The sequence below is a fragment of the Symphodus melops genome, assembly GCF_947650265.1.
Source record: "Symphodus melops genome assembly, chromosome: 2".
In the NCBI taxonomy this organism is placed as follows: domain Eukaryota; kingdom Metazoa; phylum Chordata; class Actinopteri; order Labriformes; family Labridae; genus Symphodus; species Symphodus melops.
Window position 1 is genome coordinate 14696506 of NC_136692.1, and position 107093 is coordinate 14803598.

The window sequence follows — 107093 nt, forward strand, 5'->3', positions numbered from 1 at the left end:
CTACATGTCGCAGACATCTGCTTGTAGCCTGAGCATGCTGTCACCATGGAGATGAGGATGCTGATTGCTCTCCATGCCATGTACACCTGTATATCGGTGGACATGTCCACACACATCTTTCGTGTTAGGGCCTAATTCCTTCCAGACCAGGGTCAGCAGCAGGCCAGATACATAGACTATTAAATTACAATGTTTAAAATGTTGTGTTATTGCACAATCTATCACATCTGATGTAGTTTTTTCTTGATTTGAATGAACATTCAACAGTGGCAAGGGAACAGTGTTTGTTTACCTATTAATCAATATGATCCAATCGGAGTTGACAGCAACTGTAACAAAAATTGTGTTCATACACTTTGAGCTGAAGAACCTGTAAAATCATTTTATTGAACTGAATTCAAACTGTGCAAAAAAGTGTGTGTCTTTGGTCATGCCTGATATTGCATACTGTTTCATTTCAACTGAACAGGATGCTATTTTAGCATTTAACCCAAAATGTAAATGTAATAAAAAAGGATACATATGTATATTAATTCTGAGGTGTCAATTAAATAAAAGATCTAAAAGTGATTCTGTTTTTAAGCAACACAACAAAGTAATTCAAACTAAAGTATAATGTTGATGAATAACTTTTTTTAGAAATATTGTTTATTTAACAGGGTTGATCCTTAGTTGATCCTTAAACTGTTTTGCTAGTGATTTAAGTGGCCCATCTATTTTAATAAAGATAATACAGAAACACATCTCTGTATGAATGCAGAGCTCAAAATATTCCACCTATTTGTACAAGATCACAGTCTAAGATGAAAAGTCAAGTTCATGTTCAATATGAGGTTCAACATGAGACACAAAAGGTATTCTCCTGGGTACAGTCTTGAAAGTGACCGTACCTATTTACTCTCCCAGCCAATCACAGCAAAGGAGGTAAGGAGTAGATTTACTAATTTTTGGGCTGTTGTTTAAATATCAGCTAAAATAGCATGACAGTTATGAACACTGACTGCTTTCAGGAGCAGGTTACACTTAAGCTTTGCAGCAGCAGATGTAGCAAACATTTGCTAACCTACTTACTACTAGCTCATATAAGTTACAGTAGCCTACCTGTGGTGATGTTGTTTGCTCTAGGATGGATTCATTTGTACCCAGAGCATGTGCAAAGACATTCATAGTCACTATATTATAAACAAAATACACAATATCTATCAACTTTACCCAGAACTGCAAATGGGTTGACCCAACAAAACATGGATGGAACCAGTGTTTGTGAGGCCAACAGCTGCCACTGAACCAACTTTGATGAGATGTTTTACCGACTTTTTTAATCACTCAAAGTAAGTAGCAGGGTACTATTTCTCTTACCATCCTTTTTGGAATGTCCAAAGTACTAGAAATAGATTATCCAGCCATCTGGTGCTATTAATGCAACCTGGGGTTCACAAAGTTGTAATAAAATAACAATTCAAGGCCAAAAGGTTATTCTTTAAAAAGATGCTGTGTTGCTAAAACAGATTATGGGAAGCTGTTTTGTCAAACAGGAAGGAGAGAAATGAGGTAAAGGAAATGCTGTGCAGCATCCCAAGACAACAATGGAGGAAACGCATGAGTGATATACTGAGGAGGGCATGAACATTTTTTAACCAGTGTGTAATTAAACCTGCAGACGCTGAGCAGGACAGTCAAGTCAACAACTTCATGACATAACACACAGATCCAGAACATTGTCGAGAGTTGCGTGTGAGCAGAAGAGTGTGTCAGCAAGTGTGCACAAGTGTGCGTGTTTGTCAGAACCATGTGGGGTCTTGAGCAATGTGTTCAAGTCTGGATTGTGGCTGTAAGTGTTTTCGTGTGCATAAATCCCATGTGGAGCTTTTTACTGTCATCTGGCTTCGATTTTTTAGGAGGGAGCCTTGATGTCCCAATGATTGCCCTCATCGCTTATTTCCACCCCCGACCGCTTTCAATGCCATTAACGGGAAGAAGCAGCAGCTCTTACTCAATGTAAGTGCAGGGGAAGTCATGCATGTGCAGTTTAAGCGGCTGGCATCTGGTACTGTGCATTTGTAGATCCCCTTCATCCTCCCTTTAATAAAATGAACACTTTTTCTGACATCACAATTCTCAAGAAAAGCATCTCTGAGTGGAAGCAGCTCTCCCTAAAGTCCCGCCTGTTAGAGTACAAGACACTGGTTTTTGTTTGCTGCAGCAGAAACAAAGTGCCGCAACGTAACACATAAATTGCCAGAAAATAAGATTCATTTGACAACTGCTGATGTATTTTTTAGAGAGTCATAAGAAATGCTGCTATTTTTTATTTTCTTTTTTTTTTCTTCTTCTTAACAGAAAATCATCATTAAAATCAGGAGTTCCTCTTTACTTAAACGTTTCGGTCAGCTCAGAGTTGTGGGTCTAAAAACCTCAACTTTTCAGTTTTTCAGTTTAAATGTTTGAAATTTGGCTGACAAGCTAAGCAGGACAACTTGTTTGGAACACCTTACTTGTCTAACACAACTATTCTGCCCTAAAAGTGTTCATCAGAAAAGATGGTTAAGTTCCTGTTTTTGGAGCAGCGTTGATTGAACTGATCATTCTAAAACATACAGTTTGTGTTTTACTAAAGCTTTACACTGATTGCTGTAAAAGGAAGTGACAAAATTATTATAGTCTCTTGTTTTTAAAGGTGCTATTTAAATAAAGTTATTATTAGTTTTTACTTGCTTTCCACCTCTGATTATGATAAAATAAGATATAAATAAGAATAATAATATAATATAATATAAAATAATATTTTATATAATATAATATAAAATAAGAGAATCCATTATTCATCTCCCAAGCAGAGAAATATATTCACGGTGAATATATATGTGGTGATATATTCACAGGTTGGAAAGTCAAAAAACACATCTCATGTTTCTGTAATAATTGATTTTAGTTGTTTTTTAAACCAGTTATTTTACTTTTGAGTATATGTGGGGGAATAATGTATTTCACTTTATTTTAAATAGTATTTGCTACTCAGTAGAAAAAGACGCCATTCATGCATTCATAGGGAGTTCAAATCTACTTCTGGAAACTGACCAGCTGATTGGCTTACCTGCACAACATGAAGGACAGGAGCATGTTTGCAGGGGAAGAAGAATACATGACCAGCTTACACTCAGATCATAAGACGGAGAGATGCATGGATTGGACAGAAACGTGTACCCAGCTAAAAGCCCGGTAATGTTGAGGAGGAACATGGCAAAAATAAAAGAAGAAACATTTGAGGAGCAAAAATCCACCTTTAGGAATGAGTTAAAAAGCTAATATTTCAGTAGAGCTACATTTTCACTGATAGAATAAATCATGTATATAGCTCTGTTAAAATGCTCAAATCATAACTAAAATAATGATTCCACATTACAACCATACTGTGGTATTGAACTTCTCAACCCAACCTCAGGATTAAAAGTAAGTCAGTGCTTTAATTACATTTTAAATAAATAACTCTTTACTTTAACTGAAATCGCTACTGCTACTACTAATCTACAAATCATTTAGTTTCATCTGTTTTTTTCCTCATACAGCTGGTTCTTAAATGTGGAAGAGTAAAATATAGAGTCAATAACAAAACTTAAACTAAATATATTTCTGTGTCTCATGACACATGAGTTAATATTATGTACAATATTGCTAAAAAAAAAAAAAGCAGGTCGAGAAGGTATAGAGTTGAGTTTCTGAGAGGATCACAAGGCCTCTCCATGAACACTCAGAGCCCACTCTGTAGAAACTGTTGCTACATGGAGTAGTAACTCATGTTTCTCATTCCTTCAGAGCTATTCATTAACCACTCCTCTTCTGCTTTATTACTTTCATAGGCTGTGTTTTCATTTTTCACTTCATTAATTGAGCCACACGTTCGAGCAGATTCCATTTCTTACTCTAACTTCCAGGAAGCTGCTTACAGCCTTTGCCATGAATGCTCAAGTCTTTTCTACTCCCAGACTATACAAGTTGGGATGTGTATTTGTGCCACCCTTATCCAGATAAGGGAGAAGCCTTATCAGCAATATGACTTATCTCCATGGAGGCGTTTTCTCATCCTCACCTGATAAATTCAGAGCAATGCTCGGCAGTTTTCCAACGTTTAGTTTCACTGACCTCCCCTCTCAGTGGGGCATTTGGAAATGTTTTAGGTTTCTGTACCGCCCAGGCTTTGATTCTAAAAGTGAAATTCTGCAAGAAAGAAACAGAAAGGAACTCATTTGAAAGTCAAAGAGCTGAAAAGCTTCTTGGATAAGATAAAGAACACATGGACATGACAGATCCTCTCCACAGAAGCAGCAGTTTTATCAGTGAACTACGCACATGATCAGAGCGCTCAAGGCCACAGGAGACACAGTTTAGGATACAGTTTAAACACCAGCGTACCAACAAAGCAATGTGCTGAAACTGTCTCTGTCTGTGCAAAATCAGATTTGCTGAATTTGCATCTGCTGCTGGTTTGAACGGCTCATAACCACATCCTCCGAACATTGGTCCACATGTTTGCATGTTTGACAATACAGGCTGTGTGCAAAAAGTCCCTCCTAAATCTAAAATGCAGTATTGTTTTTCACCACTAAACTGCCGCCAACTGATTAAGTTGAATCTGCAATACTATAACAATTCTACTCAGGCATGAATCCAAAAGGTGAAATGTGCACGTGTAATAACCTGTTTGTACTGTATTGTTTCACATTTACTGAGTTAGATTCAGGCTTTTGTGAAGTGTTTATTCCGGATGATCATATCAACAGGACGATACAATTGTGATCATTTGTTGCAGCCCTAACAGCGCCTTGTTTCTGACTTATCGCCTTCTCTTTCATGTTGTCTCTTTAAAGGGATACCACTTCATGATTTCAAGTGTTGGTGCAATAAAACCTGAATGAGATATTGATGCTTGTTTGTTTAATCACTCTGAAGTTTCCAATTATAAGCTATTAACTACAAAGAACAAAACCACTGTCACTGTAAATAAGTTTAAATAGTAAGGTTTAAGGTAAACATGTACATAATGAATGATCTGCTGCATTAGCTGCCTCTGCTCCTTAGAGAAAGGTTATGCATCCGTTTAAGTGAAGCTTGAGATCAGGGCTCTCTTGCAGATAAACCATGTTCTTTAAGGACCTGTCTTATGTGCATAGGGTCACCATTATGTGTCCCTGAAAAGAGCCACAACAGCTCAAGACAAAACAACAAAAGTGTCAACATATTTCTCATGTATGCTGAGCAGATTATCAGTGTGTTGGGGCCCATTTTACCTGACCTCTTCTTTCTGTATAGCGCTCCCTGCTGGCTGAAAAAAAAAAGCTCAACATTTGAACAACAGAAATGAAAAACAAGTACAGCTCTTGAAAAAAAAGAGAGAATACTAAAACAATAAAATCTCTGGTTCTATTATCAGGGATTAAAGCAACCCGCCACCCGCCCCCAGACAGAAAATTCTCAACATATAAGACAAGTAACACTGGGGCTTGATACATTAGCCTCTGTGATAATAAATGGTGTTTTCTTTCTGAGAAATAAAAGGGTCATGTTTGTCTTTTTTGAAAGAGATCTACAGTTCCAGATATGACCTCACGTGCGGCTTCTTTTAACATGTGAATGCTTGAAGAGTTGACCAACAGTAAAGTGAATTGTGCATCTATGGAAATGAACCGTCAGCTGGTAGTGGGGTCAGCAAACTCGAGAGGTGAATAATAAGACAAGATACAAAAGAAAATGTTTGTTGGAGGTCCATCAGAATTCTTTCCAAAGAAAAAAACAAAGTTGTGGGCATCTCTCTCTCTCTCTATATATATATATATATATTTTAAATTGTACTTTATGGGATGTCAGGAGCTCTGTAGGATTCAGACAACAGTTGTGTTACTGTCCCAGACTCTCCTTTGACTTCCGTTTGTCTGTTTGACCGACTAAAAATACATTCCTTGTAAACGGACTTAAAATCTGCCGTAGCATCAGGAAACTTAAATCCTGTACTATCTAAAAGTTGGTGTTTGAGTTCAAAGAACATGAAAATGAAAAAACTAAAATCATATTCATTAAAAACAAACCGTACTGACGGATTAACTGGGGGAGGTGTCAGAAATAATTGTTAAATCACTGATTTTAATAACAGCATTCATGTGTCTGGGTGTGCATTTCACCTCGTCTTCTCATAGCATAAAGACTCACACAGCGTGGCTTTGTTTGACAGCTTGTCATGTGATAACTAGACAGTGCTTCTTTAAGTGAAATGAGAGGTTTAGATATCAAACAGAAGCTGGAATAGCTCTATCTTTCATGCATATAGAGACACATCTTTGAGGAAAATCTGAAGTGGTTTCTTCTTTTTTCCCCCCCAGAGTTGTATGTGTGCAGTTCTATTGATCGAGAAGACAAAAACAACCAGAAACAATTTTTCAGAATGTTTTTTTTTTTTCACATTATTTTTTAATACTTTTCTTAAAAAAAAGGTACTCCATAATCTGAACAAGATGAATCTATTGACCTCAATGCCTCACTCACCAACATACCAACAGGTTGTTCTTGGGTAAAATAGCAAAGGGGGGAGGGGGAACCTCAAAACAATCAAATATGAAAAAGGGAAAAGAAATACATGAGACATTAAAAAAAAAAAAAAAAAAAAGTGATTAAAGAATTGAAAACACTCACAGATATCAGGGCAAACCTAATAAAATCAGGAGAATGTCCTGCTTCCACAAAAACACAATGGCACACGACATCCCAAATGAGTTAGCATGGACGATGACAGACTTTCAAAATAAAAAGGTAAAAGACTGGAAGATGACAAACAAGAAGCCATGACAGAGTGAAGCCGTTAGGAGGATGAGACGCTGAGAAAGACTAAAAACACGTACATGATGAAAGGACATTTCGAAAAAAGATGCAAGTCATGAAGAGTTAAGTGCAGATATTGAACACATCGTGATGGGGTTTAAGTAGAGTAGTAGACATACAGTAATGTTGGAACCGCTTCTTTGAACTATCACAGAGCAAACTGCTGCATAACTTTAGATTTAAAAGGGGGTAAAGGAATAATTAAATAGCGATAAAAACGTAGCCTTTAATATAAAGTGAAAAGAAAATGCATCTTAAACGTAAAAAATGAACTTTCAGCACTCAATAGATTGGTTTTGGCATAGAGTCGAGAAAATAATAAACAGAAACAAAAAGGTATGAGAGAGAATAAAACAGATGAAACAATCCTCTTGATAGAATTATAAAAAAGTTTTTTCTTCTTCTTTACAGTAAATTCTACAAAATCAAAGTCAGAGCTCCGAGATTGAACACAGAGACGAGCTTTGCTCCCCCGTAACCCCAATTTCTCTCATGTTCTTTTGCGTTGACGTTAAGTCGTATATAATATATATTCATGTATCTATTCATATATATAATATGTATAATTTGTTGGGTACGATTGTTAGTTTACAGGCCAGAGCGCTAAGGCAAAGGTCGAACTCTGAGACGCTCAAAACGACCGTTCCCTTCCTAAACTCCATCGAATAGTTGAGTATCAGCGACGCCTCCATCTCTCCAGTTATTGACTGAAGAGAGAGAATGAGGAGAAGTGAAGGGAGGAAGGATGTATCGGAAAATGACTGTGGCCGGGTGTGTTGCGTTCCCACTGAGTCCTGAGGAAACAACCCACTCTCAGGTGCCCCACGGACTAGAGCCCACGAGCATCGGTTAAAATCCAAAGTAAAAAAAAATCCAAATAAAAAGAGGTTAGGAGAAAAGAAAAGAGTAAAACAAAGTGATGTCTGTTCGTAAATTTGTTCGCCAGTTCCTTCTCCGCCTCCTTCTCTCCACTCACAAACTAAAGAATAAGGTTTCATTGATTTCCTTAAATTAAACAATTATTTCTCTATGTAAAAGTTCTGTCCCCTCTGTTTCATTCTGCTTTTCTCGTATTTTTCCTCAAGGGAGCTGACTATCTGATGATTTCACTGTCCAACAACCATGAACACCAAGCCAGACACCAAAACGTATCCGACATTGGAGAAAGACGGTTGCTTATGTTGATGTCACTTCCCCCACCTCTCATTCACATGACACAAGCCAGCTGTTTCAACTACTGAGAGAAAGGGACAGTTACTATCAAGTCTGTGTTTACGTTTGTGTGTGTGTGTGTATGTGTGTGTGTATGTGTGTGTGTGTGTGTGTGTGTGTGTGTGTGTGTGTGTGTGAGCAGTGACTGTCTTTCAGAGCTTTGTGGTTTTTACGTATGTTTGTAAATGTGTGTGTCCAAAGGTCCTTCTCTCACTCCCACCATCTGCGTTTCCCTGATCAGAACAGGTTTTCTTCAAAGATGGCCATCAGGTCACTCTGAAAGTTTATATCAATGGTGTCCGCCATCTGCAGAGAGGAAGACAAAAAAAAAAAAAATAGAATGAAACACAGTTAGTGAGACTGTCTTATTCTGGCACTTCACTAGAGTACATCTGCATGGTTTCACTTAACAAAAACTAATCTAATCTTTATGCAACCCTTCAGTTCATCCTCTGTCTTAAACGAGTCCTTTCACATCTTCTCTCTGTTTGAGGACCCATTTCTTCAAATCGCCTTTTAAAGACACACCAACTAGACTACATCATTTCTCATCCTGAATGAGTTAGGCAAACGTTCAAAACCATTGCAACCATTGATCTAACCACCAGGAGGCGCAGTGATTATGGAAGCTAAAGCGATCACTGCATCTGAAAACTGCTGTGCGTCCTGTATTCATCACTCCAGCTCACCTCACTCGCGCGCTCTCTCTCTCTCTCTCTCTCTCTCTGTGAGGAAAAAGTCCACTCTGTCAACACCCTCATGAAAGTAATCCTAGATTTGTGTTTTGCCTCGGCATTTTCTACAGAATCGTTCCGCGTCCTCGTCGCTCCTCATTCTCCCTTCATCCCAGCGCTCCTCCCTGCGCTGTGTGATTTCTGCCGATGTAAATAGGTTTTACATCTTTTCTCGGTTTGCACAACCACACATCCATTACATAAATGACCCTTTAAAAGCGTTTAGATGAGCTCATCAAAGTGTTATTCCTGTCTATTTTACCTTTAATATGAAAGTGATAACTTACAGAGCAACCAATCCAAACTAAATCTATGTTTCTGTTTCAGGCCTGATAAGAGACTCCGGTTAGTCACGGCCCCTTTCCTACCAACGATGACGCGTGCCAATCAACACAAACATCACTTGCAATAAAAAAAAAAACTTGCATACCGCCTCTCTCCTGCGCCTCTCCTGCTCGCGCCGACGTGCCATCTCCCTCTGGTCGAGAGCAGACTGTGCAGCCGAGGAGGGCGGAGTCGGAGCTTGTTGCGGAGGGGGCGGGGCCTGTGGAGAGTGAGTGGGTGGGGTAGAAGCTGGAGGTGTGGGAGCAAGCGGTGGCTGCTGCTCCTGGCGACGGCGGGTATCTTCTTGCACCCGACGAGCATGCTCCATGGTGTCGTCATCGTCACGGCTACTAAATTTAAGAAAAGACAAAAGAAAAAGAAAAAAACAACCTTAAATAACCCGGATGGAGTTGGCTTGTTAAATCTTCCATCCCAACTAATGGGCATGACGGCTATCGATCCTGAAAAGTAATAACATATGACATTTGTCTCTCTCCCCCTACCGTAGCTTTTCTTGCTCTCTCCTGGCCTGCTCCGCCTGTGCTTTCAGCTGTCTCTCTCTCTCCTCCTTCTCCTTGGCGGCTCGTCTGAACTGTTCAAAACTGTCACTGGAGGAGCGCACGGAGGAGGCCGGCGTGGACTGAGACCTCTGAGCCAGACTCGCCCAGGAGCCCATGTTCTTTAACTTCACGTCCTGGGAGAGAACAGGGGGGGAAAGAAAATAAAGGATCCGATCTGATTGAAGCATGCGGTCTGAGTGATGTGGCTGAAAACAAACGGGCATACCTGCGTCTTCTTGGCAGCAACAGGAGTTTTGGGCTCTTGCTTGATTTTGATGTCTTGCTGGGAGCACGGCGTTACTGGAGAGTCTGTGAGGCGGGAACCAGCTCGAGAATTATCCAACGACTTTGAGTCTAATCCTGAGGAGAGGGGAATGGGATGGACAACACATGGCACTTTAAAATAAAGCCTCTGTAAAGTACCTGTCACGAGTGCAGGAAACCTTCATTGTTTTCTACGTAAACATTTCTCACTCACTGTGTTTGTTGTCAGGCTTGTGTGCGTCTTGCCGCATGACAGGGCTGAAGGGCGAGGGGGGTAGAACAGGCGAATGGGAAGGTTTCTCTTCTTTGACCCCAACAGGGTTGGCCCTCTGCTCCTACAGAGAAACGCACACAACACTTGCATAAAGGGAGTCATGAACCAGACTTAAAGAGCATATTGCAGGTTAAAAAAAATTTTTAATTAATATTTTATATAGTCTGTTAATGGCTGTAAAATAAGTAGGTTATTTTTTTAATATGTTCTACAACACATAAGTGCTCTAATTTAGAGGAGAAAGTGGCTGTTTTAGCATAGCCGTTTAGAACGTGCTTTTTTTTCAACAACGCGTCATATGACGTAACATGAGGGAGTCCCGTTCTCTGACTCTGCTTTGATCGGCTTTATGCGTCCGTGTATGAATGAATGAATGAAGCCTTTATTGCCCCTGGGGGAACTTGTCTTGCACCGAGAGCATCAAACACTTTACAAACAAACATTTAGAAGGCAGCACAAAAGAATTAAAGCACAAAAAAACAGGCTAAAACATGATTAAAGAGGAGTAATGATACGTGGTAGTGAGTGAGAACAGACAGGATGCCTCCCTGCAATAGTTTGTAACTTGAGCGGCGCACATTCAGGTGCACAGTGTAAGTGGCTTGATTATTCATAGTGTGTTTTGGTGAATTATTCTCACAACCTCAGAAACGATCGAACAGACACGTTGAATATTTCGGTATCAGACACAAAAACGTTTCCTTATTAATGATTTAAATCTCTGGCTGTTTAACATAAAATATTATATACGCAGACAGAAAGCGTTTAATGATTTGATCTGCTGGAATCCTCTGTATATTCTCTAGTGTGAGCGTAATAGACACCGGACAGTCTGTTTTAATATATGTAGTCATACGATTTATTATAAATCCAACTCTGTTACAAGAGAGCTTGTGCGCAGTGGGGAAAGACGGAACGCGCAGTTTGGAAACGAAATGAAACACAACCTTTACTTCTGTCGGTCCTTTATCCCATTAAAACTTTAAACTTTTTGTAGTAGCCTAATATATGTGCACGCATTAAACTGTGGAGTGTGTGTGTGTGTGTGTGTGTGTGTTTGTGTGTGCGCAGTGGGAAAAGACGGAACGCGCGGTTTGGAAACAAACAGAAACACAAGCTTTACGTCGGTCCTCTATCCAATTAAAACTTTAAACTTTTTGTAGTAGCCTAATATATGTGCACGTATTAAACTGTGGAGTGTGTGCGCTGTTGTGCATGTTTGTGTGGATTACGTGCGCCGTGATCCTGCACCATACACTGTATTTTCTATAACAACGTGAGCACTGGGCTGCATGAGGAATAAACAATTAAGACATGGTGCTGCATTTGCACAGGCCGTGTAATCGGGTTTTATGTCTGTCTGTCTGTCTGTCTGTCGCTCTCTCTCGCGCGCGCACAGCGCGGCACCGTAATACGTTGTACAGATTTGCCGTTTTTACAAGCAGCTCCCATACAATGTAAAGGTGAATGATCGTCACTTGCACCTTCTACAAATAGTTTTTTAATTGATTGAATGTGATTACAAACTTTACATATGCTGATGTGAACACAGCACTCGCCCATATATGGCGAGCTGACACCTGTCACTCAGCAGGACGCCTGCTCCGGGTCTCTCCTCACACCACAGCTTCACTTCTCTCCTGAGGCCGTTATTCCTCTAATCCTGCCTGTTTCTGCTCTCTATCACATTTAACAGGTTCAGAATAATAAGCCAGTGGACCATTATATGTAAAGGAATACATGTCTTCTTCCTCTTTATTGACGGGAGTGACACTCGGATCCATGATTTTCTATGTTAAACAGACGGGGATTCAGCGGGACTCCCTTATGTTACGTCACAGCCGAATGCGGAAGTAAAAAGCAAAGACGTGCGAAAACGTACTAAAACGTCTCCAGGAGACCCTGTGGGTTATTAATTTCAGAATTTCTTTAAAAACAGTATTGTTAACGTATTTTCCTATGATTAGTTAAGTTTTGTCTTTAACCTGCAATATGCTCTTTAAAGGGAGTCATGAACCAGACTTAAAGGGCGCCTTATGTACAGAGGCGTCAGTCCTCCAAATGTATTCCTAGATTTAAACCTGACCACCTGGGGCTCCTTTTCCGCACACCATCACCCACTCTCTCTCTCCCTCCCATTCCCAACTCTATCCACTGACCTGTCTACTCCAGAAAAGGCACAACAAGCCCCACAATAAACATTTATAAATGAACAACAACCAAGACCTGGAAGAGAAACCCCCAGGTGACGACAGTGTCTGTGCAGTCAGGACACAGAAGAGCTGCATGACTCACATGTTTCTTTGTTTGTGAGGGTGACTGCTGTCCCATCGAGTGGAACTGAGGCATCTGTGGAGAGTGCATCATCAGAGGAGAAGGGCTTTCCCGCAGGCAACCTTAAACACAGGAGACAAACGAGACAATGAACAATGACATTTTTAACTACAAAAAAAAAAATCTACATTAAATTAACTACTTCAAGTGGAAATAGAACTTAAAGGTGTAAATTTGGTCAAGAAATTTTAAAGATGGAGAAGTGAAACTATCCTATGTTATATTTTTTTGAACTAAATACACTACCGTAAATTCCGGACTATAAGCCGCTACTTTTTTCTCACACTTCGAGCACTGCGGCTTCTACTCCGGTGCGGCTAATGCATGGATTTTTTATGGGGGACAATGAGCTTCTGCCGCAAAAACATTTGACTTCGTCACGTCGGATCTTAATATCAGTCATTTTGCGCTTCATGCACGCACCCTCATGATGGAAAACACACGGAGAAATACATATGATGCAGCTTTCAAGTTAAAGGCGATCGACCTGGCTGTCAAAGAAGCTAACAGAGCTGCTGCACGTTAAGATGACACTGACAGCGACAACAGAGACTGAGGAAGTGAGTAATGAAGTCATTCTGAGGCAGTGAATGGATGGACTTTTTCTTGTGAAATATATTACGGTCATCTTTTTCATCAGCCGTGTTACAGACACCGTCGGCTAGGCTTCGTATTGTAACGGTTCATGTTGTAAAGTCAGTAGTTGATAATGTGTTCATAATTCCGATTATGTGGAGAGTCAGTGAATGCACCACCGAGAACGTTTTTGAGTGGCTGTATGAGAGAACGCTGGAGGAGAGAGTTGGATTGTTACGGCAAGTTATGTGTTGCTCTCTGCTGTAAACGGCGTGGTCACGGCCGACAGTGATCGGGTTATTAAAAATTATTATTTGAACGCTCTCGTCGTCCTTTAACGTCCGTACGGACGCTACAGTATTTGCGGATGTTACCGGTAGCCTACGTCTGTGTAAATAGCTCTTGTTATAGCGTGGACACCTGCGGCTTATAATCAAGTGCGGCTTATATATGTACAAATACATTTATTTACTTATTTTTAGCCGGTGCGGCTTATATCCAGGTGCGCTCAATAGTACGGAATTTACGGTAAGTTTATTCAAAGGAATAAGCGGGTCCCTGAACACTGTTTGGAGCTAAAAAGCTATCAGGAGAGTTACAGTTTCACTCTTGGATCGTGGAGCTCCCACCATAACTTCTCGTGTTGCATTTTATCTTTAAACATTTTTCCGGGGACCACATTTATCTCCGAGGACAGTTTGTGTAAAGAGATAGGAATATTTACCACAGCATCTATACACTTCTCCAACTTTGACATTTCTCCACTAAAACTTCGCAGGGCACCATTAATGTGCAGCAGCTTTTACAGATGATCACATTTTTCTATTTCCAGAACAGCGCATTGTGCGAACAGATGTTCTGGAGGCGTCACAAGGGGAACAATGCTTCTGTCAGATTACTGTTTAACATGGGAAGTGTCTGGCTTATTAGAAATGTAGCTGCAGGTAGATTGTTTTACGAGGAAAAATGGCCACAACTCATGACAGCTATGATTGCAAGGCCACAGCAGCACTGAAACGGCCTTATTGAGTGTTTTTGTTCGGGTGTTGAAAAGGCAAGATGTGTAACAAAGGTATTTGTTGTGTCTTCACTAAAACATGATTTTCTTTTCTCCATAAAATTCTCTGTCCCTAGCTTTACTGAAGGCCTGATTAGTAAGTGTGTGAAACATAAAGGAGACTTTAGATCTTTTTACTTTCGGTTGATATACTTTAAACGTTGGTTTGGTTTAAAAAAACGTTGTGACTCTTTGTTACATCATCGAGTGCGTCTCCATCCCTAACAGCAGTGTGACTCTTTTTTCCTCAGAAAAAGGGGCTGATGGGGGATTCGACCCACATTTTTCAAAATCACATCTTAATGATTCAGAGATCTTACCGGCTACAAAAGGCTCCGCTTTGCTGCGTGGCGAAAGATGTTGTTGAATTTGCTGCATCTGATGCACCTTCTGCTGCAGGGCGACCCCCTTCTGCTGCTGTGCCGTCGACGTGTTCATATGTGGGAACGGCTGTCGCATGTGTGCGTGGCTCGAGCTGTGTCTCTGCGTCAGGCCGGGGTTTGATGTGGTCACAGACTGTGCGTTTAATGACTGCATGAGCTGAGCGGCTCCCTGCACGGGCGAATGAGTGAGCGTGTGTAGCGTCTGCGCCGAGGGTCGAGCCTGGAGCGACTGCAGGAAGTTGTGAACCTGACTTAAGGGCGTGATTTCAGCACTGGGAGGCGTCGGCTCGTCGTCGTCCTCCAGCAGGGCTTGGGGCGGTTGTGCCGAGAGGGTGCCCAAGATGCCGTGCGATGGCGGTGACGGGACGCGGGGCCGGGGAACCGGCTGGGGAAGGGAAAGAGGAAGCGAGGGCTGAAGCTGAGGTGAGGACGAAGGAGGCAGGGAGGGGAGCGTGGATGGGGCGGGCTGGGGGATTTTAGCAGGGAGCGGGGCGGCTCGGTGGCTCGGTCTTGAGGGCTGTGGGGGAAGAGCATTGTGGATCGCTGCAAAGAATACAAGAAGAGAAGGATGAGAAATTAACTAATGAGACAAAATCATTTCAATATTTAGTCCTCGGATATTTTACAGATAAAAACAACACATCCATTAAAAAGAAGGATGAGTCAATAGATCCAAAACATTGACTGAGCTGCATCGAGTATCCAGATTTCTGGTGCTGATAGAGTTCACCTCCAATAAGCCTGTTTTCCTTGATAGTGCAGCTGCATAATGAACACATCAGGTAATCCAGAGTTAAAAACCTGACAGTTTAACAACTCTACAAAGCATTCAAATAAATCCATCATCCATCTTTTTTTAACTTGTTAATTTATTTATTTTTTGGAAAAACAGAAACAGCTGCTGTCTCAAGGGAACGTCTTACAGCCTGTAACCTTTTTAAGTGTTTATTTCTGCTGTTTCTATTCGTTGTGAAACCGATTACACAGTGACATTTTTTTTCTATTTTGTGCTTGCAGGGCTTTGGATGAACTGCTTCATGTTTATTTCGGCCATAATATTGCCACCCTAGCAGACGGGCTCACTGTTGCTGATACATCCACTACTTGTGAGATACAACGTCTTTATCTGTCACCGTTTTTAAGATCAGATTGGGAGATCTGTGGGGAACGCTATCCTATTAAATACAGTTGCATTGATTTCATTTCCAGTTCTAAATGGAAACTAAAGAGGAGTTATGTTGTTGCAGTGTACACACCTGGTGAAGGTATGATGGGATGTTGGTTGAGGAAAGGGTGGGTCTCAGTGGGTGCCTGGCCGGTGGGTGTGTTTGCGTTGAGGGGGCGGGAGGGGACTGAGGCACAGGCAGGAGTAATGTTTGGATTTGGCTCTGAGTTGGACTGCGTCAAGTGAGGATTCATGAAGTGAGCGAGAGGATCAAATCCAGAGGCCAGCAGCTGGGAGTCCAGAGACGGGACCGAGACAGGGACCGGGGGAGGAGGGACAAACGGCGGTTTGGCCTGGACAACCTGAGGCTGAATGGGAGGCTGTGGAACAACTGGAGCCGCTCCGCTGCCGAGCACCTGGTGAAGCGGTCTCTTTGCATCTCTGTTAATTGAGTTCTTCTTCTGCTGCTTGGGAACCAGCCCTGCTAGACAAAGACATGTTTTAGCTCAACACTGTTGTACTGTATATGTTGCTGTCAATCAGGAAAGAAAAGCCAAACAGATGTGGGTAGAAAAAAAAAAAACATAAAAAAATCACAGCTTAAATTCTAAAAACAAACTCAGTTGACAGCTGTTGTTAAAATAAGTACGCTGGTTACCATTCTCAGAGTCTTCGCTATCAGAGGAGTCGCTGCTGCCAGAAGATGATGTCTCGGTCTTCACTTTTGTCACGTTTGACATTTCAGAAGGCTTTTCTGCTCAACAAACACAACAATCAGAAAATGAACACTGAGGAAAAGAAAGTTTTACAGAGAAAGTTAGTGAAGCGCTTGGAAAACATCCGATGATCTGTCAGAGTTGACTAGCTCAGGGGAGCCAAACTTTGAAATAATATATCTGATAGCTAGTTAATAGAGCTTTAATTCATGTATGAAGCGACATGACATAAAATCAGAGATTGACAGAATATTGAAAATATGATTCTCGCTGTGCCCCCGTGTTTAAGATCTGAATGCTAAACCACTCTAAGCTAAGCTAACTGGACGCTATAGCCTTAAGTTGAACAGAAAGATATGCAAGTAATCAGGGCAACTGATGACTGACTGTTGTGCTGTAATGTTACAGGAACTGTAACAAATACAAATGCAGAGGATCTTCTGAATTCATGCAAAAATACATGATTTTTTTCTCTCATTTCCTGCAGGTCGTGTTCTTTCTTCACTCAGAATTTAAAAGGAGAATGGCAACATTCTGTCTTGCTGCAGAGTACCACATATTATCACGATATAAATTGTACACAAATGAAGTTTGAAGAAAAGATTTTTAGGAGCTTTTTCAAACCTCGACCGACCCAATCTTTACTTTTGGCGATTTGTATAATTTCTGCTCTGTTCTTGTTGTCTTTGGGTTGAGAGTGGACAGAGTCGAAGGTAGACAGGAGAACCTACCTGACAGCTTCCTCTTCTTCTTGAGGCAGCTGGAGACGTACTTCTCCAGCTCTCTCAGCGTGGAGGGCTTCAGGGTCTCAAAGTCGATCTCTATCTCGTCTGGGTTGGAGTTCTTCAGTGATGGCTCTCGTGTCTGGATGATGTGCACGACGCGGCCCAGCTTGTCACCGGGCAGCTTGTTGATATCCAGGCTCAGCTGGCGTTTCTCCTCGTACGACATCGGCTTGCCTCTGTCGGCGGATCCCGCCCCAAATACATCTGCGGAGGGAAGAATGACAGCAGGTTAATACTGGGCCACTGTTTAGGCCACACACACACACACACACACACAGAGGTTTAGCATCTCTGTAAGACACGTACCCACGTCATCCTCTGCTTCAAGAGCGGCCGAAGGGACCAGAGGGGTCGGCCCGGGTGGAAGGGGCACAGCTGGGCGGCTATTTTTAACTCCTTCTTTCTTACTAAGAATAACAAATGATAAGATTAACTCCTGATAACGTGGATACAGAAACATGACTGCTATTTCTACTTCTGGAACACCCACCCAGGCTTCTTCTTTTCCTTCTTCACAACTATTGGCTCCTTGCTGCTCTTGTTTTTCTTTGAAGTCTGAAGCGTCACAGGAGGAGGGCTCTCCACAGGCTCCTCTGCTCCAATCTTCTTCTTGTGCTTTTCTTTCTTCTTCTCCTTCTTCTCCCTCTCTTTCTTCTTGGGCTTGATGACTGCAGGTTGGGAAAGTGCTGCCAGCTGCTCGTGAACAGCTTTGAGCTGCAGGACACAAACGTACACACGTCAGCTTTGGGATATTACGGGACAAAGAAGATATCAGCATGCAAATTTGCTTTCTTGGCGCTTCAGCGTTCACCCACTGTCGGTAAAGCTGCTCTGCATGGCCCACCCACCTGTCGCGTCTCATTAGCCTCCCTCCCCCTTCATTTTCCATCCTCTAACCTGTTCCTGTAACTCCGCCAATCGCTGTTGCCTTTCATGCTCTGAGTCTCCTCCCGAGGACTCCGATTCGGAGGAACTGGAGCTTTCGTTCACAAAGACGGCAGAAGGAGGCGGGACTTGTCGAGTGGAGGGGGCAGGGTGGAGGGCCGTTGACGGGGTGGGAACAGGGACAGGCTCCTCGGGCTCATCAGGCATTTTGGCAAAACGCATCTCAAACACGTCCTGTTGGAAAAGAAGCAGAGCAGGACAAGAGTGAACTCCTCAACTATTTGACAACTCTTATGTCAATTTTCACCGTGCCCTCGACACGAGGTCAGACCGAGGGGCTGATTACAATATCGATATTGGGGAGAAGAAAAAAAAAAAGAAAGAAAAATCAGATACCGATTTTTTTCTTCCACCTACAGTATGTGCCAATGCATCAGTCGGGCTCTTCTGGTCACCATAGTGAATGTATTCAGCCCTGGTCATACAGTCGATACCATGTGTGTGATTACCTGTAATTTGCGTGCCATGCCAACCACATCATGGTCAGGGGGATTGTACTTGTAACAGTTGGAGAACATCAACCGGACGTCTGCAGCAAACTCTTGAGCGTCTCTGTACTGTCTGCTGTCCAACTTTTTCTGAAGGAGACAGAAGAAAAACACTGCTGTGGTTAAAACTTTCCCGTACTCTCAGCAATCAAACACTTTTTTTTATCCTCCGATGGAGTCGAACACAAAGTCGTGTGTAGAAAGGATAACGCTTTTTAAACTCAAATATTAAAGAGCTCTAGATATGAAATACCTCTGTCCCCTCAAGTGAAGCTTTTTGTTCACATGGAAACAAAAGTTGGACACTTACAACTCGGTATTTTTTGCCTATTCTGAATTAGTCATGTGTGGTGTTATCAAATGTTTAATATTCTGAGTCTGTACAACCAACTGACGAGTTATACAAGTTAATAAACCAGTATAAATGCATGAGAGCACTGAAACGGTTCAAATGCTGACTTGCTTTTCATCAATCTCCACTTAAAGAGATGCGCTTCACTGTTCCATAAAGAAAATGTAGAAACATAAACCAAATACTTTTTTGACACTTCAGAAGTTATTTAAACAATGCAAATTTTATTTGGGGATTTTTTTTAATACATATGACCATTTGTATGAGCAGAATGGAAAGGTGCTTTAAATTTCTGACTGATAAATACACATTTTAAAGTTCTTTAAGTTCTCGTCTGTGTAGAGATGATGTTTGATGAAAGAAACCCCAACAACTTATAACTCGTTCTCATGAAACCTAATAAAATCACCTTGACGGTGCTGAGGTCCATTGGGTGTTTGATGATGTCATGGTAGTCGTGGAGACCTAAAGCTTTAACATCTACAGGCTTGTAAAAGGGCCAGGCATATCCTACGTGCTTCTTGGATAGCATCTCTTTGACGAGGCGTGCGCAGGAACGTAGCTGGTCCTGCCGCTTCTGCGTCACCGTCTCTAAACCTCCTCCCAGGTGATGCTGGGAGTCTGGCTGCGACGTTTCTTTTTTGGGCTGCTTGGATGGGCGATTGCTTTCTCGACGTGGCCGAGTCTCAGCAGAGACAGGAGATGATTCACTGAGCTGGTCGTTGGCTGTGGGTGTGGTGGTGTCAGCTTTCCTCTTCTGGCTCTTCCTTTGCTGCTTCAGAGGGATCAGAGGTTAGGGATAAATCAGCATGTGATTCATAAAAATGGCTGCTGACTTCGACTTACCTTAACGAGTGCAGGGGAGCTCTGAAGCAACGGGGCCGCCTGATGGAGACCAGGGTGTGTCGAGGCCGAAGGGAGAACGGACGTTATGCCCTGTGCGAGGGCGTCGGGAGTCGAGAGGGGAAAAGAGGGTCCCAGGTGCGGTGCATGGGCGGAGGGTGTTGGAGGCACACGCGGGGGCTGAGGCTGGATCAGAGGCTGTGTCAGAGGTTGGACAAGGGGAAGGCTCAGGGGGGGAGGGGCTTGGGCAGGGGGCATGACGCGGGTCTGTGGGGTGGTAGGAGGGGAAGAGAAGCCTCGTGTGTGGGGGGTGGTGGACGGGGATGATGAGTCTTGTCCAGAATCAGACTTGGATATCAGAGCTGTCAGGAGGAAAACAAAACAAAACTACATTCACACCAGTTGAACCACAGATGTTTGCTTCTCCCAACAAGGCAAATTGAAGTTAACATTCACGTTGTGTCCAAGAACATTAACAAGAAACAGCATGAGCAGGCTACATTACACACTTGAGGACGAGCGAGTCATCAGTTGAAACACTCATTCAGCTTACAGATGTTGTAATGGAGAAGCAAATCCATCACTGCAAAAAAATCCTATGTTTTCCCCAAATGGACTGAAAGAGATGCGCTGCAACACAACCACTTAATGACGCGGTTATTTGCTACAACATGGAGAGGGGAGGACTACAAATCACTGTCATAATAAACACTCACACCCGCTCTGACGCGAGGAGGAGGATGCTCTGCTCTGAGTCTCATCGAGACATACAGAAGGGTTTAAAAAAGAAACAAACAAAAAAAGACTGTTTAATGCTACTGTTATTAACCCAGCACTGCAGCTGGTAGGTTAAGCAATCTGTATAGCCCTGTGTGTGCGCTACAACCAAATGTGTGCGTTTTAAACCGGGGGTGACAGTATAGCAGAACCTTATACCGGTGCCGCCCAGCTCTCGGACAGAACGTAATCGATGGTCGCATACGGAGGGACGTTGCCTGCAGATTTTTTTGGCTGCCGTTGGACCTTCATCATTTATTTAGTTTTGGATCTAGATTTAGTTTTGAGACCAGCAGAGATGCAAACGTAAACCAGTCTGTATATTTAACTCATGCCGACTCCTCCTCACATTCTTAAGTACACCAAGAACCAACGCAAACCCAACCTCATCCATGTTGTCACTACTGAAAGGACCAAAGTGTAAAACGTTGATATTTTGAAGTTTGTATGACATCACCAACACCTACATGTCTCCCGTCTGCCCCCTCGGCGCCCCTTGGTGACCACAGCGATCTCCTTCTCCTCCTGCGGCATCTCTGTGATCTTATGGAGAAAGACCTTTTCCAACGTCTTGGCCATCAGGACAATGTCGTCCCCAGGCTAAAATCACAACACAAGAACATGTTTAGATTTCATGGGTTTTTTTGTTGTTTTTTTTTTAACAGATGAGGCCCGTGATGACAGGCGAGGAGCAGCTGACCTTGTTGTAGATGTAGCAGTTAGTGAACATTGTGTTGAAGTCTTGGATGCACTCCTGGGCGTTCCAGTAGTAGTTGTTCTCGAGACGTTTTTTTATCGTGCCCATGTCCATTGGGATCTTGATGATCTTATAGTAGTCCTTAAAAAAAAAAAAACAAAGATAAAATAGGGAGGAACTGTTGTGTTTTTTATGTTGAGGCTCTTTTTAAACTCTTCACTGTTGTAAGTTACATTTTTATGACTTGATGAGAATACCAAGTGTAACATTGATCATATAATGTGAGTTTGGAGGGCTTATCTGTGGCTTATGTCACGCCTCCTTCATGCTCTATAAAACCTGCAGCAACGACAGCAGAGTCGCTAACATTTTAACCAGCTACCTGTCCAACGTAGAGCTGCGCGATCAATCTAATAAATCCTTGTCACAATAAAATAATTTGCAATGACCACAGTCACAAGAGTGACATGTGTTGCTGTGAATAAGGTACAAGAAAGCCTTTCTCACCGATTACAAGATCGGATCGTGGCCATGCTTTTACACCATTTGGAAGCTAGCTATCTGCTAGCTTTACCTTCACTGGTGGGGAGTGAAAGAAGCTTCTCTGAAACAGCAGTAAGGTGTACCAGCTTGTAGGGCTGGGAATTTTTGGGTGTGCCATGTTGTGATTCAATTTAGACGCTTGGGGTAAATTTTTGATTCAGAATCGATTTTCAATTCAAAACGATTCTGGATTCAAAGTCTATTTTTGAATTAGTGCATACTTCAGGATCTATGCTAGTTATCTGTCTGACTGGCTGAATTTCTCGACGCTCTACCTGAGCATTGACTGATTTAAAGAGCAGGGAGTGACTGATTAGCCACCCCAAAAAAATAAAATCGAACCTTTTTTGGGGAAAAAAGATAAATTGATTTTTTTGGAAGTTATGAATTCATTTGAAAAAAAGAGAAAAATCCAATTTTTTGAACCACCTGTACTAGATTGCCAGCATTAAACAGATATGGACACGTGGCATATCATTTTGGGATGGGGCGATATTTGTTAACAGGGCTAAAATGAGGCCGTACTTCTGTTCAGCTGATACACGTCTCTCTAGTTTAACAATCCAGGTATTCCATGTCTCTAAACATGTGGATACTTGTGGAGAAGTGTCGCTTCTTTTGATGCGATCTGTGTGTGTTATGGATGAGAAAATATTAAAATTAAACACACTGACTCACAGGTAAACCGAGTTTGATGGCATCTACAGGACTCTGGAAGGGCCATGCGAAGTTGTGTTTCCATAATGTCTTCAGCACCTCTTTGAGCAGGAACTGAAAATAATAATAATACATACAAAACTCAATCAATTTAAAGTCTTAAGAGGCAACACAGTGAACGGTGAGTGAAACAGATGTGCTCGTACCTGGAGCTGGTTGGTCTGTCGTTTGGGTCTGGAGGGGTTCCATATTTCCGGGGGTGGGGGGTTGAAAGAGAGAGGGGGTGGGGCAGAGGGAGGGTTCTGGCTGCTGCCTGCCTCCAGTCCGTCTCCCATAGCAAAGGTGGGTTGCAGTGGCTGAGCCGACAGGTTAGGCAGATTGAACCTGGCAGGGGCAGGTGGGACCGGGGGAACCCCCCTCAGGCCATTACACTCCTTAATCGACTCTCTGGAAGGAAAGTTAAAAAAATGCTTTTAGCGCTTCTGTTGTGAAACTAACGTTCTCTAAAAACAAATCTCAGCCAGTCTCAGTGTCACACCTCAACTCTGAAACCGGCTGACCCTGGGGTCAGTTGAAATCATTTTCATCAAAAGCCTCTGCTTCAGAGACATCTATACATCAACACTGTCTCATCTTCTGCATCGTTGTCCCTCTGACAGCATCACGTTGCACTGAAGGTAAAAACTGGGTTTTGCACATCGGATGGCAACAAACACAGCAAACCTTCTCAACAACCCCAGAAGATGAAGTCCCTGATCCAGCCTCAGCATCCGCAGAGGACGCCAGTCAGCATGCTGCAAACTGCAAGGAGATCAACCACAGCGCGAGTCAGCTGACGCCTGAACTCTAACGTCAATGTTTTCACTGTTGTCGTCAGTAGCCCTTTACAGACAGCGGTTCTGCTAAAGCACCGCAACTAGACGGAGCGTGCATGCTCACACACCCCTCAGCTGATCTTACCTCTGAAGACACTACAGGGGAGGGGGGGGGGGGGAGAGAATCACTTCTTCACCCCTGTTCTGCCTCTCTGACATTCAGAGTGAAGAATCGTCACAGGGATGTAAATATCACGTCTTGAAACGGCAGTCGGATTACTGTTGATATCATTATGGCCTCTTTAAGCTTTGCTACCTCCTCCATGAGCTAAAATGACTGGATTCAATCTTTAGTCACACAAGCGCCAGTCGGTTATATAATACAACAGGACTGCTACTGTGTCAGTGCAGGTTAGACTGATTTGTTTGTTTATACTTTTTTAAAGTTGGCTGTCAGGGGATACGACTGTCTTTGCCAGTCATATCACCCGTCAATTTCTTTGATCTTATTTTAAAATGAAAAATAAAACAGGTGAAGAAAGAAGAGTTCTTATTTTGTCGTTCATTTAAATAAGAAATCTCAACCGGACAATCATTTGTGCAAAAACCCACTTGTGACATACAGAACATTAAGTGGATTTTTTTTAAATGAATGAAACTCTGAAATATTTAGTTTGATGCTTCATCGAAATCATTTATATATATATATATATATATATATACACACTGCTTGTTGTTGCAAATATCTAATCAGCCAATCACATGGCAGCAACTCAATGTTGTTTGGCATGTAGACACCGTCAAGATGCCTGGTTAGTGTAGTGAGTATTTCAGCGAGTGCTAATCTATCAGGATACTTCGCACTAAACCATCTCAAGGGTTTACAGAGAGCGTCAGTTCTGTGGGTGAAAATGTCTTGTTGATGCCAGAGGTCAGAGGTCGGAGGTCAGAGGTCGGAGGAGAATGGCCAGACTGGTTCGAGCTGGTAGAAAGGCGACACTAATGTGAATAACCCCTCGCTACAACCCAGCTCCCCTCTGTACTGATGGAGCATCATTTAAACGCCACAGCCGCCCTGAGTGTTGTAGCAAGGCAGCGCTTGCACAGGGCTCAACGGCGAGTACTCGAGTATTCCTTCCCATCGCTAAAACAATGACGACCCACTCGAGCAGCAACCTCCGGTTTGTCAGGAGGCTAAATGCCCACCTTAACCCACCTCCAGCTCTTAGCCTGTCGTTAGGTTAACCGCAAGTTTTATAATCAGCATTTCCAATATGGCAACTGGCAATAACAGCCCTTTGAAAACCAACAAGTGATGTCACTCAGACTTTGTCCATGTTTACAGTGTATAAATCCAGCCTCGTGTGCTTTTGTGATAGAAACGTTAATTTTGATTAATAAAGTGGTTAGAGAGAGAGAGAGAGAGAGAGAGAGAGAGAGAGAGAGAGAGAGAGAGAGAGAGAGAGAGAGAGAGAGAGAGAATCTTCATCAACAGTCTAAACAACAGTTCATCCTCGTGTGAGGAAACCAACCAAGAAAGTTCAGAACAAAATCAACTGCAACAAGCTGCACTACATGATCGAAACAATGGCGCTCGAATGTTTGCGTCTTACTCGAGACGTTTCACTACAATCAATGCGCTCCTCTCACTACTTTCACGATGGGTAGATAGCGAGACTGTTTTTATTTTTATTTTCATACAATCTCTGTGATTTGCCAATAACCCGTCAGCTGTTTGCCAGGTTGTCAAAATAAAATTACATCTTTAAGACGACCATGTAGATCCATTTTTTTTTTTTTACTTTGAATCAGTTTATTTTTTTTATTTTTTTTAAATTAACCAATCGATGCATCGACTCAGATCAATGGATTTTCATATTCAGTCCTGCTTCCTTCAGTTGAGAAATATCAACAAAATCAAAGTCAAACACTCTAAGACACTCCAGGTACACACCTTTATCGTGTCTCGCCTACATCACTGTCCCTCCTTCTTCACGGCCATCATTCACACATCCACAGAGCATCTGCTCCAAAACACAGCTACATCACTAACAAATACTACCTCTCCTCATTGGCTGACAATTCAGTATAGAATACAGCTGAAAATGTTCAGAATCACATACGTGGTCAGGAACTGACAGGCGTACATCCATTCAGACCAGCTGACATTTCAAATCAAGAGGTGACTGTGAGGAGCTCCAGAACAACCGCTCTGTTTAAAACAGCTTCTTCAAACTCAGTTATATAGGTCAGTGTCTTCCTACTTATTGTCCTTGCACCGTGTTTGAATGTCTTCGGAGGTGTGCGATGTGTAGGAATCAACTTTTTCCTCTTCAAAGACAATCGTTGCTGTTCACATCACAACCTGCAGAGACAGATTTACAAAATCGTACAAAATTGTACAAAAAGAACAACGCGAATAACTGTAAATCATCCAACCTGCTGTTTCTGAATCTAGTCCCAGCACAACCTGAGCTCATCAACAGATCCAAACAGAAAACCAAGGAGTTGTTAGTCTGAGTCAGTAAGTACTCTTCCCTGGCTAAAGGATTCTTCGTCATCAATACGTGATTCTGAAAGAGTGTCCGAGCTCCGAGGCGAACTGGTTCGACTGGACTCTGAACTTGTAAAACCAGCAGAGACTTTATTTCTGCACTCTCCTTTATGTGAAGCGCTTTACAAATCAAACGTTAGTTTCAATATGAATACAATGACCAGTAATAGGAATGAAGTATTTACGATTCTGAAGACTCACATGTTTGATGCTCAGCAGCTGTGCTCTGTTCCTATTGGGTGATCATTTCTCAGTGGGTGAGGTTGGCGATTCCGAGACGCTGTGCGCGAGGACACAACAACACACTGGTTGGAGGCCAAGTGTGAGACCTGAGAGAGAGAGAGAGAGAGAGAGAGAGAGAGAGAGAGAGAGAGAGAGAGTGAGAGTGAGAGTGAGAGTGAGAGTGAGAGTGAGAGAGAGGTGGTCCTGGTTACAAAAAGAGTTGTTCAGCATTTTATTACGAGGCGTCGTCAGCTTTTAAGGAGAAATGACAACTTTTATTTGTATACTTCAAATTCAAGCCCATTCCAATTCTCAAAAACATGACAGTAAAAATACAGCATTGAAGACTCTCTACAGTCCCTGAATAGTCCCAAAACTACTCGAAGGTAAGTGTAAGGCCATGCGGTGTCACAGTGATCAGGTCAATGCTTGAAGCCTTCTTCTGACTGAGCAGCGACAAATACAAATGTTGTATGCTTTCATAAGATGTTAATTGGACGCCGTGATTTCACATGCAAGTCTTCCTCCAACCTGTTCATCAAGGTTGCATCTCTTTTGTTCCTTCTTCCTGTAAAACATCAAAAAGATGTTGTGGTTGTTTTTTTTTTGCTTTCTTTGGGGAATAACCGTTGTCCAACTGGAAATACGATGATAGACCAAGACTTACACAACACACTAATTACACGATCCTTCGGCTAAAAGGAGCCACGTGACAGTTTTGATGCCTTCACAAAAGGTTTCTGAGCTGCTCCTTCTGACTAGTTGTCACTACCCTCCTGTAGCACAATTATCCATTTCCATATGTCATTAAGAAACTCTTCTGAATGCATCTTATGATTCTGCTGAAAAATGGATTTTCCAGGATTGTGTTCTTCCAAGCACAGGACAAAACGGAACAAATGAACATATCATGTTTGTTTTCTTTTTCTTTATCTGACAGAGGCTATTGGGTGGAGGTGTTGTTACCTGAGGAAGTTACAACTGTTTCCCTTTTATTTGACTCTTTTGAAGGTATTTCTCTAAAACATGGATGACACAGGGATAGTCGACTTGTAATATTTCACTTGACACATGAGAGTAGAGCATGCTGCTATTAGAGTGCTAAAATACTACGGCTGGTGTTGCATCGATTCATTTTACATAACACTATGGTTTTAATTCTGTTCATCAGAATCTCCTCTGTTTGGTGGATTATTAGTTCTTTATATAGATAAAGGAGAGAGAGAGAGAGAGAGAGAGAGAGAGAGAGAGAGAGAGAGAGAGAGAGAGAGAGAGAGAGAGAGAGATGCACTTTGCCGTCTGTTAGTGAACGTGTTTCAACAGAAACAGTCTGTTCTCACTTTCAAGTCAATATAGAGACAATATAAATCAGAAAGGGACTTTCATCACTGCCGCCTGTCTGTCCATTTCTTTCGATGATTTATTTGTATAAATAAGAAAGACAGTGACTCCAGTGACAGTGACTCCCCTCAGCAGTGTCAGTCACTACGGAGGAGATCGATGAAGAGGTCATAAATCAGTGGGAAGTTGTCTTGACTTTCAGCTGGGAGCAAGCCGAGTTCCTGTCCTTCTCTTGTTGACACCTCTGTCCTGCTGCTGGCCAGAGGAACATGACATGTTTGCAAGCGTGTTAGCTTACATACTTTTTATTTTTATAAATGGGGCTCAAATGCCCAACTGAGGCCCCTTCTAATGCAGGGGAGTTATGCAGTTTGTAATACACACAAAAGATCATTTATATACCCCGTCTATCCCAACTAAACTAAACCTGACGAGTAGCACACTGGACACTTGCATTATATTTTAAAAGTGGACCGATGCCTTAAATTAGCTGCAACAAGCTTTGCCCCTACGCTTTGTGTATATATTATCTACCTATGAGTATTTTAGAGTGTGCAACCTTTCTAGACATTTTTAGAAATGTCAAGTGAAACAATCAGGCAAAAACTTAAAATCAACAACACTGCCTTTCTTAAATTTGTGAGCGATGACTGTCCCCTGATAAAAGCTGAATGGTCTTCTTCAGATCCTCATTACAAACTGTTAAAAAGGTTTTCTCTCTTTAGTGAAAAAATAAATCAAAACAAACACTGCAACACACTATAAAAGTTTAAAGTTTACTGACATTAAATATGACAGAATTATTATAACACCATAATCCAATATTGTGATTAGTGTGTTTAAATCTGAACTCCCAAACTACTTCGCATTACAATAATTCATACAATCTGATCGCATCATTATGGAAATGCTTCAGATTTTCTAATCATAATAAATATCACAAACAGCTAAATAAAACTTAAATAGCTAATATACAGGATTTTTAAGTGCGTCTAACAAAAGGTGCAAAGCAATGTCGAAGCAACTTCAAATAAAAGACATGGTCTGGATAGGGTAGTGGATAAATCTAGGCCAACCCTTATAAAAAAACTTCTATATTTACCAGTCATTTTTTATATAATTTTATATCCTGTAGATAACTTACAACTGGTGACGTTAACCGAGAGGAGCAAACAAGCGAATGACGCTGATCGTCATAGAAACGTCACGTGCTTTAATATCCATCGCTACATGTAATGACACACTTCATAAACACTATTAACATATAACTGTGTGCAACACCTCTGCCTCGCTAACCTTTCGTGTCAGTGCAGCGCCATGTTTCTGTGAGCAGCTGACAGCTCCACACGTAAAGCGCCTTTCAGAATACAACTAGGACAGGATTCATATTCTCGACCTGACGTACGTCGCGCATCTAATGAAGTCCTGCGCCACCGTGCGTAGCCTACGCTGCCGAGAAGACGTAACTTATGTCACGAATACGGCCTACGGGGCTACAAACAAACAGCCTAGCAGCTAACAGGCTAGCGTGATAGCGACCTGCAGCTAGCGTGCACACTGACAGCACGGGGGGTCCTCTGCCGCCAAAACAACCTTCAGACACGCTTGGTAAGAATAAAGAAACGACATAGAATATGCACACTAAAACCTAACCTCGCCTATTTAAAAGACAAAACATCTTCTATCGCGTGTGTCTGAACCGGTGCAAGGCCTGGGAAGACAGCTCATGCGCCGCTCAGAGAAGCACACACTGACAGCGCGTGAAAAACGCTCCCGATGTCCGTTGTTAACCTTTTACCCGGTCCTTGGAGTTATAGGCATACGTGTATCATACTAATGTTATCAATACAAGCTCATAAAATGGTATTTTTTACCTTATTCAGTCGGTTGTCAGCGCTCGCAGACCTTCCTCGCCCCAAATCTAGAACAAACAGTCCCGTTTGACGTCGAACACGTCAGACGCAAGGGGGCGGGTTCTATAGTATGTCATTCAAAATTCACCCATAGCTCCACCCTCCTTCTAGCGCGTAACATCACCCAATACGTTGTAATTTGTATCGAATACAGGTTTGTATTTTTTAGGTTATTTTATCGAATTGATTGATTTTAGATGGCAAAAGTAATCGAGTAGAAACGTCTGTGCAAAGTGTTAGTTGTGTGCAAATGGTGTTCATAAAATTAGCTCCCAGAGGCTGTAGTTCCATTTTTTTTTCTTTAACATCTTTTTATTCAATTAAATTAAAAACTTTATTTGTCCGCGGGGGCAATTGAATTATTAAATCATGTGACGTAAAATCCCGATGACATTACTGCATGGAAGTCATAGCATACAAGTATTTTTTAAATCTTAATAAAGAAAATCGAGTATTAGCGAATAGACCTTTAAAAAACAGTGCTGTCAAGAGTAATATTTGCAGTTTTCTTAAAAGTGTATACAATGTTTAGCCAACATTGTCTTGAAAAACATAAGTTTATAAAAAAAAAAAGTTATGTTTTCTTTAAATGGTGCAAAACTGATAAATAAAGCCAAAGTAGTTTTACAGTTAAAGTATTTTTGTTTTTCTGAATTTTTGTGACCAAATGTTATAAAGCTATAAATCATAAACTTACTAAAGCAGTTGAGATGTCGTCAGTTGACACCACCTTGTGGCCAGTTGTTGCTAAAAAGAAGCTGTTTTAAACGCATCTAATAGCAAAGTCAACACTGAGGCCATCAAAACAAACTTAAGTGAGCCAGTGTCATTTGCTTCTAAACCAAGATTTCAATTGACACTTATTGTATCAGACTGGTCATTAGTTATGCACCTATAAGAATGGCACATGAACTTTAATCAAAATGGAATATTTTCACACTTTATGCTATGGTTTGATAATTAACCTACCAACCTCAACCTTTTAGACCAAACATCCTGTGAATTAAACAAAATGACCTAAAAAACAGAAACAGTGAAACAGGAATTTATTCAACAAGTTTATTTCCTACTCAGACTGGAATAAGGTTGTTACATGTTAGATATGAATTATGAATACTCTGTACTCACTCCATAGTCACAGTGCACACAATCATCTCATATGTAGTACAGAAAGCACACCGCCGTTCTAGATGGGAACAAAATGTTGGAAATTCATCCGTTTACGATCATCAATACTGGTCATTGACAGAATGCTATGGCATATAAAAAAATAATTAATTCCACGTTTTAATACTCATATCTCAAGCAATAATCTAAATGAAGAAAACTTAAAAAAACTTTAAAAAAAAAAAAAAAAAAAAGGCACAAGAAAAAGTCTAAAAAAGAAAATTTGGGGGAATTACACCTTTTCGCTGCTTTTACAAGACTTGAGTGCAAAAATGAAAACTTGGAGAAATCCATTAGCCAGCTCTTTCAAGTCTGGTTTCTGCCAACAATCCCAAAGAAGCAGCTAGACATACACAAGACATTTAAATAGTGTCATCCTAACTTGAAAGTAAGAGAATAAGACAGTTCCTCCAAACGAAGACCTATTTGTTGAACCAAAAAAGTACAAATATACAAGCTCAGAGTTAATAGTGGAAAACGGGAGGAACAGGTTTTTTTTTTTTTTTTTTAATATGCTCCTGTCAATGAAATGGGTTTGAATGGCTCAGTGAGTGCTCTGGGCTGCAAAAGTCAGTCATCATTCTTGTCTTCTTCCTCCTCAGCTTCTGCTGCCTCAACTCCTTCCTCCTCTTCCTCCCCAGGTAATCCCTCTTCACCAATCTCATCATGAACCACAAAACCCTCCTCCTCCTCTTCTCCAACCTCAAAACCGTCCTCCTCTTCCTGGTTCCCTTGCTGCTGCTCCTCCTCTTCTCCTTCTTTAATGACTGGCTCCTCCTCCATTTTGTCCTCCTTCACTGCTGCTTCTGTACCTTCGACCACCTCCTGGCTCATCTCTCCATCAGCCGTCGGCTCCCCTTTAACTGCTGTCTGGTCATCTGTTGTTCCGCCGGTTAAGTCCATCTCAGACACGTCCATTGCCATCGAGTCCTCTGGGTCCAGCTCATCTTGGTTACCGGTGAATGGGTTTTCACCCTGACAAAAAAAAAAGTGTATATTTTCTTTCATGTTGGCTCCTGCATTAATGACAACTTCAAGTTTCTACACATGCATTTCTCAGCCCGTATTGTGCAGGGTGTCAACAATGTGCCCGATAGGATTGTTTCTTCTAATTGGCAAAAGATGTAATCAAAATGTATCACTTCCTTAATTGTATATACTACATGTACACATAGCTACAAGTCCAGTGATAATAATAGCAGCAGATAAATAAAGCCGAACTTCACTACTTTTTAAAATCTGAGTGGCCAATGAGGTAAATGTAGCTCGATTTATGCCTTAAACGTGTGTGCATGCATTTCTGTTGATGACAATACATACCTTAAGGTAGCTCTCCAGCTTCTTGCCAATGAGTTTGTGGTTGAGGATGCTGCGAGCAACTGACAGACTGGCCCTCTTTGACTGCTCCATCATACCCTTGGATCGCAGAGAAACAAGTTCAAACGTTTTTTCTCATGAAACAGACTCAGACGGGAATTTGTACTTAGCTAAGAACAACGCTTAAAAGCACTCTTAAGCCGCCTGAATAATATCAGGAGGACTGCTCCGGATATTCTCCTGACCTAGGGTTCACATATACTCCTCATAGTAGGAGAAGATCTCTGTCAGAATGGAGGTGGGCGTGCAGTTCAACACTATCAAACTATCAACCTAACAGCGGAGCACAACATACTGGAGAGCAGAAAACTAATGCAGCTGTTCCAGGTATGTGCTGTGTGCACATGGCTCTGCAGTCCTATGCCCTTATATGGACATAAAAAAAGTTTTTTTTTTAATGCTAATAAGGACTTCTTTTTTTTTTCCCCAACCAAGGAAGACCGGTTCATTTAGTTTTGCACTGAATAACAATTTGGGTGCATACCTTTCTGTTGTAGTTATGGTCGGGAGATTTGATGTGTTTCTGTATCAGGTGGGGCTGCATGGGAATGAAGAGGTCACATGCTGCACAGTGGGCAGCTTCCACTTTCCTCATGAAGTGCTCCATACCAAGATCTAAAACACAGGAGTGAGAGATTATTTTAATGACTTCTCTCCCTTCCACCATTTGTGCACAAATGTGTTGCGCCTGCTGCTTACCTCTCGTGAGGTCTTGCTCTTTGTAAACCTGGCAGATGGCAGCGCAGTGGTTTTCCAGCTGGCTCACCCTCTGCTCCGTCTTCTTGAACTTGTTAAGCAAATACTCCTGTGAAAAGCAAAACCCCATTTGAGATGTAACCCTTCATGTAACACGTGAATCCAGGGTAAGCATACAAAGTGTGGTGAGAATCTAACCTGTAGGAAGTCTGTAGTGGGCTTGGACAGTTGGCCGGAGAGGAACTTGAAGCTGTCTTTGTGGAAACGACTCTCCAGATGAGTTTCCATTTCCTCCTTGTAGAATGAGCGGAATTTGCACACAGAGCATGCAAACATCACCCTGGAAAATAAACAGAGCACAGTGTGATGAAAAGTAGATGAAACCGTCAAATCTGAACTCCTCAGAGTACCAAGAACGACTGCTGGAGGCGGGTTTGAGTTTGTGCCCTCACCTCTCGAGGAAGCCCCTCCTCTTCCTCATTTTAGGGTACTTGTCTTGACCTGGGGTTGAGGTCTGTTTGCCCTGTGGACTTTTCTTTTCTTCCTGTTTGGATGAAACTAAGAACAAGCACACATGTTAGGCAAGTCTCCATGTCCATAAGAGGGTGAGCGGTTCAAGACAACAACCTGATGCAGACTGACGGAACAAGTCAGGACAGAAGAAAAACAGGAGGAGCTGTGGTCAGGCTCACCTTTGTCTCCCTCTGCAGCAGGTTCCTGTGAAGGACATTTTCTTATTAATCAAGTGCAGAAGCCTTGACTGATTGTATTTAAATTAGAAATAAAACGGGTTTAAAAAATGTTTGCTGATGGGCTGAAATAATACCGGTGCAATAAACAAAGAGGAACGTGGCAAAGGATGAAAAAGGATGCTAATCTCCAAACGGTTCACATGTCAACAATCTGTAACTTTTCAAAAAAAAAAAAACCTTTACCGTAAACAAAATCTGTAATGGATCACTAATGTTTTTTCTGACTCGCACAGACACGAGCAGCCAGCTAAAATATATGCACACAACAGTGAAATTAACTTTGTGCTTGTGTTGCAGCTTCAACGTTGCCTCAGCTCATACGAGAAAAAACAAAATTGTAGATCACAGCAAAGTGGTTATTCACAGAAAGATCTGTTTTTGTAATGTTGATGTCCTTCGTTGGAAGCTAACAATCACTGCTGTTGGAGTGATGCCGCGATTCATATTACAGATTGTTGTAAAAAAAAAAATCTGACGATCGTATTGTTATGATTGGAACTGAAGGACTGTGCAGAGTGCAGACAATTTATGGAGATGAATTTTGATTTGGCAAAAGCAGTTAAGGTCACAGCAAGTTGAAGAGTACACAAGTTAGTGACTAATCATAGATGCAGGATACATGTACATATTTTGGCCTATATGCAAATAAGTATCTGACCAAACATAGATGAGTGAGCCCTCACAATAAAAGCTGACTATTTTAAACAGATATTGTGTTGATCAATCATCCCAGTAGTTCTTTAAAGGAGAAAAGAGAAAAATAAAGAAGCCGACATCTTTGATTTAGAATTCTCAAAGTAACATTTAAGACTTGATAGACCCATAATTGCAGACACTGATGTAGAGTTCCTGTCTATCACACGTCATCTACTCACCACAGCTGCTGTCTTGGGTTCACTGGCATCACCATTTTTCTCCAATGGTTCTATGGAAACAAACATTGACATCAGGCCATGTTGATCCAAGAACTGTCATTTGTGATGCGTTTATTCAGCTACCTTATAGTGACATTTTACCTTGGGTAGCTTCTGACTCGGCACCTTCTGTCTTATTCATCTTTGATTCGGGCTCATCGCCTGCTGTGGGCGTCTGCTTTCTCTTCTTCTGCACATCACGCTGTGGTTTCACCTGCTGCAGTCAAGAAAATCAATTTGCAAGAAGAAAAAAAAAAAAAAAGAACACCCAGAGCTGATTCTAAACACAACGATGACCTCTAGAATTGTTATGTGTTCCTTTCCTGGGCACTCCCTTATCAATAGTCTTAGCCTTATCTTAAGACTACCCAGGAATGGGGCAAGAGAAAAAAAAAAAAAAAGAAGCAAAAAAAAAGAAAAAGAAAACATAAATCCTCATAATGAAATCATTCTGCACCCCCACAGGTAAACCAAACAAAGAACGGGGCATAAAGACTTCTCACTTGCCTTTACTGTAGAAAAAAGGGGAAGCTTCGTGATTTGTGTCTGGCAAGTTAAACGGGCTGGGCGGATTTAGAGGGGCAAGTGATGTGTCAAATGGGTGTCATGGATAATTTGCTTTACATGGCACATAGCAGGCTGTAGCACTTTAGGCTGACTTGCCATTTGGTTGACGATAGAAATGGAGTGAATCAGAAGGGCAAGCCCTTTGCCCAGTGTCTGAGGAGGTCTTATTTGGCTGGAGGTACTTACTTTGTTGAGGGGTCTCTTGCGGCCTCGTTGACGGCCAGCCCGTGGGCCCCCTCCGAAATGCCTCCCAGGAAAGTCGTGAGGGCCTTGAATGGAACCCTGGAAGCCCCCACTCTCAGGGTACATGCGGTTGGACAGGAGGGATGGGAGCTTGCCTCTACCACCTCCGGGAGAGTGGCCGCGGTGGGACTGTCCACCGCTACCACTTCCCCGCCCGCCTCCGCCTAATGGAGTGGGGTCAGACCTGCGGTTTCCAAACCCTCCTCCAGTTCCTCGACCACCGGCACTTCCACCCCTTCTGGGGGAACGTCGGCCCGCTCCAGCCCATCCTCCACCTCCAGAACCTCCTCCCTGGACACTGCTGAAGGACTCCCTCATATTCTGTCGCATTTTAGCGACGCCATAGGAAGAGGAGGGGCTGTCAAAGCCTCCTCCTCCCCCTAGCCCAATTCCCCCTCCGAAGCCTGAGCCTCCTCGCTGTCCCAACAGCATGCTGTCCCCACGGTCATCGCCGTAACCATAGCTACCGCCACCAGATCTGTAGAGATCTCGGAAGGAGGTGGGGGCGGAGGCGCGCGAGTCGAATGACTCGTACTGGTCATACCTGCGGGAGGGAGGGAGAGGGTTGACAGAGAAGAGCAGAGAGCAGGGGAGGCAGGGAGGGCAGTCAGGTTTGGATTTCTCCACCTGCTTTTCCTTCTCCTCCAAGGTCTCGCTTCTGCGGATTTTTGTTCATTTGTCACTCCCAGCTTTATTTCAGAAACCACAATAGATCAAAAATTGATGATCCAAAACAATTCAACACTCCGCTTGTGGTGATTAATATGTATTTAGGATTTTCAACTGAACTTTAAGTTAACAGGAACTCATCAAACCACAATCCTGTCGGAGGTCAAACAGTATCCTGCAGATTTGAGGTGAATATGGTTTCTTAACTGCAAAACTTCAATCGACATAAGTATTGTACCAGGAATGTCTTGAGACAGAAACAAGAAGTGATGCTTCCTGGGAAATATCTGGATTATAGTAGCAACTCTTGAAGAAAAAAAAAAAGGGGGGGGGGCCTAGACATAAACTGGGCCTTTTGGGTCGGAACAACATGCTAAAAACGTTTATCATGCTGAAAAGCAACGTCAACGGAGAGAGAGGAATATTCAAACGGTGCTGTGTAGAGATGAACGGGACTCAGGAGCATTCATGTCAATGTGAAACTAACAGATGTGTGTCGATGGTCGCATCTACATCAAGAGGTCCGAGGTTTTCAATGATTGAAACAACAGTCTCATTCCAGCAATCAGAAAAAACCACAACATGGCATCAAATACGAAGCTGATGCAACACACATACTTCTCATCCATCACAGGGAGCAAGGAGTAAAATACCCAACAGACAAACTACCGTCACCATTTTAACAACACTTAAGTTTCTACCACCAGGCCACTTCAGCTAGGGCAAGACCTGTGCCTTTTAAATGACTAATAGCCTTAGAGGGCCTAAGCATTGAAGCATTGGATTATATTTCAGAACATTTTAAATCAAGGCGTCCATTGGGACACTTTTCAGACCAAACTTCGAATAAGCAACATTTAAAAGGCAACCTCAAGGTGAAGGCGGGGCGATAACCCATTCTGAAAAGGTGGGACTGCCATCAAACTCGACACGGTCGTACCCGTGTTTGTATACTGGTGAACATTAAGTCCAAGTTTGAACCTTGTCCCTGTAGTTCCTAATTAGCATAAAAATAAGGAGCCTTTAATGCCCATAAAAACACATGACAAGGCCCTGTGCACACAGAAGTCACAGAGGATTGCAAAGTTAAGAGATGTTGGGAACGCTCAAATCAAGATTTAGAAACATTTGTGCATTGTGTTGGAAAACTGTTAGACAAGTGCTGACGTTTAGACTTTACACTGTATAGTCAAGATTACAGCTGATGACTTTAAACCCCTGCGTTTACATTTGTCATTCAAAAACATCCATGTGCAAAACATGCTTAAGACTTTGTGAATGTCAGAAATGTTTCGTAAACATGAGAATCTAGGGGTAACTTGATGCGTTTAAGTGGGGTTTAAGAACGGCCTTACTTATAGACCACTTTGTCTGGTTGTTTTAAAAGGAGGCGATCTCTGCTTAGAGTTTAGTGATTTTTTTACTGGCCGGTCATCTCTTGGTTATCTCTTCGACATCTTACGTTAGAGAGACACTCCTATAAAACTAGTTTTTACCTGTTTTAATGATCTCGTCTTTCAAAATAAAGATTACAGCCTTGATCATGTGTTATGGACAGCTTGGATTCACCATCTGGTTTGTAGAGGCTTTCTTCACTATTTAGATACTCCTCAAGGTGGCAGCATTATCATGAAGCATACCATAACTATTATATATATAGGTTACATGCAAGCGAAAAAAAGACCAAGACGAAATGTATTGCACACATCTCTGTTCTGATTTATGACCTGCTTTGTTATTTTGCATGAATGCCACCACTAAAGTCCTACGACTGGCATGCATTGTGTGCTCTGTTAATCTGATGACGCATGAAAGAGAAAGGGGTTATTACCTGTCACCACGAGCCCCTTTCAAACCCCCCTCCAGCTGAGTGAGCATATCAAGACGCTGATTGATCTTTGCAATCACAGCGTCTGCATGTGTGCCGGTGGAAGAGAGCAGGGAAGATCCAGAGAGACCTCTCTTCATACCGCCGCCACTGCTGCCACCACCTCCTCCTCCATAGCCCCCGAGCCCTGACATGGAGTCCTTATAACCTCCCCCATACAGATCAAAGCCACTTGAACCTGTAAAACGTAAAGATTTTATAATGTTTGTTACACTCAAATAATGATCGACTAACAGAGCACCAAATAGTCTTATAATCAGCTCCGCCTCCTTCCTTTTCTTTTACTTCTAAAGAGTGTTACTATTTAATACATCAATATTTAAGATGGTTGTTTTTTAACAAGTAGAAGTAATGTGACATGAAGTCGTACTATCAGAGATGATAGTCACTAAGAGTGACTGCTATTTATGATTTAGTCAATATCACATACAAACTGGTGAGTAGCCTTTACATAGAGCATTCCAGTAAGTTTTATTAGTAAGAATAGAAAATACATCTATTTATATTCTCACCTCTGCTGCCTGAACCTCCTCCTCCTCCACCACCTCCTCCCCAGCTGGAGTAACCTGTTAAAGGACAGAATACACAGCAGTGAATATACATTAAATACAGTAAGTATCTTCATTCATTTCACGAGGCTATGATCAACATCATTGGGCTTTAATGCTTAACATAAAGAAAAAAGGAGTCAAACGCATTCATATCTAATTATGCCTCAGAAGATATGGACTCCTCGAAAGTAGCCCGATGGGGTTCATAAACATTTACCAAATAATTAATCAATTAGCTCCCTCGCTGAACATTTGAAGACCGTCGGATTTCCATGTCAGCTTCACAGTTTATAAAACCATATCTTTTCCGAGGCGGCCATTTTATTAACAGGCCTTTAAAGGTCTAGTTGTTCTCCCGCTGACTCCATTTTAACTGAATTTGAAAGCCACCTTAAGCAACACAATTAACATGTCTTTATCTAACAATGGACCACACAACACTAGGTGTTAGCATATTAGCAAATAAACACTGATGGCTAAGTGGCTAATCTAGCAAGCTCTTTTTTCCCCGTACACGTTACCCGGTAACAAGCCCGTTTTGCCTGTATTGATTTGTTTCGACGTGCTATGAATGCATTTGTTAGTCTCGTTTGAAAATATAGATATTATAAAAGGTTAACTCTTGTTTTGTTCAAGCTGCAGCTGCCTGTTAGCTACTTAGCTAAGGACTAGCACACCAGGACTCTGCTAGCGTGTAGCCATCTAGTGACAGTAAATCTGCACAATAGGATAAGTTACATCTTTTAAGTACAATGCAATCTTTAATTACCAGAACCATAGCCTCTGCTGTCCATTGTAATTTTGAAATGCTGAAAAAAAAATCCGTTCACGAGCAGAGAAAGGTCCAACGGTGGCTACGCCTCGGCGCAGAGTATCTCTTGTTAAAAACTGGTGGGGTTGTCCGTCATGTAAAAAAGGTCACGTGACCATCAAGAGCTACGTAAATCAAGCGTAAGGGACGTAAATTCCGGGTCGCCTGCATATTTTGACCATAGATATCTGCTGCTGGTCAACACTAAGAAATCTTTAAAAGCCTTTTGTATGCTTTAAATTAAGCCCCCACACAGTTGATCACTTGAAAAGGTAATTTATTAGGCCTTTCAGTTTGTTGTTGAGATTGTAGAACAAATTTCCTCCCTTAAATTTATCCTGTAAAATGTTTGTCTGATGTGTGATTTTCCCTTCATCAGCTAATTAACTTGAATAGGCTGTATTTTCTGACATTCACAAATATAATAGCAATTATCAACTCATTATTGAATGCCTTTTCTAAAAAAAAAAAAAAGTTATTATTGCTACATTACACAAAAACACTTGTTTAAAAGCGTATCGGGTTCAGATAGGGCCTGAATCATTGCTAAGTTGGTGTTGATGTTGGTGCATTACTTGAGTTTCACCTGTTTAAGTAAAATGAATAATAAAAAAAACTAACCATTAACACGCAACTGTTTTCCGACAGTCAAAGAAAAAACTTTCCAGTCTATCGTCAAGCCTTGCACCACTAGAGGGAGTCAATGCACACAGTTAGCCTGCAGCAGAAACGTGAGGTTCCTGTCCATCAGATCAGAGACTTTTAAATGCATGGACTGCAAACTGTAAAACCATGAGTTAGTCCAAGTGTAAAATGTCCACATCGATTTTAACAGGGTTTGGTTGTATCAAAAGAAACAGTCTCTGTTTAGAACAAAAGGGGCTCAATGCACTCCCCCTAATCTGCTATCTTATCTTTGTGGGGGAGTTTGAGCACCCGAATGATCCTAGGAGCTATGTTGACGGGGTCTTTATGCTCCCAGTATGGCAGCCCAAGGCAAATAGGCGCTAGGTGATGGGTCACACCAAAAACAGTTCAAAGTACCCCTAAGAAAAGAGGAAAAACTCGGACCGTGAGGTTGCCCAGTATGGCGTAGGGCCGGGGCCCCACCCTGGAACCAGGCCTGGGGTTGGGGCTTGTAAGAGAGCACCTGGTGGCCGGGCCTTTGCCTGTGGGGGCTCGGCAGGGCTCAGCCCGAAAGGGCTACGCGGGCCCATCCTCCTGTGGGCCCACCACCCACAGAGGAAACCGCAGGGATCCGGTTCAGTCCGGGCGGCAGGCGATGGCGGGGCATCAGCAACCTGATCCCCGGACACAGCTTCTGGCTGTTGGGTTGGGACATGGAATGTCACCTCACTGGGGGGAGAAGGAGTCTGAGCTTATTTGGGAGGTCGGGAGGTACACCAGCCAGATAAATCGGGCCCACCTCCTTGGGCTCTGGAGGCCAGCTCCTCAAGAGGGGCTCTTCACTTCTCTGGAGTTGTCTGCGGTGAGAGGCGGCGGGCAGGCGTGGGCTTGCTCATAGCCCCACAGCTCAGCCACCATGTACCATGTGTTGGAGTTTACCCCGGTGAACGACAGGGTCGTGTCCTTGCCTTCGGGTAGGGGACAGGTCTCTGACTGTTGTCTCGGCCTACGGACTGAAGAGCAGTGCAGAGTACCCAGCCTTCTTGGGGTCCCTGGGAGGAGGGGTGCTGAATAGTGCTTCAACAGGGACTTCATCGTTCTCAAAAACACAAACAAAAACCAAAAAAATCTCACCATTTAAATAGTGAACAATGTCCTAGGTACTGCATTGGTGGGTGCAAATCTCCATCGTCCCTTCCCAATTCTCTATTGTACATTTGATACGAAGCAGGATGATAGGCTACTTTCTTAAGAAAACACTAATGGCATACAGCAATGGTATTAGTTTGTCTTTAATTGTCGCAATGCTTGACAACACAGAAAACTCGCATGCCCATTATTAAGCAAATTGAAGAAGACACACGCCCACACGTAAGTGCGCGCACGCACGCACACACACACACACACACACACACACACACACACACACACACACACACACACACACACAGACAGCACTAACTATCGTGAGAGTCAACAGCTGGCGGAGAAAGCAGGAACTCTGGCAGTTCTCGCTATCCACTCCCACTAAAGTCTCCCCACGCAACCCTCCCTCCTCTCTCTCTCTCTCTCTCGAGCCTCTTCCCTCCTAACAATCTCTTGAAGTTCAGTAGACCAGCGTCGCAACTAGGCGACGCGCCTCCAAGAGAGCGATTACATCTTTGAGGCGGATTTGACATCGCAGATTAAATTGTCACAATTTGAATGACAGCTTCTTGTACCTGTCGTCAGCTAACGTCTCTTTAATTTGAAGAGAAAACTTATTATCACCGGACAAGGTTTTAGGTTCTGAAAAGTGACCACTCCTCTTGAACGATCCCCCTGTGGGAGGATTTGCCACCTAAACTGAGATTTCTTTCTTTATTTGAAACCAGACGAAGACAACCGATAACTTAATCGAATATGGTACGGGACACGCAAGTCAGACTCGCTTGATTTTTGTGTTTGAATTGGAGGCTCGGGAGCACCAACAGAAAGACTACAGGGAGAAGAGGAGACTGTCCATCAGTGTCTACAGGCTGTTGAGGTAAATCTTTCTTGTTGGCCTGTTTTTTTAATCGTAGAAAAAGTGTTACTCTGCCCTTGTGTTTCTCCTGGCACTGGTTTGAAGCCAGTGTGGTGAGTTTTAAGCTGTTGAAGCTGACTGAAATTATCAGTGCCTGCTTATGAGCTTCTATTGGCTATTATTCAGGTTCTTTAATGTCTGTAAATGTTACCACAGGGTAAGAATAGACAACTTGCAAAAACAGCTGTTTTTTAAAATATTTTTTTTACATTTTTAAAGCTAATTGTAGCCTATAGACTAAGTGACATATTGATCTTTTAAAGACAGCAAGGTGGGATTATTGACAGTAAACAACACTGGCACACGTACAAATCAGCAAAGAGACATGCTTTACCACTTCGTCCACAATAGGTGCCAAAACGACACGAAATTAAGTGTCTGATTTTATAGTCATCAATTTGTTGCAGAAATAAAAATGCTAAATCACTGAACAAATGTTATTGAGATAAAACTTGTTTTGTTTTAAACTCAACATATACAATCTCGTATAATGTGAAAATCATAGACGTTAAAACAATTAATAAAGCAATTTTTAAATATTTAACATAGCTGAATGTAAAAAAATGAATCAATTTATTAAGGCAACTCTGAACATTTGCTTGTGTGAATGAGGCTATATCAAGTTGGCACAAGTCAACTGGAGAGTTACTTTCCATTATTGGTGTTGTTTTGAATCTGATGACACAACCCTTAATTCCTCTTTTATCGGGACTTCCATCTATCTGAACTCCATATGGAGCTCAACAAGGCTCTAGCCTGGGTCCATTGTTACTCTCTAACAGTTAACAATATTGTGATTGGTATTGAAAAAAAGTTTGGAAAAAACCTAATGTAATCCACCCCGAAAAGAAATAAAGGTAGAACCTCGGATGTGTTCATTATTTGAAACATTATTACATTATCAATCTTTCAGGACCAACACATTCCTTCACTCGTTATGCAGAAACAGACTTGTCTGACTCCTCTGAGGTTGGAGAGCAATTCTTGGAGTGCCATTAGGTCTGCCAATGCGAGACTGAATTTTTGGTGGGATCTGGCAAAAGGAATGAGCTCAACTGGGGAGATTCTGGCAGCGATTTATGCATTCACTCTTCAATAGTTTTGACTACTTTTTTCCATAAAGGAGAAACAAAGGAGCAGTTCCACACTAAATGAGGAAAAGCACCTGCTTATTATGGATGCCCTGTAAAATATTAATCATGTATGAGTTACCTGTTTTTTTCCCTAGATTGAATTAAAATCTCTTTCTCAGTATTTGCAAGGAGAAATATGAAAACATATACAACTAATCTTTTTTTTTAAATAGTCTCTGATATTCTTTAAAGAAACTAAGTGGCTGTGTTTAATGGCAGAAGTTTTGTTATTGTAGTTGATGTTAAAAAACAACACACTCGAGACTGGTGAAGAGCATGCCTTGATTTTACACCAAGTATAGGCTAGTTTTTATTCCGCCTACCAAGACTCAAGTTAAGTCATATTGCCCCCGAAACGTCATCACTGACCATGACTCCTTATCCTTCCGATCAGATCATCACACCTCCTTGTTAGAAACAATTCCAAATATTAAAGAATTTCATGCTTTAATTTCAACAAATAATCTGCAAGGATCCAAAAGGATGGGCATGTTAACGGAAGAAAGCTGGTGAGTGTGTCAGCTCCACTCAAACCCTTTTCTTTTAGCTTTGTGAGATTCATCACGGTGGTCAGGGTAGAGGGGTTTTTAAAGATGTGAGGCTTTTGTGTGGAGACTGCAATGTTGCAGGTTGCAGCCTAGTTGCATCATGCTGTTCTCCAAAGATTGGACCCGGAGCTGAACAAACTCCTTTCCTGTTGTTGTTGGGTGCGTCTGACTCCAGCCCAATTCAACCCACACTGTCTGCAGCAGGGTAGTTGTTCATATGTATGGCATATATGTGTCTGTGTGTGTGTGTGTGTGAGAGAGAGAGGGGGGGGGGGGGGGGGGGGGAGACAGAGAAAGCCAAGTACTGAATAGGCAAGTAAGTGTAAGTGCAAGTAGGTATCAGTACAGTACATCAGTGGTAGAGGCAAGCAAAGAAATTCAGAGTCAGGAAAGTGAAAACATGTCATACTTAGGGAAGAGAACAATGCAATAGGAATTTAGAACGGTGGTGGTTGGTATGAGGTTTAATGGCGCCAAACAATGCCAATATCCCAAGATTAAGTTAAGCCTGAAGCATCTTCTTGTCATCTCTCTGAGTGGCAGAAAGAAATGTAGGAAAAAGATAAATGAAGATGAAAAGAAATTCAAACAATGAAGGATGAAAATAATGACTAGATTAAAAATACATTTTAAAGACGTTAAATCATGCCAGGAAGAATGGAGATTGGATAATGAAAATAAGAAAGAAAGAAGTTGGCTAAAAAAGCAAACCTTGTGACGATAGGTAAGGGAAGCTATTGTGGAACAATGAGTGGAGAGAGACGTGCAGTGTTTCTCCTCTTCCTCCTCCATCGTTCCCCTTCAGCCCCCTGTGTGGCTGCTGCCCTCAGCCCTCTGTTGTCTCCATACTCTGCCTGCTGTTTACACATGATGGGTTGAGCGGGTTCAGCTCAGCTATAAAAGCACCACTCCCCCGTTTTCTCCCCTGCAGCCGAGGCAGGAGTCAGGAGGCCTCGAAGGAGAGTAGAGGGTGGGAAGTGGTGGTGGAGAAGCAGGCCTCTGCTGATTCTCCTATTTTTCGACTATATAACTCTTTTTGACTTTATTTTCTCCTCTCCTTTCCGCTCCTTTCGCTTGGCTCGTTGGCGTGTTGTGGTCTCGTGTTTGGGCCCGGCCCTGGACCAGACATTCATTTTTCTCTTCTTAGTTTCTAACCACTAACTAAGCACTGGCTCCCTGCACACACCCCCCCTCCTCCTCCATCTTAGGAATGTCTTATTCACCTCCTCTCTCTGTCTTCGGTCTTTTATTCTTGCATGCTAAAAGCTTGCATGCATCTTCTCCAACATCTGCAAACAAACACAAAAGTGCACACATGCCTGCTGACACAATCCAATAAATATTCAGACATACAGGCATACGCTTTCCAACACATAAAAAGGCCCCCCGTCAGTATGTACAGACCACCTGTGAGGGTACACACACATCCATAAACCTCCCTTTCTTCTCCCTTTCTTTTCCATTATCCTCCTGAGAGCCCAGTGCCGGGGCCTTCACTTCCAAACCAAACATAGACCAAATTCCGCAAACCCCACCTACCCACGTCCCCCCTCCATCGCTCCCTCTCTCCCCCTTCTAATTCTCCTCTCCCACTGACCTCCGTCCCTCCCACAAGCTGCCTCTTGCTCTTTTTCATTTGCGCTAGTGTTTGAGGAAGGAGGTATACCAAATGCTGGCCTCCACTAAAAAGTTTTTTATTCTCAACATGAGCATAGATGAAGAGGGAAAAGTGGAAAAAGAAGAAAAGATGTCTTGGCAAAGAAGGGAATAATGAGTGAAAAGAGGGATCAAGATTTGGGCAAAGAGTCAGAATGGAATTATTTTGTGCCTTGTGGCTCATAGAAGTCACTTTTAATGAAAACAGTGTTAGCCAAGTTACAAAGGTGTAGCCTATGACAGTTAGAATGGTGCAGACTTGAAAGCCCATTAAATAAACAGAATATAGCCTGCCTCAATATTTAAAGATATAACTGTAAAAGGAAGAAGGATCTTTCTGATCAGTCAAAACTAAAAACTGATTTAGTAGTCTACAACTCATTGGATGCTCTTCACCCAGTATTAAACATTCAATGCACATGTCAATGTCTTGCTCTGGATTTACCATTCTTAAAAACAAATTGCAATTACTACATTAACCTATGTTCAGGTAAGCAAATTAATGGCTTTATATCGGGATAGCAATTTGTAATCTGTTATGTTATGCTATCAATTCAATTGAACTTTATTGTAAGGGACCTTGTGCAATGAAAACATAAAATGTAGCCATTTGGTGCATTGCACCAGAGTTAGCCTTAGGATAATTTATAATATTTTTCAGCAGTCGCTTGGCAGGTAACATAACAACATAAAAACATGAGTAAATAAAAATGAGTAAGATGAGAAATGATGAAGAGTAAATGACTGACGAAATGAGTGAGTGCATTGTCACTCGCGTTACAGTCAGACACGTTGACACCCTAATCTATATTCTTGTACTTTTCTCATTTTTTACACAAAGTATGTTTAAAATTTTTTTTGATTCCACATAGCTCATGCATGTCTGCTGAAATACAGGACTGCTAGCTGGCATACTGCTGTATACTGTAGCTGCAAAGCTATCTTTTCACAATCATAAGGAAACCAAGTAAATGATTGATTGCTTTGGGAATTTAGAAAGAAACTGCATTAATTTATATTGTAGCACCTTGTTTGCATTTTTAAATGTGAGCCTCTAAAGATCTGATCCTTGTGGAAATCAGAAACTGGGGTTACTTTTCATATTGCACCTAGCTCCTTCTTATAGAAGTCTTGAACTCATAATGTCAGTTTCTTTAAGTCTTTCTACTTTACTCTCGGCGTACATTTTTCTACCTCATTACTTTGTTATTTCATGGAGCCTTTTCTCTTTCTCTCCTACGTTTCCCCATCGAGAATGAAAGGAACAGCCTACAGTACAGCTGGGGTTGGTTATTATTTACTGGCTTGGCACACACACACACACACACACACACACACACACACACACACACACACACACACACACACAGTGGAAACAAATTGGGTGAATCTGCTCTGCACTTAGGAATGTGAGGCGCATGTGTTTGTGTGTTTTAGGTCTGGATGACAGAGCTTAGCTGGGGGAATGAGAGAGGGACGAAGGAAAAGATTGAAAAAAAATAAAAGAAAAAAAGGGAAAATTAGGAAAATAACAGGGAAATAAAAAAGGAATGATTGTTTAAATTCAGACTTTTCTTGGCCTTTTATGTCTCATCTGACAGGATAAAAACATGTCTCTTGCTCAGTCTCCATTTCCAATGTTTCTTATCTATGTCTGTCTGCCTGTCTTCATGTCTTCAGTACAACAGAGAATATTTTATCTTTTTTTATCACATCTGGACCTATTCTATGTCCACTTCACCCTCCTCAGTCTTTCTCTTTTCTCTGCTCCTCAGAGGGCAGTGGTGGATAGGATCAGGGAGCTTATAGAGGGCTCTGTTGCTCGGCTGATGATGAGAACTTTCCCTTTTCTGATTTGATCTTGTATTGATGTAAGTATAGTCTTTTTTAATGAACAGTGTTATTCTTCTTTGCTTCCCTTTAAACAGTCAAATCTCTTGCTAGAAATCATAGCCATCTTAGCCACATGATAAAAAATTGCATTCTAATTTAAAAATGCTAACTTTTTTAATGGCAACTGAGCACTACCTCCTTGTCTGAATATGTGAGACTACATGGTAAACTATGAGAAAAGAACCCTTCTTCTCCCTTTGAATTCAAATCTAATGTATTGTTTTCCCTAATCAGTCTAGGGTCTTGTTTGTGAGTTTTCAATACAACCGGATGTTGAAGTTGTAGATTTTAGATGAAGTGTACCTAAAAAAGACAAGCAAATGAATTTCTAAACTTCATGTTAAAAACAGCAGTGGACAAACTACTGGATTACACCATCAAATCTGTCCTTGAGGTCAAATTTAGAATCTACTTTTTATTTAATGGTATATTGCAATTTAATGCAATTTAATTTAAAAAGTTCAGAACGTCTTGAAAAGGAAGTGAAGAATTAGATCATAAATCTGTAGGTTTTTCAAGACAAGCAAACGGGTTTTTTTACATCACATGCAGGACTTTCATGTTAATCTGAAAATATTGATAAATGCAGCTTTAGATTTGTTTGCTTTTGTTTATAAGTGAAGTGATGCTCATCATAGTTTATGACTGACAAAACTAGGACAACCTGCAGACTGTGTTAATCTCCATGAAGGAAGCATCCACTTCAGGTATCCAGGGAGGAACATAATCCATACAAACCTGCACTGTCTCAGCTTGAGGTTTGTGTGTCATGACTATACATGGTTAAGTTGACTGTTGAGCTTCAAGGGGATAAAGTGGGATGAGTTTGCTTTATCCTTTATTATAGCCCCACTGCATCTCTGATCTCACTCCCATCTGAATCAAGCAGCCGCCACAGTCTGACATCTCTCCATTAATGCATCCCCATGTCCCCAGGTCCTGCGTGTGCATGTGTGAGATTCAGACCTGTGTGTGAGAAGCATGTCTCTATGTCACAGACTGTGAACCACATTTTACCCCTGTGGCATTAATTAAGTGTTTGTATATATATATGTGTGTGTGTGTGTGTGTGTGTGTGTATATATATATATATATAGCTTCTGTCTCAAATTTAACTATTTTTCAGCTTCATATACTCAGTCAATAATAAGAGCAGTTTATATAATGACAGGTAATTCATTAATTTCTATCACTGTGTCGTAGGTACTGTGGTTTGACTGTTCGACATTTCTCTGTTTCACAACTCCAACATTATGTATGAACTTGTTATATATTCTAGCAGCCTGTTCTCAGGTATCCAGTGTATTTCAGCTAACCCAGGTCATGATCTCTTTATAAAACTTAGGCTGAACTAAGGATGTTTGTCACTGGTCATTTTCTGACTACAATAGTTTTGCAATCAGGTGTTATGCTGTTGGTCTGAGAGGCGTAAATTATGAAATTATTGCCAGCAATCTTAACTTGATCGCTGAGCTATGCACATGCCAAGCTGACTGAGATCAGCGTCATATTTTGTTAGGCCACTGACCAAGCCTGGGTATTTAAAGAGGTCGGAGTGGGAAAGTTTTGACTTCAAAGGAAACAATACTTTCAATCTATGGCAAAAGAGACCTTAACTTGCCATCAATATAAAATGCCCAACATACAGTACATCAACAAATAGGTTAGTTCCCCCCCCCCGGAACTAACTCCCCGCACACGTAGTTTGATCGTTCTTACTGTTCTGATCCTTCTGTCTTTTTTTTTTTAACAAATGTACAGTCTGAACCCTGTCATGAGAGTTTTCTCCCTCCTCTTCCTCACTCAAGAGCCACCACCACTCCCCTCCTAAATGGTAAAGACGCCAGTGTCAGTGTGAAATACACTGCGTGCTCAACTAGTGGCTATTGCAGACTTGTACTGAAGAGTTGCATCACGACTGAGACAGAGAGAGAGAGAGAGAGAGAGAGATAGAGAGAGAAACAGGCAGTGGGAGTGTAATACTAACAGAAACAATACTAATACCAAAACTGGGAGAAGTGTTAGAGAGGGAAAAAGGTTGGAGCTCGTAACTGTATACATCCCTGAATTTCAGTCCTCCCTTTTTTCATCTCTTGAATTTTTTTGTTCTTTAAAATGTTTTCCATTGCCTGCTCACTCTCTCGTGTGTTGTATTTTTTCTCGTCCTGTGAGAAATTCACTCTCTCCTCTCTGCTCGATGTTGGCAGTGAGGTCACTGCGAGTTGACATGATAAAACTGTGGTTCAACGCTCACAAGCTGTGAACACTGACAGTAAACCTCCCTTCCCTGCTGTGAAAGCAGAAACCACCTAACTGCAGAGGCGGTGGTTTTGTTTTTTTTGATTTTGAAACATGATATTGTCATTATACTGTTTGGATGATCTGCGAAGGTTTGGGCCTAAACAAAAACATTTTTTGTAATCTAAAAGGTTCTCAGAGGTCGATGAGAAAAGAGGAAATTGAGTTTGCCTTCCTTATATGAAAATCGTTTGCCTCCAAGAACGACAGAATGTTTTCTTAACCACAGCATGAGATAAGAGGAATCCCCTGCTGTTCGTGCCATGCTTTCCAACCTACTCCACGTCCTTAGAGGACTCCTCTCTGGTCAACTCAAACCACTTTCTGTGTTTTGTCCTTATAAATATTCCTTGTTTTTTGCAATAAAGAGGTATCAATATCAACCATTCAGCCTTCAAATTCGGTCTGTCTCTTTCTGTCTCTGTATGCCTCCAAGTCACGAAAACAAACCCTCCTGTCATCCTCACTGTTGCAGCAGCATTGCGTAATACCTTATAAGGACATGGGATGGAAAGATTAAAAGATGTAAACCCTAAAAACCACCTTCATTCGTTCCTCCCTCCCACTGAAATAAATGATTCTTCCATAAGCCCATTAATAACTAACTTTAAAAACAGAGTTCATCTAGCTCATGCTTTGACACACTTGAGATTTTTTTCTCATTCATCACATTTCTCACTTTAGACAAGAGAGCGAAGGAAGAGAATAATGAGGACTTTATTCAAAGTCTTGTGTGTAATAACATACGTACAGGAGGAACCAATTTACCCTGAAGTCAAGACTAATTTGTAAAGTTCAGTGTTTCTGCTACAACTAAATGAATAAAAAATGAACAAATGGAGTCCAAAAAATACTGGGGAATAAAAAATTTGAGAGAAGAAAAAGGAGTGGGAGGTGCAGAGGGCAGAAAGGAGGGGAGGAGAACAGGAGAGGTATGCTCAGTTGGAGGACTGGGAGAGGAAAACCACAGGAAGGAGTGAGAAGGAGGGAAGTATGGGGGTGGTGGTGGTGGGGGGGGGGGGGGGACGTTTAACAGGGAGGTATGGATAGGCCAGTTCAGGGCTCTGCGGAAGCAAAGGTTTCTTGGGAGAGTGGGAAAGTCTTGTGTTTGTTAATATATGTAATACCCTGGGGGATCGAACCTGTCAATTAAACAGAAAACTGTGTGAAAATTCTTTAGTGTATCATTCTATCAGAATATTTTAAGATTTAGCCAGTGTCACATAGGAGCTTTAGTTCAAATTATGGTATAAAGCAGTGATGGCTAAGATTTGGGTTGTCTCTGTGACAGAAGTAAAGTGTCTTGTTTTGCATTGGTGGTTCAAGTAGACAACAATCTACTTTAAATAATCTGAATGAATGTTTTCTTTCTTTCAAACAAATACAGCTCACAATCTATCTTAACTCCAACTGCAGCCTCACAGTTCAGTTTGCCAGCTGGACTCTTAACAAATGCAACGCATGGACAAAATAGTCTTGGCCATTTTTTTAAAAAATTTTTTTACATCTAATTCCCGAAAAAGCTTTTGCTCCCAGAGGCTATAGATCCAGCCAATGGGTTCTGAGACTGAGGTTAAAGGTTATGGCCCTGTGTCAACGAAACAAAAACTTCTGTGCCTCTTCCAACTAACTCTTACATTTTTTACATTTTTATGAATACACACTAAATGTCTCGTTCTGTACCAACATGTTTGCAAAGGTGAAAATGCTTGTGTGATTGTGTTATTGTATCTTTGCATGAGAACATTTCATGATTAAATTCTGTGCATAAAGAAGCTCTAGTGCACTGACTTTAAATCAATTGCTGCTTCCTTTAAAACACAACTCAGTTGTGACCTGAGGTTTATTGTTGTATGTTTGCATGTTCTGATATGTGAGAACATTTACCGTTTATTTCTGTACTTAAATAAGAGAGCCTGCTTTTGTTATTGAGGTAAATACAATAAAGGCTAGGGCAAGAGTCGGGGTTAGGATAAGGGTAAGGGTCTAGCTTTTGCACTATTGAAACATGGTCGACGCAAGAAAAGGAAAAATAAACATAAGTGCGTGTGTGCGCTTACGAATTCCGACACGTCTTTACTATGAACACTATGTGGCTGTTTTTGCATGCAATTGCGCCAAAGTGCATGGTTTTGTGTGCAAATGGTGAATAGTCAAAGTTTGTGTTTTGCTAGGCAGTAGGGGATCCATAAGAGGGCCTGGGCCTGGGCCTGCTGCCCAATTGCAGGTCATTGAGGGAAAAGAGGGGGAGGAGCTGCCGGAGGTGGGGGCTCACGTGTTATTATGAGATATGAGCATGCTTGCTGGTGTGACTTCAGTCTACTTGCGTGCCTGGATACATATGGTCCTGTGTGTGTGTGCCGACACAATACCTTCAAATACAAGTGTGTGTAGATAGAATTGAGCGGGGTTGCTGTGGAATGAGAAACCAGTGTGGTGAGGTAGCTGGCAGGCCTACAGAAGGACCTAAACACTGACTTCATTGTGGTTTAGCCTCTGCCTCATATTATGTCGGGGGATCCTGTTGGTGATTGTGGAAGAATTTGTGGTGACAGCAAGTTTAGAAGTTAAAGAGGTGTACATGTAGCTGGAAAGTCGCCAGTTTGAATCGCAGACTGTATTTGGAGATCCAGCCAGTGAAAGTAAATTAAGAATGCACTTACTGCCAGCTATCATTAAAGAGCCATATAGGAGAGACACACAGGGAAGGTTTTGCTGTTATGTCACAAATCTACATGCTACCCACGTCTGGTACCATTTAGGAGTTACAGTGGAGGGATATTCTGGCTTTATATAAAAGAACTGGCTAGAAAAACATACGGGAAAAAAATCTGGTACTGGTGTAAGGTTTCAAGTCAAATGTGAAAAGGCTGCAAGGCGGATGTGCTCCCTAGTGAAGTTATAAGAGTTTTTTGTGAATGTTTGTATTATTATTATTTTTTTTTTTGCAAAGAGTTGAATGACGTTATACAACCAGTAAGACTGAAGTTTATAGCATTAAAACTAGAACTGGAAGGATTTTTTTTTTTTAATCTCAGAAACACACCTTGGGCTTGAAAATTAAGGAAGTAAGAGCATTACAGCGTTACACAGCAAATACATATCATGGTTTAACATAGGTTTCAGGACTGATGCAGAGCTGGCTAAACACTGAAGCTTTCGTGTCTGCACTACATGGAAACCTGCATGAACATCGGGAGGAGTGGGCAGGGGGAGGTAGCTCTCTTCAGTGCTTCCAAATTGGACTACTGTACCCATTTTAAACATTAGTGTCATGGTTAAATATTGCTCCAAAGGTTTGAGTGACTTTTACTTTGTTTTAGATTACCTCAACATGTACAGATTAGGGGAGAGGATGTGCCACCCTTCTCAACAGATGTAGAGGTTGTGTAACAGTGAGTGTGAAGCAGTTGTACAAAAAGAGTACATGCTTCAAGCATATTTGGTCCACTTCACAGAGAAGTTTATCCCTTTTGGTTCTCTCCAGTGAGATTGTTTTTCTTTGAAGCAGATATCTGGGTCTTGAGTCATCCATTCAAACAAGAACACACAAGTTTATTCACAGAAAAGTGTGTGTATTCATCTCGTGACTCAAACGTGTCATACAATGGGTGGAAAACAACTGCAAAATCGTGTACAGGCTGTTAATGAAAACCATCCACAGAAATGTAGAGGATCCCAATAACAAGACCACATGATAATGCTTTTCAGACACTTTTTTCTCCTGATAGACTGAGCAACAAGTAAAATTCACAAAAAAAAAATTAATCTCTTACAGACAATTGAACGGTTTTAGAAAACATTAGGAACAGGACCGCAGCATCTACATTTGATGTGAATATACATTTCAATTGATACAGTTTAAATTGTAAACGTGTTTTTTTACTTGTTCAACAAAATTTGAAGCTCATATTAAGCAGCCACACTACGTTATTGCTTCTATGAGCTTCGTATCTCCAGAGACTTCCTGTTGTTCATTTAGTCTATAAACCACACTGTTTAAATAATAATTTAATGGGATCTGTCTGTTGTGACTCATTTTGCTGGAATTTCTTTTTAACATAACTCAGAAGTCAAAGCTTGTTTGCTCGCCTTAGAACAGCAAACAAGTAAAAAGCTGTCAGAAAAATGTGTAAAAATGTGTCCATATGAAAGTGTTTATTTCTCACAGAATCACACTTCAGCTGTAACTTTGCATTGGACTGATACCTGTGGCAAACTGTTTCAAAGTAATTTTACCCACCTGTGGGCTGGGTGACATGTTGGGTGACATTGGGTGACAAAAGGAAATGAAGTTGCCCTCAAACTTATCAAGGGCTTTGTGTCATTGTGTTAGTTTAATTCACCATAACATGTTCTAATTATCCTGTTTGAAATGTCATCAAGATGACTAGTACAGTATGTGAAAATAGTACATATAGCAGAATAAAGTCCCTATGTTTTACTCGTAATTTATAGAGACCTAAAATAGAGCACAAAGGTAGTAAAGAGACCATGTGCATGAATTGGTATTTATGACAACTTGTCTGCATGGTGTTTCTCTCTCCTCAGGTGGCACAGAGCAACCACGAGCCATGCTGTCGCTAGACGAGCCGCTGGATTTAAAGCTTCCCTCACGACGCTCAGAGGGTCCATTGAGACTAGGAAAGAGGGCTTATCCTTCTTCTATTTGCGCCCCTCTTGGCACCCATCGGCCACACCTGATATGTACAACCTTTCCATCTCCTCCCTCCTCCCCAGGTAACTAGGAAAAACTAAACACCGTTTTCTTCTCAACAGTCATAAGGGTCTTCGAGTCTGTCATTCTTGCTCTCTGGCATGTTGCTATGTTTAAGACTATCACAGTGCTAATTGAAAAGTGGATTATGGGAATTCTGTGTTCTCACTTTCCCAGTAACTTAATTTTATAAATCCAATGAATGGCAGCTCTCTTCTTTCCTTCAATAGACATACATTGTCCCAGCATTTGTCAGTATGGTTCTTAACAGGAAGAGCATGACACTTACGTGAAGTCATCATATACCTACAACCTGGCCTCTGTTACAGACTATGTATTTTCATTCCTTACAGCTTCAGTGCTCTATAGAGTGCATTATGTCTAATGTGTGTTTAAATATTCCCCATTATGTCAGTTGCAACCTCAGGATTCCAATTTGCATAGGGCCGTGTTATTTGGGCTGTTTACCCTTCTTACACCATATACCACACTTTATAAGATGTTGCTCAATATAACAGCCATTTAAATTCTGTCTAAGGGAACCCCTTACTTTTCATGATCTGGATGGATTCTTTTTTTATTTACAGCTATAGTAGGACGGTAAAGAGATCGTCAATGGATTAGCTACATTGATGATAGAGAAATAAAGAGAAAAAAAACCCCCCAGAAACTGTTCGGACAAGCTCTGTTTGTGCATTTAATACAATAACTGTATTTTGGACGAAACAGTTCTGAGGACTTCTTGAAGAGCAACAATCCAGTAGGAAGTTGCCTGAGAACTTTTAACCATGGGGACCTTCTTAAATTCTTAACAATTGATTTCCTGGTTCAACAAGTAGCAAAAAGGAGGTGGTAATTGGAAAAAGAATGGCACCTTAAATATATTCAGCAGTTCAGGGAGGTGCAAAGAGCTCTGATACATGTCACATCATCCTATTTTAATCTTGCAGATTCTCTGTCTTCTTCTCAAGAACGACCCGGGTCCTGCTTTAGTCCTCCGGCCATGGACCTCAGCATGTCACCTTCCTCCCGCCATGCCTCCTCTCTGTCCCCATCTCCATCCTCCCCCTGTTCCCTCTCCCCTTCCTCACCCCTGGAGTCCCTTAACAGCAGCACCAGCTCTCAACAGCATCTCTTCTCATGGGTGAGTCCAGTTCGTCCTACAATAAAGCAGCACAGTAACTGTTGTTTTTCACTTAAGACAAAGCTGTAACTTTTTCTTTGATAAAAGTGACATTTGACAGTGATAATAAATGAAAGCATTTTATTTATTTGATAAAGTTTATTGTTGGGTCATTGTTGCCTTTTATTGACAGGGCATAGAGAGAAAGGATATTCTGGGAGGATTATGGATTAACATTGAAAGGGCCAAAGGTTGGAGTCAAACTCGGGCCCCTGTTTAAAATAAAATTGCTATACTAAACGTTGTAATTTGAATATGCTATTGTAAACAATAAACAAAAACATAGTCAAACCTTTAAATTGGATCGTAAGAATAAAACCTTCCGGTTTGACTCAGTTACTCTTTAGTGATGAGACACTTTTCTTCCTCCTAGTAGTTTATCTTCTTATTAGACACAGTTGTTTTTGAATTATCCAGCTAGCTGCTGATTGTGCTTCACTCCTCTTTAACTGGATTGAATTCAATTTTGATCTTCGGGAGTGAAGTCAATTTGTCAGTTCAAGGTGTACAGACAGCACACACGTATACAGGGACTCCATCTAAACAGTAAAACACACAAGCTCTTAACCAAATCTAAACAAATCATATCATTTTAAGTTGATAACCCAACTATTAGTTTGTGGCATAGTGCACAGTGTATCTCACTTGGCTATGTGTGATGCAAATCTGAAAGATATACTTACACTAACTAGACATTAGATTTCTTTCTTACATCATGTGACTCTTCTCTCCTTCTTCTTCCCCGCTTGTCAGGAACCACCTCGTCATCAAGGTATGGAGGGTGGAGCTTCGCCACAGGGTTTTCCCTTTTATCTTCCGATCGGAAGCTCACCAGGAGCATACACTTTCCCCTCGTCCATCTTCATGGGTCAAAACAGAGAGACGCACGTTTCACCAGAGCCATCATTGGACAGCCAGCTGGCCTGCAGATGGAGGAAGGTGAACATAATAAATATAAAAACAAGTACACAATAAAGGACTAATAATTGTTTCCATTATAAGCATTATTTTACAATGATATGACACAGAATACAACAATTTGTCTCAGCTGAACATCCAGTCAACATAAACACAAACACATTATATGGATGTCTATTGTAAAAAAAAAAAATCAGCGGTATTAAAAGCCTGCAAGTCATGCGCCGACCACTAGATGATGCTGACAAGTAATTGTAAAAAAGACCAGTAGGGAAAAAGAGACATAAAATCACTTTTTAAAATTGAAATAATCACTTGCATCACTTGCTGGAGTGTTGGACATGGCCTTGATTTAAATTGCTTTAAGATAGTTTAACATGAATTTGAAAAGTATCATTAAAAATTGAAAAATATTAAGAAAGCAGAGAAGTTCAAACTAAAGAAAAATTTCTGCAAAAGTAAAACTCTTTACATCTTGAAGTAGCTTTAACATCTATCATGTGTGAACAGACAAACCGTGTATGCAGTGTACAATAGTCCTGTTTAACCAGTCAGTGTCTCTCTCCTCCAGTGCCACCTGCTGTTCGACTCGCTGCAGGACTTGGTCGATCACATCAACGACTTCCATGTAAAACCTGAAAAGGATTCTGGGTACTGCTGCCAGTGGGAGGGCTGTGCTCGTAACGGGAGGGGCTTTAATGCCAGGTAAAAGTTCACTTATTTATCTGTGAATGTAAACATAAATCACACACCTCTGTTAAACAACCCTATATATAACTTGCTTGGAATGCCCTGGTTAGTAATTAGCTTGTTTCCTTGAAACTTAATACATCACATTATTTAAGGTTGTCTGATACCAACAAAACAACCAATTTAAATGAAAAAAAACCCCTGCTCCATCAACAGCATAGATGAATGGATTATTTCATTCTTATGGACTCTTTATGAACGAGTATGACCTTTAGTCTGCTGTCAAGCTCTTTAAGTACAAAAGCCTCAGCTACAAATCTGTAAAGAGAAAGACCAATTTAAAGACAGGAGGCTTGCTGTTTTTTACGTGACACTTTTCCATAATAACGTAATAGAAATAGAAATAGTCCTTTGTTGATCTCCAGAGGTGAAATTCAGGTGGAACATGCATATGACTACAAATACATATGATAGATAGGAATACACAAATAATACATTCAAAACTGTACAGTATATTCAGACATGTCGTAACAGCAAATTAGATGCAGTAACATGGTATGATTAGTAGCAGAAGAGTAATGTGTGAATAACGGTGTATTCTGTATGACATTAAGTAATAAATATAAAAAAGAGTTTTAATTTATTGTAGTGTGTATGATATGATAATGATAAGAATTGATAAGAGTCCTGGGTGTGGCAGAGGGACAGCTACTGTGGGGAATTTTAGTGTTCACATTGAAGACAGTCTGTAGGTCACACTGCTGTTGTACAGTATGGGAGTATCTGAAGCGCTCAATTTTGCAGCTGATGGGATGAGATGTTGCCTATCTGCCACCACAGCTCGTCATGGAGAGTTTAAGAGGCTGGCTGTGATTTTGGCCTTCATCCTCCTCTCAGACATTGTTTCCAAAATGTCCAGTTCCCAAACCACCACAGAGTGTGCCCTCTTTAACAGCTTGTTGAGCCTGCTTGCCTCACCAATGTTAATGGCAGCCCACCAGCACACCACAGCAAAGAAGAGTGTGCTGGCCATCACAGACTAGTAGAAGGTCTTCAGGAGTCTTTTGCCTCCTCAGGAAAAAAAAAAGTTCAGTTCTAAGTGTTGCAACTATACCTGACCTCCACTAGCCATAGATATGTTGGACTACAACACTTGCAAACAGAAGATCAGAACTCTTTGCATGGTCTAGTTCAATGATTTTATTTTTGACTTTAAGTACCTACAAATGCAGATTTTAAATACAATACTTTTTCTCCAACATAGTTCTTTTTAATTCATGTGACCGATGATAGGCTGCTTGCAAATAATGTGAAAATGACTTAACATTTTAAACAACAGCTTGTAGATAAGTGAATATTTTTAAAATGTTTTTCAGGTATAAGATGCTGATTCACATCCGTACTCACACCAATGAGAAGCCGCACCACTGTCCCACCTGCAACAAGAGCTTCTCACGTCTGGAGAACCTGAAAATACACACTCGATCACACACAGGTGAGTTCACAGTGGAAGCTGTTCTAGGGCTTCTCGTGTTACATAGTTACGTAATTTCTTGCCAAATATCTAAAAGATTTTATTCTATCTTCCTTACAAACACTAACAGGAACAACCATTTTAGCGTAACATGTAAAACATGACACCAGCTACACATCAGCAGCATAAAGATTATTAGCTTGTTAGCATGCTAATGTGTGTATCTTAAGCTCCATTCACCTTTTGCCAAACCCAAGATCAGTGAATGTTCCATAACCAGGAGCGTCTGCTTCAAACCAACAGAAGAATCTGTTCTGCTCTGGACTATTCTGAGGGATCGGTGCTGTTTTCTCGATCAGTTAAATAAGTTAGAGGAAGGGACAGAAGATTAATATTGTGATGTCATTCATGTCATTGCCCATTTCGGTATGTTTTGGCTTCACTTTTGAAGACTGGCATGAGGTGGAGATGCCTTAATTAATCTTTATAGGCAGTCATTTGGTAAAATTAGAATACTTATCTTTGACAACTATGCACGTTATTTTGAGAGCAATACACCACAGAGAGGATTGCGCTGTCGTAAGATGCACAGTTTATCATACCCACACTTAAATGAAAATAAAACCAACACAATTGTGAAAAAGTGCAGGGGTCTCTCTCTCCCCTTATGGCTGCATGTGTTAATGTAAAAAAAAATGCTGCATTAGATCCCAGTAACATAATGTTTTTTAATGCCCATCCCTACAACAAAGGAGACGTTACACAATTAGCGAGAACTAGAATTTCTTCTTTATGGTTTTAAAGTTCGTTGTGATACATTATGCAACTACCGGTTTGTTGTGACTTTATAGTAAAACAGGAAGAATTGTGAAAGTATGCCTGGTAAGCTTGGATTTGTGTTCACTTGGTGATTTCCTCTTTGTTATCAAAAAGTCACTTTAAAATAAAATGTATTTGGATTATTTCCTTGAAAAGGAAATACACACAGAGACAAGCTTAGAGGCAGCAAGATCAACAGACTCAATACCAAAACCTCTTCTGTCTTGACCTTGGCACTGGAGTTATGATTTCGAGGCAGTCTCAACTCATTAAAGATTCAGATAAAGAACAACATGGGAAAGCTGAAGATGTGCAGATGAGAAAAGAGTAGCAACCAGCACAGGGAATGCATGTCTGTAACACAGCATATGATTAAATTATGCTTTCTAAGGCTCAACACCTTCAGTGAGACCAATTCAAACCAGTCTTTCATTGTTTTTGTAATTATACTGTAATCTTCTTGTTTCTTTCAAGGAGAAAAACCCTACATCTGCCCTTATGAAGGCTGCAGCAAACGTTACTCCAACTCCAGCGATCGCTTCAAACACACCCGCACACATTACGTGGACAAGCCCTACTACTGCAAGATGGCAGGCTGTCTGAAACGCTACACTGATCCCAGCTCACTACGCAAGCACATCAAGGCCCATGGGCACTTCGTTGCCCAGGAACAAGGTGCTTCAAGCAGACTGGGGACCAGGCCAGGCCTCCCGGGGCACCAGAGGCAAGCTGAACATCCACCTGTAGGCGGTGCACACATCTTCATCCCTAGTGCTGCAGCTGCTCTTCTTGGAGGCCTCGGAGGGTCTTTGCCTCTCTATGCTTCCTGCCATGCCAGAGATCTTGGTCACCAGGGGGCACCGCTTTTCACCATGGGGGGAGGAGGGGGCTTTTCTGGCTCTCCTCTGTTACACTTTGGACTTTCAGCAGCATCCATGCTGGGACTAGGAGCTTTGGGAGGCTTGGGACGGATGGAAGGGACGGACATGGAAGGTGAAGAGGAAGAGGAGGAAGCAGAGGAGGGGGAGGTGCTGAACCTATCTGCAGGGGTAGGGTCCAGACGACGTGACCCTTTGTCATGGATGGTGGTTCCAACAAGGGCCCTCATACTCAAACCAGCTGTTAGCTAGGATGAGCACTCAAAAAGTGTGTTGGAGTGTGTGTGTGTGTGTGTGTGTGTTTGTGTATGCGTATGCGTACGTGAGTGTGTATGGAACACATACAAAAAGGTTGCTCTTACCTGCAGAGCCATAAAAGCACTTCCTTCATTCCAGCTCGCAAACCAGTGATGACAGACTGACAATCGAAGAAGTCTAAAGTCTAAAGTCTAAAGAGAAGTCTCTGGTCTAAACAAGACTATTACCTGCACTTTACAGCTGTCTTAAACTTAAAAGGGTTGATTCACTTACATCATGTTACAAAGAAAAAAGGTACCCGTAGCAGTTTCCAGCCATGCAGATTTTTAGAAGAAGATTTAAAAAGATTTTTTTTTTAGTTCCGATTTTCTTACGTCATAAAAAGCTAAGCTAAGCTACAGTAGAAGGCCTGGTTAGTCAAGGGATCGTTATGCCAATATGTACAAAGATTAAAGGTCCCTGAGAGGATGTATCCAACTGACTTCAGTGATCCTTGCTCAGGTTTACATTCTATTTTACTTTAACCTAAGCTTTTCTTTGTGTGGGTTAATTGGGATAAAATGTTAGCATGCTAACATGCTACACTAAAATTAATTATATTGCTAACAACTTTCAACAACAAAATTTTCTTCGGGATGAATAAAGTATCTATCGATCTCTATCTGTCTACCATGTTATGTTTACAACTGCTTTAGGCTTGTCATTGTGAGCATTTATATTTCAGAGATCCTTTCTTTTTTTGATATCTGCATGGTTTGAATCTGGAGGCGTGACCGATTCATTGATATTTCTCCTTTTCATCTTGACCAAACATTAACCGTAGACAACCACTTGTAATAGATGTACAGTAGGAACATAAAAAAGCAGGTGCACTTATCATGTTGTGTTTTATATGTTTGACAATCCTCACTGACTGATTCCATGGACCCATTTGTTACTTAATAACAAATAGAGAGAAAAGCAGAATTATGGGGAGCAATGAGAAATACAGTTCAAACACAACAACGTAAACTCCACAGGAGTGTGTTGCTAGTTATGAAAAAGACTGCAACAAATATTAAAGCCTCTTTATGAGCTACAAAATCATTTAAGACAATGATTATGGCCTAGAGATGAACTTTTTGTATTTGGTGATTTCTAATGAAATGTAGAGAAGCGCTGCTGAAGGGTAGGTGTCAGACTAAAGCATGCTGTAGAAATCAGCTTTTTGTGTACATTTTCCACTACACAGATTCTCCATAAGTAACGCTTTGACTAGCTCAAGGACGAAGGATGAGATTTTTTATTAATCATTACTTAAACATTTACACGTTCAAACCTGAAAACAGATAGATATATTACTTGGTCTTGGATAAGTGTTATAGAACAAAAGGAGTTGGCGTGATGTTTTATGTTTGAGAAGAGTGCTATATTTTTGTAACAGATTTTTTCATCTGATCGGACTATTGAATTTAATACCACTGAGAATCAAACTCATATAGTCTTGTTATTAAAAGCAGGTATTTGAGTTTAATCTATACTGCACATGCTCCAGAGATGACCTCTTGTTGCCTAAATCCCAAGCTGAAGAGACAAAGATAATTAAGCCCCTCGAGAAAAACTCAATCTTATGAGACCTTATCATGGAAACACAACTCAGACAAAGCTAAAGCAGCCCTGCTCAGATGTTTTACCATTTAAATTTTTTTTTTAAACCAAACCAAACCAAGTGGAAACATCTTGTTAGCTTTCGTCTGCAATGTGAGGGGCAAAGCGAATATACAGGGAAAGGAATGGATCTTGGAGAAAACTGAAAAATAAGAAAGTACTGTATATGACGATGACTATTGATTTTTCAAATGTAGTCCTATTGGTGCTCCATGGCCAAAGTTTGTGATTTGTGAAGAGGTGCTGACTATTCACTGTGTAAGGCCATGTAAAATCCAATGTCATATTGACACCAGTCACTGATGGAAAACTAAAGGAATTCCAGTCACACTAGAAGTTGTTTTGGGGACATCTCCATTGCTTTTTACAAAAAAAAAAAAATACAATAATTTCTGTTATGATTTTTTCCCCCCATGCAGTTCTTTATATTTGTAAACCTATCCTTGTCCTTACAGTAAGTGTTTGTGCAAGGCAGTTCTTTGGACTTGAATGGCGGTTATCTTTGAGTCCTGTGTCCAGATCGTAAAACTACATTACTATGATTCATTCACCTAAAGACATGTGTTAAGAGTTTATGGTGTGGTTACTCACAGATTGTGGCTACTGGTCATAAAGTAATTTCAATGAGACCATCACTTGTATTAGGTCAGAAACAGTTTGGCTCAGATTAGTTTTGGCTTGTGACGTAAGACTTCAAACTAAGTAAGACTTAACCCACTCAGGTTTAAGGTTTGAACTATTTGCTTTCAGTATATCTTAAGTACATATTTGCTCTATTAATCATTCCAAGACAATGATCTAACCATGATCAGCCTTATTCTTTTGGACAAGACCAAATGAGGACTGCGTTCACAGAGGGAGGTAGACAAAAGTGTGTATTAGGCAGTACTGGGTACACATTTGCTTTTAAAGGATGTGACAAAATGGTACTCAACAAGAAGCCAATTAAAAGATATGAGTATTACTTTTTTTGCATACATTTTTGACAATGGCCATATGAGGTCAGTTTCTTTGTTGAATTATCGTGTATTGTTTGCATTTTGATTGATCTTAATCAGTATTTCAATGGTGTCAAGTGCCTTGTGTTTCAAACAAAATATATCAAATAAAATATGAACACATATAAACATAAATGTTGAGTGTAAAATGTGATTTTGTTGAGTTAGGAAACAAAACATTTAGAACTTGACAACAGTTGGGATCTGTACATCAGGGCCACTGCAATATTTTATATGGACGTTCATACCGGTGTTGGGGACGAGGACAATGAGTGTCAATAAACTGACAGATGAAGTTTCTGTTTGGTTTTGTCCTGTTAAAGTTTATTGTGTGTCCATGTGTAGTCAAACCGTCTTCACAAGTTTGGTGGTGGTGGGGGGAGGGGTGGGTGATAAAGATCTTACCTTGACTTCATTGCAAAGACAGAGCAATGATAAAAGACAATGTCCGTCCATGTATATGAATCCTTATATTTTCAAGACAATCCAATGAACTGTCGTGTGAACTGTTTTTTTGTTTTTTTACTTAAACAACTTTTTTTCACTTTAGCTGTTGCTGTAAGTCAGCTGATTTTAAGGTGGGGAGTTTTTAGTTTTGGCTTCATTCATTTTAATTACTTAGATTGAATCGTGAGGCATTATGAGAATCACCTTTGTTTGTTACATTTAGAAAGTTAAATGAAAGGATTTAAACCGTCACACAGATAGCCTATAGGTTAATTAATCTATTGTCCAGCAAGAAAGCTAATAGTTGTACATTTCTTTCATCGACTGTTGGGAACAAAAGGATGTGTGTTCAAACGGCCTCATCAGGTAGAATTATTTGTGTTGCTAAGCAAAAAAAACCTCCATTCCAGAAACTCAGAAGTTTGACTTTAGAAAATTCCTGTTAGACCACATTCTTTGCTCTTACATTTATGGTACAGGTCAGGGAGGCTGGCACAACCATGCAGCAGCTGTTTTACAATGGAGGAACTACAGTATTTTTTCCCCATATGTGCTTCAACTCAAAACATAATTAATATAGCATAATGATAAACAGCAAACTACATTTCTGACACATGAAACGTACACTTGAATGCAATACTAGACACATTTAAAGATCCCTAAAGGAGCTGTTTACCACAGGACTTTAAATAACATTAGGAGGGAACTATTTAGCTGTCTGCCTTGAGTAGTGTCTTCTAAATCAATCCGTGGGTGTTTCCAAAGAAATGCCTGACTTGTGGTCAGATGAAGTCAGCAAAAATGTTTTACTTTGAGCTCATAAAATATATGAACCCTTTTAATTGTTACAAACCCATAGCACAATCTAAACTATTCTTATATAGGGTAAACTAAAGCACTTCTTTGTTAAAACACAAAATAATGCTTATTTAACTTTATCCTCATAAATATGTCACCTGCCATCCCCATCCTTACCCTTTTGTTTCAAAACACCACCCTTGTTCCCTATATAAGTTAAAAGATGCATAGCGGAAATACCTGATATCTTGTTTTATAACAGTATTTTAAAGTTTCAATGTCCCTTCATTATTGTATAACCCATATTTTTGCTAGTTATTCATTTAAGTTAAAACCGATTTAATAAGTTTAAAAAGGATAATAGTCGCACAAAGGTCCCCGCTGGGTTTTGAACCAGAAACCTTCTTGCTGTGAGACGACAGCACTGATACATATGCCTGGTAAAATTGTGTCCAATAAAATTTAAAACAGAAAGCAAGCAATCCTTTAGTGTTCTATTATGAAGGCATAATGCAGTGGAGCAAACAGAGCATATACTAAACATTGCTCCAAAAAGAATAACTTACATATTTTCACTTTAGTGTCAACAACTGTGGTGAAAGCATCCTGCTTCTTGGCCATGGCAGGATCAGCACACATGTAGGCTAGTGTTACTATTTAAATAAAACATCAGCTTAACAGTGACAGTTTGGTTCACTGCCTTCTTGACAAATAGAGCTGTCAGGCTACATTTGCAAAGAAAAGTAATTGATTAAGCAAAACGGTATTATGTGGTTAGATAAACAGCAAAGACTACAAAGAGTACACTGATTGATATACTAATTTATCATCTGATAGGACAAAGGGAAGAATGTCTGCAGCTGGCTCCTGTCATCCATTTACAATCATAACGATTGAACTAATTTTTAAAGTTGGTATAACATGTTTATAAAACAACGAGTGAAAATAAGAACATGTAAAACACGTTTTGCAGAAAAAAAAACGTGTGGCCTTTCCTGTTTCAACATAAAGAAAAATGTGTCTCCTCCCTTTTGCTTAATTACTGTGCTTAGAGCCCCTTCCTCCTCTCTTAATCACAGGCAGAACACATTCAAATAAAATTCCTAAAGACACCACAAGACACCATGGAATAAATGTTAATTTGTGGTTAGGGACAAATAATTTTTTTGTTTATTTCTTAGCATTGCGTTCAGCCTGTATTTACGCTTGTGTGTGTGTGTGTGTGTGTGTGTGTGTGTGTGTGTGTGTGTGTGTGTGTGTGTAAAGGCGACAGAATGTGTGAACGTCTGCGACACGACCTCCTCCTCCTCCTCCCTCTCCTTCTTTCTTTCTCTCTCTCTCTCTTATTCAATGTACACATATCGTTATAGCTCATTTTCAAGGAGGGGGCAGGGCAGATTAACGTGTACACGGATGTCATTGTAAGTCAATAGGTCTGTACCATACTTTCTTTTCATGCTGAATCAATGGCTAAATCAAACTAAGTTGAGGAAGTCCAGGAAGAACGTGTGACGGCTATCATGGAGGATCTAGAGACTGGCTCAGGTAGAAATGGGCAGAAAAGGTAAGAACTTCCAATCCCTAAATTACAACAAATATGTTAATTATTGTGCAGAGCATCATTGTTTAAGTGTTTGTCTTACAAAAAGATCACTCGCCATCACTTCCCACTGTATCTAATTAATTTATTTATGTATTTATTTATTTAAGTTGCTTTTATTGAATAAACGCTTCTTATTGTTATCAGTAGGGATGTTGGCAGTAAAAAAGGTTCACTTAAGATGATGAAATGAAATAACACACGATATATGGCGTATAGGCTATAGTCTAAAATGTAAGCTTATTGTTTGTGAAGCCTAGCCGAATGGTATAATGCATTTTAAATAAAAAAAAAACCCAAATCAACAGAGACTTATGGGAGCATATTTTCAGCAAAAATGTCCCTGGACAACTTTACTTTCCAGTTGCACCCCGTCCACATTATCAGCCTCATGTGCGTTTATGCCGACAGAAGTGAACGCAGGTTCACGCTCACCTGCTGCCATTTGGAGAGGTGATAACAGTTATAAGGCAATATGTGGGTTATTCTCTATAGTGGTCATAAGACCTGGCCTCAAACAGGTAAACCATTATCTGACTGTCCGACTCATCAGCTCCAAGTCAGCACATTAAGAAAACAATAAGCGACAGTAACTGGATCCTTTTTTTATTTGACGTTTATTTATTTAAGCCTCATGTTTATTCCATGATAAATCTTCTCAAACATCCAAGGCTCCTGGTTCTTCAGTGTCAGAGAGATGTATATTTTACTCGGCAAATTTTACTTTCCTCAAAGGTCTAATGGGAGTCACAACATAAAGGTGCAGGAAGTGACAATCAGTTTAACTTAGAACAAATATTTAAAAAAAGAAGTAGCTTATTGTCTGTGAATTTTGTGCTTCTGTTAAAACTGCAGTGCCGGAACTCTTTAGTCTATACGTCATATTTATTAATCTATTTTTTTGTTGTTACAAGGGCCGTCTATAATCAAAGCCCTTTCAGACAACCGCCCGTGCCTTTCTATCCATCGGCTGTAGCAAAGCCTACATCAAACGCACCCATTTCTCACGTGCCGCTCAATTTCAGCAATTAAGTAGCCCTACACAACCTCACCTTTTTACTCTGTTTGCGTCTGACAGTCAGCGGTAAACACACGCGGCCCACACTTCTTTCAAAAGTTCAAACTTTAATCCCATAAATGTCACTAGTGCAGTTTCACGAAATCCCCACGGAGCGTGCCGCCCCTGCCCGAGTCATCACTCTCACCTGGCGGACCTTCTTAGTGTCCGCTGTCTGCTTCAGGCGAGCACAGAAGGCAATGGTAGGCGTCCTCCTGTCCATACTGTCCTCGTCACCTCGGAGATCACGGAGAGTCGTTGGGGTTTTCCCCACTGAGGAAGGAATCACTGCTGCACACCAGTAAGATTTCAGTCCACAGGTTGTTTAATAGTTTTTGTTGTGCATGCGTTTGTTGGAGCAGGTGCCCAGTCTTCATTTGTTTGACTGTCAGAGAATGACCTGCTACTACTTAGTCCACACCATGGTCTCATGTTGATCCCCTCCGATAGATTTAGACTATAGGCTTATTTTTTTGTGCATTTTGATTAAAACAACGCAAATCAAACTACAGTAAGTCGGCCTTTTCAAAGCCAATAAATTAACGTCAGCTCTGTAGGCATCAATGTCAGGATGATCACAAGTCTTGTCTTTTCAGTGCGAAAATCTCAAAAGTGCATGTAAACATGCCGCTGTGATGCTCTAGATCATTCTTATACTTTAAAGATTTTATCAGCGTTCTTCTCCTGAAATGTTTACATTCAGGCGCAATTATTTTAACTAAACACAGCGGCCGGTCTAATGGCTTGCTCAAATCGTTATTTCCCTATTAAACATTACATTACATAAAGATACATTTTGGAAATCCATAAAGAAACGATGGAGCCTTCTCCTGACGGTGATGTATTTTATATACTTTGACTGCAGAGAGATCAATCTCAAAACCGTACCTGATAAATGCAAAAGTCCATGGAATTTGCTTTTCTACATTTTGTGTTCTGACTAAATGCCCTTTTTAATAGATAAAATCATCTTGTTCCTTTTGAGGTCATTGACTACATTTTTATATTGGAATAATAGTACAAAAAAATATTGGCCATCATAACAATATATTATGCAGCATTTTATTTTGTATGTCTTTTGTGGTGGCAGTCTTTTTCACCTCTAATGCTGTTTTTGAATTTGTTTAGGCCTATTGCCGTTGTTTAATTGATATAATAGCCCTACTGCTTTCCATATGTCAAGTGCACCGTAGTGATAACTATAAATATCATTGAATCTTTTGCTCTATTGAGTGCTGGTTCACTGTGAGTTATTGCAAAAGGATACTTATACAGTTTGCCAAAAAGTTGAAGCCAACACCTACATCAATGTCTCTATTGCAACACTATTGTTGGGAATTTTCAGGAGCGAATACCTGACCAACTGCTATGTTGGGTTTTATGAAGTAAAATTTGATTGTCAAAATAAATTAATAATTAAGTTTATTTAATTATTAATCTAAATCAATAATTGTTATTAAACTGCGTTTAATAAACCTCGGGGCACCACCCTGTAAACAGGGAACAACCAAAATATTACCAATATCAGTCTCAAATTATTTAATTAAATACCAATATCATTAATAATTAATAATCTGTATTTAATTGAAGGTGTGAAATCCGAACACAAAGCCCTTTCACCCAGCCTAAGTCACAAAGCAACTTCACAGTGATCACAAACAACGACTTTGTAAAATATAATAGAATTTATTTAACAAAGCAACATCAAGTTAATCAATGAAACTCAATCAAACAAACAACCATCATAAGCCAAACTACAAGTAACAAACAAAACAAACAAGCGTGGCACATGTGTGTGTGTGTGTGTGTGTGTGTGTGTGTGAGAGAGAGAGAGAGAAAAGGGGGGGGGACAGACAGACAGAGACAGACGAAATGGTAGCGACCACACGTGGTCACGTGATGGCGGACACAGAACGTGATCTACGTTTCTGCAGCGTCTGGAAAGCCACAGGTCTCTATGTGTGTGCGTCTACCGAAAGGTGTGTGTGTAAAGGCGAGAGAGCGAGAGAAAACAACGCACCTCAACAGCTCAATCTCAGACTGGAGCTCACCACAACTCAGAGCATAGCTTACTTCGCTAACAGAAACCAGCGGCCGGGTTTGTATCAGACGGCGTTCACACTAGTCTTTCTGATAGTGAGTCTATTACTCGGTTATGACGCGGGAGTTAACAGATAAACACACGGGACACAGCGGCACAAATAAGGAGAACAAAAGAGATTTTACTCAGGTAAAATCTAAGACACAGTGGTCAAACAAAGAGAACAAAGGAGATTTTACTCTGGTAAAATCTAAGACACAGTGGTCAAACAACAAGCAAATATTATCACCGTTTCACAATAATAACTCAGTTATTAAACACACTCTCTATATCTAACTGCCCAGACCTAGCTAAGCCTCACTTGGAACCGCTTTGTCCACGGTTGATGAGAAGAAAAGAGGTCCTGGAGCAGCCTTTCTGCAGTTGTTTGGTGATGGCGGCGCGTCCCAGAGGGTGAGCAGGGCCGTCGTGTCCTCCGTCGAGCGAGGTGATCTCCGTGGGTGTCCTTTCTTTAAAGGACGGAACGAGACGTAATCCTTACAGTCTCTCTCAATACCGTTTTAATACGGGAGAAAATAAAACGCTCTTCTTCTGAGATGCGTTCAAGTGGAGGATCTAAGCTCGGAATTTCGGACGTCGGTGTGCTTCAAGGCCTTTGGATTAGCTGCACGCCCAAACCTTTAAACAAAGGGCAGCGTGTTGAAACAGGAACAGAGTTGGGTATCCTCGGACGTCGGCAGACAACGTTTGAAAGAGGCAGAACAATGAGACATGGCCGGCTTTATACCTCCCAGACTTCACACCTCTGTGTTAGGTGTGGCAAAGCATTCTGGGAGTACCTGCAAGGCATGCTGGGATAAAGAGTCTTTTGTTGTAGTTCTCCAAACATACACAGCCTGAACTTTGCCATCCTGGCTGGACCCAACATCCCCCCTGGCCTGAAGAGCGGGATGCAGGTCATGGTCTTCAGGGCACTATGGGCCACCAGTCCACGTGCTTTGGAGATACTTGTACAAAAGTTAATTTGGCAAACAGTCCATAAATTCAAGAGGCATTTGGTCTGGGCAGACATTGAGGCAAAGTCTGGGCAGACTGTCTAACTATGTCTAACGCTAAACATCAAAACATAATCAGACATTAGCGAAGCATTGCTGCTCAAGGTGCATTCTTGGACAAAACACATGAAACAAACAAACAAGAGGAAGAGAGAAAGAGAAGAGTTTCATGTGTAGATGTGTGGGCTAACTCCTTGACTGGGCAGGAGAAAGCCTGTGTGTGTTTGTGGCATGTCAGTGCGTAATGTACATGTACATGTAGAGTCTCACTATGGGTGTGAGGCCACAAAACAAAACAAAACAACAACAACAAAAGCGTGAGTAGAGTTACTGGATTTTGAAATGGGAGCTACTCACGCCTCCCCAATGTGGAGTCAGAACCTGGTTCTTTGTAAGGGCTGGAGGCCTGCCACTGTCTTACCCCATCTATCACCCCCCTCGGAATTGTGCTAGTCATTTCACTGCCGAGACCTGCTTCCTTATGAAGCTCTTGGGAACTCTGGTTATACCTACCCTTCTGACTTAGGCTTCGGTCATCCCGAGAGTTCCTCTTGGGAACTCTGGTTATACCTACCCTTCTGTCTTAGGCTTCGGTCATCCCGAGAGTTCTGTTCAGGTCTGTCAGTGATTGACTCCTCAGGCTGGAACCTACCCTACGGCTGGCTCAACCCTTCACCCCCCTGGCTCTGTCGTCTTCTCTGCCGGTGACGTGGTCTCTTGGACTGCTTCATAGCACGAGGCAATTCGTTGCCTTCAAGTGCTACGTCACCTTTGTGACGCTCAGGGTGTATGTGTGGGAACCTGCAGGTAGTAGGAGAGGGCCTGCTGTAATCTCTGCCTGAGGGGGCTGAGATGTCACCCCCCTTCCCATGGGGTGATTCAAACCTGTGAAGGTGTGAAAAGGTGTGACAGCTGTCAATATACCGGAGCGTTTTCTCAAAGGGAGGGGCTCTACAGTCAAAGTCTTTCTGTTCAGGATTAACAGGGGGAACAAGACTTTGTTCAGTCATTAGACTATCCTGGCTGCTCGGTTTTCTACTGAGCTTTTTCAGCAGGGGCGTTTGATCTTCTAAGGGGCTTGGTGCACGATCAGAGTCATATCCTGACGACGTGGCTTGCTCTATGCTTACCTGTGCTCCCTTAATTAATTCAAAGGCGTCTAACACCTTCTGCTTGGCAGTTCGTAGGTGCTGACGAAGAGATTTGTTCTCTTCCTGCAGGGATTGGACCTCTGGCTGGAGTGTCTCCATTGAAGCACTGACACTCTGTCTGGTCCATAGACCATGAGTTACAGCCTGGTGGGAGTTGCCCGAGTCGTCTGAAGACTCATAAGTCCTCTGGTCGTCCAACATGTCTGTCTCCTTCCTCCAGGGATCTGGTTCAGTATCCCATCCCTTGTGTAGGGCTTCCTCAGCTGGCGTGGGGGCTGCGGTGCGTACCTGCTCCTCCTGAATTCCGGGTACCATGACACTTTCTTTCATTCGTCTGGCTAACCTGCAGCTTTCTTGCAGTATTTTATTCTCCTCCTGCAGGGCCTTGCATTCGACTTGCAAGGTCTTAAGTCGGTCCTGCATCCTTTTGAAGCCGTCCTTTAGGATCTGGTTATCTTCTTGCACCTGGGCGAGCTGTGCCTGGTGTCTCTTTTGCTGCAAATATGATTTGCGCTGAAAAGGGAGGAGAAGTTGGCCGAGAACATTCGAAGATGTGTACTGTGGTTTCCCTGTTCGATGAGTCATATACTCAACCGACTCATTTAATTTATCTTCGCCTGTGCTGAGGGTGGAGGAGTTCAGACTGTTGACCTTTAAAGGGACGTGGTTTAAACCTGCAACTCCAACCTGAGGGGGTGGATTGTGTGATCCACAGGGGGCCTTGGTCCCTGACTGCTGAATGTCTTTCGCAGACATTCTGTCTTTGTTGGGGGTGATCTTGGCTCGGGGGTTGGCCTGGTCACCTACCTTTCTCAAGGTGTCCTTACAAATGCTAATGAAATAGCTGATCAGGTTGGCAATCCCCTCTAAGGAGAGCTGCGTCAGACCAGCAACAGTTTCTTTTGGTGATGTGTGGTGGTCTGATCCAAAAGGAGTCTTAGCTCCTGGCTCACAAGAAGTTTTGGTACCCATGTTAATGTTAATGTTGATGTGGTAAAACAGAATACCTTAGTGGATTACTGTTTGTGAAGCTGCAAGATAAAAAGTCAGCAGGAGGCAATTCTGACCTACGGTTCTAAACCGGATCAGTGCAGTCTGTCCTGGCAGCTAGGTGCGAACATTCACACCTCAAGTCCTTTTGAGGATTGGGGGAAGACACACCTCTCAGGCAGCTGGCTCTGTAACAATTTTAAAGTTACACTCCTGACTGAGCAAATGGCTAACTTGTTGTCTCCAACAACAATAAGCACACAAAAAATTATTAAACTACTCACTCGTCAACACGCAGCAGCACAACTAACACACAACTTGATGTTTGCTTTGCTTTAAAAACAACAAAAAGTAATCTCCCAAAGAAAAGAGAATTTCCTTAGAAGAATCACTTCAGGATTAAAAAGTTTGGATCACTGTGAACAAACAATGTAACAAAGCTGGTTTATTAAGGGCCTCACACGGGATGCATCATTATGTTGGGAATTTTCAGGAGCGAATACCTGACCAACTGCTATGTTGGGTTTTATGAAGTAAAATTTGATTGTCAAAATAAATTAATAATTAAGTTTATTTAATTATTAATCTAAATCAATAATTGTTATTAAACTGCGTTTAATAAACCTCGGGGCACCACCCTGTAAACAGGGAACAACCAAAATATTACCAATATCAGTCTCAAATTATTTAATTAAATACCAATATCATTAATAGTTAATAATCTGTATTTAATTGAAGGTGTGAAATCCGAACACAAAGCCCTTTCACCCAGCCTAAGTCACAAAGCAAATTCACAGTGATCACAAACAACGACTTTGTAAAATATAATAGAATTTATTTAACAAAGCAACATCAAGTTAATCAATGAAACTCAATCAAACAAACAACCATCATAAGCCAAACTACAAGTAACAAACAAAACAAACAAGCGTGGCACATGTGTGTGTGTGTGTGTGTGTGTGTGTGAGAGAGAGAGAGAGAGAAAAGGGGGGGGGGACAGACAGACAGAGACAGACGAAATGGTAGCGACCACACGTGGTCACGTGATGGCGGACACAGAACGTGATCTACGTTTCTGCAGCGTCTGGAAAGCCACAGGTCTCTATGTGTGTGCGTCTACCGAAAGGTGTGTGTGTAAAGGCGAGAGAGCGAGAGAAAACAACGCACCTCGACAGCTCAATCTCGGACTGGAGCTCACCACAACTCAGAGCATAGCTTACTTCGCTAACAGAAACCAGCGGCCGGGTTTGTATCAGACGGCGTTCACACTAGTCTTTCTGATAGTGAGTCTATTACTCGGTTATGACGCGGGAGTTCACAGATAAACACACGGGACACAGCGGCACAAATAAGGAGAACAAAAGAGATTTTACTCAGGTAAAATCTAAGACACAGTGGTCAAACAAAGAGAACAAAGGAGATTTTACTCTGGTAAAATCTAAGACACAGTGGTCAAACAACAAGCAAATATTATCACCGTTTCACAATAATAACTCAGTTATTAAACACACTCTCTATATCTAACTGCCCAGACCTAGCTAAGCCTCACTTGGAACCGCTTTGTCCACGGTTGATGAGAAGAAAAGAGGTCCTGGAGCAGCCTTTCTGCAGTTGTTTGGTGATGGCGGCGCGTCCCAGAGGGTGAGCAGGGCCGTCGTGTCCTCCGTCGAGCGAGGTGATCTCCGTGGGTGTCCTTTCTTTAAAGGACGGAACGAGACGTAATCCTTACAGTCTCTCTCAATACCGTTTTAATACGGGAGAAAATAAAACGCTCTTCTTCTGAGATGCGTTCAAGTGGAGGATCTAAGCTCGGAATTTCGGACGTCGGTGTGCTTCAAGGCCTTTGGATTAGCTGCACGCCCAAACCTTTAAACAAAGGGCAGCGTGTTGAAACAGGAACAGAGTTGGGTATCCTCGGACGTCGGCAGACAACGTTTGAAAGAGGCAGAACAATGAGACATGGCCGGCTTTATACCTCCCAGACTTCACACCTCTGTGTTAGGTGTGGCAAAGCATTCTGGGAGTACCTGCAAGGCATGCTGGGATAAAGAGTCTTTTGTTGTAGTTCTCCAAACATACACAGCCTGAACTTTGCCATCCTGGCTGGACCCAACATCCCCCCTGGCCTGAAGAGCGGGATGCAGGTCATGGTCTTCAGGGCACTATGGGCCACCAGTCCACGTGCTTTGGAGATACTTGTACAAAAGTTAATTTGGCAAACAGTCCATAAATTCAAGAGGCATTTGGTCTGGGCAGACATTGAGGCAAAGTCTGGGCAGACTGTCTAACTATGTCTAACGCTAAACATCAAAACATAATCAGACATTAGCGAAGCATTGCTGCTCAAGGTGCATTCTTGGACAAAACACATGAAACAAACAAACAAGAGGAAGAGAGAAAGAGAAGAGTTTCATGTGTAGATGTGTGGGCTAACTCCTTGACTGGGCAGGAGAAAGCCTGTGTGTGTTTGTGGCATGTCAGTGCGTAATGTACATGTACATGTAGAGTCTCACTATGGGTGTGAGGCCACAAAACAAAACAAAACAACAACAACAAAAGCGTGAGTAGAGTTACTGGATTTTGAAATGGGAGCTACTCACGCCTCCCCAATGTGGAGTCAGAACCTGGTTCTTTGTAAGGGCTGGAGGCCTGCCACTGTCTTACCCCATCTATCACCCCCCTCGGAATTGTGCTAGTCATTTCACTGCCGAGACCTGCTTCCTTATGAAGCTCTTGGGAACTCTGGTTATACCTACCCTTCTGACTTAGGCTTCGGTCATCCCGAGAGTTCCTCTTGGGAACTCTGGTTATACCTACCCTTCTGTCTTAGGCTTCGGTCATCCCGAGAGTTCTGTTCAGGTCTGTCAGTGATTGACTCCTCAGGCTGGAACCTACCCTACGGCTGGCTCAACCCTTCACCCCCCTGGCTCTGTCGTCTTCTCTGCCGGTGACGTGGTCTCTTGGACTGCTTCATAGCACGAGGCAATTCGTTGCCTTCAAGTGCTACGTCACCTTTGTGACGCTCAGGGTGTATGTGTGGGAACCTGCAGGTAGTAGGAGAGGGCCTGCTGTAATCTCTGCCTGAGGGGGCTGAGATGTCACCCCCCTTCCCATGGGGTGATTCAAACCTGTGAAGGTGTGAAAAGGTGTGACAGCTGTCAATATACCGGAGCGTTTTCTCAAAGGGAGGGGCTCTACAGTCAAAGTCTTTCTGTTCAGGATTAACAGGGGGAACAAGACTTTGTTCAGTCATTAGACTATCCTGGCTGCTCGGTTTTCTACTGAGCTTTTTCAGCAGGGGCGTTTGATCTTCTAAGGGGCTTGGTGCACGATCAGAGTCATATCCTGACGACGTGGCTTGCTCTATGCTTACCTGTGCTCCCTTAATTAATTCAAAGGCGTCTAACACCTTCTGCTTGGCAGTTCGTAGGTGCTGACGAAGAGATTTGTTCTCTTCCTGCAGGGATTGGACCTCTGGCTGGAGTGTCTCCATTGAAGCACTGACACTCTGTCTGGTCCATAGACCATGAGTTACAGCCTGGTGGGAGTTGCCCGAGTCGTCTGAAGACTCATAAGTCCTCTGGTCGTCCAACATGTCTGTCTCCTTCCTCCAGGGATCTGGTTCAGTATCCCATCCCTTGTGTAGGGCTTCCTCAGCTGGCGTGGGGGCTGCGGTGCGTACCTGCTCCTCCTGAATTCCGGGTACCATGACACTTTCTTTCATTCGTCTGGCTAACCTGCAGCTTTCTTGCAGTATTTTATTCTCCTCCTGCAGGGCCTTGCATTCGACTTGCAAGGTCTTAAGTCGGTCCTGCATCCTTTTGAAGCCGTCCTTTAGGATCTGGTTATCTTCTTGCACCTGGGCGAGCTGTGCCTGGTGTCTCTTTTGCTGCAAATATGATTTGCGCTGAAAAGGGAGGAGAAGTTGGCCGAGAACATTCGAAGATGTGTACTGTGGTTTCCCTGTTCGATGAGTCATATACTCAACCGACTCATTTAATTTATCTTCGCCTGTGCTGAGGGTGGAGGAGTTCAGACTGTTGACCTTTAAAGGGACGTGGTTTAAACCTGCAACTCCAACCTGAGGGGGTGGATTGTGTGATCCACAGGGGGCCTTGGTCCCTGACTGCTGAATGTCTTTCGCAGACATTCTGTCTTTGTTGGGGGTGATCTTGGCTCGGGGGTTGGCCTGGTCACCTACCTTTCTCAAGGTGTCCTTACAAATGCTAATGAAATAGCTGATCAGGTTGGCAATCCCCTCTAAGGAGAGCTGCGTCAGACCAGCAACAGTTTCTTTTGGTGATGTGTGGTGGTCTGATCCAAAAGGAGTCTTAGCTCCTGGCTCACAAGAAGTTTTGGTACCCATGTTAATGTTAATGTTGATGTGGTAAAACAGAATACCTTAGTGGATTACTGTTTGTGAAGCTGCAAGATAAAAAGTCAGCAGGAGGCAATTCTGACCTACGGTTCTAAACCGGATCAGTGCAGTCTGTCCTGGCAGCTAGGTGCGAACATTCACACCTCAAGTCCTTTTGAGGATTGGGGGAAGACACACCTCTCAGGCAGCTGGCTCTGTAACAATTTTAAAGTTACACTCCTGACTGAGCAAATGGCTAACTTGTTGTCTCCAACAACAATAAGCACACAAAAAATTATTAAACTACTCACTCGTCAACACGCAGCAGCACAACTAACACACAACTTGATGTTTGCTTTGCTTTAAAAACAACAAAAAGTAATCTCCCAAAGAAAAGAGAATTTCCTTAGAAGAATCACTTCAGGATTAAAAAGTTTGGATCACTGTGAACAAACAATGTAACAAAGCTGGTTTATTAAGGGCCTCACACGGGATGCATCATTATGTTGGGAATTTTCAGGAGCGAATACCTGACCAACTGCTATGTTGGGTTTTATGAAGTAAAATTTGATTGTCAAAATAAATTAATAATTAAGTTTATTTAATTATTAATCTAAATCAATAATTGTTATTAAACTGCGTTTAATAAACCTCGGGGCACCACCCTGTAAACAGGGAACAACCAAAATATTACCAATATCAGTCTCAAATTATTTAATTAAATACCAATATCATTAATAGTTAATAATCTGTATTTAATTGAAGGTGTGAAATCCGAACACAAAGCCCTTTCACCCAGCCTAAGTCACAAAGCAAATTCACAGTGATCACAAACAACGACTTTGTAAAATATAATAGAATTTATTTAACAAAGCAACATCAAGTTAATCAATGAAACTCAATCAAACAAACAACCATCATAAGCCAAACTACAAGTAACAAACAAAACAAACAAGCGTGGCACATGTGTGTGTGTGTGTGTGTGTGTGTGTGAGAGAGAGAGAGAGAGAAAAGGGGGGGGGGACAGACAGACAGAGACAGACGAAATGGTAGCGACCACACGTGGTCACGTGATGGCGGACACAGAACGTGATCTACGTTTCTGCAGCGTCTGGAAAGCCACAGGTCTCTATGTGTGTGCGTCTACCGAAAGGTGTGTGTGTAAAGGCGAGAGAGCGAGAGAAAACAACGCACCTCGACAGCTCAATCTCGGACTGGAGCTCACCACAACTCAGAGCATAGCTTACTTCGCTAACAGAAACCAGCGGCCGGGTTTGTATCAGACGGCGTTCACACTAGTCTTTCTGATAGTGAGTCTATTACTCGGTTATGACGCGGGAGTTCACAGATAAACACACGGGACACAGCGGCACAAATAAGGAGAACAAAAGAGATTTTACTCTGGTAAAATCTAAGACACAGTGGTCAAACAAAGAGAACAAAGGAGATTTTACTCTGGTAAAATCTAAGACACAGTGGTCAAACAACAAGCAAATATTATCACCGTTTCACAATAATAACTCAGTTATTAAACACACTCTCTATATCTAACTGCCCAGACCTAGCTAAGCCTCACTTGGAACCGCTTTGTCCACGGTTGATGAGAAGAAAAGAGGTCCTGGAGCAGCCTTTCTGCAGTTGTTTGGTGATGGCGGCGCGTCCCAGAGGGTGAGCAGGGCCGTCGTGTCCTCCGTCGAGCGAGGTGATCTCCGTGGGTGTCCTTTCTTTAAAGGACGGAACGAGACGTAATCCTTACAGTCTCTCTCAATACCGTTTTAATACGGGAGAAAATAAAACGCTCTTCTTCTGAGATGCGTTCAAGTGGAGGATCTAAGCTCGGAATTTCGGACGTCGGTGTGCTTCAAGGCCTTTGGATTAGCTGCACGCCCAAACCTTTAAACAAAGGGCAGCGTGTTGAAACAGGAACAGAGTTGGGTATCCTCGGACGTCGGCAGACAACGTTTGAAAGAGGCAGAACAATGAGACATGGCCGGCTTTATACCTCCCAGACTTCACACCTCTGTGTTAGGTGTGGCAAAGCATTCTGGGAGTACCTGCAAGGCATGCTGGGATAAAGAGTCTTTTGTTGTAGTTCTCCAAACATACACAGCCTGAACTTTGCCATCCTGGCTGGACCCAACATCCCCCCTGGCCTGAAGAGCGGGATGCAGGTCATGGTCTTCAGGGCACTATGGGCCACCAGTCCACGTGCTTTGGAGATACTTGTACAAAAGTTAATTTGGCAAACAGTCCATAAATTCAAGAGGCATTTGGTCTGGGCAGACATTGAGGCAAAGTCTGGGCAGACTGTCTAACTATGTCTAACGCTAAACATCAAAACATAATCAGACATTAGCGAAGCATTGCTGCTCAAGGTGCATTCTTGGACAAAACACATGAAACAAACAAACAAGAGGAAGAGAGAAAGAGAAGAGTTTCATGTGTAGATGTGTGGGCTAACTCCTTGACTGGGCAGGAGAAAGCCTGTGTGTGTTTGTGGCATGTCAGTGCGTAATGTACATGTACATGTAGAGTCTCACTATGGGTGTGAGGCCACAAAACAAAACAAAACAACAACAACAAAAGCGTGAGTAGAGTTACTGGATTTTGAAATGGGAGCTACTCACGCCTCCCCAATGTGGAGTCAGAACCTGGTTCTTTGTAAGGGCTGGAGGCCTGCCACTGTCTTACCCCATCTATCACCCCCCTCGGAATTGTGCTAGTCATTTCACTGCCGAGACCTGCTTCCTTATGAAGCTCTTGGGAACTCTGGTTATACCTACCCTTCTGACTTAGGCTTCGGTCATCCCGAGAGTTCCTCTTGGGAACTCTGGTTATACCTACCCTTCTGTCTTAGGCTTCGGTCATCCCGAGAGTTCTGTTCAGGTCTGTCAGTGATTGACTCCTCAGGCTGGAACCTACCCTACGGCTGGCTCAACCCTTCACCCCCCTGGCTCTGTCGTCTTCTCTGCCGGTGACGTGGTCTCTTGGACTGCTTCATAGCACGAGGCAATTCGTTGCCTTCAAGTGCTACGTCACCTTTGTGACGCTCAGGGTGTATGTGTGGGAACCTGCAGGTAGTAGGAGAGGGCCTGCTGTAATCTCTGCCTGAGGGGGCTGAGATGTCACCCCCCTTCCCATGGGGTGATTCAAACCTGTGAAGGTGTGAAAAGGTGTGACAGCTGTCAATATACCGGAGCGTTTTCTCAAAGGGAGGGGCTCTACAGTCAAAGTCTTTCTGTTCAGGATTAACAGGGGGAACAAGACTTTGTTCAGTCATTAGACTATCCTGGCTGCTCGGTTTTCTACTGAGCTTTTTCAGCAGGGGCGTTTGATCTTCTAAGGGGCTTGGTGCACGATCAGAGTCATATCCTGACGACGTGGCTTGCTCTATGCTTACCTGTGCTCCCTTAATTAATTCAAAGGCGTCTAACACCTTCTGCTTGGCAGTTCGTAGGTGCTGACGAAGAGATTTGTTCTCTTCCTGCAGGGATTGGACCTCTGGCTGGAGTGTCTCCATTGAAGCACTGACACTCTGTCTGGTCCATAGACCATGAGTTACAGCCTGGTGGGAGTTGCCCGAGTCGTCTGAAGACTCATAAGTCCTCTGGTCGTCCAACATGTCTGTCTCCTTCCTCCAGGGATCTGGTTCAGTATCCCATCCCTTGTGTAGGGCTTCCTCAGCTGGCGTGGGGGCTGCGGTGCGTACCTGCTCCTCCTGAATTCCGGGTACCATGACACTTTCTTTCATTCGTCTGGCTAACCTGCAGCTTTCTTGCAGTATTTTATTCTCCTCCTGCAGGGCCTTGCATTCGACTTGCAAGGTCTTAAGTCGGTCCTGCATCCTTTTGAAGCCGTCCTTTAGGATCTGGTTATCTTCTTGCACCTGGGCGAGCTGTGCCTGGTGTCTCTTTTGCTGCAAATATGATTTGCGCTGAAAAGGGAGGAGAAGTTGGCCGAGAACATTCGAAGATGTGTACTGTGGTTTCCCTGTTCGATGAGTCATATACTCAACCGACTCATTTAATTTATCTTCGCCTGTGCTGAGGGTGGAGGAGTTCAGACTGTTGACCTTTAAAGGGACGTGGTTTAAACCTGCAACTCCAACCTGAGGGGGTGGATTGTGTGATCCACAGGGGGCCTTGGTCCCTGACTGCTGAATGTCTTTCGCAGACATTCTGTCTTTGTTGGGGGTGATCTTGGCTCGGGGGTTGGCCTGGTCACCTACCTTTCTCAAGGTGTCCTTACAAATGCTAATGAAATAGCTGATCAGGTTGGCAATCCCCTCTAAGGAGAGCTGCGTCAGACCAGCAACAGTTTCTTTTGGTGATGTGTGGTGGTCTGATCCAAAAGGAGTCTTAGCTCCTGGCTCACAAGAAGTTTTGGTACCCATGTTAATGTTAATGTTGATGTGGTAAAACAGAATACCTTAGTGGATTACTGTTTGTGAAGCTGCAAGATAAAAAGTCAGCAGGAGGCAATTCTGACCTACGGTTCTAAACCGGATCAGTGCAGTCTGTCCTGGCAGCTAGGTGCGAACATTCACACCTCAAGTCCTTTTGAGGATTGGGGGAAGACACACCTCTCAGGCAGCTGGCTCTGTAACAATTTTAAAGTTACACTCCTGACTGAGCAAATGGCTAACTTGTTGTCTCCAACAACAATAAGCACACAAAAAATTATTAAACTACTCACTCGTCAACACGCAGCAGCACAACTAACACACAACTTGATGTTTGCTTTGCTTTAAAAACAACAAAAAGTAATCTCCCAAAGAAAAGAGAATTTCCTTAGAAGAATCACTTCAGGATTAAAAAGTTTGGATCACTGTGAACAAACAATGTAACAAAGCTGGTTTATTAAGGGCCTCACACGGGATGCATCATTATGTTGGGAATTTTCAGGAGCGAATACCTGACCAACTGCTATGTTGGGTTTTATGAAGTAAAATTTGATTGTCAAAATAAATTAATAATTAAGTTTATTTAATTATTAATCTAAATCAATAATTGTTATTAAACTGCGTTTAATAAACCTCGGGGCACCACCCTGTAAACAGGGAACAACCAAAATATTACCAATATCAGTCTCAAATTATTTAATTAAATACCAATATCATTAATAGTTAATAATCTGTATTTAATTGAAGGTGTGAAATCCGAACACAAAGCCCTTTCACCCAGCCTAAGTCACAAAGCAAATTCACAGTGATCACAAACAACGACTTTGTAAAATATAATAGAATTTATTTAACAAAGCAACATCAAGTTAATCAATGAAACTCAATCAAACAAACAACCATCATAAGCCAAACTACAAGTAACAAACAAAACAAACAAGCGTGGCACATGTGTGTGTGTGTGTGTGTGTGTGTGTGAGAGAGAGAGAGAGAGAAAAGGGGGGGGGGACAGACAGACAGAGACAGACGAAATGGTAGCGACCACACGTGGTCACGTGATGGCGGACACAGAACGTGATCTACGTTTCTGCAGCGTCTGGAAAGCCACAGGTCTCTATGTGTGTGCGTCTACCGAAAGGTGTGTGTGTAAAGGCGAGAGAGCGAGAGAAAACAACGCACCTCGACAGCTCAATCTCGGACTGGAGCTCACCACAACTCAGAGCATAGCTTACTTCGCTAACAGAAACCAGCGGCCGGGTTTGTATCAGACGGCGTTCACACTAGTCTTTCTGATAGTGAGTCTATTACTCGGTTATGACGCGGGAGTTCACAGATAAACACACGGGACACAGCGGCACAAATAAGGAGAACAAAAGAGATTTTACTCTGGTAAAATCTAAGACACAGTGGTCAAACAAAGAGAACAAAGGGGATTTTACTCTGGTAAAATCTAAGACACAGTGGTCAAACACCAAGCAAATATTATCACCGTTTCACAATAATAACTCAGTTATTAAACACACTCTCTATATCTAACTGCCCAGACCTAGCTAAGCCTCACTTGGAACCGCTTTGTCCACGGTTGATGAGAAGAAAAGAGGTCCTGGAGCAGCCTTTCTGCAGTTGTTTGGTGATGGCGGCGCGTCCCAGAGGGTGAGCAGGGCCGTCGTGTCCTCCGTCGAGCGAGGTGATCTCCGTGGGTGTCCTTTCTTTAAAGGACGGAACGAGACGTAATCCTTACAGTCTCTCTCAATACCGTTTTAATACGGGAGAAAATAAAACGCTCTTCTTCTGAGATGCGTTCAAGTGGAGGATCTAAGCTCGGAATTTCGGACGTCGGTGTGCTTCAAGGCCTTTGGATTAGCTGCACGCCCAAACCTTTAAACAAAGGGCAGCGTGTTGAAACAGGAACAGAGTTGGGTATCCTCGGACGTCGGCAGACAACGTTTGAAAGAGGCAGAACAATGAGACATGGCCGGCTTTATACCTCCCAGACTTCACACCTCTGTGTTAGGTGTGGCAAAGCATTCTGGGAGTACCTGCAAGGCATGCTGGGATAAAGAGTCTTTTGTTGTAGTTCTCCAAACATACACAGCCTGAACTTTGCCATCCTGGCTGGACCCAACACTATACTTCCTGTTTTCATCCACCGTTGTGTTCTCACTTTCCTTCCATTTGTATTTCTTCTGTTTTCAGGTATCATGGTGAGAATCTGTGTCATCAGAAGAAACTTGTGTTCCACTCCTGGTTCAAGTTACTGCTCCTGTTTTGTTTGCTGCTCTTAGTCTTGTGTTACACTGTGTCTGAAAGCTCTGTGTCATGGTGGGACAGTTTTACTACAGAGCACAACCATCAGTTTTTCAATCGGACCAGACAGATTTATCTACGGCGTCCTAATCTCAGAGATACACCTGATGAAATCTTTGCCACTACTACCTTACAACCTGATGAATCAACTACTCTGCCCACTACTGAACCAACTACCCTATCAACTCCCCTATCAACTACTGTACCAACAACTGAAGCACCTCCTTGGCCTCAGTATCACCAAGCCTATCCGCGCAACTACCACTTCATTATGGATAACACAGAGGTATGCAGCAGCCCAACCCCTTTCCTGGTCTTGATGGTTCCAGTAGCACCAAATAATGTTGCAGCTCGTGATGCCATTCGGCAAACGTGGGGCAATGAGCGCAAAGTTCAGGGAGAGGTGGTTCGTACTCTGTTCATGCTGGGATCTTCTGGAGAAGCTAACGTCGAGCAGCAGCAGCAAAAGCTCAAAGAGGAGAATATGAAGCATGGAGACCTTATCCAGAGTGACTTCAAGGACTCTTACAGAAATCTAACCATCAAGACCATGGTTATCATGGACTGGCTGGCGACTCGCTGCCCTACAGCGGCCTATGCCATGAAGATTGATTCAGATATGTTTCTAAACATTGACAATCTAGTGATCATGCTGCAGAAGCCAGGCATCCCAAAGCAGAACTACCTTACAGGGATGCTCATGTGGAATCGGCCAGTTCTGCGGGCAAAGAATTCCAAGTGGTATGTCCCTGAAGAGATGTATCCAGAATCAACGTACCCGACCTACACCCTGGGCATGGGATACGTCTTCTCCAATGATCTTCCAAAGAAATTTGTGGAGATATCAAAATCAATCAAACCCTTTAACATTGAGGACGCTTATATTGGAATGTGCATGAAAAAGCTTGGACTTGGACCCACATCACCGCCAAATCCCTCCCAGTTTATGGCTTATAACACAAAGTACAACCGCTGTTCGTTCTCTAAGGCCATCACATACATTCTCGGGTCTTCAAAACAGCTGGTGGATTTCTGGACAGACTTAAAGAAACCAGGGCCTCCTTGTTAAAAAAAAATAAATAATAATGACGCACTGAGAACTCACTTTGGTTGAAATGGTTATGTAAGGGAAATGGGAAGTTAATTAATTAATAGATTCCTACTGTTCTGGTGTAAAGTTCAGGCTGTTGTCATATTTATAATCCCTACTTTTGTGGAGTTTTGAGCACTCATGTTACTCTAGGGAGATATTTTGATGTGCAGGCCTCTTGTATGAAAACATGATTATTTTGTGTCTGAATACAGATTTTGATTTAATGCAGGGTATTTTAATGCTATATGAAGGAAGCAATGAATTATATTTATTTGAATTAAGTATGAACATTTGTTGTTAATAACACAAATCTTCTGTCTTCTGTACATCTCTCCTCATGGACTTTAAAAAATCCTGCTAACACTCAAAACACTATTTTAATCACAACAAGCACAAATTAAAACTAAAGAAGAAATGGGAAAGCAGTGAATAACACGGTTTTGTGCATCTGCTGAGATAGGAGATCAGTGCTTTTGTTGTAAAATATTAAAAGTGAATGCAACAGTAGAAATGATCATTGTAGAAATACTTTTTTTCTCATTTCATTGTTTCCCTGTGATCGTGGATATGTCGACATGACATTCAGGGATCATAATTGCCGAACATTTCTTGTTTGTCCTAATCTTATATCCAACTATAGTGGAATGCAAAATGTCTGGTAATCTGTACCTTTGCAGAAATGCAAGATGACATGTGCCATCGACTTGTTTGTGTATTTTAACCGATGTAAAGCTTCATGGACAGATGCACAAATCTTTTAATGTTTAGATCAGTTACCTATTCGGATCAGTTAAAAGGCAGGGTTTGGCATTTTCTCCACTGGTTCTGTCAGTTGCTCTGAAGACCCAGACCTCCCACCCTGCTCAGCTCATATCAAATAAAGTTGATAAAGAAGGTTCTAAAGAAGTACTCAAAGATCTTTGAGCAGAAGGATTGTCTGAGCCAGTCTAAAGCTTCCAAGGAGCTGGTGGATAAGCGCAGATCCATGATGGAAGACTACCATCGCTACAGGGAGACATGGCTGCAGATCGATCTGGAACATAAAGACCTCCACCTTGGGGCAACAGGACTTGCATGTAAGTGAAGGGTGTGGCTGTTGAAGGAGCACAAAAAGGAGAGGGTGGGTGTAGAAGGAGCAATGAGGGAAGGCTGCTTTCAAAATCATCAGTTTTTGAAAATGATTAACCAAGCATCTAAGTTGTGTTTCTCCAACTTGGTAAGCACACAAATCGAAGAGGCCTTTAGTTTGGCTTTTATTAACTGTTGCCACTGTTTCCTTAAATCATAAAAGTGTCTTATTATAGTGTATTGCTAGCTTTTTTTATACGTAGGTCGTTAATGTATTTATTTATTTTTTATGAAAAAACAAAAGGAACAGAACTGACTGCATGCACAAGCCAGCAGAGAGTGAAATCACACAAAATGATGTCTTTTCAATGTGGGCCAATATCACCTGGCTTCTTACAACATTTTAATAATTTATTATCATCCCTTATAGTTTAAGTTTAAGGATGGTGTTTGGTCTGATGTTTATCTTAGAAAATACTGCAAGTTTGAATTGGGCAGATTATGCCATCATAACACTCCTGTGAAAAGCTGTGTCTTCCAGGGAATGTCTCAGGTCAGGAGTGGTTCAGAGGTATGAGGCTGGAAGTTTACTTTTATCTTCAGTTGCCAGTTTTCCAATGGAGTGTCACTAAAATGTATCTGGTTGCAGTAGATGAGATCATCACAGATTTTGGATGTTTTCAAGAACATTTTAAAGGGTTTTATAGAGGATTTCTGATGCTTGGTGCACTGTAGATGAATATGAAGTGTTGGAGTGTGTTGACAATGGCCTGTTGCTGTCTGGCCTTGGTAATACTGTATGTTTTTGTGTTTTCATTAAAAGGCAAACCAATCCTGTTAGGCTGCAGGTCAAATCGACCCTTTTTAAAGTTTAAAAATCCATGTAAAAAAAACGGGAGAGAGACAAGTTGGCAGCTATCAGGCAATGTGGGACAAGTGGGTAGAGAGGCTTCCACTACCGTATAAGATGTAAATGTCTGCACAGTGGATTGGTTTGCGGTTTTAGAGGTAGTTCCTCATTTAGACGAGACATGCCTTCTAAACCAGTAAGAAATGGGAAGCATTTACGTGATGCAAATTCTAGCTTTGCATTGAACATGCAGGAAACCTGGTTGGAGGAGTCTCAGAGTAGAATCTCGACGAGCAATTCATGTTGGACATGCAAAATTCATGTGACTTGTGTGCTGTGTAGTTGTTTAAAGATAGATTGTTTTTATTATTATTTCTTGTTCTAAACATTGTTAACATAGCATAAATCAAGTTTCCCTTCATTACAAATTCTTTTGACTCCTTTAACTTGCTTTTAAGAGAATGGGTCAGTTTAACCTTGAACATAAGAAGTGTATTATTTCTCTTTATTGTCACCCCATGAAAAAAAGTTTGTAAAAAAATAAAATAAAACTGAAAGGAATGAAGGTTATGTAAAACTAATGTGTTTAAATCAAGGATTTCCAATTTAAATAGTTTGAATGTGTGTTATGACAAACGGGTGGATTATCCTAACAGAACCATGGTCTGTGAGAGGTGAATAAAACCATTGCACACCTTTTTGATTATCATCGTTGTTATTGGTGTAAGTAATGAGGTGCAAACACATTTGTTAGGATTTTGTTGGATTTCTGACAACTTTTTGATGTAAACCTGCACCGGTCAAATAGACCCAGGAAGATTATTGCTGTCTGTGACAAACAAACATTACAGGAGGGTTAATATAATAATAATGATAATAATGATAATAATAATAATAATAATAATAATAATAATAATAAAAGCATGACTGTCTGTCTGACTTGATACGGCAGCTCAAAGTGAGATTTTGATCAAATAAAACGCCAAGATGAGTAATGAGACAGAAGTATGGACCTTGTCTGCTTGTGAGTTTGGTATTATCGGAGTCTGTACCTAAAAGTAATATCTCTGTTAAGAAAAAGTGGAAAATTTATCGAGACACTGAGAAAATGAACATACTTGACGGTTATCAGTTAACTTTAAAGCAGGGAGTGTTTTTCTTTCCCTCTTTTGTTTGTAACATCGGAAGGCATCAGGTTGCAGTCATGACTTGCCATTTGTTGTTTGGTGACGCCTACTGATATTTGATATTTAAAACCATGTTGACCATACAATGATCTTTGTTTGGCAGACACTTTGTAGAGAAGTCTGATGCAGAAAAGAAAACCAACTAAATATTTGATTAAAGGCTATTTTAACAACAACATTATGTGGTTACATGTCATGTGTTTTAATCAGTATGAAAGTACTTTAGGTTATACACTTGTTTACCTGACAGGGTATGTAATGTAAATACCTGTGTTAAATTAATTACCAATAAAACATTTTAGGTATTACTAAAGTTTAAAAAGCAACAACTCAGAAACCAAGTTCGAATAAAATTTAAAATCTAAAGAGATGGTTTTATTGAGGTCTGTAATTATAAACTTACCACAAAACTCCTCCTCAGTAACAGCAACATCTGTTTTTCAGAAACAGAATTGCTTTTATTGCCAAGATAATTTACAGGAATTTGTCTCAGTGTATTGGTCCATCCATCCATTTTCTGCCGCTTATCCGGGGCCGGGTCGCGGGGGCAGCAGTCTAAGCAGAGACACCCAGTGGGACCCCGAGGCATTCCCAAGCCAGCCGAGAGACATAGTCTCTCCAGCGTGTCCTGGGTCTACCGCGAGGCCTCCTCCCGGAGGGACATGCCCGGAACACCTCCCTAGGGAGGCGTCCAGGGGGCATCCGGACGAGGCCTGGTGGCCGGGTTTTTGGCCGTGGGGCCCGGCCGGGCTCAGCCCAAAAGGATGACGCGTGCCCGTCCTCCTGTGGACCCACCATCCACAGAGGAAGCAGTAGGGGTCGGGTGCAATGTGGATCGGGCAGCAGTCGACGGCGGGGGCCTCTGCGACCCGATCCCCAGACGCAGCTTCTGGCGTTTGGGACGTGGAACGTCACCTCACTGGTGGGGAAGGAGCCTGAGCTTGTGCAGGAGGTTGAGAGGTACCGGTTTGATATAGTCGGGCTCACCTCCATGCACTGCTTGGGCTCTGGAACCCAGCTCCTCGAGAAGGGCTGGACTCTCTACTTCTCTGGAGTTGCCCGCGGTGAGAGGCGGCGGGCTGGTGTGGGCTTGCTCATAGCCCCACAGCTCAGCCGCCAGGTGTTGGAGTTCACTCCGGTGAACGAGAGGGTCGTGTCCCTGCGCCTTCAGGTAGGGGACAGGTCTCTCACTGTCGTCTCGGCCTACGGCCCGAGTGTGGAGTACCCGGCCTTCTTGGAGTCCCTGGGAGGGGTGCTGGACAGTGCTCCGACTGGGGACTCCATTGTTCTACTGGGGGACTTCAATGCTCACGTGGGCAACAACAGTGAGATCTGGAGTGGGGTGATTGGGATGAACGGCCTCCCTGATCTGAACCAGAGTGGTGTTCTGTTATTGGACTTCTGTGCTAGTCACAGTTTGTCCGTAACAAACACCATGTTCGAGCACAGGGATGTCCATAAGTGCACGTGGCACCAGGACTCCCTAGGCCGGAGGTCGATGATAGACTTTGTGGTCGTGTCATCTGACCTTCGGCCGTGTGTCTCGGACACTCGGGTGAAGAGAGGGGCTGAGCTGTCAACTGATCACCACCTGGTGGTGAGTTGGATGTGCTGGCAGGGGAGGAAGCAGGTCAGACTCGGCAGGCCCAGTGTATTGGTGTGAAAGAAAATACAAGGCTACTTTAAGTACTTAAATAATGTAAAATATGAGGAGCAATTACCAATATATGAAATGGAATTGATAAAATATCAAAATTATAAAGAATAATAAAAAACAAAATGTACAAAAGGTGCATGAGAGAAAATAAACTCCAGTGAGCGTTAATGTAACGCATAAAGAAACAGTTTCAGCCTTCACATTAATGTGATGTTTTCTGACTGTTGGGCTGATGAGAGTCTGTGTTATGTCAGGGAAGGGCAGGGACAGTGTTCATGAGGCTGATAGCTGAGGGGAAGAAACTGTTCCTGTGGCGAGAGTCCTGTGTCTGGACGGACCGCAGCCTCTTACCAGAGGGGAGAGTCTCAAAAAGTCCATGTGCAGGGTGAGAGGGGTCGGCCACGGTCTTACCCGCACGCCTCAGAGTCCTGGAGGTGTACAGGTCGTGGACAGAAGATAGATTACAGCTGATCACCTTCTCTGCAGAGGGACTTAGGAAGTCGAAATTTAGTATGCTGTTCATTATTGGTTTGAGCCAATTAAACATTGTGTAAATAGGGTCACACCTAGTGGTAAAAAGTGCCAATTACAGTAACTCAAAAACACAAGTGTATCTGAATGTAAAGTCAACTAATCTGAAGTAATCGAATGTGTTTTTTTGCATTATTTAAACATTCTTTAGTCATAACCAGAAGACCAAAATCAAAGTGCCATCTGTACACTCAAGTCTTCTTTAGTTTAGTGTTTTGTCTTATTGGTAGTGTTGAAAATTAGAAGAATTTTAATTAAGAAAAAAGTCACTTATCAAAAAATAACTCGATCTTTATTTATGCTGTGACGCCCCCTTCCCTTTTCCTCCCATTTACAAAACTGCCTGTTTTGTGTTTCTGGTCTTTGTATTGTGTGTTTCCTCCAGGTGACTGGAGATGGCATGTGGGTGGAGCTGGTTTGTCAGCTCATTAGGGGCCTCTAAAGTTATTTTGGCCTGCCTGAAAGAGGTTCTCCCTCTCTTCTCAGCTGGACCTGCTGCAACCTCAGTTCATTAATGTCTGTTTGGATGGCTTTCGTATGTACAGTTGTGCTCATAAGTATTCATACCCCTTGCATCGTTTTGCTATTGCTTGTGTATTTCTTTGCTAAATTCATTTATTCTCCAACTAATTACATAAAAAGGTTGAAATAGGCTTTCACAAATATAACATATGTCTTGCTGACAAATTTCATTCTTATTTCAGCTTTATTTAACAAATTGGCAAAAAATGTCATGTTCAGAAGTATTCATACCCCTCTTTCTAACATGATTTAATAATCAATGGCATAGCCTTTATTTGCTATTACAGATTCAAGACGTCTCCTGTAGTTTACTACGAAGTCCACTGGGATTTTGGCCCACTCCTCCTTTGAAATTCTCTCCAGGACCTGCAAATTGGTTGGTTTTCTTGCTTTGACCTTCATCTTGAGTTGCCTCCACAGATTTTCGATAGGGTTGAGGTCGGGGCTTTGGCTTGGCCATTTCAAAACATTGACTGTGTTGTCCTCAAACCATTTCTTGACCATTTTGGCGGTATGTTTGGGGTCATTATCCAGTTGGAAGATCCACTGTGGCCCCAGACCAAGCTTTGCCGCTGACTGTCGGATGTTCTCTTGGAGGGTACTGATGTACTGTTCCTTCCTCATGATGCCATCCACCTAAACGAGGTTACCGGTCCCACTCGCTGAGAAACAGCCCCACAGCATTATGCTTCCTCCTCCATGCTTGACAGTTTGCACTGTGTTCTTTGGTTTGAAAGCTTCACCCTTCTTTCGCCAAACATAAGCGACATCTCTGTGCCCAAAGTGCTCTATCTTTACCTCATCTGACCACAGAACCGACAACCAAAAGGCCTCTTCTTCATTCAGGTGACCTTTGGCGATGTCAAAACGCGATCTTGTGTGGTTAGGCTTGAGCAATGGAGTCTTCCATGGTCGGCGTCCATGGAGTCCTGCCCTGTTCAATGCCCTCTGGAGTGTTTGTCTGGAGATACTGTTTCCTTTGTCACTGATACCCTGCAACATCTCCTTGGTGGTGATTCGTGGGTTGATGGTGGCGGCCCGAACCAATTTTCTGGCAAGTCTGTCTGACACTTTTGGCTTCCTTCCAGGTCTTTAAAGGTTCTTCACTGTGTTGAATGCCTTAAACTTCTTATCAATACTCTGGACTGTGGCTGCATGGACTTGAAAACACTTGGATATTGCTTTGTAACCCAAACCTTCCTTGTGCACCTCTACAATACGGGATCTTAGGTCCTCACTCAGTTCTTTCTGCTTGACCATGGTGTTGAGTCTGGCATTGATGATGAACTGACAGTGGTCTCACCAATACTCCTTAATTTATAGGGCCAGTGAACTTTCTGGCAACCAATATTCACTTTAAATTGTTAATTAATTAATTGGACACACCTATGGAGTGAAAAAGTACCTGAACCAGGAAAAATATTTACCTTTGTACTTCAGAAGGACAAGGGTATGAATACATTTGAACAGGGGTGAAAATAGAAATACTATAACAAATGACATAATCCTCATCAGCCCAATTAAAATGTGTTCTGGATTGTTGTGTAACAACTGTGTCTCCCTTAGTATAGGTGTATCCGCAATATCCAAGCTTAATTGTAGAAAAGAATTGAGAATTAGTTAATTTTAGTATGGGTATGAATACTTATGAGCACAACTGTATATGTGTTACTTTAGTTAATTAAACTATACTTTTGAGTGGTTAACTTGGTGTGGTCTTCCTCTTTCGTTACCAGCAATGAGCCAAGTGATAACAAATGGGGGCTCGTTCGGGAGGTTTAATGCTGGGATTGTTATTTTTTTACAGTGTTTGAGGGAGTGTTTCAAACAGGATTTATTGAACTGGTGTATTCAGGGACAGAGAAGTCTTGTCAATGTTTATTTCTGCAAGTGTTCCTACATTTTTTCAAGTATTTCATACGTGTTATTTAAGCTGCTCAGTCATCAGAAATCTTAATTCCTGTTAGGCAGTAGCAATGGTTGGCCACTAGCTGTCCCCGTTGAACTTTTTTTTTGTTTTTGTTATTTTTGTACAGGAGGTGGTTGGAGCATTTTTCGAGGGCACTTCCATACACCATCTTGGTGAAAATCAGCATGCTAGCATGCTGCTGACATGCATAAAGACCTTAGGGTTAAGTGAGTCTGAATCTGTGAATGTACATAATATGATTTAATTTAAATGATCATCTATGCACACACTATAATGTAAATACTGTAAAAGATAACTACTTCATGAACTATTTTTTCAGCATTTAGGCCAACTTATCTTGTCAGTCAAAAAGGAGGGTTCATGTGAAGGGTATGTTTTTCCTGATGTAACTGATATAGGTAAAGTTAGCTACTGGTTTAACTGGTTTTGGGGTTGGGTTGGCCATTCTGCTGCAGTCTAAACATCAGTTTGAGTTAGAGCAATGTACACTTGAACTCTGAGCCAAAGGCTGTTTCTTAGTCATTTGATGTCTCTGGTCATTTCAGATTGGTGCTGAGATTTCATGAAAGGGTGTGATAGTTGTAGCTATCAGCTGGTTAAAGGGGTGGTGCTGAGAGCATATGAGCTTGTACCTGAAGCATATCGACAAAAAATGCTGTTGCTTTACAAAGAAAAACAGGCCTACACTGAATTTGCTCGCACAACTCATTTTAACTGTTGGTGTACTGTTTCTCCAGTAGTGAAGTGCAGAAAGATTGACCCTAGTTATGAAGCATTTGCTTCTGGGGAAAGTGGGTTCCTCAAGCGGATTGTTTTGTGGGGAAGGAAGTTTTGCAGTTTGTTTTGCTTGCAAAATTACGAGCAGCTGTTCTCCAGACTGCTCATGGTGACATTGCAGGTCACTTAGGGGTAAAGAAAACCTGTGATAATGTCCTCCGTCATTTTTATTGGCCTCATTTAAAAAGGGACATTTCTGCCTTTGTTAAAGCCTGCCACACATGTCAGTTGACAGATAAGCCAAATCTGGTAATACAGGCTGCTTCCCTTTATCCAATTCCAGTTAATGGCCAGCCATTTGAATGCCTGATAGTTGACTGCCTTGGTCCTCTGCCACACTGCAAAGCTGGTAACACTTTCTTGTTGTCAGTTTTTTGGTATCCCTAAATAGTACAATCTGACTAGGGTTCCAACTTCTGCTCAAAAGTGTTTAGGGACAAGTGTTTATGTACATTGTACAGATCTTAATTAGCCTTTGTTTAAAGTCTTTGGTCTATGTAAGTTTTGAGTAAGCCTAAGTTAAACTGAAATAAGATTTTAGATAATAAATTACATCTATGCTCATCATTTAATTGAGTTTAAATTGTGCTGTTATATATTTGGGTTCAACTTCTGGTCTGTTCATAGATGATTTGATCTACATTAGTTCTAGTTTTCCTAGTGAATCGAATTTATTCAATAAATTAAATAATGTAGGCTACAAATTCACTGTAAATAAATCAAGTATTGGAAGTCAGACCCTTGAACTGACCTTTATTCATGCATTTAATTGAGAAATATAGCCTTTTGAAAAATGAATATTCATATACAATGACACTTTGACACAGAGGCCAGTTGACAAACTTTAAAAAGTGAAGCTTAAAAGTGGGAATGTATATTTGAATATATATTTTTTTGTAATTCAGATTTTTATTGATTTTCAAAATTTAAAACAAAACCAAACATTGTACATCGCAAAGTTATGATTGTCCTACATTATGCTCGCACCATTGGCTACCACACAAATGAAACCAAACGAAAGTTTCTCATAATGGAAATAAAAATTAAAATAAAAGGTGCATGGAAATCAGCATTGATCTATAGGTCCATCAGGCTCAGTCCATTTTTAGATGTATCTAGAAGTGGTCCCACAAACTCTGTGTCTCACCTTCCTTATTATTCTTTCCAACATATTTTTATATGATGCAAATTCGATAATTCCATCTGCCCAGTCCTTCACTTGTGGGGTTTTGGAGCACTTCTAGATACGCATTCTAGCAGCTGTAATACAACCAATCTTAACAAAGGCAAATGTTTTTTTGTTTATATTAGGTAGCATAGATCTATCTCCCAGTAGACATAGTTTTGGTTGCACTGGTATATCAGATCCCAACCATCTCTCAAAAATCATCTCTATAAAGAGAATTTCACGCCAGAATGAGTTAACAAAAGAACATTCCCACAACATGTGTAAATACGTGCCTTCTTCCGAGTTACATCTCCAACATAAACTATTTGTTGCAATACCCATTCTCATTTTATTTTTATTTTTTTTCTGATGGCAGCGCTTTCTTCTCAGAAGATTTCAAATGTGTTTTCAGGTGATTCTATAATTTGTACAATCCATTTTGTCTCTACGTGTGTTTAATCCATCCTGGTTGAGCGCTTTTCTATGAACCTGAAACCTCTGCCTGCGTGCTCTCATCGTTGCATGAAGAGTGGAGGCGGAGCTCGGACTGCTGGGAACTGTTGCCTATTGTCAGGAAGTCACGGACGTTATGCTCGTGTGTCAATAACGACTTGGATGGCATCATGTCAAGGTTGTGCTACTGTCTTTACTTCAGACTTCAAATGTAGTGCTTTCACAAGTTATAGCCTCTGCACTGTTAAAAATTATTGTTATTGTTAACAGCAAGGCATTCAGAGGATTCAGGAGACCTACTTCCTGAAATTAGCGGTAAGTAGCGACAGTTTACTGTTATTTGTAGGCTATCCAATGTTGAACAAAATATAAGAAGCAATTACCAATTATGAAATAGAATTTAAAATATGTAAAATATAAATAAGAATGTAGCAAAACCCAAAATGGAATAACTAGCTGATAATGTAACAAAATGCTGAGCCCAAAACGTAGTAAAGGCACAATATTTTTTCCCTAATAATGTAACACATTTATACATTTTGGGCAAAACGTTTCTATGTTTTTGGCTCAGCATTTTGTTACATTATCAGCTAGTTATTACATTTCAGGAAGTTTTTACATTTCAGGCTCTAACAAGGCTGACGTGGGATTATGAGGATAAGTTTTACTATTTCATCACTTAGAGAGCGTGTGTTCCTTTTTTATGCTTTATATCCCTTTAAGTGTTATTGCTTTTTTTTGTTTGTTTTTTGTTTTTTTTTTTTGGGGGGGGGGGGGGGGGGGGGGTTGCCAGAGGGATCTTAGCATCAGAATCATGGGATCAACTTCAAGACAATTATTTGATGGATGTTGGATACATGGTTTAGGCATTAAACTTCAATAGTTGGTAGTTAAATAGTTGACGTCTGAAAAGTGAAAAGCAACCAATAGGCTACATGCCTTAAAGCTGCATTTTATCATTTGCCCACATGGGGTCGCTCTTGGGCTGCAAAAAGAAATCAGATAAAGAAAACGACCCTACTTTTCCATGAAATAATAAATATTAATAATACATTTCATCTTGCTAAACACTGACTTATTAATTTAATATCTAAATTAGTGCTGCAATGTTACACCATAACCAGCTAAAACTTTAAGTGTAAAATTTGATATGATGCCACCATTTTCTTGGAAATTGATAACTGTTTTAAAAAATTCAACATGATTGTTATTTTTGTGGAATGATTTATTAACTGAATTATACTTGCTGAATGTGCTGCTATCATATAACATGTTCATTTTCTGTGTAGATTAAATGGAGAAATGGAGGAGACACTTAAAGTACATCTCAATCTTCATCTCTGGCGCAGTGATAATCTTTCTATTTTACTACAACTCTGAAAGGAAGTCAGAAGCATGGGAAGCTGATAATGAACCTGACTATTACCATGTCCCCTATCCCAGAAACTACAAATTCATTATGGATGAAACGCTAACGTGTAAGGACACAACTCCTTTTCTTGTCCTGATGGTCCCGGTTGCAACCTATGATGTGGCTGCTCGAGATGCCATCAGGAGGACGTGGGGGAGTGAAAAAATGGTGCTGGGTCAGCTGGTGGAGACTCTCTTTATACTGGGTCTACCTGGTGGAGCAGAGCATGAACAGCTGCAGGAGAAGCTGAAACAGGAGAACCAACAGCACCACGACCTGATCCAGAGTGACTTCCAGGACAGCTACCACAATCTGACCATCAAGACGATGATGATGCTGGAGTGGCTGTCAGCCTACTGTGTCAAAGCCTCCTTTGTCATGAAGATCGACTCGGATATGTTTCTCCACGTCCAGAATTTGGTGAAACTTCTACTGGATTCAAAAATTTCAAAACAAAACTACATGACAGGTCTGATCTGGTGGCACAGCGCAGTTCTCAGAGACCCGTCCAACAAGTTTTACATGCCTAAAAACGTGTTTCCTGAGCCTGAGTACCCCCCTTATCCGCTGGGCATGGCCTACGTTATGTCCATGGATCTGCCTAGAAAAATCCTGGAAGTTTCTCCTCACATTAAACCGATCTATATAGAAGATGCCTACCTGGGAATGTGCCTGAAACGCCTGGGTATTTCCCCAACAGACCCTCCGGCAAAGACGCTGTTTCTTGTCGTCCCTGCACATCCTCTGAGCATGTGCAGTCTCTCGAAAGTGATCGCTACGACGACGACAAGCATCCCACAGATGACAAGTTACTGGGAGAGGAGCAGACAGCCAGATGCTAAATGCTGATTCTCATCGGGTTTACAAAGACTAAAGTTAAGACTTCTTTTGTTCTGATTGGGCTCACGATGTGATGCTGTCACTGAATCTGACAAACATTTTGGTTACATTTTAATTGAGACCTTTTATTTTGTGTGATTTTTTTTCATTTATTTTTTTTTAATGCTTGTTACTATATATCGCCTCTGAAATCATCCTAAATTACTTATTCACATATATTCCTTACGGCACAATTCTTTACAAATTTGGGATTGGTACATTCAAAATGAGATCTCTGATGTGCGATGTAATAATAATTTAATGTTATCAAATAAAGACATGAGATTGTAGAATGAAACCTCTTTGCAGCTTTGGTGATGGAGATGAAGTTCCTCTTCCGTCTTCCTCACTCAGCAGACGTGAGCCTTTTTTTTTCTATAGTTGTAGTTGCTCCTTCTTCCACAAGAGGGCAGGCTTACTTTAAGAAAGATTTAAAAAAATGCACTGGATTTCTCAGGGGGAATTTGCTAAGTATTTCTTTTATTCTGAATTATAGTTGAGAATGTTTTTTTTTCTTCTACTTTTCACTTGATGATATCCAAAATGTGCCAGTACTGCTTAGAAAGGCCACTTATGACTACTTCTTGAAAATGGAGAAAACTCATTTTTGCACTCACTGCAAATGTGAGTTTCCACTCTTGCATAACTTGAATATGATTTTGTATTTCCAGAAAATGTTTCTATTACTTCTGCACAGTAGCCTGCGTCACTGTCAATAAAAATAGTGACTTGTTGTATGTTAGCGGTGCCCTAAATGCATGAAACTAATGTAACATCTGAGACAAAAGCATAAACAATAGATTTAAAGACACCTTTAAGACTGGAGCATAGATTGGATGTAAGAAGTGGATGTAGCCACTTCAACATCTTTGTGTAGTGGGTGAACTTATGTAATAAAACATCAAACTGACTGCCCAATTGTAGCCATCTTGCCTTTTTTTCTTTTCTTTTTTTTTTTTTGAAATTGACCATTATTGCAAAAGAGGGAGACTGGAGAGAAGCTGGTTTGAACTACAGTATAGACTGAACATAATACTGATGCCTCTTTGTAACTCAAAAGTGCAAACAAGACTGTCAATATGAATGTAGACTATTTCTATATTTGATTTAATAATGTCGAAAAATACTGCTACCACAACTTCAATATGTTTAAGATAAAAATCAGCAATGATTTAAGTGGTACTGATTTTTTCAAGGGGGTGCTAAATCAACACAAACCAAAAGTTACTTACATGAGCTTTGAATATGAAAGTCATTTGGGCTCATGACTAACCAGGTTTTATTTAATGTATAATTAAAAAAAAACAAAAAAAACCGAACAAGACAACATTCAGGCTGCCATGGTAGCTTAGGGCAGCTAAGTGAAACACTCAACAACAGGCCAGATCTCCCTTAAAAAAAGAAATCACAATTTCAATTGGACTTACCTGTATGAATGAAGGTAAAAACAAACAATAACGAAATGTGTGCAAATAGCTGTAGTTCCTTAGGTGTCCACTTGAGGCTGGCCTTATTAAAATGCACACGTTTGAAGCATAAATGTTTACTGCCCGGTAGAAAATCCATGATCGGTCCCAATAACTCATTGTTTTATTTGTAAAAAAAAAACAGTTTGAGTGTAAATTATATTATAACTCTTGTTATTCAATCTCATGGCAGAAGGAGGCTTAAGACCAACAGTCTTAACTAAACCTCTATGATTGTCTCTAGAATGATAGAAAGTAGGTAGGGACAATATTTAAATTTATAATTTGACCAGTGATGACATGTATAGCCGCATGTCTTCATTCAACCGCTGGCTATCGAGGTGGTGTCCAGTAAACGATGTGGGCTTCATAGATAACTGGCAGTCCTTTTGGGGAAAGCCTGGTCTGCTAGCTAGAGATGGCATCCATCCTACTCTGGTTGGTGCAGCTCTATTATCTAGAAACGTAGCAGAGTTTATTAGTCCCAAACCCTGACAACTCATCAGAGTTCAGACCAGGATGCAGAGCTGCAGTCTTACACACTTCTCTGCGCTTCCTTTAGATCTGTTTACCTGCCACTATAGCTGTCCTTGTGACTGTAAATCTAACTGTAACTCAGTTAGATCTTCTTATAGCTGTAACCCTACTTATACTATAGATACTGTGTCTGTTCTCCGCCCCAGACCTGTCATAGGCAATTCCAGCCTCAATAAAAGAGGCGTAAATCATCAAAATTTAGTCAAAATCAAAACTACAAATACGATTTGGCAAAAAAATCTAACAATTAAATGCGGCTTACTAAACATTAGATCCCTAGCATCTAAATCCCTCCTGGTAAATGAGCTAATATCAGAGAATCATATTGATCTACTTTGTTTAACTGAAACCTGGCTTTCTCAGGATGAATATGTTAGTTTAAATGAATCCACCCCTCCCAGTCATTTGAATGCTCATATAGCTCGAGACACTGGTCGAGGTGGTGGAGTAGCAGCTATTTTTAATTCTGGTCTTATAATCAATCCTCGACCAAAGCTGAATTATACCTCTTTTGAAAGTCTTGCACTCAGTCTTTCACATCCAGTCTTTAGAACTTTTCAGCCAGTTCTAGTTGTTATAGTTTACCGCCCTCCTGGCCCATATTCAGAATTTCTATCTGAATTTGCAGAATTTCTATCACACATAGTTCTTAGCAGTGATAGAATAATTGTTGTAGGTGATTTCAATATCCATGTGGATGTTGTTAATGACAGTCTTAGCATGGCTTTCATGTCTCTATTGGACTCTATTGGCTTCACCCAGGGTGTAAACAAACCTACCCATCGATTTAACCACACCCTGGATCTTGTTTTAGCTTATGGTATTGAAATTAACAGTCTGTCGGTTTTTCTGGAAAATTCTCTGATATCAGACCATTTCCTAATAACTTTTGATTTCTTTTTACCAACCTTAACTCCTCTTAATAAAAAAGTGCTCTCTAGAAATTTAAATGATAATGTTGTAGCTAAATTTAAGGATGCTATTTCAGCTGCCTTTGTTTCTGTTCCATCCCCTAACCTAGTTGAAAACTCCTATAATCACTTTAGTCCCTCTCAGCTAGATCAGTTTGTAGATAGTGCGGTGGATTCACTTAGAGTTACTCTGGATTCAATCGCTCCCCTAAAACAGAAGCCAATCAAACGACAGAGATCAGCTCCATGGTACAATTTAGAAACCCGTACTCTAAAACTAACGTCACGTAAATGTGAAAGAATTTGGCGCTCCACCAAAACGATAGAATCTCGTTTAATTTGGCAAGATAGTCATAATCGATATATGAAAGCTCTACGGCAGGCCCGCACGGCCTATTACTCGTCTCTTATCGAAGAAAATAAAAACAACCCTAGATACCTCTTCAGCACTGTAGCCAGGCTGACAGAGAGTCAGAGTTCATTTGAGCCATCTATTCCTTTAGCCCTTAGCAGTAATGATTTCATGAGCTTTTTTAATGATAAAATTCTAAACATTAGAGACAAAATTAGCAACTTACTACCTTTACTTAGTGCAGATTCCTCCTATATTTTCGATTCGGCAGAAACGGCTCCAAATTCTGATACTAACCTCGATTGTTTTTTTCCAATTAACCTCGCAGAACTAAATTCGATTATTTCTGCGTCTAAACCGTCAACTTGTCTTTTAGATCCAATCCCAACCAAGTTGTTTAAGGAAGTCTTTCCTCTAGTTAGCAGCTCCATACTAGATATGATCAATATATCTTTAGCTGCAGGTTATGTACCCCAGTCATTTAAAGTAGCTGTAATTAAACCGCTCCTTAAAAAGCCTACTCTTGATTCAGGAACTCTAGCTAACTATAGACCTATATCTAACCTTCCTTTTATCTCCAAGATCTTAGAGAAAGTGGTAGCTAATCAGTTGAGTGATTTTCTCCACAACAACAGCTTGTTTGAGGAGTTCCAGTCGGGATTTAGAGCTTACCATAGCACTGAGACTGCACTTGTTAGAGTAACAAATGATCTTCTGTTAGCCTCAGACAGGGGACTTCTATCTGTGCTTGTCCTGTTAGATCTTAGTGCTGCTTTTGATACAATTGACCATCAGATTCTGTTACAGAGACTAGAACAATTGCTTGGAGTTACAGGGACTGCTCTAAGTTGGTTTAGATCCTATTTGTCAGATAGATCTCAGTTTGTGCATGTTCATGATGAGTCCTCTTTGTACACCAAAGTTAGCCATGGAGTGCCTCAAGGATCAGTGCTTGGTCCGATTTTATTTACATTATATATGCTTCCTCTAGGTAGTATTATGAGAAAACACTCCATGAACTTTCATTGCTATGCAGACGATACTCAGCTCTACATAGCAATGAAGCCAGAAGACGCCAACCAGCTTCGTAAACTAGAAGCCTGCGTCAAGGACATCAGGACCTGGATGACCAGAAACTTCTTACTGCTCAACTCAGACAAGACTGAAGTTATAGTGATTGGTCCTAAGAACCTTAGAGAGACTTTCTCTGCCGATATGACGGCCCTTAGTAGTATTAGTGTAGCCTCTAGTACCACTGTTAGGAACCTAGGAGTTCTGTTTGATCAGGATATGTCCTTTGATTCCTACATTAAACAAATTTCAAGGACAGCTTATTTTCACCTTCGTAATATCTCTAAGATCAGACAGATCCTGTCACAAAATGATGCTGAAAAATTAGTTCATGCATTTGTTACCTCCAGGTTGGATTACTGTAATTCTATTTTAGCAGGGTGCTATGGTAAATCTCTAAAGACCCTCCAACTCGTCCAAAACGCTGCAGCTCGTGTTCTTACTAGAACGAGGAAAAGGGACCACATTACTCCTGTATTGGCTTCTCTCCATTGGCTCCCTATAAAATCTAGAATAGAATTTAAAATCCTTCTGCTCACCTACAAAGCTCTAAACGGTCAGGCACCATCGTATCTTAAAGAGTTAATTGTACCGTACTATCCATCAAGAACATTACGTTCCCAGAATGCAGGCCTGCTCGTGGTGCCTATAGTCTCTAAAAGTACTATGGGAGGTAGAGCCTTTAGTTACCAGGCACCGCTCCTTTGGAATCGTCTACCAGTCGGGGTCCGGGAGGCAGACACACTAGGTACTTTTAAGAATAGACTTAAAACTTTTCTTTTTGATAAATCTTATAGTTAGGGCTGGCTTAGGACCAGCTCATAGTTATGCTGCTATAGGCTTAGACTACCGGGGGAACTGGCACCAGGATCTCTTATCTCTCTCTCCCTCTTTCTCTCCCAGCTTTCTCACCTTATAGTAATAAGATATGTCTATAGTGACAAGCAGTAGCTTGTCACTATCTTTGTATTCTAACCTCTCCTTTTGAGCTCTCTTAGGTTCCTTGAGCTCTCTTAGGTTCCTTGGGACTGTTGGTGAGGATGGCCTGCCCAAACAACCCCCCCCCCTCCCCCTGAGGATGGCCTGCCCAGACCCCCCCCCCCCCCAACCTATCCCATCCTATTCTTCTTTCTGCATCTTGTCCCATCTCCCCCATCCCATTTTCAAGCCCAGCACAGTTTAGCAGATGGCTGTTCCGTCATGGGCCCGGGTCTGCTGAAGATTTCTGCCTGTTAAAAGGAAGTTTTTTTCTTGCCACGCCATGACGGATTAAGCTGGGCTCTTGTAACATAGCCATAAGTAAGGTCCTTTACCTGCTTTTTGTAAACATAACAATGAGCATGGTCTTGTTACCTGCCCTTTTGTTAATGTTAACAGACAAACAGTAAGGTCCTTTACCTGCTTTTGTAAAGTGTCTTGAGATAACGCCTGTTATGAATTGACGCTATATAAATAAAGATTGATTGATTGATAAAGATTGATTGAATATTTTCAATATGGTGACGATCATTGATGGGTTTCCAAACTCCGTCTCAGAAGAACCCAATGGCTGTAAACACTGAGACTAAGTCCAGGTTTTAAACAGTCTATGTACACAATCAGGAGTCCTCCCTGCTGGCTGTTGAAAGGAATACAGGCTTGAGGCACTGTTGCATTGGCCTCCCTTTATACACCTGGAGGCTAAGTGCTTCATTCAGATGTTGGTCTTTATCAAAAAAGAAAAGCAAACAAGGGATAGTGACCTCACATTGGATCACTGTCTCTTCCTCTCTGGCGTGAACAGTGTTTCCCATGTGTTCTTATTTATCTCCAGCTGTCTATGATCTGTTCTCCCTCTGTCAGATAAGGGAGCAGCCCTATAGTTTAAAGGCCCTGCTCTCTCTCTCTTCCTGCTGACTGCAGCCTGCATAAATCACAAACATGCTGAAAACCCAAACCCAGGATCCACACGTCATTCATTGTTTTACTGTCATCTAACCTCAGAGATCTTCTTCAGTGGTTGGCATAAATCCTTATGGCCCCATCCAGTCTGCAAAAAGCACAATTTATCACCTGGGAAATATATGTTTTAGTGTGAATCCTGTTAACAAATAAGTGCAGTGTGTATTTAGTGCACAGTGTGAAGTTTCGTCCATTTTGTTGGCACAAATGCTAATACCACATTTCTTAAGAATTACACTTATCTCAACATCTACACTGATAGGTCAGCAAAGATTTACACATTCTCTTTTTCTTGTTCCTTTTTTAGACATACAACTCTGACCTACTTCTGTCTGTGAAGAATGGAGGGATTGTTTGGGTGAGTGTCTGCTGCGTCTGAGTTTCTAGACTCATTTATTGTCTTGCTTCTTCAGGTATAAACACAAAACCTTCTGAGATATACTCAGTCTCATCAAACACATCCTCTTCCAGTTCTCCTTTGATGCTCTCGAAGAGGATTCAGTTGATGGATTCCTGTGTTATTTATTGTATGTAGTGTCTGAGCATGTGTGTAGCACTAGGTCAGCTGTTATTTATGGTCTTTTATTTATGTTGACACGATGGCTCTTACTGATTTGTTGCAGAAGACTGTTAAGTGTAAAGGAGAGGAACAAATCTGAAGTTAATAAGTATGACAAAATGGACAGGAATACAGGCAATGCAAAGCATTTTAAGGTATGTAGTGTGTTAGTTTTTTTTTGTTTTGGTTTATGGTTTATTATGTCATTTATTGGGGAATTATAGGGGTAAGCAGGTCACATGGATATGGTCGGGGAGAATGTTTAGATCTAACTCACCTGTTCACCTATTTTACAGAGAAAGAGAGAGAGTGAGCTGAGTCACTGTATATTTTGTTGACCACTATTGTTTTGGTCTCACTGTGATTACTTTAATTGTGACTTAATGGACATCATCTTAAATTGATTCTTCTTTTCATATCAAGGAGATTTTTTTTGTAAGCACTTCAGACAAGATAATAGTCGCAATGTCATTATTTTTATAAATGGCAAAAATGAATATGAAGCGTTGGTGCTGTCGCTGAGGTTGTGTCACATGAGGAGATTAACAGCACGCTGCAGAAACAAACTTTTTGAACATTTTTTGAACATTTGAACATTCCACAGCACAAAAACCCACATTATCACTCGATAGCAGCATTTTCCCAGCAGGTATAATTCAGTTTTAAAAAAAAGCATTCCATAAATACAACAATCATATTGAAATTATTTTTAAAAGCTTTTAAAACATCACAAGAAAATGGAGGTTCAATGTCAAATATTATGCTGAAAGTGTCAGGAAAAGTGAGTTACACCACCCAAGACTATCTTTGTTGACATTTGTTGACATAGCAAAGATTGACAGTAAGTGCTATATTTGACTGTTAAAAATCAGGAGGAGAAGGAGGTTTTTATTTGGACAAGATTTTCAAGCTCTTGTTAGCAGATTTACGAAAAGTAAAGTTGCTTGTATAATTGCCTGATTTAAAATCAGGAAGTGGTGTCACACCAGTGGACATTGTTGATATGGAAAAAAAACAACTTGATAATTAATTACTAAAATAGACACTTATAGAATTATGCCAAGATATTTATCAATAGTTTTATGCCCTTTTTATTTAAATTATATAAGTTATAAATATTAATGCTTGATAGTTACAGTCACACTATAAACTTTCAGTTTTGGCACACAACAAGTACAACAGATACAGCTCCTTAACCATCCAACCCCCACATTTTCTCCAGTTGTACTTACAGACCAGGTGTTGCTGTAATATATCCCCTCCTCCTGTCTCTCTGCCCCCTGCAGACCGGCTGTCCTCTCTGTCACCCTGAGAAAACAGAGAGCTTTGCAGGGTCATAAACTTCAGCTGGTCCTGTATGTGCTGTCAGACACACACACACACACACACACACACACACACACACACACAGCCCAACAAGACAGACAGACACACACCAACATTTGCGGACACCTCAAACGTGTGTCTTCATATGTCTCTTAAGTCTGGAACAGAGGCCCATTTGGTCTCAACAGAGGTCCAGACAGTTTATGAAAGATACAGTGACTTGTGGTGATCACTGATATTCTGCTAGAAATCAGGTTTTCTGACATTTCTGTGAACCTGATTAAGTTGCTCTGTGATGGATGTATTTCAAAGATCATTTTGCTTCTTTTTACTTTAGCTTTCAGTCGTCTGAAAAGAAAGAAGTGTATTTGTTGAATCTGTTTGTATACTCGATTGCACCCAGGCTTTAACTGAGAATAAGATGGCTATACTACCATCTGACAAACTGCCTTCAGATTAAAACTACACAATACTACAATATTAGCATAAAATGGTCCAGAAAATGCAATTAGTTCTGAAAAATTGATCCACACCCACTCGCCTAGTCCTCTTACCTGATGGTGCCCTTTTAGGCACATTTTTTACTATTTCATAGGTGGACCAACAGGTTGGGCTAATAATAAATAGCCTGGTCAGTCACTTGCAAACTACTCTTTAAAATCAGTTTGAAATCCGTATGAAATGACATGATTTGTAAGTCTCCGTGCAGAAGAGATCTGGCTTGTGGAGCTGCAGAATGAGTGGTCCATCATGTAAACACTATATAATAGTTGTTATAAACAATATGAGGCACATCCAGAGCAAATGTCTTCACATCCACATAGTCACAAAGATATTCTGGTTAGAATATGGTGGCTAAAGATCAACTGATGTCACCATTGGGATTGACAAAACATTTTTTGTCCTCAATTAGATGCAATTTGGCAATCTGACCCTTTATATCCAAAAGGTCAAAGGTCAACTTTACTATTACATCATTGTAATCGTTTTCCCTGCCTCAGTAATCTGGCATAAATACATTATACCCATAACTTCCCAACAACATTTGAACAGCTGGAGTTGTAAAACTTTTCTGTAGAGAGCAACTTTAAGTGGATGGAGAACTTTGTTTGTCTCCACAAGAACAGCCGACACAAGAAGCTAATTGACAGAATGTTTAAATAATTTTCTCGTGATTTTTTAAATTTGCGCCAGCTTTAAAATGTTAGGATTCGTCACCTTTAAATAAGGTAATTGTATTTTTCAATACTTTAAAGTTTTAGTAAACTATTGGATGAATAAAACTGACAGAACAAACATTTGGGCTCTATTTGTTTTTATCTAAACAAAAAAGAGTATTAATTGGGAAAATATCTGGAAGATTGTTCAATAGTAGAACCAATTGTTTGAGTCTGATCAAAATAGATTTACAAGCTCTACCTACTCAAAGTGAAATCCTCCTTTTTAACAATTCATGCCGACTCAGTATTATCTTTTTCTGCAGTAATTATTTTTCAATTTTAATGTTTAACATATCATTCTTTTTTATTATTGCAATATTTAACTTCAGTTACACTGTCATTAACTTTAACTTGTGAAAACTTATTTTAGAATACATTAACCTATACTGCTGACAGTATTTCATTCTAAACTAAAATTGTGCACAACAGTAAGTCATTAAGCAGAATATGTAGGTGTAGTGACATGTTTGTTTAACCTTTTTTCAACCTTCTCGTTCTAAAAATAGTCTGTTCTTGAGCAGCCGTGTAGAATCCTACCTCTCACTATGTAAGGCTGTTATGCTTTTGAAATCTGTGAACACTGCTGTTTCTTCCCTTTACATTTTGTTAAATTCCTCTCAACCACAAAGGACCCCTGCCACCCAGCTTCTCACGCTCCCTGTTAGAGAGTCCCTCTGTGGGCTGTGAGAACTAGCAGCTTCCCCCGGCTCCTGGAGGCCTCACGCTGTGGTCCGGACACACATGCAAAGACACAAACACACACAAAACACAACACACACACACACACACAACACACACACACACACACACACACTTATTTAATGCATGTTGTTAACAGAGAATTCTCTTCCTTAGGCCTTTGATTTTCTTATTAACGTCATCTCTATAAACAAACAGCTGTGACCTCTGCTCGGCTGTATCAGGCCTGAGTCATCTTCACTGAAATCATAACACACGACTTGAGAAATCCGAATAATTGTTCACTCATGGTGTGAACAATAGAGTGTCATTGTGCAGTATTGCAGTAGTAATGATAAATTATGACTAAAGTACTTTAGTACATGCTCCAGTAGCATTAAAAACTGTTAGCAACCGCAGACAGGTTAACATGTAGTGTCATTGGTCCTGTTGATCTCACATTCTTCAG

The 107093-nt window shown here is 41.4% G+C and overlaps 5 protein-coding genes across 7 annotated transcripts; 3 read left to right on the forward strand and 2 right to left on the reverse strand.

Moving 5' to 3' along the window:
• Positions 1–6436: 6436 nt before the first annotated feature.
• On the reverse strand, positions 6437–29479 carry LOC306820251 (bromodomain-containing protein 4-like). The gene is given in 23 exon segments (XM_079338046.1): positions 6437–8385; positions 9244–9487; positions 9641–9831; positions 9924–10057; positions 10176–10296; positions 12531–12631; positions 14523–15128; positions 15842–16231; positions 16409–16504; positions 17198–17455; positions 17558–17658; positions 17742–17965; positions 18100–18115; positions 18117–18370; positions 18646–18774; positions 19446–19811; positions 19883–20241; positions 21124–21256; positions 21357–21494; positions 22575–22667; positions 22760–23000; positions 26124–26251; positions 29360–29479. Coding segments are annotated over 21 exon segments (4152 nt in total). The 5' UTR covers positions 22889–23000; positions 26124–26251; positions 29360–29479; the 3' UTR covers positions 6437–8316.
• Positions 29480–30443: 964 nt separating this feature from the next.
• Positions 30444–39138, reverse strand: akap8l (A kinase (PRKA) anchor protein 8-like). The gene is made up of 13 exons (XM_079337403.1): positions 38992–39138; positions 38184–38237; positions 37615–37849; positions 35058–35658; positions 34407–34521; positions 34266–34315; positions 33331–33355; positions 33091–33196; positions 32837–32978; positions 32642–32747; positions 32427–32557; positions 31886–31981; positions 30444–31540 (listed from the first exon to the last, which is right to left on the reverse strand). Exons 1-13 carry the CDS (start codon positions 39014–39016, stop codon positions 31136–31138), a joined length of 2091 nt encoding a protein of 696 aa, XP_079193529.1. The 5' UTR covers positions 39017–39138; the 3' UTR covers positions 30444–31135.
• Positions 39139–41264: 2126 nt separating this feature from the next.
• LOC306819832 (zinc finger protein GLIS2-like) lies at positions 41265–63116 on the forward strand. Of its 2 annotated transcripts, XM_079337409.1 has the most exons (8): positions 41265–41686; positions 46838–46933; positions 53805–53993; positions 54921–55114; positions 55907–56092; positions 56643–56776; positions 58138–58256; positions 59529–63116. In XM_079337409.1, the coding sequence occupies exons 3-8, from the start codon at positions 53828–53830 to the stop codon at positions 60182–60184; spliced, it is 1455 nt and encodes a 484-aa protein (XP_079193535.1). In that variant the 5' UTR covers positions 41265–41686; positions 46838–46933; positions 53805–53827; the 3' UTR covers positions 60185–63116. The 2 variants fall into 2 exon arrangements, with proteins under 2 accessions (XP_079193535.1, XP_079193534.1); XM_079337408.1 differs by lacking the exon at positions 46838–46933.
• Positions 63117–66669: 3553 nt separating this feature from the next.
• On the forward strand, positions 66670–84123 carry LOC306820392 (beta-1,3-galactosyltransferase 5-like). Its single transcript, XM_079338214.1, has 2 exons — positions 66670–67038; positions 82927–84123. Exons 1-2 carry the CDS (start codon positions 66818–66820, stop codon positions 84104–84106), a joined length of 1401 nt encoding a protein of 466 aa, XP_079194340.1. The 5' UTR covers positions 66670–66817; the 3' UTR covers positions 84107–84123.
• Positions 84124–94298: 10175 nt separating this feature from the next.
• Positions 94299–96950, forward strand: LOC306820210 (beta-1,3-galactosyltransferase 5-like). 2 transcript variants are annotated; one of them, XM_079337980.1, is made up of 3 exons: positions 94299–94451; positions 94544–94588; positions 95563–96950. In XM_079337980.1, exon 3 carries the CDS (start codon positions 95568–95570, stop codon positions 96531–96533), a length of 966 nt encoding a protein of 321 aa, XP_079194106.1. In that variant the 5' UTR covers positions 94299–94451; positions 94544–94588; positions 95563–95567; the 3' UTR covers positions 96534–96950. The 2 variants fall into 2 exon arrangements, with proteins under 2 accessions (XP_079194106.1, XP_079194105.1); XM_079337979.1 differs by having other exon boundaries at positions 94299–94588.
• The last annotated feature ends 10143 nt before the right edge of the window (positions 96951–107093 follow it).

What these genes read in the sequence shown, in the direction of transcription:
- LOC306820392 (XM_079338214.1), top strand. Translation starts at nt 66,818, where the DNA reads ATGTCACTAGTGCAGTTTCACGAAATCCCCACGGAGCGTGCCGCCCCT. An exon ending in GGAATCACTGCTGCACACCA is followed by an intron (nt 67,039 to 82,926) that starts GTAAGATTTCAG and finishes TTCTGTTTTCAG; the next exon opens with GTATCATGGTGAGAATCTGT.
- LOC306819832 (XM_079337409.1), top strand. Translation starts at nt 53,828, where the DNA reads ATGCTGTCGCTAGACGAGCCGCTGGATTTAAAGCTTCCCTCACGACGC. An exon ending in GGGAGGGGCTTTAATGCCAG is followed by an intron (nt 56,777 to 58,137) that starts GTAAAAGTTCAC and finishes AATGTTTTTCAG; the next exon opens with GTATAAGATGCTGATTCACA. An exon ending in ACACACTCGATCACACACAG is followed by an intron (nt 58,257 to 59,528) that starts GTGAGTTCACAG and finishes GTTTCTTTCAAG; the next exon opens with GAGAAAAACCCTACATCTGC.
- akap8l (XM_079337403.1), bottom strand. Translation starts at nt 39,016, where the DNA reads ATGGACAGCAGAGGCTATGGTTCTG. An exon ending in AACCCAAGACAGCAGCTGTG is followed by an intron (nt 33,356 to 34,265) that starts GTGAGTAGATGA and finishes TGTCCTTCACAG; the next exon opens with GAACCTGCTGCAGAGGGAGA. An exon ending in CCACTACAGACTTCCTACAG is followed by an intron (nt 32,748 to 32,836) that starts GTTAGATTCTCA and finishes TGCTTTTCACAG; the next exon opens with GAGTATTTGCTTAACAAGTT.
- LOC306820210 (XM_079337979.1), top strand. Translation starts at nt 95,568, where the DNA reads ATGGAGAAATGGAGGAGACACTTAAAGTACATCTCAATCTTCATCTCT.